Raw genomic sequence first — 121,896 nt, forward strand, 5'->3', positions numbered from 1 at the left:
CACATGTGGAATACCAGTGGAAGGCAATAGCTGGAAATTGGTGGCTTCCAGCACTGCATGTAAGGCTCCTACTTGTAGTGCAGTTTTAACAGTGTAACAGAGCTCCTGTTTCAAGGCAGTCTCCTAGATGCTGCAATGGAATCTTCTGTACACATTCCAAAATTGAATTTAATCCATGGCAGCAAGGATACCATACCAAAAAGTACACTTTCTCTCTGAGTAAGTGCCTTCAGGCAGAAAAACAGAAGTTACAGCCAGTATTCTCAGATGCTTGATGAAAAAGCAAACTGTTGAGTTATGAAATAATGTCCAAGTAGGGAGCAGATACAGAAAACCTAAATAACAAGGGGCCCAATACTCCAGGGTCATCAGGGCTGTAACCTCTTACAGTGGGAATCAGTTTTCTGTGTAGAAGAGGTAGAACATAGCAATAGTGGTATATCAAATCCACATATACAAGGAAAAAAAGACTATAAACTATTTGTGTTACTGCATTGTTGTGTGATTTCTAAGAAAACTGGATGTAAAGCTGAATTTAGCTCTCCTGTGAAATTGTGTGCCTATCTCTTTAATTTCCTTACCACCTATTTCTTTTTGCCCTTGTACACCTCTTCAGAATGCTTTCAGCATACTCTTAATTTTAATCCTACTCATTGACCTAGGCATCCCTCTCTATCTACTTAACTTGCAACTAAAGTCCTCTCTTTGTGACAGAAGCCACTCACTGCCCTATCTGATTTCATTGCAAGACCGGGATGCCGTGGGTCTGGCTGAGGTGGAGCTCATTTCCCCACAGGAGCCCTCACAGTGCTGTGCTTTGCACTGGTGGCTACAGGGGTGTTGATAAGACACCACCGTGTGGCTACTGCTGGACACCACTGGCACAGCACCAGCGCTGTCTCCCCAACATTCTGCCCCCCCATCAGTAGGCTGGGGTAAGCAAGATCTTGGGAGGGGACACAAATAGGCCAGCTGATCCAAACAGACCAAAGGGGTGTTACATACCATATGATGTCAGCCCAGATAGAAAAGCTAAGAAGAGGATTGAAGGTGAGGCATTTGTTTCTTACGATGTTTGCCTTCCAAAGAAACTGCTACCCGTGCTGATGCCCTGCTTCCCAGAAGTCGCTGGACATCACTTGCTGATAAGAAGTAGAAAATAAAATTATTTATTTTCTCTTTGCTTGTGTGTGCAGAAACTTTCGCTTTAGTAGACTGCCTTATCTCAACCTACAAATTGTTTTCCATCTTATTTTCTCTCCTGTGCACCTGGGGAAGGAGTAGTGATAGAGCAGCTTGGTGAGCACTTGACATCCAGCCAAGGACAACCCACCACATGGGGTTATTCACAAAAATACTTCTTTGTTGTGAAGAACCCAGTCTTGCAATGAAATCACCTAGAACAGACCTGTGGACACTGAGATGCACAGAGCCAGGAACACAAATATGACTTTACTAATGGATATTTGATGGACTACTGAGGTCTACAAAAACTGTAGATGAATAAAATACTGTTATGGAGAATTTCCTAGTACTTAAATAATTCAATTTCACACAGCTTTAAAGAGCATTAGTTTATTATCTATTCTCCATGTGTTACCTCAGAAACAGTCTTATTATATACAAAAATTTGGAATGTTGAATAAATGCTGATCAATAGAAACATTACATAGCTGTTGACAAGGGAGTATTTCTAAACAAGACCAAAATAATAATGCATGTTTGATTCTGTGTGTTGCTTATTGCTATGTTTGTGTTGATAGAATGCTTTCAAGTATGTACACTTTTTTTTAACTTGTCCAAAAAAGAAATAAAAAAAAAATATTTACATAATAAATACGTGGGAGACTTCATCTTTTCATTACATCAGTTGAACTGATTCTTTAATGAACTATTAAGAATAGAAAGAATTAACACAGTTTGCATCAATTCATTGCCATGCTGAGTAACTTAGGCTGCTGATGGATTTTATTCTATTCAAAATGTAGTTTACAATGCATTCAAAATGAAAAGTGCCGATATTGTCTCTCCTCCTGTTGAATCCTGGCTGGACTAGTTCAGGAGACATCGTTCTCCCACTCCCCACAAAATCATTTAATCTGACATGTTTACCTTCACACACTGACACTGACAAAACAAACACATTTCAATTCACTGAAAACTCAAACATTTAGTGAGTAAAATCAGCATTATCCATGTTTTATTAGACGATTAATTTGCTAACTGACGGAAGACAAGCTTTGGCCAAGTATTTCCACAAGAAGTACTAAACTTCTTGCTATAAATCTCTACTTATATAGTTCTACCAGCCGAACAGTTTTTGGTAGAATTTTTCTGTGATACATAAATCTGAAAATTAAGTGACACAACAACATTTAAAACTTCTGTTACCATTAAAGCAAAATACAATACAGTATAATTTCTCAGTGATATATTTAAATGTACTGCAAAATGTATACAAAGTCAGTCCAAGATCAGTAAAGAATCAGTTCTGCTTTTTGGACTTTTCCCTTCTCAAAGATACAGGTTTTGTAGAAGACCAAGGTCATTTAGGACTTGTCTGTATGTATCCCCATTAAAAGGCAGTGTGTGATAAAAATAACATGATTAAAAGTAATGAACATGTGATGTGAACATTTGCATTTTCAATAAAAAAATAGAAACTAAACAACAACTAAACACTGAAGCCTGCCATTATATAGCTATGTTTCTCATTCTTTGAGATTAACAGCACACAGAAAATAAGTGAATTTTATCAAAATACAGCACATTTCTGCTAATTTATCAAAAAAATCATTTTCTATGTAAATATTACTGAAAATCAACTAAAAACAATTAAAATATACAAAGAGTTGTTAAAGGGTTTCAATTAAAATTATTAGAACTATACACAGTACAATAAGCAATAGTTAACATCTTTGAAAGAAGTGCAATAATATTGGAGTTCACTTATTAAAAAAGTACTGCCTGTTTATTACTGCTAGCTATGTATAATTCCTTTCTCTTCCAGCTCATTGTCCCAAAACTAAAGGAAGCTGGTGTTTTTGCTAGTTTTATTAAAAGCATTTACTTTTTGGGTTGAAAAAAAGCGCTTATACCTGTCTCAAACTACCAATGTGTACGTAATTAAAAATGAACTGCAATAATTGAATATTGCTCCAATGAAAGGCTAATTATTAGCCCTGATTAAAAACAGTTATCGGTCTTCTATGGCACTTTTCCCTGGTCCATAACAACCGTGTATGAATTATCACTGCAGACTATGCAGTCTCTATTCAATTACAAAGGAGAAAGATAAAGTTAATGTTTCTGGTAAACAAAATTAATAGAAGCATAATTGAACCTTTTATACAGTAATAAGGAACAAAGGCAGCCTGTGGTAAATCACTATTACATTAATGTAATTAGAAACCCTTTAATGACTCTGAAGTGTCTAGTTCACATTTAATGTTACCTGTAGGAACAGCCCTTTAAGAAACCTCATTACAAACTGGTGGGTTGTAAGTATACCCTCCCTTTGCTCTCCATCTCAGCACAGCAATTTTCCATCACTGCTCAAAGTTTCACAAACTTGCTTTGGTTACCTAGCTCCATACGTATGGTTTCCTTTTTGATTAACAAGGCAATGCAAAGGCCAAACAAAATCAAGATGTCTTTCGTAACCTTTCCTGCATCATTTGTGTCTGTTTAAATATATATTACAGGCAACAATCTTAAAAACTGGCCATTTCAGTTTCATTTTCAAAATCTGTCAGCTTAAAATGGAGTCTTTTTTATAAAGATAAAATTATCACCATTTCCACAAAATTGGGGATTTCCATAGCAGAGAAAAATCTCTGGGCACAATTCCACAGTACAGTTGAAAAAAATAAATGTATGCAAGAAAACAACTAAACATGAATCACATGTGGCAAATTAATATTCAATGACTACATTAAGAACAAATCCTGTATAATATCACAAATTTGTAGTTACAGTCTTCCTAAAAAAACAACACCATAAGCTTTTATTGCATTTTCTATTGGTAGACGTACACTCCAGAACTAAACACTTTTTCTTCTCTCCTGATTCCAGATTTAGATAGCAGATAATTGTTTCACCTGACCTTTATTCTGTCCAACCAGCACCACCTTCCATCTACCCATTCATCTATACAATGTGCACATAGCAAAGCCAACACTTCATATCCCCGTTCGTATCTACAGAAGTGGTTCAGCGTAACACATTAATATCTGGTGAATAAAAATAAAGGCAATAAACAGCTACAGGACAGACAGCCCTGCCATCTGTCCATTGGCTACAACTGAGGCTTCACAAAGCCTTGCACAAAGTTTAGTAATGTGTATGAATTATCCAAAAATAAACCTACCATCTGTACAAAAAAACAACACAGGTTTGTTCTTGGAGGAGTGATCCTTAGATTGCTATAATGCTTAAAAACAAGTTTATTCACCATATGCATTTCCAAAATTATTTCCTGTATGTTCTCTACAGTGGTTTTTCCCCCTTTAACCACAAGTTCAGTATTTCCTGTACAAATTTTGATCATAATTCTTTTTGAATTCTTTTAATGTATAAAAATATGCAAAATATTCCGTTTCCCCATAGTCCTTCAATGAATTCTGTTGGTTTATCCCCACAATCCATAGTACTTATGAAGAAACTTCTCGCACAATGATGAGTTCCACTGCATTCTGAAAAGTCTTTAGCAAAGATACTGCTTGTCCATGATCAATATTGATGAAGCTGTATCCATTAGCCTAAGAAGAAATATTTAAAATTGAAAACGACAATCTTGTATTCCGTGTTAGTAAAAGATGTGTCATATTTCATGTAAGTTTATTTAAGCCTTAAAGTTTCTATATGAATGCAGAGAATAAATCACTGCAGATTACTTGAATTTGTACCTGCATGCTACAAAAAACTAAACTACCGCATCACCCTTGGAAGAATATAGCAAATAACCAAAAGAAAACTGAACTTTAAACTATTAACATCAGACATCTATTTCATCAGCCGTAATACAGCCACACCAAATGTACTACCAATTACAGAGTCTATTTTAAGTATCACAGTATTAGAAATGGCTTCTGTGATAAATTAAACTGTTGAGGCCTATGACAAAAAAATTAATGGCACTGGGAACCATTTTTTTGTGCTAGATCCTGAGATAATCCCCAACTTGAATTTGCCTGTGACTCTAAACAATAATGTTATTCTTGGACAAGTTTGTCTTGGCAAACACAGGCAGGACCAAGTAGCCTACAAAAGACAGGGAAAACATGCCTGTAGCTCAGCTTCTCAGAGTGTACTACTGCAAGATCATGCTCAATTCGGTCAGCAAAATGTTGCAGAAGGACAAATTTGTTCATTTAAACTGTTATTTCTTCCCGCTGTGGATCTCACCTTTTCCCCTGAGCTACTTATGTGGTGACAGAGAACTGGATGTGCTCTCTGTGCCTTAGCTGAAAGCTGCAGTTTTTATGCCGTCACTGAACGCTCGCTGTTGTTACTTGTTATAAAACCAAGGATTCAAATCTTTCTAGAGATGCAGAGAAACATTTATGTAGACTGTTCAGAGAGCAAAAGTGGCAACAACCCTTTCAAATCATAATTTGCACAGAATGTCCTAGCCCTAGTCTTACCTGCAATTATCTAGTCAGCAGTCATGTAGAATATTTTTATTAGATATACGTATTAGACATGCATTATAGTATGCATGCCTATTGAATGTTTTACAGAGAACATTGCAAAGTCAAGCATAGAAAAGGCATTTTGGAAGTGATGATATTAATTTAAAAAATCCATAGAAATCTGAGTGGCAACAAGACAGAGTGGGACTGTCATTACATCATCACTGGAATTATCACAGGTAAAAGGAATGTGCTGTTTTATAAGAAAAAAATACTCTTAGTTATGAGAAATGAAGTGGCTTTTGATGGTCTAAGCATGCCAATGCAACTTGTCCTTTAGCTCTTTTTCAAACCGAATTCCTTATTAAACAACAAGCAAAACCCAAGCAGTGCCAACATAAAAAAACTTCATTAAGGAATTTGATGGCTTTTATAAAGACAGGAATAAGCCATTAAAACTGAAGTTACCTTTCAGATATGTTCCACTTTACAAATACATAAAAAATGTGCTAACAGTTTTTTCAAAGGTTTAACATGCTTTCTGCTCCTGTATGTGTTAGTAACCCTGGGTGTTGGGTTAACACCATCCCCGTATCAGTAAGAGAACTAGGACCTCTCTCACCCCAGTGAGGAGGAACAAGCACAGGATTATTAACTGTGCTCAAGAACAAGCCATCTTTTAGTTGAACAACTTAGTCTCAAATCAGTTTTCATGTGGGTCTTTTGGCTTTATCTTTCAGTTGAAGAATTAGGCTGAGTTTTCAATTTGGCTTTGTTTTAGAAAACAGTTCACAGGATGTTGTGGTTTAATTGAGATACTAGTGGGGGTGGGGGGTCTGGTTTGGGGCTTTTTGTTTGTTCTGTTTTTAGAAAACTGAAATGCAGCAGAGTCAACTCCCAACATTTTCAGGATATGGTGAATAATTATTTTTAACAAGCTCTGCAATTTAAGGGTAGCTAGCTAGAACAATGTTCAAACATCCTGTTTGCCCATTTTGGTTAAGAAAGTAAGGCACTATGAACCTATTGTTCATTTCCCTGACCGCACCCCAAACAGCTTATGAGCTCATCAGACAACTTCTAAAAAACCTAATCCAGAAAAGGTCTGAACAGGTACAGACTTCCTAGAGAAAGGAACAACACAGCTTGCAGTCCAGAAGCCATGGCTCCTGAAATGCCTGGCTTGGCTGGCCAGGAGCAGATGGGCAGCCAGGAGGTGCATGCTGTGACCAGGCAGACAGCAGCAAGCAAAGGGGCAGCTCTGGCCAGTACTCACACATGTATGGCCTGCCAGTGGGGGAGAAGCGGCAAAGGCTGGCAGGAGCTGCAGCACGGAGGGGGATGTGACAGCAGAGTGCAACTGTGGAGAGTGGCTGCCAGGGCAAGTGCTGGTGTTCAGACAATACAGCGTTCACACAACTGCATGTCAATGACCACAAATGCAGTAATTGAATGATACAGTACAGCCTAATGAAATGCTCATGTTCCATCTCAACTTACATCTTTTGACACTTCTCTTTCGTCTTTAGAAGTGTGAAAAATGGAAAGTGAATTTGAAAAAACGATCCACCATGCTTCAGTCTGTGTCACTTACTGTCATGTTAGGCAGCAGAAAATGAAAAGCTTCATCCCAGAATATAAGAATAAATCTGGTAAAGATAGGTAATCTATCTAAAAATGAAACATTCTGCTCTTAGGTGCAAACTGAAAACTAACTGATATATTACATAGGCTAGTTAATTAAGTCATTACAATACCTGAATTATTTTATCCCCTGGCTGTAACAGCTTAGATGCAGGTCCATCTGGCTGCACTCTGGTTACAAATATGCCCTTGAAAAACAGAGGTGGAAACATTTTTACAGCTTATTGATGAAAAACAGGACAGCATCAAACAGATGTAATCCAAAACATTTTTTCAATTTTCCATCCTAAGTAGAAGAGAATGCAATACTATTCTACAGGTCTCTGGCTTTGGAGACTGCCTTCCTTTTCTGATGTTGAATATCCAGCATTGTCTTTAAAGGGTTGCTTAGGCGCAAATTGCAATCCACCTTGGTTTAATTTAGCAGATGTGTATGTCAAGATGAATTATCGACCACCAGAAATACAACTGTAGGCTAAATCACTGTCTCTTTTATAAGAGGATTCCTAATTGTACACTCCATAATTCACTATCTCAAATCTGCTAACTGCTAACTAGAACTGTGCAAGAACCACTCATCTGGAATAATCCTCTCTACTGTCATGCAACCACTGTGACCACCTACAAACTTGATTTCCCACATAATTTGTCCAGTTTTCTCCCTTCCAGTCCTGGAGTTTAGTGGTTTGGGAAATATATATACTTTCTTTTCTCCCTTTGCTGAACATGAGAAACACTATTGATCAGAAGGCTTTTAAGAAGTGTTAGTATAAAATACTTACATCATCTTCCGGTCTGAACGGATTTCCTCTACCACCAACTCCTCCTGATATACTAAATCCAAGTTCTGGATCCTTGTCCACTCTCACTCGAATCTAAGTAATTACAACCAAAATTAGACAAACTGGCTGAAACTCTACATTCAAAGCTACTGTAATGAAATTATTACCAAGGAATTCAGGTGAACAAAAGCTTTAAAATGAATGAAAAATTTTAAAAGTCGTTCAAGAGAGTATTACATCTCATAAAATTAATGCAGAACAAGACTGCAATACAACATCATGTATCATTGTAACTTAAGTTTTACTCCAATACCACTATTATTATAATCATAATCCACATGGGCTTTAAATTCAGAGATATTTTGATATTACATAGGTTACTTTAATGCCCCCAGCAAATATACATGCTCCTGTGAAAGAATCTGTTCTTCCTGGTTTTTTGCTACCTCTAGATAAATTTTGAAAATCAAACATTCCTACTTTCACTCCAAGTTCTACATAGCCAACTCTCCGTGCTCTTTCTCTTGCTAGAAGAGTTGAAAAAAATCCTTATTTTACACAGGAAGTGGACATTCTCATTCTAGCACAGCTAGAAAGCTAGTTATCAGGATTTTCTCAAACTCAATATAGAAAGAAGGCTGTTGCAATGAAAGACATTAAATGGTATAAGAATTTCTTATATACAGATCTGTCTATCGTAAATAAAACTGATAATTATTAGGCATGCATCAGATTGCTCACACTTTTTTACGGATTTTTGCTTATGGGTACACATTTCTGGAGTTGCAGGTTTTTTAAGCATGCCAGATGGAAAGTACTGTAAGTTGTACTGTGACTTTGCATTTTCTTCAGTTACTAGCTAAATAATGAGTTGAGATAAATAAATTTAGTTGAGAAATTAATTTTTAGCTCAGTAAAAAAAGTTAGCAAATTTAAGTTTCTGGTACATTCTGTTAAAATTCTACCATATTTCTCTCAAAACCGGAAGGAATGTGTGATTTGAGGAGTAGAATTGCTCTAAGATAACATCTGCTGGAGATAAATCCCTATATTGTTTCTGTCACCATCTACAGAGAAATGATAATAAATGAAAACAATGTGACAATTCACTGTCTCTGACTGACAGATGTCATACCTGTCAGATAGATTTTACTCTTACCTCTTGCTTTGCCAACTCATGACCTTGTCTCGGAGAGCACTGGGACTGGGTATAGGGAGGTTGGTGGGCAACTTTCAACATCAGATAATCAATTAATTGCTCTCTAGATGGATGCCTTGCAACTGATGATTGAGGAGGGAGATGATGGACTTGGCTGTAGTTTGCCTGAAGTCTCTGAGGCTGGCACATTTGTCCATTTGTTAAAGGCATCTGAAAAAAACATGAATACTCACGGTCATACAGTTTATAAGCAGCAATCCTCGATTCTTGCTTTATTAATTCAATACTTCTCATATGTGACTGCTCTTATTTTCAGCAACATTACTGAAACTACTCTTCTGGATCATGTACAATTATATCCATTTTGTTTAAAGTTATCAGCTCTGACCTACTGAACAAATACGAAAAACAAAAACTTAATTTGAATGCTAATTTATTAGTACAGATTAGACAGCCTTTGCTTTTAGCACTTGTTTTTTCACTGAGTTTTCCCAAACATTATTTTCTAGCAGTGCAACTGATGGTATTGACACGTGATTGACACCACTACAGTCTGCACTTTCCCTGCATAAAATTCAGAGATTTTGTAACAATTTCCAATAGATCATACAAAAATAAAAATCCCCCCCTCCTTGCCCAGCTGGCAGACTACAGGCTCTCCAAGCAGCTTATGGTGACCACTTCACAAGGAAACTCCCTGAGCAAATTTGCATCCAAGCTCAAGATTTTAGTATCAAAATTGCAGTATTTCCAGCAAATATTACTCTATTGCTAACACATATGTAATTGATTTGGTAGGTATGATGATGACAAGCAGCAGTGAGGTCACACCTGTCAAGACATACATGCATTCCAACCATGTCACCAGGAATGATGTTGAGGTGGCAGTGTTTCTTTACTGAAACCCCAGAGTTACTGCTGAGCTGTGCAGCTCTGTGTTGAGATGGGCAGCCTTCTTCCCTCCTCACCCATATGCCTCATGCTATTATCCACCCTAATTACTCACTGATTCATCTGTATGATTCCAAAAATGCTACAGGCTTGAGTTACAGATTTTTTCTGCCTGCCATCAGTATCCCCTTAGTTATGGAATACAAGGATATTAAAAAACAGTCTCAGTATTACAAATAATTGAAGTGTGCAAATTTCAACTTTCAACCATGCTATGTGAATGGACACATATCAAAATCTGCCCTGTTGTATTGATGTCAAACTGATTCTGAGAAATGATAATGTGTGTATATAATACATGTTCATATTATTTACAGATCATATGTATTTAGTTTACACAATTTTCCATTGCCTTTTCTGAAAACTTAAAGTATGACAGGAAAACTTTTTTTTGTTGCACTGCCAGAGGTAGAGTTTATATATGCAAAATGTATCCACAGCTATCCAAGTTCCCACTACCCACTGTCTGTAGAAATGCAACTGAAATTACTGAAGGTGTAAGAATAAAATCCACTTCTGCATCGTAGTAATTTAGAAGAATCCTTTTAGCTTCATGGTAGTAAGACCCGCCTCCAGAGATGGTGCTTAGAGATGAATACAGAGTGTCTTCTACTAATTCTGTTTATTATCACAATTTCATCACAGCAGATTTCAAGTTTGTCCATTAAAAGGTTTTATCACCTTCATATTACTTTCCTGAAATCATCTGCCATATTCCAAATTTCACTTGCAAGTACGTGTTTGGTTGCAAATTTCTTCTTTCAAAGCACCTACTGAAGAAACATAAGAACTATCTTCCTTCATATAGTCAACTGTTTTGTCTTCCAAAAAGAGGATGCTGTTTCATTTATGCCAGCTTTGAAGCCTGGGTATTACATTTGAAAGAAACCCTAGTTCCAACTGCTATCCCAACATAAGTTTCTACTACTAATAAAAAATACATCCTTTAGGAATAATAGCAAATAATATTCTATCCATGGTGTCATGCAGATAATTACCTGCACAGCTGTTTTCTTCATGCTGTCTGGAGGAATATCTTTGAGACTAAGCGTGGCAGATGAGTAATTCTGCTGTCCCGAAATGAATACTTCATCCTGGCACTGGTCTCCTGGAGCAGACGCCTGGGGATGCTTTAAACAGAATGACATAGTAAAGACAACTGTCTTCATATAATTAAAACTAAAAAATTCTCAAAAGAAGCCCAGGATAAAACATTTTAAGAGTTTTCTCTTTCTTTATCTTTTTTGATTAACTAGTACATTATCTACGTAAAAAATCTCACTAACCAAGACACCATACACCCATAAAATATTGATGGACATTTACAAATCTTGCAACTGTAGAGGTGTCTTTTATCAGCAATAAATTAATATGAAAAGCCAACAAATGCTAGGGACTAACTATTCAAGGATTCAAGAAGTCTTGTGTCGACTTTATCCTGCTCACTATGGATGCCATAATACCACTCAAGGTGCTCATTTAAAAACTCATTTCCTCAAATTTTCTGACTATGAATTTTCTTGAATGCCTACAGTATCTAACAGTACAATTTATATAATCAGAATTTGTTTTGGAGGAAGAAGAAGAATAGTAAGATTTTGTTCAAACCTTATCAGCCTAGGTTAAATTCAGAATGCTAATCTCTTGATCACAAAGGTACAATGAAATCAGACAATTTTACCTATGTTCAACCATCTATAAAGCCAGTTAAAGAACTCAATGACATTAAACTTCATGACAGAACTTCATGACATTAAACTGAAAAGCCCTGCAATAAGTTTACGGCATATGAAATGAAGGCAAAATATTTAATGCCTAAAAAAAATATTCTAGCATATAAATTATATTCTTTTTATTAAAGCAATGTGCATATGTAAAAGGATAACTCTATCAATTTAAGGACCCCCTCAGAGTTTATTCTTTCCCCCTCTATATATTGCAATAGCCTCCTGAAGGTACTCACTCGAACAATGTGCACACCAGAACCTCTTCCGTCTGCAACACTCAAGGCAACACTACCCTGGCTGCCATGCAGATCCCTAGAGCTGCCATAGTGAAAGCTGCTAACTGCAGCATAATTGGAATTAAAGGACCGAGACAGCATGCTCTGAATAAAGAGGGGACAGATTTAACACAGAGATTAGTGCAGCATGCATAAACCACAAGACATGTTATACATGTAATACAAACATATTCCATTGTCATGCAAGATAAAAACCATGCAAGAACAGTACCACTGTGATGTATAAACACAACTCAGTGACCCTATTTACCTTTATTTACTGTAAATCAGCATGCAATCAGTAGTTCACATGCCGAATTACATGTAAATAAAGTCATTGAAATATTCATGTGTCTGAAAAAACAACAAAGGTGTTTATCAAAATTTTCAAGTTTTCATTACATTTGCAACATACCAAATACGTTGTAGGAAGAGAAGCTGGCAGTCAAGTTAAACACCTGTGGAAATCTATCTAATTACCCCTTACTATTTTGTCTCATCCCCCCACACCACTACTAGTAAAGCAAAAATAAAAATTTACACAGAGATTTGAGTGACTGTAATTTCTTGATATAGCCATGCCGATAAATATCCACAGTGCATTCCAGTAACACTTCACTCAAGAATGTGAACAAGCCTCATTTAGAGGAAGACGCTTGAGAGAAACTGTGACTACCCCTCTGCTACTGCAGGCAATCAAACAGGTAACATGACCTCAAGGACAGATGTGACAGCGGTTTGGGTTTGAGCTTCATTATCTTGCAAACCTGACCCCTGCAATATTGGCAAGGATAACAAAATGAAAGCAAGAGACATTACCATCTTGCCACCATGGTCTTTTGTAGCTGCCAGAACAAAACAAAATGAAAAGACAGCACAAGGGAAGACACAGAAAATCTTCCATGGGCCACCTGACAGATGAAACAAAGTTATCTTGAAAATGTGACGACCTCATGAAAAAATACTATTGTACAAAAGATACACCACAAAGCATCAAAACCCAGCAAATTCAAAGTTGTTTTCTCTAAAGCTTTTAATTTTTCCAAGTTAAAGAAAGAAATGCTCAAAATGGGTATAATTTGACTAAGATACTGTAACAATTCTTAAATGAATAAATATATTTTGACATTTGCCTGTTGACTATGTATACTAATCTGATTTTGAAAATAGTCCTTAGGCAAACATCTGGTCTTTTGTCCTAGCTTCACCTTGTGAAACTAAAACTAGTTTAATAATAAAAGACATATGCCTCTGCATACTCATATTCCCCGGATGGTCTGGTAGCCCAGTCATTGGAAACTCCCTTGGAGAAACAGCATTTACTGACAATACTTGTTTTATCTTGGCCAAAGCTCTTGGATAACCTCTGTCTTAATGACATAGTGAGCATTCTTCATGTTTCTCTTTTACACCTTTCACTGTTCTCTAGTCAATGGATTTTTCAAGCTTCCAGACAAGTCTGCAGATGTTTTCCCTTTCCTGGGAGGGGAAGACTGTTCTTAGCATTTAAATCTACATTCACTAGACATTCAGTCTGAGCTTACCACTCCTCTAAGTTTCAGGCCAAACACCCAGGAGAAAATACCAAAGCCAATTTTCCTTAGCTTCTTAGTGCCTCAAACCATCTTCTCACTACTCTTCTCATAAGAGTGTCTATAATTAACCAGGTGGTGGTCTTCCCCCACAGCTACAGAGAACTCCCTGAAGTCTCCTTACAGGAATCTCTCAGAGGCTCCTGTACATCTTCATTCTCTGTAAGTGGCAAAAAGACTAATAAAAATAGAAGGAATGCATGGTGGGACTAAAAAGTTACCTCTTCAAAATGTCTCTAGCAGACCATCTTACTATAAAAACCCCTAGATCCACTGGATTCATTCTTCTTAGAACGAAACAGATGGTCAATACATAGTGACAATCTATGTGACAAAAGACATGTGACAATCCAGATTAGGATTTAAAACCTAAGATCTGCAATAGGGAGGGAGAACTTTCCTAAAATTTACAGAGGTATGAACTTGTACATCAGAAACTGAGATTTCAGTTAAGGGAATTTCAAGGTGACTACATAATCTGGGAAGTATGAACTTTCAAGGGTTTATAAAACCTTCTCTCTTGGAAGAGACTCTTACCTAAAGTACAAAAAATGATTGTGCAGTTGATATAGGGAAGAGTTGAGAACACTGCAAACACGGTTACTCTCCTTTCCTACCTGAGCACAGCACCTCAACGCTAAATTAGAAGAAACCCAGAAGCTGTACTAACAGTACAAAATAAACACTATTTAAAATTACATGGGCTTGTAAGAAAGTTTTAGTTTAACAGAAGAAGAGATTCCTAGGGACAAAACAAGAGTATTTGTCCTCTACCTATTTTTAGTTGGGATGAGAGAAACTGATGCATTTGGAGTGTGAACAGCATCCCTATTAATTTTGTTTCTCAACACGAGAACAATGAAGGTTGTACATTTCCTACAAAAATTCCTGAAGACTGCTGTACCAGAGAAGACATTTTCTGAAATCTGAATATGCAGATGCCATTAACCCCCCTGATTTTTACTCCAAATTATTAAAAATTGAATATGGAATAAATACATGATCTAAACTTCAGACTAAATACGATGGTTAATTCTAAGTACCAACTCCATTAGTCACCCGGTTTGATACAGTGTCTTAAGGCATAATGGCCTGCAAAATAATAATTCAAATATTTGAGGCTTGAGAAGTATTATTTCAGTTACTCTGAACTGATACACACTACGAAATATACACGTCCTGTTTCAGTACATTTTTGTGAAAGCTACATTTACTAGAAATCAGTTATTCAGCCATCAATAGTCTGTATCAGAAACTACAATACATCACGAGAAAATGGCTGTGTACAAAGTAATAATAGGTATGTTCATCATAATCATCCTCATTTGTAGTCAAAATGAGCCTCTAATGGAATCAGTTTAGATGCAGGCAGCTAGTAGCATAATTCTGGGGTTTACTTTGTATTTTTTTTTAATGATAAAAGCCAGAACGTATTCTCCATTTTGCAGCTTATGAAAGAATTAACATTTCAGACTCCAAAAGGGCATGTTTTGGGAATTGCAATGCCTTCATGCATTAATTTAGGTGCAAGAAAATAAATAGTGGAATTTATTTAGGAGAATCTATATGGAATAACATTGCAATTTTAAGACTGGTTGGAATCCATCATGACAATCCATGAAATTTTGGCTTAGAAAAAGAACTAATAATTTCAATATCTGCAGGGAACAGGATGCTACATTCTATCTATCTTGAAATAGCCTTAACTGGTAACTTAACTGCTAAGCCTTAGTCTTATTTATTTGTTTATGTAACATTACCTAGAATCAACTGTAAGGTAAAGGTGGACATAAGTTATCCTTTGAGACAATATTAAGTGTCTAGAAATCCCTTCAGTTTTCATTCCCATCATCCAGAGAATAGACATAACAGACTCTTTCTACTGAAGAGTTACATGTGGAAAAACTACATATAATTTAAATTCTACTATCAGAAAATGTTTGCAGATTGAGAACTTTTGCTGTTTACATATCAAATGCACAAGAATTTTATTCCTTTTAAAGTGTGGTGTTTTGACTTCTGAACTCCACAAAATATCATTATAACACACTGATGGCTCAATTGTCCATTCAAAAAGGAGAAAAAAAGGTAAATGTAACTAAAATAAAAATTTAAACCTAACAACTACTAAATAGATAATACTCCTGTAATTTATCAGATATGTAATTTTGTAAAAATGTTCTTCAGGCTTTGATCTTATAAACACTTAAGCATTTAATTTTATGTATGACCCACTGAAGTCACTGTCCTTGACACACTGAAGCAAGTTTAACTAGGGAAAAAATCTGAGGCCATATCAATTAAAATATTTCTGCATGTTAGATATGTAGCATAAAAAAAAAGTGTTGAAGAAAAACTTTCAAACTTTGATTAAAACTGGAATTCTATATTAGTACTGAAACAACTAGACATTTTTCTTTTAATAAGGCACCGTACACTGACAACTCTGAAGAAAAAAAAGAAGGAATTAACCTACGATCCCTCCTCTGAAAGCTCTGCATTTTAGATAAATAGTAGATAAAGTAGATAAAAAACAGAGAACTTAATTTCAGATTAAATTAGAATTGAAAGCAAACACACACCTAATGAACGCCCACAAACAAAAATTTTTCTCGATCCACAACAAAAAAAGGAAAATATACGTATGCAAGGGAAGGAGAATCAGGCTCAGTAACTAATTTTGTATACTCAGCAAGGTCATGTAATAGATATTTACATGTAACTGTTGCAGAGATTTCTTATTGCAATTTATGAAAGAGTAATTCCTCTACCACACATTAAAATGTGTGACACTAGTGTTTTTACACAGGTGGTATTTTAGTTTTAATTCCTAAATAAAAGCCAACAGGAGTACTGTAGGAGTCTATTGTAACATACCTGGTAGTAAAATGGGCAAGTCACACTCAAAAAGGAAAATATGCTGAAAAATATTGTTTTTAAAACTTGCTGTGCACTTCATTTTTGAGGTTGGGGGTGGGGCAGAATTGACTACATGCTTTCCAACATCTTATATATACAACCACTAGAGAGCAGTTTGACATATAAATAAGCTCCTGTATCCCCCAATAAAATATGCTTTGCATCAGGTAAGAAAATTGTTTCTTCTCATATATGCAGGACTTCCATTTACAAATGGTCTCATGAACTATTTTCAGCTTCATTCACCCAGATGGATAATTTTAGTTATTCTCTACATTTCACAGAAACACAGAATGTTCTGAGTTTGAAGGGATCCACAAGGATCATCAAGTCCAACTCTTAAGTGAATGGCCTATACCAGGACCCTTACAGCTTATTAAAGGTATTACAAATGCTGGCTATTTGGCTGGAACCATTGTTAAATCATTTTTGCTAGACTTAAAACTATTCTGTATCTCTGCTCATGAAATTAAACTCTTAGAAGTTTTTTCCCACCTATATCAGGTAAAAATGGCTAATAAATAAGGAACTAGCTTCTCCAATGTGTCCAGCAAGCAGACACCACTGGACAAATATAAGTGGGTTCACTCCTCCCTCTCTCCTCAGTTACTAAATGTTAAAAAACCACATTCAGGAAAAGGAAAAAAAAACCAACCAAACAAAACAACAACCAACAAAAGCAATCCCCAAAAGCCCACTACACCCTACTTCCTAATAAGCACAGGATAGAAATTATAAACATGATTAAACTGAATAATGGGGGAGTCCCACCAAAAGTAATACTATTAACCTATACTGGTCAAGAAAATAGGTACTTCATATTCATCAAAATGCCTAATTTTGTATACATGCTTTTTTCAGTATTGTATCTTAAGATTTAAAAAAATGAAATGCCATTTCAAATCCATGCAAGCTTTGTCAAAGTAGTTTCCTATAAATGTCCTTAAACAAGCTCTGTAATTGAACTTGTTCCTTAAATGAGTTCTGTTAATAACTGGATTTGTTTTTCAGACTTCAAAACGTTTCAGAAGTCTGCTTTATAGATAAAGCACTCTCACCACTTGGCTAGTTTTTAATTACAAACAGAAATATTGAAGGCATTATTTAAAAAGAACTAAGAAATACTCGGTTATATCCTAGAATTTCCACATTATCATATTTGCCAGCTGCCATAAAGGATTGTATCTACATGTTTCACAGTTCAGATTTTCCTTTTTAAGTCAGTTATATCCTAGAGAATATAAAGTAGACAATAATATACATGTTCACTTTTAAACCCACAAGTGAGTCTCAGATTAATAAGTACAAGTTACTTTAAAACACTTCAAGGCCAGAACAAAAAAGACCATACAAAACAGACTTAAAAGATCTGTTAAATTAAATGCACAGCTAAAATCAGTCTAGTAGGGAAAATTAAAGTTTACCTATAAAGCATAATGAAAAGTATTGTCAGATATAAAGGGAATCAGGTCAGGCAGTTGATGACATTTAAGTAAAGGTGACTACACTGCTGCAGACCCAAAGAGGTATCACTGCTGCATTAAACAGCACTCCTAACATGCCAAAGAGCAAGCTACAAACAAACTGCATTAGACGCACACTGAAGTTTTGCTTCCCTCTGTACTCAGGGATTGCTGGTATTTTTGCTTCTCTTGTAATTTCATGTAAGATTTGATATACCCATCCAGAAGAATGGAAAATGAGGGAATGCCCATTTTATTAGAGTTGGAACAAGATGAGATTAGTGACCCTTTTGTGGGACAAAGGGTCTCCACATGGCACAGTACTACCCCAAGAAACTTCCTGTTCCAGGTGACCACCTGGATCAGAAGAATATGTACAGCTTTTGTGCAGGTTTCTTTAAAAAATGAAACCCAGCCCTTTCTGTCACCAGAATTTATGCAACTTGAAAAAAACCAAAACAAACCCCCCCAAAAACCAAAAAGCAATCCCATCCCTTCAAATACTGGGATTTCTAAAGAAAAATCATTATTAAAAGTAATTTTTCCAACCATCTCCAATTAAATTTCTCTAGCTATCACAGATATTCAAGTATTTAGCATAATAATTACAAAGCAAACTATGTTCTTAGAAAAGAAACTAAAAAACAGAATCCATCTAGCTGGCATAATCAAACTGTCATTTGGATGCTTTACTCAATTCCCTTCCAAAGAAGCATGCTCTGGCTAATGACATTCTAGCCATTTTTAGTGATGATATTTTCAACTGGGTTAGCTGGACAGTAGAGATTACACTCTTCCAGGCGCTACTCAAATTCTTTGAAGATATGTAATTGTTCAGCTCTACATAGCAGCTCAAATTTTTGATGGCATTTATAGTACATAAAGAATGCTGTTCATCATCTCTTCTTATATCAAAACCTACTGTGATTTTCTGAAATGAACAAGATTTTTAAGTGTTCTCATCTCACAGCAATAAATATTCATTCAACAATCTGTCAGATACCCAACTTCAAAAGATAACTGGCTTGGAGGCAAATACATGTTAATTATGGCTTTTGAATTCTTCAGCAACTAAAGCTGCAGACCTATACTGCCAAATAGATTTTACTGATTTTCTTTTTTCTTGTTCCTAAAGAGAAGAAATAGGGTGAAAAAAAGGCAGAACAGAAAGATTAAGTGTCAGGGAGTATTTCAGCATATTGTGAACACAAAGCTACAATAAAAATTACCTAACTTAAAAGAGCTGGCCTTGCAGTCTAGGAGGTCTGTATGACATTATTTCATATATTCAAAAGAAATTTGGCTAAACTGGCAAGTATGATGTAAAAACAACAGTGTTTTTTTTTTCTTTGGGGGAAAAGTACATTTACAGTCTACCATCTGAGTGTTTCGCAGATATTCATCAGAAACACATTTATCTTTTTTAAAGCAGGATCAAAATTTGATTTTCACTAGTAATTAAAAGCTGTTCAAAACAGAGTAGTTATCTTATTCCATATCTAGGTAACAGAAAAGTAGAAAAAAACCCCAGAATTATTGTTTTTACCTTTTCTAGCTTTTTAGCCTCAATATGTCGAAGCACCTGTTCCCTCCAGTCATGAGGGACTTTAGTTTTTCCTGCAGGGTCTAGCAACGAGTGCTCAGAGTTAACCCTTGGGTTTGCTCTCTTTGAGGGGCTAGTCCGTGAGTAATTGAAGTCACTGACTGACATAGTTCTCTCCGGTATTTCGCTCACCGACGGCCGCGCACTCTGTGGTCGGGTCACGCTTGGACCATCAATGCTGTATGTCCGGGCAGAGAGAGGCCTCTGCTGTCCCGGCATTACTGCTGGAGCTCTTCCCATTGAATGCAAATCTCTGTATGTTAAGTAGTCCCCTTCAGGCACTTGGGTCCGCCTTGAAGGGCCACTATCCCCGATATTTATGGAAGCTGTAGAAGATACACTGCTCTGCCTTTGAAGAGTGTGCCTGGCTGCTCCTGGTGGAACGGCCCACAGATCTGTGTGTCTCCCAGCCATCCGCTGATGAGTGCTGTACACAGCGCTGGCCCGGACATTGTTATGATTGGAGAAATTCATGTTGCCAGAATGCTTTACATAGCTGGGAGTTTCTGTACTGTCAGACCTAAGCAGACGTGAAGGAGGTAAACTGCCTTGTTCTACTTGGGTGTTTTGTTTCTGGGGCCACAAGGCATCTTTTGCTGCTGCACTGCTGCTGTACTGAATATTGTATTGGGGAGCACAGAGCATCTGTGCACCACCTGTCACTGATCCTCTCACTACATTAGCACCTTCAGGATTGTGATTTGAGTCAAACTTGAACACCGTTTTTGTAGAAGATACTAAATCAGATGATGACGACGACCCAGGAAAAACCTGCAAAGGCTGATCATAGAGAAGAGTAGCAGATTTACTTCGGACTATGTTTTTTCCATCTGCAGTATCAGATCCTGATTTTACCGCTGAGTTTAGCTGTTGAGATCCATTCTCATTTACACTATCATAGATTTTCAGCCCACCACTGTCCATACTTGTGATGCTGTGAGATTTCATCACAGGACCGCTTCTCTGTGGTGACAAATCTTCAGTGCTTTTAGAAACAGACAGCTCAGCAGAATCCCCATCAACTGTAGTGCTTTTTGGTAGTTTGTCTTTACTGGGAGACGGTACTGTTTCCTCAGGATGTCCATTTACTTTATTTATATGATATTTATTTCCATTTTCCAAGTGCTGACTTTCTTCTTTTGTGTTATTATTCAAAAAGCCCATTACTGAAACCATTTTCTGTGTTTCTAACTTTTCTACAGGAACTGGCACTGCCTCTTCACTAACCAGTTTATTGATATTCATGTTTATTTGGTCTAATTTGTGAGACTCCTCCATAGGAGTGCTTAGATCAACACCTTTTCCTATCAGGCCTAATCTTTCTTCAATGCTTAATTCATATTCAGACAAATTTGTAACCTTCTCTTGCATATTTAGTTTTTCTTCTACTGTTATACTCAATTCTCCTCCATTTTGCAAAAGATTATTCAAATTTTCATCTTCTCGCCTGGAGGAAAAAAAGATGGCTCTTAAATGAAATTCTCATAAGCATGAACATGTTTCTCTAAGAATCATTTTAGAAGACAATTAACATTAATATGCAGCCATGCTGTGCATGCAATACAGGACAAAGAAACAGATTTATGATTTGCTGTCTTATATTGAAGAAATATGTTATATAGAGGGCTCATTTGGGCAACATTTTTGCATCCTGTGATTTCGGAAGTTTGTCTAAATTCAACAAGAATAATTAAAAACAGTTCAAAAGTGTCAAGAAGTAAAAAGTGACAATAATTTAAGGTTTTTTTATTAACTTTCTTTCAGTTTCCATTTTGGACAATTGTCTTGTTTGTATTAGCAGTTTTTATGAAAAATGGCACTTTTTAACTAAAAGCTCTAGAAGAGTAATTCCATTCTTTGTAGGTTTTTAAGAACCTTTAATAGTCATGCTGATTTTCAAACTGATTTTCAAAATTAGCAAATAAAAACACAGACCTTTAAAATGGTATACAGACATATTTTTTAGGGATAAAAACTTAAAAAGATAAAATTATTACCCCCTATTATTAAGAGAAATGGGAACCACGTATTGTATACTGATGTTAGTCTCTGCAAGTTTTTTTTACTAGAACCTTATTGACCTTAAGAGAACATTATTAACCTTACTATAAAACATTAAAATTTTCAAAAATAAAAGAACAATAAATGAATGAATTAGAGGAATGAACACAATATAAAATATTAAGTAACATTTTCCCATTGTATTTGCTTAGTCATTCACAGTATCTTACAAACCTGATTTTGGATAAAACAGTAGCATGTGTTTCTTTGTCAGGAGAACAGAAAGAAATATCTTGGCTACTGTCAGTATTCAAGGAAACAGAATCTGACATTCGAGAAGGAGAGGAACAGTTGCTGTTATTCTGATTACTATTGTGGGTAGCTTCATCTGATAAGGAATCAGTGTCTTTTGAACCATCTGAAATAAAAATTTGCCAATTCAGTTAGATACACAGATCTTATTCATAGCTATTTCATATGTATATGTATAGTATTTAGAAATTGTCTCTTTTTCTTCAGTAATTCTTACTACCAGAAACTAAAATGTAAGCTAACACCTTTGCAAAGTTCACTTAAACTTACAAAATACTGTTGGAAATCATTCCTATTTTCAAAAATATCTGGCCTAATGTAAACAGACTTTATCTGTTAATTAAATCCAAGTTCTTGCTTTATTCCCATTTTCCTTGTCATACACTGGTGCTACATTGCTGAATACTTCCTTAAAATATCTATCAAATCATACTTCTGTTACTATAAGGATTTCAAAGTTGTATATTGTATGAGTCTACTGGACCCTAAGAAAATTAGCTGCTTCACATGCAGTATTTTGAAAGGATACACAGTTCCTGATTTTGAACATTCTATTATTGTTAAAGTGCTATTTACTAGGCCAAGTACTCTGGAACCATCTACGTCACTGGATAAGCTCCATATAGCTTTTTAGTAAAAGTAAAAACCCAGCAATGAAAAATGTTCTTCTGCAGATCTTGAATCCAATGCATTCCCATGCTTTGCAGACCCCTTAGGACAACATTTTCAGAGTAATTTACCCCTGTGCACATTGATTCTTGCATAATATATGCATACTTACATACTACATCCGTATAAAAATAATTTCTCTGGGGGAATTCAAGCCAGCCGTGATTCTGACACGAGCGTAGAAACAAATACATTTAAATTTTTGCTTCAAGCCAGTTACAGGTGCCAAACACATACAATTTGTGGAACTAATGTCTATCTTCAGAAACAAGAAAGAAGTTTTGACCTGGTACTTTAGTCAGACATTAAAATCCAAGGACTGCATTTATAAGCATCCACCTTTTCATCTGTATGTGATCCTCAGCAGACTCTTGCTGCTTCCACCATGTGGTTCTCCTCACCAAATCTCACTTTTTTACATCTAATGTCCAGAAAAGCCTTTTGTCCTGGATGTACTGGACTTGGATATCATATGAAGCAAAATACTATTTCCTATCCCATTTTTAGATCATGTTTTCTCTGAATCCTAGGCCATTTCTTATTCTTAAGGAAATGGTTACCCCAACCAAATTTATATTTCAGAAAATATAAAACTTAGTTAACAAAAAAAATGTTCAGAAGTTTCATGCTAGAAGAAGGAAGAAAAATAAAAGAGTAAAATAACTCTGGAGAAAGAGTTTCCACAAGGAAAGTTTATTCTTAAACCTTAGGAAGTGAGCATAGCTTCCGTACAGAAATTTAAATAAGTGATACCGCTGCCTATAGCAGCAGTTATAGCAACTGCCTATAGCAGCAATAATTCACAAAATTTGGGTGAAGAGGGAGATACAGAGTATTTCCAATACCACTTTCTGCAACCCTTGTATTAAGCATATCAAGAGTGTGTTCAAGATCAAAACCGCCCAAAACACATCCTCCTCTTCCCATCTGATTTAATCTGACAAGAATCAAGAAAATTAGGGTATCAACATAGCTTTCTCTAACATGCACTCTAGTAAATGCAATTTTTTCCTGCTTTCATTGCTTAACTAGGGAATTAATCATCTTTCTTTTAAAACATATGAGTTAAGCCTACTTAATTTAATTGGAAAAACTAGCCACTTTGAGTCAAAAAATTATCCAAATAACAGAACACTTCCAATGCTTTTTATGGTATCTTACCTTTTTTGCTATTGCTTAGGGCTACCACTTTTGGTTGGTTTATGGAGGTTTCTATCAGTGGTGGTCGCATTTCTGCCATTTTCATCTCTTCATCAGAGGACAATTCTTCTGACTCCTGCTAAAGGAAAAACAGCTTTATGCTGTCCATTTCAAAGAGTAGCTTAAATGTTTAAAGTAAATGCTATCTAAACTATCACCCACTAAACAATAAAGGGGTAAAAAGATAGATCAGCCATATAACATAGGCAAAGCAAAACAACTTTGTAGTGCATCTACAGTGCAAGTCAACTGAATTATCTTTAAGGAGTAGCACATGCAGACTTGCATTGTCACTGATGAACTCTGTGGGATGACACTCCGACAGGTAACTTTAATTGCAAGAAACTACTTGGAGCAAGCAGATGAAGCCTTCATTCCACCACTGGAGAGAGCACCCAGTTGAGTCCACGTCACAAAGTCATCACTGAACCAGCAAACACTGCAGACTGACTAGCTGGTTTTGAAGAAAAGAGCCCAAACTAGAACACCTATAGAGTAGCATGAGCAAGACAGTCTTAGGAATGGAGAGGTATGCTGTGCAAAAAGACTGAAGGAGCTTGGCTTGCCTAGTCCATCTAACAAAAACAGAGTAACAGTAGCTTGCTGGGGGTAAATTCCAAAACGAAAAGAGGTTATTTAATTTCAAGAGCAATGGCAGAAGAATAAAGCAGCGCTGAATACATTTAAGCTAGTAATCATGAGTTCTGAACCATAAGATGGAACTCAGTGCACTTATGAGACAGATTAATAGACAAAGCTGCTGCAAGAGCAGCCATGCAATTTATTCAGTATCCTACTGCCAGCCCTATATTCATTTATCCTCAAAACCCAGTTGCTTCCAGTAATATTTTGAAGAAACAAACCCCCAACATACTTTCTTTCCTCGAAGCAGAAATTTCTTTCAGTGAACATGCCTCCTGCTACGAAATCCATGTTGCATATTGCAAAAAGAGTCTGTCCACGTTCACTTTTTCTTACTATTTTGGAATACTAAATGCATGGAACCTATTGGAGCACCACCTTCCCATGATACCAATTACCTGGCCAGTTCCTGGGTCTGCAGGAAGGACAAACCTGACTGAGATGCAGCAAACAAGCTACGATAGTCTTAATTAAAAATAAAAATCCATCCGCTTTTCTCTACAGTCTGAACAACCAACTTCTTCACTGCATCTACCACATTCCCTTCCTCTTGGATGTAACATACAAGTCAATGCTGAAATGGAAAGCTTACACACATGCAAAGTTTAGCTATGTGGATTCTGCAAAAGTGTTACCAGCAAGAAGTAAGGAAATACACAGAAGTAAGGACTTCACTATACCTTCCTTGTTTACTTACTACAGCTACAAAGACTTACTGTCACTATCATTAGACAACTATCATGATCTTCTGAAATTACATTTTTAAATTAAAGAAAATATGTCAATACCATTATTTTCAAAAAGCATGCAGAAGCAGGAACACCCTAGTGGGAAGTAGCCAGTGACAGCCACAACTGCCTGTCCCTCAAGTCTCTTCACCAAAAGTATGATATAGGCACCTTCCACAGCTTACACAACACAGGCAAAAAAAAAAAAAAAAAAAAATCAATCCACTTGTGAAACTATGTAAGAAGTATTTTACAGGTTGTGACTGGGAACTGATTGAATGACAACTTCCAAAATTTGTCATAAATCTCAAACTTTCTAAATAAATGAATACATGGTGTTTGTCAGAGAAATGCGAAGTTCAGAAGTTTAAAATCCTTCACTATAAGAGGTAAATACATTTCAAGTAATATTCCTGATAGCTCACTAGTAAACACAGAGGAGTATTTTAAAACCCACCTTCCGCTTTTTATTTGAAATGCATGTGTATACTTGGATACAGAAACTTTACTGCTACCACTGATCTGATGTTTTCTCATTTCAGCAACAATTAAAAGTGATTATTTAATGAAGTATTGACAATCAAGCAACAACTGGAGAATTCTACCAAAATATGAGTCTTTTCAGAGTTTATGTCAACCTTTAATTGAGTTTGCTTTATTCTTCTTTAAATGCATGCATCTTTTACTATGAACTTTTAAATAGCTGTTTCAACTTTTACTTAACAAAATCTGAAGCAAGAAAAATACTGTACTGAAAACCATCTGAATTTATAACACATATGGAGGCCAACTTTCTCCTGTTGTCAACAGAAATTTTCATCTCCCAGAAGAACAAATTCAGTACAACACCAGCACAGTTTTTGACTGCTACAATGCTCATTGCAATGCCATACCTCAAGCATTTCTTCATGGTTGACAATTGTTTTTGTGTTCTGCAAGGTTTTAACAAGTGCAGTCATCTGTGAATTTGCAGTGCTATGCTCAGCTTCTGGTTCACTAGGCTTCTGCACAGAGCTTCCTGTTGAAAACTGCTTTCTCTCATCGGCTTTGTTCTTTATTGAACCAGTTTCTGAAGTCTACAGAATTAAGAATATTAGCAGAAAAAACATGCTGAAAGGTTTTTAGGGACATATACAGCCGACATTATGTATTTTTGGAAAATGGAATGGAAAAACCTGAGCTCTGAAATGATAAAGTACAGAATGCACCAGGTATGAAATGCTAAAACAATGCCACAGATTACTAAGATACAGTCCCTAGCCTGTGTCAATCAGTTTGACTCTTTTCCTTACTGGTGTTAATTTGTACCATTACATTTCCAGTCAAATTAAAAAAAAATCAAAAAGGCCAATACCTACAATGATTCTATGTCAGCACCAAAATATAGTCCTACCACCTATCATGCTGCATCAAACTCTTAGAGACTCTGGACACTTTTGCCAGCCCGTTATGCTTGTTATCACACAAAACCTTCAGTCATGAGGGGAGCAGTAAAATCCTTAGAGATTATCAAAATTTCATTGTGAAGTCTGGCAGATAAAAGAGGATCAGAGGATGACAAAGATGCCGTCCTCCAAAAACCAAAGTCAGCTCCTTAAGACATCCACAGTTTTTATTTGCCTGAGAATTCAGTCACTTCTCTTGTTCTTAGTGTAGGAGGAAGACTGCTACTGTAAATCAGACGCTTATTACAGACCTCCTTAGGTGGGGAAGAGGTAAACAGTGTTCTATATAATCTAAACAATTTTTCTTGCTAAAGCGTCAGAGGGGAGGGAGAAGAGAATTAAAAGGAAGCAATGACACTTTAGCCTTTGGAATTTCTTGCGAAACCAGAAGATAATGCTATCTCTAACCTTTACCCCCACATCTTTTACAGAAACTGTCTGGACTTCTCGTTTTGACTCCTTCGCAGTATCTTCAGTAGATTCTTCATCCTTTAGTCTATGTACAATTGTCTGGACTGTTTTGACCATATTCTTCAGTTCATCAGGATATGGAGTTGGATATCTCTTCAAATTGCCCTCCTGTATAACAAAAAGCAGTAAGGCTCTACATTTATTTAAATGTTAGAACTAAAACATAAGCTTTAAAAAAAATAATTAGTTAGGCTAAATCACTGAATAATCTAGAACTCCACCTTGATACTCAAGTGTACCTGCACTGAGGCAGATATAAGCTTACACAACTAGGCAAGATTATGAATCGCTTTCACTCCCTTTCCCCCAACATGTTCAATGACTCCAAGCAAGGATTAAGCCAACAGTAATTCACTCAAAATAAAATCAGTATTTATCACGGTTTCCCCACTTGTCCCCAGCACTATTAGTCAGGTGGCCTCCTAGTTAGGTCCTACATTGCCACGTATCAGCTTGAGTTCTTCCCTTGTGCCCTGCTGAAAATGATTTGGCCAAATAATGCCCAGACTGAAAGCAAACACAACAAAAAATCCAAACCATAGTGTTTCATCCTGCTAGATACTCTAAACTAATAACTGATGACTTGATTTATTCAGCAGAGTGAAACCCATAGTCAAAGTAAGGAAAAGGCTGAGATTAAGGGTGGAAATGAAAGGGAGGGAAATACCAAGTATGCAAAAATAAATTCAATACTAACCCGTGGTGGTGCCTCTCTCTCATCTTTGTCTTCATCACACTCAAATGCCACCTGAGCACGCTGTTTCCGTTGTTCCTCCCACAGAGATGGATTGAAACTTTCATTATCAGATATGAACATAACTGGGAAAAAAAAAATGCAAGAAGCTCTTAAAAGAACAGGATACACTATGCAAAATAACATACACTCATTTTCTTTCTCTTGAATGGGATTGGTGTGCTTTGTATTCTTTCTTTTTAAAAGATAAAAGACTAACAGCACCATTATTTGAAGATTAGATGCAATACCACTGCTTTATGAATGTGGCCGTACTTTTATATTAGAAATATCCCTACCTGTAAAAAAAAACATATGCTCAGCTGTACATTAGTCTCAACATTCACACTTGAAAATTTTCAGCGAACTCTGCTAAGTGGTTTTATTCTATATATAAATATGAAATAATGTATTTGTGTGTATATATATAAAAACATAAATTATACCTGTATAGATTTACATAGCCTATTATCAGTGCTTAATATCATTACGCAAATGCAAGAACATTCATCTGATTTCATTTAATGAAAATTTAAAAATGAAAACTAAGAATGACTTACTGAGGAAAAACCTGCATTCTTACTAATCCTAAAGAAATGAAAGCATCTAAACCTGAAGGTTAAGTTAATCTGCATGATTTTGCACAAGTTATGCAGTTGACAGGGGTTTTACAAGTATTCCTTGCTTAATTTTACAAGAGAATAAATAAACTTTGCAGGTACCCACTGTCTCTTATTTTAGCGTATCTTGGTGTTACATCAGCCAGGTTCTACTTCTAGCATGACAAATAGTCTAATAAATCTGCCACTATCACCCAGCAAATGTATATCCTTCACTAGCGATATCAAGACTGTTCATATTAACCACTTCTATACCTGACATAGAGAAATACTTAATTTTAGGGCTCAGTAGTGCAACGGCGTATTTGTTACTCTGCATTTACTGGGTCACTTACAATTTTAATACATCTAAAAATATTATAATAAACTTCACTATCCTGATTACTAAGACTTCCTGACCAAAAACCAACTTAAAAGCTCTGTCTATTGAACCTGAAACCTTTTTGGAATGACTACCTCAGACAGGTGTTCGGTCAGCTTAAGCCAAACAAACAGTCCTTTCCTTGTCTACAGAAATAAACCCCAGAACCTGAGAAAAACAGAGTTCAAATGGAGAGAACACTTTCAGGAACAATCTTAAACTTCACTGAATCTCCCAATTCTCACATTCTATCAGAGGTACTGCAGATACATTAGAAGGCACTGAAAGTGACGCACAATTTACTGCTTTTGCTTATGTTTTTGATTACTCCTCTCTCAGTGTACTAGACACCTGTGCCACAGAACAAGGAATGTTGCAACTTGTCAGTTTTCAGTTATTTCCATTAATATATTGCCCCCCACTTTATTTCTTTTAAAGCAGCACAAACTTTTTCCTTTACCTTGCAAGGGAAAGAAAGTGGAAAAATAAACTTATTTAACTCTTTCCTAACTCCTGTTGGGCTTAATAGTGGAACATTACTTGTTTCCCTAACTATTTCACAACTGTGCTGAAATAACTTTCTGGTAAAAGCTTAAAATTTCGTGCCTTACTTTTTATAAAAACAGTTTAAACTACGTGTGAGCAATACGCTTTTTCTGGAGTGATGTTTTTTCACTTCAAAATAAACCACAGAATGCTATGTACTTTTCAAAAAACATGTACTTCGTAATGGAGGAAACATTTTGTTAAAATAGTCAGTTTGAAGCTAACACCTGCTAAAGGGAATTTCACCCCAAACCACTAAGCTCTGTTGAAAGGAATGAGGGTGTCACGCTGGGAGTGGCAACCATCACAAAACGTGTTCCTGTCAGTCCATTTCTCACCTTGCTCACTGACATAGTTTCATCTAGAATTTACCAATATCTAAATCTCATTAAGTTACTGTTCTCATTCATCAGACACAACTCATCATTCTTACAAGTATACTCCAAACTTGTATTTAAGTACTATTTAGTGAAAATCATATTAGCAGGAAGCCTTCCCATTATTGTCAAAAGTGACCACTGTGACACGGCATTTCAGAAATTCCTTACCCTCCTCAGTCCTTGGTTGCTGAGGGAACATGTAATTAGTAAGTACTGTTTTCTGTGTGTCAGGGTCAGCTTCTTTTTGAAGAGGGATAAGTGGTTTAGACTAGAAAGTAAATGAAAGAAAGCTATGTTATGAGAGTGTATATATATATAAAAGTAAATATGACCTACATATCATAGAGCATGCCTGTCCCATGACTTTGAAGACTACTCTTCCTTGTATTAAACCATTTCTCCTCTGAAGAATTTTCACAAAATGAAGATATTAACATGTCTGTATTTGACTGATGACAGGCTTTGACTGAGGAGAAACTCAGCAACAGCTTTTGTGAAAAGCAAACACTAGATATTCAAAAAGTAACCCAGTTTCTTGTTGATACTTACTACTATCCCAAAGCATGCTGATCTGAAATGCACAGACATATCTGGCTATTTAAAGCTGCAATCATATAAAGAGAAAAATTTTGTATTCTTGTTTGTTCACTTTGACACCAGATTGAACATCCTCCACCCTTTACAGGGAAGGGCAGGGGATTCTTTAAATTACTGTTTTAGAAGTAGTGCACATCTGAGGCTATTAGATTTCTGACAGCCCTGTCTACCTTAATGCCATTCAGAAAATCAGCATAATACCAAGGACTTTAATAAAAAGGAAAAATACAAGCTACAAGCACATGAGTTACTGCTTAACAGCTTCAAAGCTGAACAGTCACACAGTTCAAAAGGTGTGGCAAGAAACCTAACTCAAAACCAGGCATGCTGAGTTTCCCCACTGGTATAGCTGTGAAAGCAACAGCAGGCTAAACATTTAAGTTCTAGCTTATCAAGTACTAACTCTCCTGTGTAAATTAGCCTGAACAAAAGAAAACAAGAAAACAACAAAAAACAAAACAAAAACCAAACAGAAAAAACACAACAAAAACAAATGAACAAAACCCCTCCCAACATCTGTTAAATTGCATTTCCTCACAGTGCAAAACTTCTCCAGAAATATGAGTCTCCAGAGACAGGTAAGCTCAGTATTGGTTACTTCAGCAGAATTGACAGAGTAATGTCAAGAAAGTATTGATGCACACAGTACTAGGTCTCTATTTAAGAGATGGCTCTGTTCTTGTCAATCCCACTAGGAATGAAGTCAACAACTATTTATTTGCAGTATTAAAAAAATTTACCTGATTGTCTGATAGCCACATAGCAGTGAGTTGTTGCAGTTTTGTAAAGGTAAATGGTAAATTCTTCAGTCTGTAAATTAAAATAATTTATGTAAGTACATTTAACCATACTGTTAAGACTTTAAGCAACCCTGCATTAGCATGTAAAACATTTCAAAAGAACATATCCATATGAAGCTGAATTAATAAATATTGAGAGCTGAAAGGCTACAGCATGTAATTTAAATTCATATTAAAAAAAAACAACCCAAGCAAACAAGACAAACTTACGTCTGCCCAGTTTAGCAAGTAGCTTAAAACAAAGAAGTTACATTGTAACTTGAATTTAATTCCATTGAGTAACTTAAATGTGGAGACAATTAACGTGAATTAACAACTCTGAATCCTCAGCATTTTATCTGTCAATATATATGCCAATTAAGGAAAAATATGCTACACCTGAAAATCAGGTTTTTTCTCAAAGATACATGTACAGGGAAGGGACTATCCTGGATAATGGATGCTCTGGCATTAATGGATAAATCAAGCCACAAATGGAGCACAGAGAAGCTGGATTGACAGAACAGGAGGGAGAGCTTCCCTAGACTTCTCTCTCCCAGTGTATTTCAATACTATAAACTAACAATTCCCGAAAGCTAAACATTTTCTCCATTTTTAATGATCACCTCCAATAAAACACAATTCTTTTCCCCCTTCCACAGAACACCAAGGTTTTTTTTACAATATCCTGTGATGCTGTTGGGTGCTCCATATGTAATTCAAGAAGCTATAAATCTTTAAGTAAGAATCAAAAGTTTTATGAAAATAACTAGACTAATTCCACAGAAAAACACATGCTAACAATCACAAATGTATTGAAGCTGCACTTCAATGCATCTGCCAAGTCATTAAAATAAAGACAGCTTAATACAATGGAACTGCAAGATCCAGAATACCACAATAGTACATTAAATACATCTCACTCAGCTTCTGAGCTATGCATGAGATAAGGAAAGATAGCATAATGTATTCATAACAATCCCTTACATTATTGTTGCATTTTATAAAATTTCTACTTGATTAAAAGCATTCACAAACCTATTGTCACTCAGATTGATGACTTTTAATTTCTGCATATCACCCATTTCTTCAGGGAGAAATTCAAGTTTATTAGAATGCAGAAACAACACTGTTACATGCTTCCAGTTTCCAATCTGGAAAAAAAAAAAAAAAACACAAAGAATTAATTCATCTTCACAACATAAATACGAAAATTTTTAAAACAATTAGTATTGAGGCTATTTTGCCTGGAAGGTGTATTCATACATACTAAACTTTTTAGTTTCAATACACAGCAATGAATTCCTGCCTGTTGCTTAAAAAACATCAAATTTCATTATTTAAAAACCTGTATATTTGTACACATCCTCCTTTAAAAACATACACAAAGAAAATCCTCTCAAAAATTATTACCTTCACAAGTTGTACAGACTATATAAACATGTTAAAATATTCATTTTACAGTTTTGCAATTAAATACATACCTCTGACGGCAGCTGAGTTAAAAAGTTATGATCTGCAGCAAATGTTCTTATATTCGAGAGCTGCCCAACAGACGAAGGCAATGTTTCAATCTCATTGAAACTACAGTCCAGTTCTTCTACTGATATTAATCTAAAAAAAAAAAAAAATTAACTCCTCTGTACAGATTAACTAATCCAACATTAATCGAATACTTGCAGTTTAAATGAAATTAGTATCACTATTAATTATTCATCTCAAATGTAGTTCAAAATAAACCCAAAGAAATTAAAATCTAAGAAGAATCCTTTATTGATTGCCTAAAATGTGTTTTGGGGTGGGTGTTTTTTCGTGTTGGTTGATTGCAGGTTTTTGGTTCTGTTTTGAGCTTGCTTATTTTTTTTAAATCTCCTTTACACTGTCCTCACAATGAAAATAATGAGGCCAGCAACACCAAATGCTCGTGTAGTACATGACAACATGCCAGTGTAAGGCATTAAAAACATTCAGAATGGGACAGATCATACTCAAAAAATTAGAGCTGAGTGCAGTTTCTGAACAAGCAAAGAATTTCAAGAGTTAGAGGCAGTGAGCCTACAAATTTGGTAGTGAAGCAGTATTTTGTAAACTCTGACAAAAGATAACCTGTATTAATTAAAATATATGAAAAGAAATTGGAAGACATTGTACATTTGTACAGCACTTAATTCTGAGCCAATTATTTTTGCTACTTGCAAGTTTTAAATTAAATTGCTGGAAACCAAAATATATATTAAAAAACCTGCTGATGGACAGCTGAAAATTCTCTCTCTCTTTCTGTCTCTCTCTCTCTCTATATAAAAAAATAAAGATAAATACAAAGATAAATACATGTTCATATTTACAAGATTTTTGAGATTGGGCAATCATTTGCAATATCTACCACAGCCATGTTCCTGTCAACAAAAACCAGTTTCAGGAAGCTGACTCTTCAAGTATCTTGTTTTCTATCACACTCAATTTTTCTTTTATAGATTGGTGGCTGCATTATGTGAGGAACATATGTCTTTTGGTATTAAATAATAAGAACATACATGCTGCAAATAGAACTCAGATATGAAATCACTCACTTTAAATTGTATTACAACATAAACATGTAGAAGAAATGAAATCAAATAGTTACAAAAACTCTGAAAGAGAAGCCATTGTTACAGAACAGTGTTCAGAAAGGCAATTCAATTTTTTATTTTGGTGAAATACCTACCCTCCTATGGAGTCTGGCAAATAAATTAACTGGTTTTCATCAATTTTAAGTGTTGTCACCTTTTTCAGAGAACCTATAATAACAGGAACAAGTAAATCAAAATGGACATTTGAGTTCATTAAGCTGAGTTTTAACTTTAAATTACGAGGGGAAAAAGCCCTCAACATTATGGGCAAGCAACCACATCCTCTCTATTCCCTGGCACACCCATAGCGCTGTATTCCTAAGGAAATAAACAGATGAGTTTACAGAACTTGTTTGCCAGTTTACAATGTGTCAACCATTCAGGTAGGCGGGTGGAAGCAGGGAGAAAAAGAAATTGGCTTTTTTCTGATAGAGCCAGCAGCTTTTCATCCATTTACAAACTACTGTATAAAGTAAAGAATGCTCTGAAACAATTTTAAGTTATTATTCAGCCATGCATTAACAGCTTTATCAACAACTGGCACTTCTACTCAACTGGAACAGATCTAGAATGTAATTTTTCTATTTTCAAGTGCTCTGTGTCTGAACTATAGGCTTTTAAGAACATGAATTAACTGAAAATACAAACCAATAGACTCTGGCAGTTGCTGAAGTGAGTTACTGGATAACAGTAGGTCTTGCAGGCTTTCACAACCTGAAATACCTTCTTCAACTACTTCAATGTTGTTTTTAGAAACATCCAAGTAGGTCAGTTGTTTCAAAGTGCCTATGAACTAAAAGAAAGAGAAAATAATGCATTCTAGAAAGAGCAAGTTTAAAACAAAAAAACTGGCAGATTTGACAAACTGCCTCTCAAGTGTAATGCCAGAGGAAAAGACTTAGAGTGCTAAATCACAATTTTATGCAAAATACCCAAACTTTCAAATGAAGTATTTTGTGCAGATAAGCACAGCTGATGTTTTTACACACAGAGACACCCCACAGTAGCTCTGTACGTCCCTAAAGTCAGTCTGCCGCACATTCAATGGTTAGTTACCGTGAATCAAGTAACTGAAGGTTTAGAACAGACTTCAGAAAGAGACACATGGTGTGAGGACATCATTACGCTCCAGTAAAGACTTTCAATGCTTATTTTTGCCTTTTGTGTAAAACTGCATCCTACTTCACCTCAAAAACAACAATGATGAATCCCTAATTGTACAGAACTGAAAGAAACAAGCCAAAATATAAGCTTATATTACCATTCCATATGAACCAAGCGTAAGCTTTAAAATTCACGCACATTACTTCATTAAAATCGTCACTTTCAGAAATACAGTTTTATTTTACTGCAAAACACAGTTCAGCTTGTATTTTACAATCAAACCACTCAACTGTCTAAGAGTTAGTTGAAGGAAAAACAGTAGCAAATACTACTCACTAGGCAGGAAGGCCACATTTCACATGACTGCTAGTGATTTAAGGCTGAAAACAACAAACAAACCAGCTGCTTCCCAAAATTAAAATTCTCATTTATTAGTTTGCTACAACTTAAGCACAGGTTCTCAAGTACTGTAATAATAGGTCAGTCTGGACCACGTGTAATCCTGAAAGATGTCAGGAACCCATACAAAGTCAACAGACTGTCTTCTCAGGAACTGGCTATGCTCCCTGTTTACACAGCACCAAAATTGGCACTTTACAGCTTTACAGCTGTGACCAGTAAAAATCCACACAACATATTTATCCTGTAAATTCCTACTTGCTGTCTAACACAGAATAATCCCTTTTTGGAAGGTCCATTCAGCCCTAAATTTGATTTTAGATTTTTACCTGTTTTCCTAAATTGCAACATAATTTTCAGATGAGAACTATGTAACTTTCAATGAAAAAAAAACCAAACCCAAAAGCTGTGAATGCAGCTCTCATGATCAGTGATAATTTTTAAGTGGACTAGTTAAGCATTCAAGTGCCATTTAGCCTTTTGGCTTTAAGTAGCACTAAAACTACATAACTTCAACATACATGATCACTGACAAAGCAAATAACTGCATAATTTAAAGTACTTTGTGTTTAACACAGCAGAAGAACTTACCCCAGGAATAAGTGTTAGTCTATTACCATCCATCCAAAATTCCTTTAATCCACTCAGTTGTTCAAGTACTTCAGGCTGTAATGGGAAGCCATTTAAAAAAAAAACTTATGAAAAACCCCAGTGAATGGCAAAAACAACTCCAGTGATTTGTCTATTGCAACTTTAATAATGTCTTACTATAGCTGTTATACACACTTTTTTCACTGGGTCATCAAAGAAAACCCAGATATTTCACTTTTGAAATTAAAATATATACTAGACACACAAAAACTTTTAAGAACTTGACCACAGAACCAAATAATCTTAGAGAAAGGCTCTCTGTTGGTTTAATGCTTTTTACAGAAAGCATTCTTTTTCAACAGGCACACACTTTAAGTACATGTTACATGTACAATTTTGATAAAAGAGGTCTAAAAAACCTTGAATTCCAACAACTTAGAGGACCTGTTTTACAAAATCCCAGAATTTTTGGTTTGGGGGAAAATTGAAACAAATTTCATTTTTCTATCAACAAATGGTGCATCTCCATGACACAAGCAAACCACTCCATCCATAAAATGAAGTGCAGGATTGTTTTTCCACTACAACTTGTTGTTAACAGTGTCTTATGTACCAGGGAAAGACTCCTTCTTGGTAAACATCCATGTTGCATATGCTTTTCTATTTGAACTTCCCTCCTGAGAAAGTAATACCAAAGAGGTACTACTGCACCTTAATAACTACAGCCAAGTTCAGATAAAGACTAAGTAAGTTTTGTTATATAGTAAATAGACAGGATTTCTGCTTAAGTTGCAGTCCTGACTCCCAATAACTCATTTTCCAAGAGAAAGTCATAACTCAAATGTTAGCTTAAGGCTCCTACACAAATATCTACCCTGTGATGAGAATATGGCAGTAATAGTAAGGGCTAGATGATTAACGATAATGTTGAAAAATTCCTTAAACACACTCTCCTATTTTCCAAACCACATCATTAGGCAAGTGTTCAGCTCTGCATATTCTACTAACGGCACACAAAGGCTTGACTCTATTGTATTGCAGGTCAGCAAGTTTCATTATACTTCTATTCAAATTCTTTTACCCAGGAAAGTACTTGTAAAAGCAGAGAGATGTTTTGTCACTCTAAATACAAGATATATGTTTCTCTGAGACCACAAACAAGAAACAAGTCAATCTATGCTGAAGGAAAAATCAGAGCACCTCAACTTTTAAAATACTACTTTGAACACTACTCAAACTTACAATTAATATAGTTTCCCTTGAATCTAGTTTGTGCACAATAAAAGCAGGTTATGCACAAAACTGTAACATTAAATACATTATAATCAATAAGTGTTTAGAATTTATCCTAAGCCAAGTAATTATGTTTATAATTTAAATACAAAGTACTATTAATTATTTACCAGTACAGTAACCATACTATACAACCGTGTTATTTTAAAATGGAGTAAAAACATCCTCTCATTCTTAAGACCACACACATAAGTTTTGTACCAGACTCCATAAAGTACTCTAAGGTATAAGTAATACTTGCTTGGTAGCAGAACTCTTAAGCTGATGTTTTTATTTTCATATTTATTAAAAACAGATCAAGGGATAAGGAGATTTATAAAAGATGCAAAGCTCACCACTTCTGTGAATTCATTACTTCCTAAGTCCAGTCTCTCCAACTGAGTCAGTCTGGACATGGTTCTACACAGGAATGAAATTAAGAAAGAATTAGATTTAAGAAAATACTACCTACATCAAAACTTCCAGTGTTTACAAAAATCTACTAAAAAGTATTAAGCAGTGATGCTATTCTGAAACAGGTTATCATACCTAATTAAGGTCAATTTTTCACACACTGTTCAACCAGGCATGTATCACTGATCTTGCAGACTGTTGAGTGTCACACAAAGAGTACACTACAACACATCTACAGATGAGCTTGCAAAAACTGAAGACCAGTAAAGAAATCTTCATGATAAAGAGCAACCCAGTGGCGCATCTCTTCTTTTGAGTGGTTCAGCTTTTCACCTACAGTACAATACATGCTTTCAGTCAAAGGCTGGTTAACTACATGTTTTCTTCTCAAAGACTACTGCCTAGTGATCAGGGAAAACAGAGAAGAGCACTGTTGAATCACAGTAACCAACACTACCTTTGTACCTCTCCAGGCTGCTGACTAAGTTGCTTCCACATGACAAGTGGAACCCTAATTATTTCTCTAGTCATACATTAAATAAGATTACAAAGTTGGATTTTGTGACACATCAATACCTCTTTAACCTAACTTATAGCAAATATTAAATAAATGTCTGAAATAAAAGTAAAATCCATTACTTCAAGCTTTTTTGGAAACATTTTTCCTCTATCTGGGGACTCCACAGAGATTATCTACCACTGCATATGGTGGTCGACACACTGGGTACTTCACAGTCAATAGCAGTTCTACCTCAAAGTATTTTTTAAGAGGCTGTGAATTCCTCATACTACATCATGTTCTCTATTTATTTAATAACAGATTTCCACAGAACAATTAGTAGTACCTAAAACTCTCATATATAAACTGCAATTGTGTATGTACTACAAAATTCTGGAAAAATTAAATATAAAAGCTTCTAAATGGCAGAGTCTTGTAAATTATCAGAATATCACACTAGTTTCGTCAACAAAAAATTGCATGAGAATAAGATGCTCTCTATGCAGCTATTCAAAACTTCAGCTTTTATTCAAATACCGTAAACTCTTCAGTTGCTCTGAACAAACAGTTCAAAAATAATATATTGGAAAATGACTAATTTACTGAAAGCAATTTGATGTGACTATTAATATTATTAATTAAATAATCTCCATGAAGGAGACTCAACATTTGTTTAGAAAATTGATTTTCATGACATTGGAGTAATTAAGCTGGGGACAAACCAGGAATTTAACATAAGTAGCTGAAGACAAGACCAAGACAAAAGCAGAAGCATTTTTTGCACTGTACCTATAGTATACACAGGCTTTGAAGAAAAGCCTCTAGCTAACATTCCTACTGTCCTAGAGAAAGAAAAAAAACCCCAAAAACCAAGAAAAGGCTACTTTCAGAAGACTGCAAGAAACAATTTCCCTCATTTCTCGAAGCCAATGAACGGGATGATTATCAGTAAGCCAACTCCTAACATTCTTTTGCAATTTCTACCTAAACTCTGAGTCCCTCTGAAATCCTGCAGAAGATTATTCTCACAAAGCTTTGTAAGAGCATGCCTATACCAATTTTAATGCTGTATGTTCCTAACAAATTTGCCCCAATGAGTCTCCCACAGACACTGCTGAAGAATTCCTTTAAAAGCATCTAACATAGTGTTCTGTAGCTTTTGAAACTTCACAGACCACACTATGCAAACCAATGTTATATAACAATGACAGGATAGCAAGATAACTTTATTGATTTTGGGCCTTTTTTTCCCTTGCCAATGTGACTGTAATGTAGCAAACACATCCACTCAAGTATAAAACATAGACAAACATGTTTGCAAGATGAGAGTCTTGGTAATATTCCTTCCTTTCCCTGTTGCTTGCATAATAGCACTTTCAGATATTCTAGGACTAATATCTCCTTGCTTTTGTGTATTGTTTATAGAGAACTACCTTCAGAGAAAATGCAAACAAGGCTTCCAATAATGTTACGGTAGCAGGAAAAATTAACACCAAAGGATGTTGAAACAAACATTAACTAGATCACAGAGTTACACCTATTTCCATCTTTGACATAGCGCTATGTAATCCCTCCCATAAACTGAAAGCCTCTTTCATAATTCATATTATTGAACTTGGTGTCAACTCAACTCAATACTAAGGGATCAGATAGCCTAAATTATGCCTCAAATTCTGTTGTTGTATACAGATGACTTCATTAAGGTTAACACTACAGCTTACTTCAAGAGGCATACAGTTCAAGGGCGGTGTGTGTCATGGCAAGATCAGGCCCAAATCATTGTAATTATACTCTCAAATAACTTGCTTCTTTCTAAAAAGCTTACTCTTTTTATTGACAACTAGGCCACAGAAGCTTAAAAAAATGAAAAAAAAAGAAAGTATAATGTTTTTACTGGACTATCTTTCCAATTCACCTATCAGAAATATGCCTCTAAAATAGTCTCTGTGTGTTTTTGCTTTCCTTTCAGTAAAAATAGTTTCACTGAGCTGTTTTGCATTATAATGCTGCCACTTGCAATCGCTGGATGTAGATAAGCTCCGAACAAAATGATGTATATTTGGCATAAAATTTGGCATAAATTAAGGTTGATTTAGTGTGTTGGCATTAATTACCCATTTTGATTAAGATTCTTTCAAGTACTTCATACTTTAGTGTCAAAAATTATATGCATGTTTTACTCAGAAAGAGGGATGTACAATTTATCCAAATACATTTCTTATTACAAATAGGAAAAAATTTGCTGTAAGAATTAAAATATTAGAAAGATGAGAGTCATAGAAAAATAAGAAAATATACTGGTATTCCATAGCAAAAATATTAGGACCTACTGCTACATCTTATTAGCATCAAAAAACTGCTTTGGATTTTCTACACGTTTTAGCTGTATAGCATGTTCTGTAAGAGTACCAGAATAGACTAATAAGGGTGGCAGCTCGGCATCTACTGCGAATTATTATGGAAGTGATACAGAGGACCTATTCATGATAGTGGCTGTTTAGTTTTCAATCAAGGATGAAGCTTTAAAAACACTGAAGTAAAAAAAATTCCTAGCACCTTCAACAGAAGGAATGATTGACTTAAAGGCATTAACGCATTTGTTTAAGTGTCTCTTATCACTACAAGAGTAAACTGTGCTTTTAAAAGTATTTCACGTAATTCATGCTGTTAATTTTGTGTGTTAATTTTGGCAATTAAGGTCAGAGTGATCTTATAAACAAAATCTGTATTTTAATTACAGCTACTGTATCCTCAGTTGGGAGTAACTTAATTTAGAGAGCTACCACTCTGAATTACATGTCCTCTAATTTTTTTCTGCTGAAAACTAGTGATAGCAGAAAGAGCCAAAGAGTATTGAGACTATTTATACCACAGAATGCTTCACACTTTGAAGATGTAAATTCACACTTTCTGATGCTGTACATGTCATTCCAAATAGGAGTTCTGGCTTGCTTATACAGCAGACTCTACAGTACAGTATCTAGGCACTTAAAAAGGGAATCCCAATAGAACATAACTCTTGATCATGTCTTAGGCATATAATTAGCTACCGTCACTAAAAAACTGGCTGTTATATTTGAAAAGCTGGCAATTCTCACTTCTGCCTACTGCACACAAGTCTCTCCTAGCATATGAGTTGGACAGAGTGAATATTCAATTGTTAGAACCTTGTCTTCTCCACCAGAACTTCTTAACATCCACCAAAACCAGCAACTCTACCAATTTCTGTTGCCAGTGAAAGATCCCTTTTACAGTACACCACAACATATCCATGACTCTGCAGGTGGTTATTCACATCCCATTTTTGGGATCTGTTTCCTTCTTCATTGACCTCTGGTATCTTTGTTAACCTGCTTGGAGCTCTAGAGCCCCAGTTGGAAAATTCAGAACATTGCTCATGTTCATAGAACAGCAGGAAGTGCATCACCATCAGCCTAGGCTTGTTTGACAAAGGAAGTGAGAATTGCAAGGCAGGGACTAAAAAAATGCTAGATTTCAGGAGAGAGGTACAGTTGGATTAATGTTAAAATAAATGCTGTAGGAATTTCTAGAACTCTACTGTACTTACTTTGGCAATATTTTTAACTGGTTTTCTCTAAGTTCCAATATCTGGAGTTTAGTTAATCTGTAACAGAAAGGCATAATAAATTATTAAAATATTCTGTATTTCATGACAAAAGCAATCTCAGAACTTATTTACATTACAGAATTAAAAGAAAAAAAATCTGTAAGCTTGAAATTTTTTTCCCTCTAACATTAAGATGAAATTTTGTGCAAAATTTGCATGTTATTTTGAATTCATTGGTTGGAGTTTGATTTTGGTAAATCAACAAACGAACTTGCCTGCTTTTCTACACCTGTTCAAACACATTTGTTTTCCTTCATCCCAAAGATTTTGAAACACTTCATTGGATTAATTAGGGGTACATGTTATCATCATAATGAAAAGTACACAGGAAATAATGGAAAGGTAGGATCACGTCACACAATTTAAGATGTTCAATTTCTACTACTGACAGTGTATCAGTTTAATTCAGAAAGCCACATCTGAGGAATACCTGTAGTCTTCCACCTGATAAAAACAACCTTTAAATTAATCTTGGATTTCCTTCCATATTCTTTTTCTGGTCAGCTTCTTAATCCATTTTGATATTTCTGTTAGAAGGTGGTTTGACCTTTCTTCCAGTATATTCTTGGTTGCAAGATGAATAACCTCTAAACCCCACCTCAACTGCTTGGGCAAAGTAAGTTCCAAGCAGTTTTGACACACAACCAATGTACCATTCCCAGTGAATTTTTATTGGGACAAAAGTGACAAAGCTCTATTTGTTTAAAAAAAATGAAGAAACTGAGTTTGGTTTAAGTACAGACAGGACTGTAATGACAAGAGTTCTACATGTGACCCACTGACATCCCTCATACTACACAAAATAGGGCATTAAGATCCCTGACTCAGAAAGAAGCTTAGTGAATAGACCAGTATTTCCTCAAGGTGCTTACTAGTGCATTTTAAGGAAAGAGACAAAAACCTTAATTTTTATTAAGTGGTAAGAACTATACTTCATGTAGAAACAGAAAGCTGAAAACAATATTTATTTTTCCTCTAGACATTAACTCATTTTTGGATGAGCTTGAAAGCAGCAATCTGCCATGCCCACAAATAACCTAAGAAAGAGAGCAGAGGTCAGCAGCCCTGCACTGCAAGCAGCCATCTGGTAGCAACTGCTGGAGGGGAACCTCCTCCCTCCAACTTCTGAAAAAAAACCCCAAAATCCCAACATCCTAACTGTGGTGAAAGAATACCCTAATAAAAACCGCATTCATGGTAGTAGCACTGCTGCTCATCTAGAACATAAGTGGGAAAGACTTCCTAGCCAACCTACCCTACCAGCACCCTAAGATACCAATCTAGTACAAAACAGAACTCGTTTAAGAACCCTCAGACGTAAATGAACATTTTGAGCTTTGATTTCTGAACCAAGCACTGCATTAGGCTTCAGCTGGTGTTTTGCTTTGATGACAGGGAAGATAGCTACATAGTTTGTAGTTTTTCTTCACAACTCACGTATGCAGTCAAATTTCTTTTGAATGCAGTGACAGCAAATCTCCATTCATATGCTAAACTATGAATATGCACACCCACACTTTGCTGACTTTAGCCAGAACTGACTGTATGACACTTGTAATAAGCTAATTCTGTGAACTTAGAGACTGCCTTTGGTAACAAAGTTCATAGCTTTGTCACCTTCTTTCCTGTTCTAATCTTTCCTTAGCTAGCCCTAAGAGAATGAAGATCTGTATATCAAATTTCTTAAGTGTAGAGCTTCACAGAAGCTACTAGGAAAATATTCGCAACCTTGCCTGGGTGGGAGATACAGGCTGTGTCTAAACATGTAATTTTCTTCCAGTAATTGATGAGAAATACTGGCCTGAAGCAGTTGTCACCTCTTCCGTTATGACTCGAGGAGCTAATTCAAGTTTAAAATAATGCACATCAAATACTAAGTGTAGCTGTTCTTTAAATTGCTGGTGCTAAGCATGCAACATCCATCCAAACTGAGCATCTGAACTGCCATAATGGACCTGAAGAACTGGCATTTAATTTGGAAAAGAAATAGAGAACTAATTCACCTATACTAAAGGAAAAATAGAATTCATAGTGGCAGAATATATAATCTGTGCCATTCTGTGGCAAAGATGTGTCCTACTTATACAGAAATATTTAATTTCTGAACTTGAAAAACCCATCACCACAGAACTATCTGCACACCACCAATGCGCAAAGTTTTAACAGGTATTATTCAACTTAAAGTACATATTCTGTAATAGCTTAAAAATTATTTTTTCAGTATTGTTCTTTAACCATAACCATCTTAGCATGCTTTTAAAATGCAGCACAACTTTTCAATAAAACAAAATTTCTACATGAACAATTTGCCAGGAGATCAATATCCTTCCTAAATCTGATTTCTTAAACTATACCACCTGTAAAAAATGTAAAAGAAACATACAGTTGGTATACTCAGAAACTTGCTATGTGACAAGCAGTCATTCCTTGGAAATATAAAAATATTGCATTGAGAGATGCTCCTTACTTTACACCTCCTTTGCAGCTCTCCTAAAGCAGAAAATTTTTATTTTAAATTGTTACTAAAATATAAGGGCAAGCGGACTAAAATGTATGCATCCCGCAGGCTGCATTTACAAAAGGTTCTGCGAAACACATGTATACACATATGTAACTAAATTTGATTATCACTGTACATTTATGCAAAAAATATCCCAAAGTAGATACTACTAAAACCATCTACTACTACATATACTACTGGCAAGTTGTTGAGAAAGTAGATATAAAGCAAATTAATTGCAACATCACAGTAAAGAGGCTCTGGAAGCAATATCCCATCACAGACAACATTCCTAGGTTTTTAGAATTACACTGAAGATAAAATCCTTGCTTATCTTAAACACCCATTACTAAATAATGTTTGCCTTTTAAAACCCTGTCTCAAAATGAGCAAGCAGTGAGTTTCAAGTTTAACATGTTCTACTTATATATTTAAATATTTAAATGTAAATATAAATGTAATTTAAATGTTTGAATTTAAATATAAAAGTGTATTTAAATGTAAATATACATTATGTATTTAAATACAACGGAGACTATTTTCTTATGTAAGCATAATAATTCTCAGATATCTGTGCACTGGTGTGAAGGCTAATGCCATGATCTGTGCCAATATCAATGCATTCAAATTTGAATTTGGGACTGGAGGAAGAAACCCCACTTTGTCACCTGAAAATTCCAAAGGAATGAGTACATCATATCAAAAGTCTGGTGACTTTTAGTAAGTCTAACAGGCTGGACAAGAACAACATCATTGAAAGACAGCAAATACACAATACTCATTAAAAAGTGGAAAAACGACTGCATAATCTTGACATCACAATTATGGAAAGCTTTAGCACAAATTCTGAAGATGAGAATAAATCATGGAGATAAATGCAATTAAACACTGCATGGATATACTGGAAGTGTTTTTCAGTATAAGAAATTTCTTTCCTAAGCATCAGGGTGAGCGTTACTGATAGAGGTGCTCAGAGACTCCTTCTAGGACTATCCGGTTCAAATTATTTTTTAATAGCAATCTTTTAGGATCAGAAAAATGTTTAACTTGGTTTTTGTCACAGACAATACAGCAATTTAATAAGACACCGTAGGGGGAAAAAACTTTGTACAATCTTAAGGACTAAAAAAATTAGAAAAAACTACAAGCCAAGTACTTAGGATTTCCTTGTAGGCATCAGCCATTTCTAACTGAACTGTCCAATACATCAATTGATTGCGTAGGAAATTACACTAGGCAGCTGCAAAAAGGATAATTGGAACACTGGAGCATAACCACAGACATTTCCAAGAGAAACAAGAAGATAATCATGACACTGTGCAAGCTATGAAGAGATCTAAATTCTAATTCTAAATATAGCTATATATGTCATCATCCTCTGTCAAAAAGAAGATTAATTAAAACTGAAACCTGTTCCAAGATATATTAATATAATCAGACACAAAGAAAAACCTGCCACACCAGAAAGAAACAGAATTTTATTTAGCCTAATAAACTGAGGGATATGAGAACACTACAAATGACAGCAAGTGAAAGAATGGGGGACAACACTCATGAAGAATTATAGCAATTAAACTGCAGAAACAATGAACAGTCAACAAAAAAGAGATGTAGGAAACCAGGTTTCTAACCTGACACACAGAGCATAAAGACCTTGTTAGCTGTAATATGTACTGACTTTGTTTTTAGGAGACATTATTATTGACAATAGTTGCCAGTAAGAGCAGGCAACAGAACTCAGTTACTTCACGTATTCCTAAATAATGAAAAGTAATAGCTATAACACCATATACAGGGGGGGGAAAAAAAAAAAAAAAGAACCATATTGGAAGAAATTGAAGGCTTGTCCTTTATGAGAATAAATATTTTGAAAGCTTCTACCACAAGTTTTTTTTTTTTGTTGTTTATAAAAGAGGTACTTCCATATTCTGAAGCACAAGTTAAAAGACCTTGCACTAAGAAAGTATTTATACCTAGTTTTAAGACTGTGGGATGGCAGAGCAATCTCATCACTTACAGAACAGAAGTATTCAATGTCAAAGGGGTCTGAACCTTACTTTAAAATGGTATTTTAATGTTTCATTGTTCTCTAATTTATTTGATCTAAACATTGTCTTCCTATAGAACATTATGTATTCTACACAACACTTCTATTAGCAGGTAAACTTACATACATGAGTACCTCAAATTCATTCTACTAGCTATATAACAGGATGTTGCAAGTCACTAGATTTTAAAAACCAAGGTAGAACTCTTTTTCAAGAGAAACACTACAATGGAGAATTGGCTTTCAAGCTGTCTTCAGTAACTGATTTATCCTTAAAATGTTAGTAATTAATAACTTCTCCATTTCACTAGTGGTTAAGCATTAGAGAAGCAGACAGTGATGAAGAAAGAATTATGAGAATTTTTAATGTGTATTATGTGTAAGATTAACTACTTAAAGGATCAGTTGTGTCAACCTGAGATCTTCAAGTTCATCCATAATGCCTGTTTCTACTATGAAAATCTTGCTATTTGGTTAGACTATTAAAAAACAGAACAGAAAAAAAGCATAGACAATCATTAGAATTCCAAGAAGTTTATGGATATTCCAGTTTTTTCTTCTTCAACCTTAATGAGGGCTTTTGAAACGCAAACTTTGTGCACTAGAAAAAAGCATGATAATAATGCTTTTGCATCACAAGCAGCTTTTTTGATAGCTGAATGTGCAGCAGATCTGGTGCTCTTAATCATTCATCAGGGAATGACTGGTAACAGAGAAGAAGTAGTGAACAGCTCTGATCACAGATGACAAATGAACTAATGGTCACTAGTGGAGAGCCATCTTGCTTATCTTCCATTGAACATCTCCTGATCTGCCAGACTGCTGCAGCATTATCTGGGGGCTTTGCTAATCTCTTGCAAACTGTGCTGACCCAAATATAACCATACAGCCTAAGGAAATTTTTTCACTTAGCAACATGACTGGTTAACTAATAGCTGTATTTTCTGAAAGAGATGCTTGCTGGACACGGGATGGGGCAGGAAAGTGAAATCTAGGAAAAGAGAGCATAAAATAAGAATGGAGAGAGGAAAGCTGCAGAAATGGCTGAAATCTGCATGGTAATGATAGCATGGCCTAGGCTCATCTAGGAGTTCTCCTTTCACTTTTGCTCCCAAGATTTAATCTATTTTACAGAGGTATCAGTTTAGTATTTATCTTGTATTAAAACTATGACATGTAACAGTTTTGCACAGTCAGCACACCATAAATATGCCAAGTTTTTCAGAAATATTCCTGGCAATAAAGGACTTGAGAGTTATAGTTGTGCATGAAGTAATTTGTGTATCCAGGACAGGCAGGACAAGTAGAATTACAGTTGTCATTATTTGCTTCCCTCCAATAACTAAATGACAAGCAATATAAATTTCAAAAATACTATCTTCCTTACTTACCTGACTAGTGTTAGAAAAGAAACAAGAATGTAAATGAGTTTTAGGCCCTTCATAAGCATTCTGTCTGTCCTTCAGAAGTCAAAATTAAAACCTGCTGATATAGATTCAGGGCTTCTTTTTCCTGTAACTACTGTCAATTCGTAATGTACACTCTCTCCAGCACCCACTTTGCTTCAGAACCAGAAGAAACTGCTCTGCAGAAATTTAAAGCTACATGCAGATATTTAGTTTCATGTTCAACTTACCTGCCAAAATTGGCTGGCAAAAACTCAAGAAAAGCATCATTCAGGTACAGCTGTGTTAGGTTTAACAGCTGAGAAAATCCATCTGGCAGCCTATATGGAAGTAAAACAATGTAGTACCTTTGTTACAATTATATTCAGGGCATTAAATAGTATTTTCTTAAGCAACAGTACAGTACTGAAGCCTTACATATTGATAAAATTAAGGGGGAAAACTTCTCTAAAGTCACACTAGACAGTTGTTCTCCATAAGATGACTTTCAAAATTATTTGTAAGTATTGAGAAAAATGTCGTTTGCAAGTATTGAGAAAAATGTCTACAGGCAATAAAAACTACAAATAAATGTAGCTTTGCTATGTACTTGTGATCGCCTGACATGTAATGTGAAAAAGGCATTCAGTAGAAACAACAGGATAAATTTAAAAATACACAACACCTTTTTTCCCCAGAAGAGATATGTTGTATCTGTGGCAGTGCTACTTCTGGCAAATTAATTCTGTCACTACAGCAGAAATGCATATTAAAGCAGAATTTTTCTTATTAAGGAAGGAAACTCTCTGCATGTTTTTTTACACTCACAGAGAAGTGATGGATTTCAACAAGCTGACAAAGCTACATGGTATAATGAAGGTTTGGCCACATAGCCTATTAACTTTGGCAAAGCACTTTAATGAGATAGCTATACTGGATCACAGTGCAACAACATCAATGAAGATACTTCTCAGGTAACTCTGCTCTCACCTCCAAGGGCTGGCACATGTCTTGGGCAAATTTGAGACTCAGTAGTATTTGCACAAAATATAAAACATCAAAAAAATTTACAAACTTACTTTGAAATTGGATTTACGCTTGCCTCAACAACTGTCAAGACTTTACAGTTTTTTATATTTTCTGGAAACTCCTGTATGCCTGCAAGATACAGAAAGAGGTAGAAAAACAGCCTTTAATTATTAGACTCCACCACATGCATAAAAATTATGCACATGAAACCACTAGCCATAAAAACTTTGATTCATTTAGCAACTAGTGAACTGTGTTTCTGATGTCTCATTTTACATACAGTTTTCATTCAAGAAACACTACTGTGCAATATCATGTTTTTTACTATACTACTCCTAAAGCTTTTCATGTTACAGGTTAGCAGGCAGCTCATCAAGCTACAAACACTAAATTCCCACTGCTTATTGCAAAATCTTAAAGTACTTGTGCTTTGGAGTGTACTTAAGATGAGAACCTCTGTCCCAGTATCATTTATTTTAAAAAAGACAACCACTTGGTAGCACGAAGTTTCCAACAGGATCTGTTTAGCAAATCCATGGCTTGTATAACATCCGGGTGAAACAGTAAGGCTTCAAATCTTGAGGTATGTTTACAGCTTCACAGTTCTGAACAGATACCCCAAAATGAAGGCATGCTTTCTGTATGCTTCATGTATGCTTGCTGTTAGCTTCTAGACCATTTGAGAGAAGGACAAAAAATACTCCAGCACACTTATGTTTGAAAATTAAAACAATAAGGAACCTCCATTTTTTCCAAGGTTATCTCTGGAAATGCCAGAGTGGAGCTGAATTCTACATATCTGCCAAATCTGTATTTGACAGAAACTGATAAAGCAGGCCTTGAATATGACGTATCCACCACGTGAGAAGGAAATCAGTATTGAATCATTCTACCATGCAAGACCTTTACATCCATCTTTACTATATATATACTGTAAAAAAACCCACCCAAAAAACCACTGCTATCAGAACTGCAGTTGCTTTTGCAACATGTTCTTATACCCTGGGACAGGTGGTTTTATTTTAAATATATTTGTCCTAAGTACAATAACCATTCATACTGATATCTTTCTACTTGGATTAAGAATACACTGCTGTTTGCAAGAAAAAAACCCCATATGCTAGTAAATAAAGTTAGTTTAAAATGAATTTTTTTTCCAGGTAACAAATCTTAGTTCTTCACCTTTGAGTTAATGCATGTAATTGTGTTTGTGAGTGCTTTATGTGGAAAGTGCAACTGAACCCAGAGAACAAGACCACTAAGAAGGAACTATACTCTGTGAACACTTGTTTTTAGATTATTGAGAGCATGAAATTTCATGCTGCTTGAAATGACATTAACAGTCCAGCTACAGAGAGACAAGGGCAGCATCACTTCTCATTCAGGCTGGCAGGTGGAACTTGGCTATGCCTCTCCATGTATCTTTTCTGAGAACACGTGGTTAAGCATCAATTGCTAAGTAATATTTTTACTTACTTAAGAAATTGCAGACTATTTGATGTTATCTTAAAGCTTGATTCTATGTTTGTGCAGTAACAAGACTGATCTGGTATTTCAGGACTTAAGAGATGGCAATAGACAAGAAAAGTAGTGACAAAACACATACTTTAATCAATTGGTGATAATGAGTGGCAAAGTCACTGTGCTGACTTTTTCATGAATTCAACTAAAGTAGTGACACCATTTCTTTCAAACTAGACTTTTAGGTCTTTCTTGACAGGAACTTGTTTGTCATACTACCATTGAAACTATTACTTTTGACCCATAGCAGGTATTGTACTCTATTACTGAGAGGTAAAAGGCAAGAAAAAACATTATGACATCCCGTTAATCCAGGTGCTCAAATACATGTAAGTATCATGGACATTTTGGGAAAATAACTTGCTAAACTCAGAAGCAGAAGGGACCAGGAAGAACTGAACCATCAGTGGTAATACAGGCCAAGATTTCTGATACTTCTGCTTGACTATCATGCGTGTTCATGCATATGCACACGTGTAAATAAAAACATAGCTTTTCATATATTTTTATATATGTGTGTGTGCCTACGTGTTCACATGTGTGTGTGTTCAGCCATGTGACGTTTACTGGAGCTGTGAGTGGAGTCAAAGCAGAAGATGGCAACAGAATACTAATCTAATTCATTTCATTACTCAGTACAAAATCAAAACTAAAAAGGTAATATTTATAATGTAATAAAGTTTCATTTCTGTAAAGCAGTAATTTTATTTTCAAGTCCAAGAAAGATTAGGAAACTACCAAAGACAGACTAGAACTGTACCTTATCTATTGCTGTCATATAGTCAGTACAAAGAGAAACACACTTCCAACAAACTTAAATATACATGATCTTAATTCCAGTTGTAGCAATAAACCTCTTTCAGCAAAAAGAATATCCATACATGGAAAGCATCTAACGTGGCACAGTACCCTGAGCCTGTAGAGATGAAGTTACAGATGATTTGTATGAAGTGACCTTCTGGTGTCTGAAAAATAAATCAAGACCTCTTTATTGTTGAGGATACAAATTTACCTTCTTAAAATAAGTATTTACATTAATTAGAATAAACCACTGCTAAGCTCTTCCTTGGAGGCAGAGCTTGGAGGCAGAGAGTCTCACACTCACTCTGTGCCCTTAGTTTCACTGTTTGAATTGTGCTGAGAGATTCTCTAAGCTTAGTTTTTCTGGAAGATGATCACACTACTGGCCTCAGTTTGGTCCTGGGATGAAAAGATTGCTCTAGTCCAACACATTAAACCTTATGTTTGTAATATTGATACTAGTTTCCACTTTCTGTGTCATGAATTCATGGAAGGACAGAAAGCTTAAATTTGTGGTAACTACATAAAAACCAAAACACATAGCACATCTTCTAGAGGGGAGAATGTCAATGTAAGCTTACTCTCAAAAGAACAGCCAAATAAAATATTAGCTATCCAAATACAGACATGTTAAATTAGCGTGCTTTTGTATATAATCAGAGGACACTACCATAGTCTCCTGTTTGACTATGCCTTGGGCAAGAGGCAGCAACAGTTTTAACAACAAATTAGTAACAGAAATTCAACTGATATGAGAAACCTAACAATGGAGGAGCCTGGGAACTTAATTTTGCTTCTTCTTCAAGCCAGAATCATTATGATACATACCATTTTCACCAGCCTCACTCAGCACTTCACTACAGATAAATGGCCATCATTCAAAAGAGCACCATATTGAGAATGACAGCATGAAATACACCTAATATTTGTAATACACATTCGGAAGCTAGGAAAAAAAAAAAATCAGGAGACTGCTACTCTCTACCACGTGATTGGAAGTTGCATTTTCTAACTGGCTATATAACAATCTTCTGACCACTCCCTTTTCCGGAGCTATACTCCTGCGTGCAGCTACTGTTGGATCAGTATTCTTTCATTTCTCCCACCAAGAAAACAAATTCAAAAAGCAACTATGAAAGAAGAATAAATAAGGCAGCAGAGAGATGCTGGAAAAATATATGAGGGATGGAAAACAGGGCTGTAAAGGGTGCTTTGTAAGAGGATTTTTTTCTTGGTTTTCTGCTTTTCATCTATCCTCATTGCTCTGAATCTTCTTCCCCATTAAGAAAACTCAGCAAATCTCAAGGGATTCTGTGACCACAGTATTTCTGCACTCATTTTTAACACTGTGCTAATTAATCCATTTGATAGCCAACTCAATCCTTCTGTGAGCCTCTCATTAAGTGAGTACTGCAAATTGAGATCCACATTCCTTTCTAAATCCTATTTTTCTTTGGGGTTTTTTACTGGTTTCTTGATACACTGATACTCAAGGATTATAGAAGACAGTGCAACAGATCACCTGGTCTGTTGCAGCCTTATTCCACTTCTATTGAAAAGCATTACACGGACAGGTTCTTCAACACATCATTCATTTTGTACTTTACATGGTAACAACCACTTTTCGTGGCCAACGTGCCCAACACGTTTCAGTGCTCAATTGGTTTACAGATCACGCTTACTGTTTTCCAAAAAAATACAAACCATTGTGCCTGTGGACATGAACATTTGCCAAGCACAGTAGGACAAAATACGTTTTGCTGATCATCTTTAACCACCAGGTCCAAACTGAATTGGGAGCAAAGTTCTTTATGTAGTGTAGTTTACCACAAAGGTTATATTTTTGTAATAGCTTTCAGCATTTACTTGTCTGTTCCTTCCTCCCTGTTTTCCCAAATTTCAAGCACTTTTAAACTCACTGGCCAGTTTCTATCAAAAACAACACCAAGCCCCTCAACAACAACAAAAAACCCCACCCCAAACAAACAAAAAACCACAACAAACAAACAAAAACAAAACAAAGAAACCCTAGAAGAATGTTTAAGAAAATCTGGCAGTAAGGTAAGGAAAGGAATTTAAAATTCTTGTCTGGACGAAGCCAAAAGCAAAAAGCATTCATCATTCATAACTCTACTTGGCAAAACCTCACCATCTAACTTTGTGGTATTCAATCATTATCCAAGAGCAGCTGTGGCGCATGCCCAAAGGACATACCAAAAAGGTCATACAGGGATTTCGCGTCAACAGACACAAATCTGGAGGTAATCAACCTCAGTTCTTCATCACATAATGTGACTGAAATACAGAATTTCACCTGATTTATAACTCTTTGGAGAGCAATGGGGTTTTTTTGGCATAGCCTGTTGGAGCAAGTGTGCACAAATGTCCTTCTGCCTGGATTAAGGACTGTAAGTGTAACTGGGGTCCCCCTCACCATCTGGAGTTACACTCATCTCCTCCCCTACACAGCACAGTCCTCTCCCTATCACTAGGGCCAGTGTAACTTGCAGACCAGGAGAAAAAACTGAGACAATTTTTTCTCTCCATCAGGTAAGATTTTTTTCACTCAAATACTGGCAATTCCACATCTACAGAAAATTGTGGAAGTCAGATCCACTGTTGGCAGAATCCTTTACTGCAATGGATCTCAGTGCTGACAGCCCTGCATGCTACTGCTTCAGCCCAAATGCAGATGGGGGCTTGCTCTGCGGCTCACACTGTGGTCATATTTTAATTCAGAAACAAATGCTAGAACTTCCATGTCCCGACTTCAGTTACAGAAACCACCACTGCTATACAGCAGTGGCAGTCCCTACCGATTTGTAGTACTATTTGTAGAGAGTTACAGTTCTTCTCACACAGAAACATTTTAAATATGCTTAAATAGGAGAAACGAAAAAGTATTGGTTCAATCCCTAAAAAGCAGAGCAAGAAAATCACTAACACATATGAGACCTCTAGAAGCCATATGGGTGATGCTCCCAAAGGAATCTGTAGCTAGACCTCTCAGTTTGTGGACAATGTGAGAGAAAAAAAAATTCTCTCCAGACAACAGGCATACTAAAAAGCTCTCTTGGAGAAAAATACATGAAACTACAGCCTGCTATGCACTTACTCCACTCTCCCCCCTTACAAGTATAGAGAACACAGAGGCAAACATATAGGTTCAGTTTGTGTGAATACAAATGACCTACTTTTTTCTCTCAGCTAATCTATTTATCCTGGGTCTAAGTTCTGGGCAAGTAGCTCCACCATAAAAAGAGAGGCAAGCTGGTGTTTGTGGGTTTTCCCCTCAGGCCTCTGTTTCAACTGTCCTTCAAGCCCATATGAATCTAACACAGCAGAATATTTTTAAGAATATATGCCACAAATCTCCCAAAAAATATGAAAGATCTGTTTGCAAAAGCTGAAATTTTAAACAGAAATTTACAGTACCAGTCACAGTCTGTATTCTTACATATTTATGTCTTTTACTTTAATGTGGGATTGCTGCATACCTTCTAAACTAAAACTAGCACTTTTCATTATTCAAAGTAAGGAGTGTATTAGAACCCAAACAATTCAATGCACAGTACTGACCCACCCATCCTTACCTTTTGAACATTCATTCCTGTTCCCAAATTCTTTCCCTGCTGCAGCTGGTTTCAGACCCACCAGCATCTCAGGTTTACATGAGATGCAAAGCTCATCTGTCGGACAGCAGTAACACCCTTCCAATTACAGTTTGGGGGTTTGTGGTGTTTATTGCTTTTATACTCATGTACTAGCACAGGTAAGACAGTGCAGCAAACACATAAGAGTCTTCCAAGCATTCCTCTTCAAACCATTTGAAAGACCTTCAATTTTTAGAGTAAGGTCTCTCTAGGCCTGTTCTAGCCATGTCTCCTACATAATGTAAATGAGAAAGAGTATGAGTAGCAAGACAGGTTCATCAGTGCCTGTTCTGTGGAAAAAAAGGATAGCCAGTAATTCTGCTTCTTGAAGACATGTCTGACACACTAATTTACATAAACCTAAACATGTCAGGGCAGGGTAAAACTGCAAAATGTGGAACACTAGCAGAGTTGCGGACAGCAGTTGTGTTCATAATGCTGTTTTGGACAATTTCCAAGGTTATATGGTTTTCAGCTATGTCTAATTCGTGGATGGAGTGCTGTCAAGTACCCAGAGAAGCATGAAACACAACCACTGGAAGCTTCTTTGCTTTTCCCTGCCCTGTCCCCTACTACCCTGGACTGCAAAATCAGTGCCATCACTTTCAGCTGTTACATGACAACTGTCACTCAAAGCACACCCTGTTACAAAAACTAAGACACAAGTTTCTCCTTTGGTGAATTGCATAGTGACGGTGGTGACAGCACCGTTGGCTATGGTAAGTTCTGCATGGGCTAAGCACTAGGTTTGAACTGGGCAAGGGGTTCCTGGAGTCAGGAAAAACTGAGTAACAGCTGAGACACCTGTCAGGACTGCCAGGAAACAGCCAAGTCCCAGCAGTTTTTGCAAGCAAGGCTGCAGCGGAGAAAGGAATAACTAGGGGCAAGCAAACATGGGAGACTTAAATGGGTACAGTGAGAGACCGGGAGTGTGAGGAACAGGACATGCGGCATCAGAAGGACGTGGCAGAGGGGTCTGTGTGGCAGTTCATGAGGAACGGCACAGAGGAGGAGCCACTCCGTCCTACTGAGTGGTCAACATGCAACAACCTTTTTTTGGCAACAAAATTGGTGTCTACCCATTGCAACTGCTGGGCTGAGGATGAAACCCAGACAGAGAGGTCACCTCCTCAGGTAGATGTCTACACCCAAACAGACCTCCTGAAGTCTCAGAGAGCTATCCAAACCCTCAGCTGCAGGGAACTCCAGAATCTGGGAGCCCCACTAGAACACAAAGGTAAAGTGCCATGGTTGCAACTGTGCTAAGACAGAGAAGCTTCATTGCATAAAGTGCTCACTAGGCAGCATACCATCTGGGAATGCAAGCAGAAGATTGATTCCAGTATTAAGCTCTCACACAGGCAGGGTGATAACCCTGCCTTAAATCCTTGGGAGATGAAAGTAAGTTAGCATCCAACCCAAGCTGGTAGGCTCAGCTAATTCACAAGGCAAGGGAGAACATGTGGGAACCCAGAGTGCAGAGAATATTTCTCTGCCTGTTTTGAGGGGTTTCACCCCCCTGAACAACACAGCTTTTGACCTCTGTCCATGGAAAAAACTGCCTACTATTAGAAAAGAACTAGAAACTAAACTAGTGTAAATTAGGTGGCAGACTACTATGTAAGATTCTCACAGGTGAAATTTTAGAGGTTTTGGGTCTGTTAATGTAGTAAATAGATACAAGCAAAAAACATCAAAATGAAGGATTCTTGTTGTTCTCCAAACCTTCTTCTTCTTCTTCTTCTACTACTCCATATTCTGCAGTAAAAGTAGTTTGGGATGACTGGACAAAGAATTCCGCAGTTCCTGGCTGTGTTACTAAATAATTGGTAGAGAAGTAAAAATAATGTACGTTTTTAGTAACCATCGGTTGATTTACCTTTAAAAAGGCCGTTTAATCTTGATGATTTGGCTTTTCTCCGGTATGCTCTGCTTTGTGCTATGTCTGGATCACACTAGTGACTCTTTTTCTCTGGTAAGACTTAACTATCTAGAAGCAGTGAAGGCTGAGAGTCCCGTTTGTCTCTGGAACTCCTAGCAAGGACTTTAAAAACTCCCATCAGGAGAGATTTGATTACAGCACGATCAGTGTCAAGAACAGACTCTTGTCTCAGCTCAGAGCAGGAGAAAAAAATGTTTCCTATGCTACCAATGCACCCCTAAAAAATAGATATGATGTTCTGGAGCTAGAAGGAGAAGAATCTCTGATAGGTAGTCAAGATCCAGAAAAAGAGAATTCTACTAAATTCATACAGTCATCTTCAGGGTGACCTAATTACGGCCTTCCAGGACCTGAAGGCCCATACAAGAAAGGTGGAGAGGGACTTCTTCCAAGAGCATGTAGTGTTACAGGACATGGTGGGGATGGGACTAGGTTTAGACTTGATGCTAGGAAGAAAGTCTTTACTGTCAGGGTGGTGAAATCTTGCTGCCCAGAGAAGCTGTGGAAGTGTCCTTCCCTGGAAGTACTTAAAGCTGGGTTTGGATGGGGCTCTCAGCAACCTGTTTTAGTGAAAAATGTCCCTGCTCCTGCCAAGGGAGTTGAAATTAGATGATCTTTAAAGTCCCTTCCAACACAAATCATTCTATTCTATGATCCTATTCTTTGCTGTCTTTACATGTAAATCCACATCTACAAACCCCATAATTACTTTTACAATACCTTTTCTGCATTACAAAAATTTCTTTTGAGTCCAGGAAGACATTTTTAATAAACTTATTTCAAAATTTCAGATATATATACACCCAAATTTCACATTCAAAACCTATCTGCATTGAAATTTCATTCCATTCGCATCCTCTCATACACACAGATTATTTTATTGTGAACAGACAGATTCTTTTCAGTACCTTCAATAAGACAATGTATTTAAGAAAAAGTACAACTAACACTTGAAAAAAAACTTTAAATAGAAGGGCTGCCTACATTTAGGGTACATTTATAACCTCTATACAGGGATACGTTATCACAGAGCTACAGACTCAGAACTCTGCAGAAAATCAATTATCTTTCATTTCACTATCATGGATGATTTAAAAACCCTGCTCCTGTCTGCCCCTCTGTTAGTATAAATAGAGAAATAGCAAATTTACAGCAAGTTATTTTGTATTCAGGATCTTCCTCTCTTACTTCTTCCTGCAGAAAATAAAACTTGGATCTGTCTCCCTCTATCAACTAGAAACAATTCTCAATTCCTTGGAAAAGCCGTATTCCTAAATGTACCAGATGGGCAACAGAAGACTGGATAGTTTCTTGAATTTTCATTCTCCAACTCCCCAACTTCTGGCACACAGCATATTAAAGATAGTTTGCCAAATCAACAGATTATTTTAGAACACTGAAGAAAACATATTTGATCTCAATTTGTATCTGTTAACAAAATTCTTTAAAATTGCTGGAATAACTTTATAGGCAGATATGCCTGGAGGCAGGGGGGTGAGGGGAGGGGAATTTTCTTAGGTTTAGTTTGTCTATTTTTCATGAAGATTCTTTGCCATACAGACTAACAAACTGACATGAGTAAATTTGCTGTACCATCACTGTGAAAGAAAACGTACCTAAATATCTAAGAGACTATGAAGGTACTGTTATTTCCAAAGCCCCAGGTTACTTTTGGTCTTGCTAGTTATTTTCTCATCTTGCTGTTTAATGCTCTAAAGGCCTGAATAATATGGAACTTAAAAATTCAATCATTTTCTTTCACTACCTGCATGGAGGGAAAAGTAGATAATCTCACTGCTTCCCACTAGAGTAACTTCACAGACACAAGCAATTTCAAGTGCATTTCCCAGGCTTCCAGAAAAGCCTGATTTTCCTGGCAGTCAGCTCATCCTATGTTTCAGCCTTTCAAGCCACTTGATTCTAGTAACCTGTAAAGCTAACTCTTCTGTACATTTATATATGCCATCAGACACTGTACATAAATACTTTCCTCTTCTTCGAACAAGAGGCAAAAATATTTCCTTGACATTCTTCCACATTGCCCTAGATGCACGTTAAGGCTGGCATTCCAGAACCACAAGGAAATTATTGTTCCCTAAAGTTTAACCCTGAAAGACACTGATTTAGGGGTGAAAAGAGGTGTTGCGGGGTTTTTTGGTGGGTGGGGCTTTTTTCCCCCTGTAGAGCTGTCAATACATAAAAAAATTAGCCATACAGGATTAAAAATGTTTTAATTTCCTTTAGCCTCATAAATAAAACATTAATTAAAATTAATTTTTCTATACTGGCCTCACATTCTATATGCTGCATCTTCTCTAAGATGTAACCCACGAGGTTACAGGGTTGGGAGAAAAGGCATCTCTCAATGCTTTGTATAGTGCAGGATGGATGTAATTTCTGGTAGGTAATGCAGGAATGCAGTTTATTTATTGAACCATTTGTTCAAGTGTCATTTCATCTTTGTGACTAGGATAGCATTAGACTTCAGCTAAAAATTTCAGAATTGAAGTGTATCTGGAAAGAAGCAATGGAATACCTCTGATATTAAGGGTTCACAGTAGCCTTGGGAATCAGGTTAAAATGCCAGAAAAGGACAGTGGATGTCCTCACTACCAAAAAGCTACAGAATTTATTGATTACTACCAATAACAAAAGCAGAGTTAAGACTAACTCTAGCCTATGCTTGCTGCACATATAGCAGCAACTTGGTATTTTTAGGCTATACTTGTGCCACAACTGCTTCACCAGCCATGGATACATTCCAGACCATGCTCTTATACAAAGACTTCTGTATACCCCACAACACACAACCATTAAGGGCTGGTACTCTAACTCAGCACATGTCTCAAAACATACATAACTTTAAACAGTAAATAAACTGACAGGGAAGTAGTCAAATGAAGATTTGTAAATAAAAAAGCCACCCTGTCTGGCTCAAGGAGTCCCAATAAGAGAAGGTGCTGGACTGAGAGCATACAGGGAAACATGCATGTCTCCTGGCTTCCAGTATTTCGCTAAATTTTCCCTAGGCTTCTACTTTTGGTCACTGTTGGAGACAGGCCACTAGATTAGATGAATTCTTGTTCTGATAAAATGTTATTAAATATTCTTAAGTATCAGCATTTGCACATCTGCTGTGTCTCTGTTAGAGAGTTTTATATATCATGTGTACGAATCCAAAAACATTTAAGTCAGAAATTAAAAGCGCAAGATTTTTCACATGCTATTAAAGCACCATAAAGATTGCTTTCTTGGATTAACACTTTTCATGTAACGAATCTGCTACCTTGTTCCTGCAATTTTGATCTTTCATCTAAACATCAAATATTAAGCATACACATATATATATATGCAGGCAATTCAACTTGGAGAACTGGATGCTCTCCCATGCAACAGCTCTCACTCTGTGAGCCAGATTGCAATTCATTAGTAATTTGAAAAGATTTTAAATCTGAAACTTAGTTTTTCATTTTCTCATCAACTCTTTAGAAAATTACATACTTTGGTCAATACATTTGATTACATCTATACCAGAAACAGCTCAAATATTTTACGTGAAAGTCCTATCATATTTCATGTATACTGGTATTTGATAACTGAAGCCTAACCAAATACAACCTTTGTATGTAAAAATACAACCTTTAAAAAATAAATGCGTATTTGTTCTCAAGGCATCTGCACTGCATGATTTAGCCCAACCCATCTCAGAAGGAAACACTTAATGGTATATCAATACTTCAAGAAGAATAGAGGAACTATTACCACTCACTTGCCACAACCACAGGAATCCGAGAAACACACACTTATTTTAGAATTCAGCATCTGTCATCATTCTGCACTTCTGGGGACTAATACTTATATTTTTTTTATAAACTAAAGGAAAGCAATTCTTTCCACTGAAGTCCACTGCTTCTACACTCTATTCTTTTGATACATAACAGAAAAAGGAAGAATTGGAGATTTTTATACATTTTGCTACTCTTAGAAAACTAGTAAAATACCTCCTATTTACAGACACCCATCAGAACAATGAGGAAGTGAGCAGTAAATTCTTACAAAGAGTAAAACAGACACAAGGGAGGACAGTAGGCTTGCAGTTGCCAAGAGAAAAATTTTCCATGGTTGCAACAGCAGAGAGGAAAAGAGAAAGGGAAAGGCACTTATGCCAACAAACTAAGGTCTCAAATAATACCAAGTATATTACAGAATAAACAGCACTATTTCTTACTTCACCCAGCAGGAACAAACAGGAATTCTAATTTGTTTCTTTTAATTTTGCAGAGGTTTTAGAACTACTGGAAGATAGTATGGCCCCAGTAAACAAGCTTGTAACCTCAGAACTACTTTTTACGTTCAACGCTAGTCAGAGAAGCTATCCAAATGGAGAGAAGTCTGAGAACAGGCACATGATAATAGTTTAAATAAGCTCGTACCTCCTGCCATTTCTCTGAAGGGTGTTAAAAAAACCCCCAAGCTCTAGAAACAGAGAGTCATCGTTTACGGGGATATCATATGCCTCAGAGGAACAAGTGCTCTTTCAGCAGCTCTCTGTAGGCTTAGGTCAGGGCCATGCCACTTTAGACAGACAAGTAGCTCCCTGGCTTCAGTCGCCTATTTATGTACATGAGCTATGGAATTTCCCAACAGCAACACTCAGATCCCCTTTTGCTGCTTTTAAGTCTTCTGCACTGAGAACTCATGTTGCAAACAGTTGATACGTTCAACAGTTCAGTCCAGGACAAAAAGATGGTTCTTTCTCTGTTGTGTGTTACTGTGACAGTAGTTTGAAGGCCAGTGTTTTTTAAGAAAGACTATCAATCCACTTGTACCAGGAACAGATCCATGACAATGAGGCCAATTTATCACACTAAACACTGTGTTCATTAAGCAGAAATAACAGAATACCTACTGAAGTACAGATTGGGCTACAACAACCAACCAAGGAAATACCAACACCTCAACAACTGGAATGCTTTCTTCGTAAAGTAAAACTTACTTCTCTTTGTGGGGTCCTAATTAGCTAGCAGCCCAAATAAAACAATAAACTGAAGGACAAAATCTTTGGAATATTTATGTAATTCTTATTTTCAAGTATTATTTCAATGAGGTGTTCTCTTACTTAACTCCGAATTAGTAAGACAAAACTATTATATTCTCCTCAATTAGCATGATTTCCTCTCTCTCAAATAAGTCACACAACTAAGTTCAATGACAGTGTTATTTCAATTTCCTCACAGTTGCACATATCTGCCAGCTTGCCAAAGCAGCACCATGTATAAAACAAAAACCCCATGTATACAACACCTGGCTGACAACATTTCCTAACTTATAAAAGTCTGACTTACACAGAATGATAGATTTTTAACAAATCGGACAAGTGAACCAAGTCATGTCTATGGACACATAAATACATCTCCCCATGCAACAGAGGTTACCCTCCCCAGAGCAGGACAGAAAAGCTAAGTCCTACTATACTACAATTTTCCAACAGCTTATTAAAATAAACCAAAACCAATTTTCATATGAAACAAATTATAACAATAAAATCCAGCAAAACTTACAAAGTTCTTGTGGAAACTCTCTTCAGTATAGTGACAGATGACAAAAGTTATTAAAAGTAACTAATCTTATGTATTTTGAGACAATATAAAGTGCCAGACAGCATTGTCTACAAACCAATCAATGTGAGAGATACAAGTAAGTATCACAACCAGATCATAAAAGATCATCTTTCAGTGTAAGCAGGGATTTAGAGTAGTAACTTAAAAACTACTAGCTGTATAGCTTATAGAAATTACAGTTTCACTAGTGTCTTTGTACAGTCAATGGTGATTCACCTTTTAGTTACCTCAATACAATAAGCAAAATGACTTACCATTCTTGCTGACATCCAGTTCCCTGAGATTAATGAGATTTGCAATGGATGCTGGCAATGTGGTTAGATCATTGTCTGGCAAACTCAGCTTGTGTAGAGACTGACAGTTAAAAAGTTGCTATTGGAACAAAGAAAGAAATGAATGTGATTTTCTCTCAGTTTCCTCTATATAGCTTTTGTTTTTAATCCATTTAAACTTCTGACCTCATGGCCTGAACACCAGGTTATTTACAGTTTTCGATACAAAAAAATTTTAACCAGTTTCATTGAAAATTGACTCATATTACAATGCTTAAGAAAGCAAAAAACTGCAAATGGTCACAAGGCAGCAGCTATGCTGAATACTTCCTACAAATGCCTTCCAGTATCTCGGAAATTGTGACCTGTAGTTACACACTGACCTACAAACATTGCAAAATATTTTCTGTCATAGACATGCAATGTGACACCCCAGAGGTAAGTAGAGTTTATTCAAGAAAGAAAAGAAAAAATTGATAGACACTTTTTAAAAAGTCAAATAGTTCTGGACCACGGGATTTCAGTACATATTCATCTCCTCTAAAAGTGTAAATTTCATGTTATGTCTTCCAATGTTTTTTCCCTTTCATGCTTCCTACCTTAAGTACCCAAAAATCAAAAAAAGTTGAAAAAAAATTGAAAACTGGTGAAAAAAATTGAACTAGTGAAAAAACTGAAACTAGTCTGAGTTAGGAGTATAGAAAAGTGTTTAAACGCTTCTTTATACATGCACTACCATCTTTATCAAATACTAGCTCAGAGCCAGATCTCTTCCTAAATGCCTAGGGTACCTAGATATTCTTCCTCAAAAGGTTTACAAATTGACAAAGTAAGGCAAATAATCTTAATGTAATGGAAGAATAATCCTCAAATGATATGTAGGAAACTTACACATAATACAAAACAAGTATCTCTAAGAAAGCAGTTGAAAAGATTCATCTGAACAATTTATGATGAATATTCCTTTCATGACCATTTTTGAAAAGATCATTCATAAATACCTTAACTTAGTGATCATCTCTTTTGGAATTCTGAGAAAAGATCTTAAAAAACCAGGAAGTGTTCACTGACTAAAAAAAAATGTATCCCAATCACTATCATTAGCAATGGGCTCAGTTTGACCAAAATTTTTTGTGTCTCTCTCAATTACAAGGCCATTATTTGAACCAGAGACAACAAGCCCCATTCCTGTAAAATTTGCATATACCACCCCAGAACAAAAGCAGACATAAATTAGCAAGATGGACAGTTAAAAGAATGAGCTTTAACTTGTCTACTGCTGTTTTCAAATCTTCAGAAATGTGTGTGTTAGAACTCATTTATCATTAAGGCTTTTAAGAGTTACTAGTCACTTAGGATACTTTGATGAGCTCAGGCGTTTTGGACCCATTCCCTTACTTCAAGAATATATACCTCAAACTCTTTCCCTAGAAAGCAATAATCTAGACTCTTGGAATCATTAGAAATTTCTCTGATAACTCAGGTCAAAGCACATGTAGCAAAAGGAATTGCAAGATCCCTAAAGGAAAATGTAGGGGGAAGGGAGTTTTACATCATATTGACTATGCAGTTGTTCATTTGTTGTTCTTTTTTAGTGTTGACATATTCAAAATTACTAGTAGTAAGTGCAGGAAGTCACATAATTAAAGACTATTTTACTGCAGAATCTGATCTCTTCCAAATATCAGAGTGAGAGAGAAAGTAAAACTGTTATAGTTTGAGCTTTTCAGCTCAAATGCACAGTGCGGCACCTGGAGTAAACAGGGTACTTTCTCAGATGTGATTTAGCATATAAGATGGAGGAGGATGAAAGCATTTCAAATGCCCAGTCAGTTTTGAAGCTGAAACTACACACCAACATTTCATGTAAAGTCAATTCCTTCTCTACCACAACCTTTCCCTCCACCCCAGTTTGCTCATGCTCTGCCCTTGACCAGTCAGCTAAATTAAGGAGCTATACTGTAAGAACTGAGTTTTGAAATAAGCTGGAATTCTGAAAAGATTCAGGGCAATTAAAAAAAACCAAGAGCCACACACACTGATGGGTCATTTCAGTGATCAGGTTGACAAGCAGCCCCAAACCAGTTTTGCTGTGGCATACAAAGGCCAGATCAAAACACTACTGGGGCAAAGAGGAAAGGTGAGAGTGGGAATGTGTTAACAGGGTTTCAGAAAACTAGACAGGGCCTGATAAGTATCACAGCCTTTATATTTGAAATGGCTTAATTAAAAGTCTTTTCCAGAGTTGGAAGACTAAATAAAAGGGAAAAGGAATACACAGCTTGAAACTCTGGCTCCATATTGGCCAGGATCATTTCAAATATTACAGGCCTTCCCCTACAGTTCTTCTATGAAAGTTTAATTGCCAAAATTTTGGTCAAATGAATAAAAATCACTTTGACAATATCTTCACTACCCCTAATCGCCCTGCTCGTGTTCTTTACTGTATTTGAATTTATATGTGGGGGCGTTTTCTTTTGAAAATTGAAAGGGTAGCAAAATGTAATGACCAAAATTACTTAAAAGCTGGAAAAAATCTTTAGCTTCTCAGAAATATGCCTTTAAGTATGACTTATTCTAATACAGAAACACATTAACTTGAAGCAAGTGTAGGCTATTACATGTCCCTGCAGTTAAGAAAAAAACCCCAAAACCTAAAAAAGAACAAAACATAAATGTTCAAGCAATCTTTCTAATCATGCGGATAATTAAACCTTAGACTAGACCAAGGCAAGTGGTAGCCTGCCCACTTCTCAGTGCACAGAAATAGATTTATTAGTCAGTCTTTTCTGCTTTGTAACTCTCTTGGGCCAGATCTGTTGCTTGAGCAGTTTCATTCCAATCCATGCAACAAAATAGTCATGCTGGAATGCATAAACTTCCAGTCTACCAAGGCTGCTTCAAGGCAAACTATGGCGCAAAAGCTGAAGCTAGACACTAACAGTTTCTACAGAGCTGGTGAAGTAAAGACGTAATAAGTGTATCTAAAAGGAAAACCATCCAACATACCTTTGGAAGCTCTTCAATCTGATTAGCATCTAAATACAGTTCTTCCAAGGTCTTTTCAAAAGTAAAAATCTCCTTAGGCACCTGTTCCAGGCTGCAGTGAGAATAATCGAGTGAAGTCACAGTTTCCTCCTCTCCACGCAGACAGCGGCATGGCACCAGCCGCAAAAACAAATTCCGCTTTGTTGTCATTTTCAGGCACTGTAAAATGGAAATCAGTCAATTTAAAAACCAAAACCTCAGAAATATGTGTGCAGTTTCTCAAACTTACACCAGCTGCTAAATACCGAAAAGAAGTAGCACATATATGTACTTGCACATATATTTGTACACACATGAGACACTGTGAGGAGCATGTACTTACTTTCTTTTAAATACAACAGAGCTCTGATGACATTAAATGGGGTTAACATACCTACAGATACCAGAAGATAAAGCCAAAGTTTAGCATATGACTTGTCACCAGCTAACACACCCCTACACTGCAGAGAATCAGAGAACTTTGAAACAGCATTTCTGAACTGTCAGTTGTGTCTTTACAACATAGCTTATCCCACGTTTACAAAGGTTAATGGGATATTTTTGTTTAGCACAATAAAATCCACCCTCTACAGAGAATTAAAATGTAGCTATACAGAATCTAATCAGGTATTTTTTTGTACATGTAAATTCACATATCCTAATTCCAAATCCCTCATTTAATGTCAGAATACAACAAAGAAAAAACAACAACTGTTCTATCTGCAGTTTAAAAGGAAAGGTTTCCAAGAGCAGAGATAACAAAGTGACCTCTTTTGCAACTTCATTCCCTTTTGAAAACTTCAACACATCTTGCTGTGCACACTGGAACAAGGAAACCTCACCTTGCTATGGGAATGTATATTTCTTCCTTTAAGCTCATTGTTACAATAGGTCCTTCTATTCTCTATGACTTCTACAATATTCCTATTCAGCCTGAGAAGACAAACCTAAAAGGTGCTGACTAGCTAATTACTGACAGCATACACTAGCCATGTTCTTGCCTCTTTTCTCCTCAGCAACAAGTTTAGGTCTCCTTCTCTAATTAGCAATGGATTTTCACAAAATCTTCAGAATTCCACCTCAGGTTTCAAGTTTGTCTGAAATTAGATGACAGACTCAATTTTTCAAGAAGGACCAACATATGCAGACCAACAACACGATCATGTCAGCTCCATTTCCTCAGGAAATTGGCCTAAAAATACATACTTCTCCAAAGCAGCACTGAGTGTTTATTTTCTCAATCAAACTGCCAACACTCCAAATGAAAATATGCCTTTTTTACCTCCTTTTTTTTTAACTGCTGAAATTATATTTCAACTTCTGGACTGGTGACAGGAAACTTTCTCCTCCAAGTGCCAAAAAAATCTTTCAGACACATTTAGCAGACTGCACTTCAACTTTCAGACAGTATGTTAATAATACAGAGAGAACATAAAATACCATGCCCACGGCATTAAAGTCACAAGCTGCAAGACCCCTTTTCTCACTAAGACACAAAAACAAGTAATGTGCTTGGATTTTCCTCTATGTGCAGCTTAGCTTGCCAAATACTTCACAGTATGTATAATTCATGTGGCAACAGATCAAGGGACTGCTATACTTTAGTGTTTTCATTAACCAGAAGTAGAATTTATCACTCAGACCGTGAACAGTCAGAGTCTACATCCATCCAATAAAAAAATGGAAGATAACTCTTCATTAGAATAGTGGCAAGTCAAAACCTCATTTTTAAACAATGCTTCCACGTTGCTAGAATTTGATTACAATGTTCATTATCAAAACACAGTATTTCCCATAAAACTCCAGCCATATTATTTAAATAAAAAGTGATCCAAAAATTAGAAAAACATTTAACTGTATTGCAATGCAAAGAGTTTGGAGACTGCAAATTTCACACTGGGGATGTCCAGAAAATGGGTAAGTCAGCAAAACAGATAGCATAATCTCCTGCTGCCTCTTCCACAGGAACAGGCTCAAGAATGACATACTCCAGCCACCCACAGACAGATGCCAAAGATGCTATGGAAGCTGAAGTGCTCACTGGGTCCAAGTTACCCACGCCTTCTCCAAGCTGCTGATACTGCATGCGAAAACACAAGTTGAATTCCCTGGCCAACATCTAAAACCAAAAAGCCTTTGACAAAAAAGAAATTTTGTCTCTTTTCACTAGCAGTTTAGGGAATGGCAAAGCTGTGGAAAAACATGACACTTTTGAAAGAAGTGTCAACAGCAGTCTCTTTAAACAGGAGTATCAACAGAAGAACATGTGTCATGGAAACAAGCACTGGAAGCAGAGATTGTACATGTGAATTGATTACCAGAAGTCTGGCAGCGAAAGGCATGCCCATTTCCCACCAGCTGCAGCCGTCAATAAGTCCACTCTGTCCAATCATTTCAACTTCTGAGAATTGTATTTTGAAAGCAGAATATTAAAAAGCTTACTACAGCTTCATATAAATAACAAAAAAAGATACTACTTGTCATTCAAATCACCCAAAAAGCACATTCGTTACGTTGTTCACCCCCTCTTCTTCAGCAGCTGTTCTCTTCACATGGGTCCTACTTGTCCATGTCTCTACAGTTTCTGAAGCAACAAAACTTAAAAGGCCTAACAAAGCAAAACCCACACATACCTAGTTTTCCTAGCTTATTCCTTTATTTTGTAAGAGAGATCTTGAGCTTTTAGAAGGTGTGGGGGAAGAAGGATCTGGTAAAAGATCACATGCATCAACAGCACTGTAAACGGATTAGTAAACAAATGCCTGTACAGTATCACAGTGCTGGGTCATATCTCCTTCAGTTACCATGTCCCTTGAAGTACCTGAACTCACAGCTCCCATTTTAAGCCAAAATAGTCAAGACTTATATTTAAGTATCAAATAAACAACCATCCCTCCAAAGCACTGGTTTGACCAACCTGGGTATATACCTAATTGTAACTCTTCAAAACCCAGAATGAACCTAAAAACCTGCATTTAAGTGAAGGCAGGAAGCTGCAATGTGATTTAATTCAAAATTGTTTTATGTTTGTTCAAATTTTACTTCTACGCATACAGGAAGAACTGTTTAACGCTCATGTTCTACTACAGAGATGGCTGCCAATACTAGGAAATGGGTGTGTCAGGATAGTGGCAGGAAATATTCCCCACCACCATTCCCCTACAATATACATTTTATAAACCAACAGTCAGACGTACACACCACTTCTTATCTCTGTCTACCCATCTTGTGGTCAGTTGCCCAAGCAGAAAAATTGTAATGGATGTATCAGGAATCAGAGAATCCACTGTTAGAACAATCTGAGACAGGAAAACATGATTTCACATACAACATGTGCTTTTCTTATATTGCTCCAAATAGGAGCATGTTTAGTTTGAGTGAATACACAGAATGTGGAAAGGAACACAAAGGACAGCAATTTTTTCCTGCCCATAGAACAGGCAAGTCTAGCAGGCAGAAAAATCTTCATTTCTTAATATACCACAACATCAGGCCACCTCAAGTACCAAATCCAACAACATAAAATTGCTTTGCAGACCTACAACGTTGTGATGGCTTATTTTTCTCCACCACTTAACAACTCCAATTCTTTATGGGGCAGATATAATAAAGAACTCAAAGGAAAAAAAAGAAAAAACCTGAAACACAAATAAAACTCTCTTGTTCCCTAAACCATTAGAGCCTTGACACAAGTTCACCTGAGGTTCAGTGTTCACAGCCAATAGGAAAATTATGACCTTTATATAGTTCTTGAGTTGTTTTGGGTTTTTTTCACTTCTTGAAGGAATAGGAAGGGAAAAAACATCACTGTGCATGGGCTGCAGGTGGATATCTGCTCCACCTTGGACAATGGTCTGCAGCACCTTCTTTCCCTCCTTCACTGGCCCTGGTGTCTGCAGGGTTGTCCCACATAGTCTCACTTTTCTCACCTGGCTGTTATACAGTTGTTTTTAATGCTTCCTTGAATATGTTATCACAGAGGTGCTACCAAGATTACTGACTGACTCAGTAGTCAGTCCATTTTGGAAACAGCTGGAATTAGCTCCATCCAGCATGGGGGCAGCTTCAGGCAGCTTCTGCATGTGGTGAAGTCACACCTGCAGACCCCCTGCAGAATCCCAGAAGATAAGAGGCTAATGTGTTTGTCTCAAACACCAACAGCAGGATAGCTGTGGCATCAACCAAGGACTGCAGGTAACAACAGCCAAAAACTGTTGGCAGTAACACGCTGTGAGAAACAGCAAGATATGACTGGACAAGGGGCCATAAGCAGGTAGGACAGCACTTTTCTGGGACAAATGTCCTTATTCTAGCTCTTGGAGATAAGCACAACTCAGCACAGCACAAACACAGGAATGAGGTGGAGAAGCAGGTACGGACAGCGGGGGGGCGGGAAGGAACAAGACCACCAAAGCCCTCTGACCCATTTCCACAAAGACCTAGAATAACAGACTGTGCATGATGACTAATTTGCATAGAAAATCCAAAATTTTTCTCCAGGACAGGGAACACTTATCTGTTAAAAAGGCACCCAAAAACAAGCCCAGGTGCATGGGTGCCCCCGGACCCTGGACATCCCACTGGCTGGATCAATGCAGGAGCCAGTACTGGTAATATCTCTTTCTCCCTTCCTCTCTCTCCACCTTTGTGTCTCTCTCTGTCTCCCTTTATCCAAAACCCACTGCTGTGTACTCACGTTAGGAGGTGTAGGACTAACATACTGACTTCCGTATCACGTTTAATTAACTAACAATATTTTATAAGCTTCTGTGGACTCTCTAATTTTAGTTATTCCTTTTGAAAAGCATCTACAAATCTTGGCATCTCCCTTCCCCCTTACAGTGTTACAGCGGGGATTACTGTAACAAGCATATTTCAAACCAGGAGTCCCACGGAAATGAAGTATATATGGACAGATTGATGGTAGATGTTTCAGAGATGTTTATTTCTCCAGCCGCATGGCCGAGGCCCTCCTCAGGAACTCCCTCAGTCACGGACCCGAGGGTCCTTGGCCACACCAGGGAACACAAACCAACCCATGGGAAATGAAACTGACCAGGGGCAGGGAAACCCCGTGTCTGTCCCCTCAGGGCCCCTTTCCCAGGGCTCCATGGCAGGCGGGGAGACCCCAACATCTCACCCGTTTTATTTTAATAAAAGGAGAATGAAAACAACTGGACAAACATAACAAGAACAGTTTCAAGACAAAACAAGCCACCCTCCTGAGTCTTTAAATGTCCAAACGGATTCTGTGGAACATCTTAGGGCTGACAGAAAGAAGACAGAACTCTCCGGGCATGCTTTGTGGGGAAACTGAGGCAGGAGAGGGTTTAATTTCTTCCCTCCCCCTTTTAATTCCCCCTTCGGCATCGGAGAGGAATTGTAAGGAAATGGAATTGTATAGGGAAGCCATGGGGTGAAAAACGGATTAGGAATAAACTGGGGATAGGGTAAACTTAGGAAGGGGTTCATATTGGGTATAGGGTAAAAGGGGGAAGTAGGCTGTGGGTAGGGAAGTTGCTGGGATGGATATTGTTTATAATTTTGTGCATAATGGCTGCCTTTGACGGGAATACCTCCAGGCCCAGTAACATTCGCTGCTTGTAAACCCTTCTTTCCTTGCACTATATCAAATTGTACAACCTCCTCATCTCCTACACTTTGCAGATAATTTTTAGGGTTATTCCTTTTAATGGCCGTTCTATGGATGAATAAATCTTCCCCTGTATCATCTCGTGTTATAAATCCATTGTTGTTTTTCACATTGTACCATTTCACAGTTCCTGTGATTTTCATTGCTGTAACTTCTCTTATCACGTGTTTGCGTGTTCATCGTGGCTGCTGATCCCCCATGGCCGCCGCCTCGCCGACTCCGACGTCTCGGCCGGGCCCCCGCGTTGCGGCTGCTCCGCGCTCTCCGAGCGGCGCTGCTCCGGCGTGTCTGGGCTCCGCGCGGCCCCGCGTTGCCATCGCCGCTGGCTCCGTGCCCTGTGAGCGGTTCCGCTCCGCAAACTCCACGCTGCTTTGGGTGCAGCCCCGTTCCGGCTCGGCGCTGCGCGGCTTCTCGTGTCGCTGTGGAAACCACCGCTTCTCTCCCCACAGGGCTCTCCGAGCCAGTCTCTCAGAGCGGGCTGCCACGCCGATGCCCGGTTCCTGGCTGCTCGTGGCCCACGGCACCCGCGGCGCCTGTGGCATCGCTCCCTCACTCGCGGTCGCGTGGCCGGGGACCCCGAGACAGGGATGGGGTCCGCGATAAGGAGCGCGCTCCCGAGGGGGCCGGGCGCATCCAGCACAGGCACCTCCGCCGGCACGGCTGCAGTCATGTGCTCCCAGGATGGCGGCCGTGTGGCCTCGGCCACGGGATTAGTATGATCCTCTGCTTTAGGGGTAATGGGACCATAGAAATGCTCCTCAAGAGCTTCCCTGATTATAAGGTATGCACGGAAAGCTTCTCTTTGATCCCTTACTTTATCCCAGATCTCGTCCCAGAAACACCCCTCACAAGATACAGCAGGTTCGATATCAAGAAGTAAGTCTCGAGAAATACAGGAGAACCTTTTGAAAAGCCAGATGAAAAAGTGTTCTAGATCTCCCGGTTGCATTACTTTTTTGTTTTGTTGTTCAAGGATTCCTTTAACTTCTAGGTACATTTTTTTCTGTGGCTCAGAGAGCCCCATTTCCCACGATTCTTCCATAGTCCAGAGAGAATATCCAAACCAAGATGAGAAGAGAGAGGTCGAGAGTGGTTATTTTACTCATGAATCTTCCTCAGGGATCGGTATCTTGCCCGCATTCCTCCACCAGTTTGTTACAGCAGGGATTACTGTAACACACATATATCAAACCAGGAGTCCCGTGGAAACGAAGTATATATGGACAGATTCGTGGTAGATATTTCAGAGATATTTATTTCTCCAGCCGCATGGCTGGGGCTGTCCTCAGGAACTCCCTCAGTCACGGGACCTGAGGGTCCTTGGCCACACCAGGGAACACAAAGCAACCAATCAGGAAATGAGGCTGAGCAGGGGCAGGGAAACCCCGTGTCTCCCCCCCAGGGCCCCTTTCCCAGGGCTCCATGGCAGGGGGGGAGACCCCAACAGGACACCATACCCCAACTACTAAATCCTTGCCACTTACACCCAGTACAAACCATGAACAGTAAAACTGAATAGCATAAAATCAGTCAAGCAGAAAAGAAAAGCACTGGTTTGAAGACCAGTGTTTCAAAGAAAACAAGAGTAGCAACAAGCCTGGATTGCTAAACTCTAATCTAGAAGAGACTAGCAACATTCAGTGAACCATCACTCTTCCCTTGAACTCTCATGATTCCCTGCTTACTCCCATCATCCAAGTATCTGGCACTCCAACAGCATGTGTAAACCTGCCAGCACCCCATCAGCCATTTTCATTTCAACCTCAAGTAGATCTTAGGATCACAGTAATTTTGTCCCCAGTCTACATTAATTTACTTTGAGAGCAGTAGTTTCACTGTATCATTAGTCCCTTAGATTTCCTGTCTGATGATAACAGGATAGGATCACTCATGCTCGAGAAAGCACTGCTTCCCCCTTCCAGGCCTCTTAAAAGGATGTTACTGCAGCAGCAGTTGAAAATGAAACCAGCTATCAAATATTTATACAGAAAGGCAAGATGAACTAGGCACACAAAATACACAGTGAAATACTTTTTAGTTCACCCCACTACCTACAAACTAGTGCAGAATTATGGAGCTGAGCACATGTAAACACAGGAAAGGGCAAGATTGTGTTGGGGAGCATGTAACCTAACATGCTGCCAGACAAATACAAAAAGGCTTAATTGGCCAACTGACAGAAGTTCCAACATACTCATGTTGAAACAAAGAATTACGAAAAAACCTGTAAGGGTTTTTCTCTCCCTAAAGCAGCAACAAGCACCACAGAAGACACCAAAACACAGGCTTTTTGGTTTCTCGATGGGAGATACTGTATTGTGAAAAGTAACACCACAATTTACGTGAACGTCTTCCAGTTAAAAACAGCACTAACCCTCATGAACTTGGGAAAACGATAAACAACATAGTACTTCTAGAAGGAACACAAAACACCCTAGTTTTTACAGTAAACGAAGTACAGAATTATTCACTCTTTAAACTCAAAGTACCTGGCATCTCTTAGTCATCAGCAAATCACGGGGGAAAACAAAAGTGTGTACGGGGTGGCACTAAGGGTTGGTACAGACTTCCCCTAAAATAAATCCAGTCCTCTTGGGCAGGAAAGGTAAACTCTTAAAATAACAAACTGCAACCGTTTCGCAAACCCTAGTTTGAAAGTGTGCTTCTTTCCAATCTTTTTTCTTGTCATCTTTTGGAAAGGAAAAGATGGCTCAAACCTGATGGCCACTGACAAGGACCTGGAATATGCAAAGACAGCCTGCACTGAGGAGAAATTGTCCCTTTTTAACTATCACTGACATTGTCTGGTTGAGATGGTGAAGCCTCATTTGGTGACAATGCCAACTTAATGTATTTTCACTCCCTTCTTCCTTCCTTCTCATCCAAGCTATTTCTTTGTGTCTCTTCCAGAAAAAGAAAATCCCCAAACTGGACTGGTTATGTCACACATTTCACTGAATGAGACTGGCAAACATGTCAGTACAAATGAACCAAAGTACTGGACTCTGGAGAATGAACAAGTGGTTGGAAATAAAATGAACACAATTTTAATATGAAGCTATAGTCTGAGGCCCCTTGGTTCTGGCATAAAAACAATGCTAAACTGCATCCATGGCTGCATGTCCTCATGCAGGTAAGGAACACCAAAAAACACGCTGTGCTTGCTCACAGACAGCATTCAGAGGAAAAGAAATAAAAGGCGTTAGTCTTGAAACAACAACAGTGAATGGTAATAACAAGAGGAAGAACGTACTAGTAAATACAGCAAATTGTTAAATGAAAAATATTAAGGATGTTCGCTAAAGTTTTCTGAGAAAACTAAGGGTACAGAGAGTGCAGAAATCAGGGGTTTTTTACTGATCCAGAATATCAGAATATAACCAAACCCAGCCATTTTCTACTCCTAACTTGCGAAAGTATCAAGTTCAAAGTTCCTCTTAGTTAACTACTTCGCAAGTTCTCAGTGCCTCTATATATTAAACCAACTGAAAAAAAAAACCCCAAACCATCCACCCATCTCCAAGAGCCAAGGCAGCAAGATAATGTCAGTTAACTCCCAGAAAAGCAATGTCAGGTATGAATTCTGGAGACGTTTACTTAAATTATCTCTTTCTTGCATTCTATAAATAAATTCTAACCAGATTACAATTTACTATTTCTGTTTTGTTTTGCTTTAAAATAATCAAAAATCCTTTACACAAGTAGAATGTAAGCCATCGTATAAAACCTCTTTACTTGTTGCAGTTGCAGTGGTGTTACCTGTATTAATAACATTTTCTTGGTTCAACAACAGCATTTTCCTGTTCTACTGGAACTAAACAATCTCTAACTAGGTATGTGTTGCAACAGATATAAACCGCAGGAGTTAATTTTGACAAGTAAAACCCACCCTAAGCAAAAGATAAATAAAAAGAACTCTCCAGAATAATTCTTTCTATTTATTTTCTGCAGCAAAGCAGTCAGCAGTACTTGGCCTTATCATGGCAAAAGCTTAACAATGACAAAACCAGAATGACTCTGTCAAAACGGAACAGAAGTATTAAAAAATCTCTGGCAAATAACCTACATAATAAAATATTCTATTTCAAGTGCAGCCTTTAATTGAAATGCAGTAATACTCAATACCCTTATAAGCCTAGACTAAGACTTCAGTAAGTCAGAGGTATATGGGAGTATGTATCTGTAATTCAGTCACCTCAGTATTTTTTGGAGAGACAATATGACCCAGCACACAGTCCAAGAAGTTCCTGCCGATCATTGAAGGTAACTTTTTGATGTAAGTGGTAGAAGAACTAACAAGGAAAGATGTGTTGTTGGACCTTGTACAAACAAACTAGGAAGGACTGAGAACGTGAAGGCTGGAGGCAGCCTTGGTTGTAGCAACCAGAAGCCGGTGGAACTCAAGATGATCCTGTGTAGAGGAAGCAAAGCAGCAAGCAGGACTAAAACCCTACCCTTCAAGTGAGCTAACTTTAACCTCTTCAAAGACCTGCGTAGAGGAATCTCAAGGGTTAGGGCTCTAGAAGAGAAGGGGGTCCAAGAAATCTGGTCAATATTCAAGCATCATTTCCTCCAAGTTCAAGACCACTGCATTTCCATGAACCAGAAAGTAAGCAAAGGCGGCAGGAAACCTTTATGGATGAGCAGGGAGTTTCTAAAAAATCTCAAACAGAAGAAAGAAATTTATGGAATGTGGAAAAAAGGGACAGGCCACATGGGAATATGACAGGAGCATTGTCACAGAATGCAGGGATGTGACAAGGAAGGCCAAGACCCACTTCAAGTTGAGTCTGTAATGGAATAGCAAGGACTACAAGCAGGGCTTCTACAAGTACATCATCAGCAAAAGGAATACTAGGGAAAATGTGGGGTCACTCATGAGTCAGATGGATGTCCTGGTGATGGAAGACAGAAAAGGCAGAACTGCTGAATGCCCTCTTTGCTTTGGTGTTAACTGCTGAGGCCAGCCCTAAGGAATCCCAGACCTTGGGGCAAGGAGAGAAAGGCTGCAGAAAGGAAGACCCTCCCCTGGTCATTGAGGGTTCAGCTACATAGGCTTAACATTCCTCATAGGTAAGCTCAGGAAATGTGGTTTAGATGAATGGACAGTGAGTCGGATCAAGGACTGGCTGAATGGCAGAGCTCAGAGGGTCAGGGGAGTAGAATCCAGTTGGAGGCCTGCAGTCAGTGGTGTTCCCCAGGGATCAATGCTGGGTCCAGTCTCACTCTACTTGTTTCTCACTGACCTGGATGAAGGGATACAAGGTTCCCTCAGCAGGTTTGCTGATGATACAAACTGGGGGGGTTGGCTGATCCACCTGAAGGCTCTGCTGCCCTCCGGCTGGACCGTGGTAAGCTGGAGAGTTGGATGGAGAGAACCCCAGTGAGGTTCAACAAGGGAAGAGCAGGGTCCTGCCCCAGGGAGGAATAACCCCAAGTACCAGCACAGGCTGGGGCTGCCCCACTAAAGAGCAGCTCTAGCAGAGAAGGACCTGGGAGTTCTGGGGGATCACAAGGTGACAATGAGCCAGCAGTGTGTCCTTGTGGCCATGAGGCCCAGCGGGATCCTGGGGTGCATAGGGAAGAGTGTGGCCAGCAGGTCAAGGGAGCTGATCCTCCACCTCTACTGGGCCCTGGTGAGGTCACATCTGGAGTGCTGTGTCCAGTTCTGGGCTCCTCAGTATAAGAGAGAAATGGAGCTTCTGAAACATGTCCACTGAAGGGTCATAAAGATGATGAGGGGTCTGGACCATCTCTCTTATGGGGAGAGACTGAGAGAGCTGGGCCTGTTTAGTCTAGAAAAGAGAAGACTGAGAGGGGATCTCATTAAGGCATAAAAATATCACAGAGATGGGTGCCAAGAGGATGGTGCCAGACTTTTCAGTGGTGCCCAGATACAGGATGAGAAGCAATGGTCATAAACTACAACACAAGAAATTTCACCTCAAGATAAGGAAGAACTTCTTTATGTTGAGGGTGGCACAGCACTGAACACACTGCCCAAGGAGATCATGGAGTATCCCTCTCTGGAGACATTCAAAACACAGAGAGACCTGTTCCTTTGTAACCTGCTCTAGGTGACCCTGCCTTGGATGAGATGATCTCCAGTGGTCCCTTGTAACTGTAACTCTTCTGTGATTCTGTGAATTTAAGGCAAGATCTATTACAGCAATATCCTTACCAAAAGAGAGAGAGAAAAGTTACAGATTAAGTTTACAGGAAAAAATTAGAATTTAAAATATTCAGATAACCAAGCAAATGTACTTTTTATTCTTTTTTTTAATATTTATATTGACTTTTCATATTAACACTACATGACACTACACAGCAACACACACACTGTCATAACACAACTGCAGCCCAGGTAGTTTCAAGTATGTTCTCACACATTTTCTTTTGCTCTTTTTCTGAGACAGCCCTAGAAAATAACTCCCATCTGGACAGTAAATCTATCCAAGTGCCAGTATAACACTTCCTCTGAAGAATGGTTTCTAATTGGATACCATTAGCAACGCTGCTGAGATTAGCATTAGATCTGAGCTTCATTTCTGATGTTTCACTTGATTGCATATTCTTTGGGTGTGTATTTGTCGTGTTACTAAGAAAACCTTAAGAGGGAGGAATAAATTGATTTTTAAAACTACTGTGTTTGAATCTCATCCACTTCTCTTCCTCAGATCAAAAAAAAAAAGGCACCATATAAATGCAGTGATTTTTAGTATGGCAAACTGAAGTCTAAAGGAAACCGCAGGAGTCCCACAGACCTTCATGGAATACGCAAAAACCCAAGCATTTTTAAAAGCCATTGACATTGATATTTCAGTATTTCAACACTAGTGTTTTCAGATGGCTAAAGAATTCCTTTACATTATGGAACTGACACAGTTCAGATTTAATTTTTCTCATTTTTAAGTTAATGCATAGCCAGGAATATGAAATACCTATCCCAAAAGGATACTGAAGTGCACTCCATCCCCCACTATCCATATCTACTTTTTTTAAAATATGCAATAGAAATAATCACAGCTACTATATACCTAGTAATCACAGCTATTTAGTACAGCTGACTGGAACCAAGATACTTCAGAACTGCTTTGCTTTCCAAATCCACTAATTTCTGCATTAAATAACCTCATTTTCTTTCATTGCTACTGTGAAAAAGATCCACGGAAACAAATTCCTGACTTTCTAAACAAAGAAAACAATGAAAATTAAATGCACATAGCAACCAGACTAAAACATGGTAAGCTTCTGGCAGAGGTAAAAAACCATAAGAAGCATAAAGCTTATGCTTCAGGTTTAGTTCTTGGAGGGATTACATTTGGATCTACCATATGAGAAAATACAGTGTACTGCATACCGTCAATATCTATTCCAGCAGAAAGGAAGAGACACTGTCTTAATTCCTCTAGTTATACCACCACAGTCAAAAGAGATGAAACAGCACAGGGGAAGTGAAGGTAAGAGGCATTACTAGTCATTTGCCCATAGGAAGCAACAAACCTTACAGTGCAGCAAGCACAGCTGAGGCAGTGCGGCAACAGCACGGATTATTAGCTCAGTGGAGAATGCCAAAGCACACAAAGCCTACAGCATTGTAGGCTATACAAAAGGTTAGAAAACACAAGCATGTGCACATGCTTCTATCTACTTAAGCATTTGCTGTTTATAGAAGTGCCAGACAAAATACGCAGAAGATTTTGTATCCTTTGAACTAATATTTTATAGCCTCAAAATTACAGTCATTGAGGAGTCAATATTTATTAGCATTTCCACAATCTGAGCAGCACTATTAATAAAATCAGAGCAGATGGAAGCTGCTGTCATATGTTGTTGGGGTTTTTTTTCTGGGGCAGGAGGGGGACTAGGCAGTAACAGTTTCTCCACAGGAATTCATATAGAACTTCTGACGACTAAATATTCTATTGGATACTCTTTTTATTCATGAAAAATACTTGCCTCTACAAACCCTTACAATATGAGGCAAAAGCAAGTTAGTGCCATCTGCATTGGCATCACTTAATATAGAAAAAAGCTGATTCTGAACATGTGTTGCTTTTCCATTGAGCATTGAAAGCAAATCAAACTTTGTCTTGTTAACACTCTTCACATTTTTATACATGCTCTCTAGCTAAAAAATGTTAACACACCAGTAAGAGAGAAATTATATGATATGATGCATGTCTAGGCTTTAGAGCAGCAAACCAGAAAGGACACTAAGAGACCCAACAAAAATTTTAAGCATTTTTTCAAGTATCTTTTATCCACATTTTCAAAAAAAAAATGTTGATCATTTCTAAGAACTGAAAAAAAAGAAGAAATTACAAAACCCAGTATTCTGAAGTTCTCAAGACACTTAATAATAGCCACTGAGCTTCAAAACAGAGTTATTTTCCTTTTCCATCTATTCCCCTTTCCATATATGCACACAAACACATGCAAATAAATGTAATTTACTTGGGTTTTCAACAGATATGCATAGCTAAAAAAAATTGCCTTCAAAGTAACATGAGAGATGATGCAGGATAAAATTCAAGTGCTTTGGAGGCAATTATAACAAAATACAAATAAGTAAGAGGACTTCTACTTTAATCATTAGGCAGTTTGTCCAGAGGAAAGACAAATAATGTACTTACCACTGTGTTACTTTTTTCTCCCTGCTGCTTCTTCCCTGAGCTTTCAAAGTCAACATTCTGTTTAGGACAAAGGGACAAATTTTAGTCAACCCTATCACTACTAGATAAGAACAAACTAATATTTCATTGTATTGGATATTTATTTGGCTTTCAGAATTTTGGTTTTGTTAGAAGAAAAGCTGTACATGTGTGTGAATAATAGCCTGAATATTTCAGAGTACTTGAAAGACTTCCAAGACAGCAGAACTGCATATATACTTTCAAAGGAGATAATTCTTTGGTGTATAAAACACTGCTTTTTATCCTACTTTTCTTTTAAAGCATTCTGTCTACAAAGTTGTTTCATTTTTACTCCTTTTATAGTTACATATTAAAATATTAAGTATCACACAGATATTTCTCTTGCACACAGTTCTGAAGAATTCTAAGAAAAAATACATCAAAATTAAGCAAAGATAAAGAGAGTACATTTTTGCATTGTTAACTTTAGGAATTTTTTTTAAGTTGCAACACATTTTATAAGGCATAAGAGAACTCTGATGCTAACTTCACTGAAGTAGAACAATTAAAAACAAATTAAAGCATCAAATGTATTTGACTGAAAACACTCAAAATCAGTGGTTGGGCCAATGGGAAGGATCAATTTTGCCTCCGACAAAGGCAGAAGTAGAACATATATTCAGAGGGATTAAATGTCACTGTAGTCTGACACTGAGCACGAAGTTATGCAGAACAGATAAGAAGCTAAGTCAAGCAGCATATAATCTGTCAAATTTTCATTATCTAGAAAAGAATTTAAATTGTGGGGATCACAGGTAGCTTCTTTCAAAGGATTGCCTATAAACGGAACTGTATTTCACTTCTTTCCAACAAAAGCAGAACCAGGCCACCATAAAACAAATAGATCCTGAAAGAGATTTAAAATCAACTTGTTCCAGGAGAAAAGCTTGTTTTGGGGTAAGAAACAGGACAATGAACTCCCACTCCCAGAAGTAAGGACTGCCACAGCAGGATTGCACTATAATCAACTTTTGCATATTGCATGTCCTATTCCTCATTTGGGAGTCACTGTTGTCAGCTTCTGCATTCGTAACAAGTGAACTCCAATGCACTACACTGCATAGATCTACTATTCATTTATTTTCAACAGAAGGACATCCAAGACATGCAGATAGCAAGGGGTAAAAGTAATATTAAAGCCTCAAGCCCTTCAAGTTCCCTACTGAAAAAAAAAAAAATTCTCTGTTAGTTTAGCCAGCCTCAAAAATGCAGAGCAGTACCACTCAAGACAATTAAAAAAATCAAGAAAGGCATCAAGGATCAAACCAGATTCTGAAACTTGGGCTCTTAGAAAAGTCAGTCAAACTGCCATAGCTGCATGCTTCTTTCCTTTCCCACAGCACTTTGATCCTACTGCAAAACTCTTTAATCTTTATAAAAGCTATTTCAGAGGCACTGTACACAAACTCCCAAACAGAAGAAATGCAGGTCTGCAATAGTTTTGCTAGGATAAGCAGAATTCATCCAGAGAACACAACAGTGCAGAGCTGGATCTGACAAAGAAACAGTCAGGTGATTGTGCCTCTGAAAGATAAAGACCTAAGGTCAAGAGTCTGCTGGCAAAGCATTCAGAGAAGAAAAATTATCAAAGAAATAGCTAGCCCCATAATCATCACAAAAACAATAAACAAAAAGGGATTACTCTTGCATCATTTCCTGACACCTGTTACGCTGCCTCTGTTGAAATGCCTAAAAGAATAAAATCCAGTGATAGGGAGCCATTACCATTTGAACTGTTCGCAGACTTCCAACCCAAGCAGAAGGAACTCATCCAATCTCAAACATCCAGAGGCAACAATAGAGCAAGTGTGTGCATGAGGGGAGGAATACACAATACTACCTGGGCATTTCAGGTCATTCTGCTTTAGAGATTTAGCAGCTACACAAGTCTCTGAACAAAAGACATCAGTAACAAAATCAAACAAAAGCAATGAACTCTGTGCAACTGATGTTTCCATAATGTCACTTGAAACTGTGACATTGAGTCACACAATCTTAACCCTCTATCAAAAGATGACAGCTAAGAAAGTGCTGTAACTACAACTGCAAGCACTGATGAGTTTCCAATAGCAGGAACCTTAAAGGCTTACACATACTCCTATCACCAGGCAGTTTGCAGGAAAGCACAACAAACTCTCTAAGAAAATAAACCAGGGTATTTGGAAGAGCTCAAAGTAACCGTGCACCAGAACTGTAGAAGTCTAGAAGACAAGGGGCTAATGTGCTTTTCTCAAACACCAATAGCAGGGTGTCTGTGGCACCAACCAAGGACTGCAGGTAACAACAGCCAAGGACTGTTGGCAGTGATACCCTGTGAGAAAGAACAAGATGTGACTGAACCAGGGGCCATAAGGAGGTAGGACAGCACTTTTCTGGGACAAAGGTCTTTTCTCTACCTCTTGGAGGTAAGCACAACTCAGTACAGCAAACACAGAAATGAGGTGGAGAAGCAGGCATGGACTATATGGGGGGAATAAGACCACCAAAGATGCCCAAAGCCCTCTGACCCATTTCCAGAAAGGCCTGGAGGAATGGACTGTGAGTGGTAATTAATTTGCATAGAAAGTGTGACACTTACCTCCAGGGCAAGGAAAGCTTGTCTATTAATAGGTAACCTGATCTAAGCCCAGGCAGTGGCCTCAGGACATGTCATCAGCTGGACTGATGCTGCAGCCGGGACTGGTAATCTCTTTCTTTCCTTCCTCCTTCTCTTTCTTTCCCTTTTGTCTTTAGTGCATATCTCTCCCTCTGTCTTCCCTTAAACCCTACCCCTTTATCCAAAATCCACTGCCATGTGCTTATATAAGAGGCCAGGGTACTAACATACCTATTTCCAAGCCAAGTGTGTAATTAGTAATGAAACTTCACATGCTTTTGTGGATCATCTGACTTCTCATTCCTTTCAACCAATGAATTCTACAAATCTTGGGTGCTCCCTTTCCCTTAAGGGTGCAACATCACAAAGACCTCAGCTAGTTCAGAATACCACTTTTCTAGTTGTTTTGCAGAAGTGGTAACAGGTGCTTTAGATGACTAAAAGTTACCCTCAAGGTAAAAACACCTTATGAAATCTTATTTAACCATGCTCTAGGGCATGATATCAATCACATCAGACTGAGCCTCAATATGTTCCTCTAACCAAAAAGCCCTAGCACTCAGTTTTATGGGGAGAGTACTTGGGGGAATTATCATACGTGTCCATCCTGCTCTTACTCTTTCCTAAGTATAACCCAAATGCTACTAGAAAATGCTTGCCAGATGGATTTCCAGTCTGCCCCAGAGCAGCTGTTCCAATCACTATACTCCAGGGGTTGCCCACAACTAAGTGAGCAAGTATTTCTCATTCCACTAAAGTATTTCACTTCCAACTTACCACTGGCTTCAGCTTACGGAGGACAGATAGCCTAAGAGGAATCGAAGAAGATTGTCTGAGCAGCCAGGGATCAGGTCAGGAAAGCTAAAGCACTGGTAAAATTAAATCTGGCCAGGGGCATCAAGGGCAACAAGAAAAGTTTCTATAAGATGGCTTCTTTACCATCCAGAGGGAACTGGAAAAGCTTCAGAAAAGGGTCCATAAGAACCTCAAAGTTCAACAAGGCCAAATGCAAGGTGCTGCACCTGGGTCGGGGCAATCCCAGACATGAACAGAGACTGGGAGGCGAACTCAGTGAGAGCAGCTGTGTTGAGAAGGACTTGAGGGTTCTTCTGGGTGAAAAGCTAGACAACAGTGTGCGTTCACAGCCAGGAAGGCCAACTGTACCGTGGTCTACATCAAAAGAGCAGCAGAGGGAGGTGATTCTGCCCCCTTCCTCTGCCCTTGTAACACCCCACCAGGAGTATTGTGTCCAGTACAAGACATTCTTTACTATGAGGGTGATGAGGCACTGGAATACATTGCCCAGAGAAGTTGTGGATGCCCCATCCTTGGAAGTGTCCACAGAAGGAGGGTGTGAACGTGATGATCTTTAAGGTCCCTTCCAGACCATGATTTCTATTATTTCTATAGGCACATGGGTGATAAAAGGAAGACTGTGAAAATGTGGGTCTCTCCAAAGGAAATGGGAGAAGTGGTTACCTGGGAAGTGGAAAAGGCCAAAAGTACTCAATTACTTTTTTGTCTCAGTCTTCACCAGCAAGTTCTCCAGCCACCTCACCTGACCTGCAGAAGGTAAAGGCAGGGACCAGAAGAATGAAGAACTATCTATCTGCTGTAGGAGAAGATCTGGTTTGAAACATCTAAGTAACCTGAAGATTCACAAGTGTATGGGACCTGATGAGGTACATCTACAGATCCTGAAGGAACTGACAAAGGAAGTAGATAAGCGACTATCTAATCATACTTGAGAAGTTGTGGATGTCCTACGACTGGGAAAAGGACACATAACCACCATTTTTAAAAAGGGAAATAAACACCCATGGAACTTACAAGTCAGTTAGTCTCACCTCACTGCCCATAAAGACCATTGAGCAGATCCTCCTGAAACCTCTGCTAAGGCACACAGAAAATAAGGAGGTGATTTGTGACATCCAGCATGGCTTCATGGGGAAATCATGTCTGACAAATGCAGCTGCCTTCTACAATGGGGTTACAGTTCACTGCAATCCTCAGAATTCTTTCAACTGCTTTTGAAAGAATACTGATGTACCCAGAACACTCGTAGCAAACTTTCACACAACAGATCAGGATGTAGCGTTATACTTCAGTACAACGAATGAGGCCCAAGCAGTTTTTACCTTCTCCAAACTGTTTAAGGAAACCAAACCAAACAAAAAGAGAGAGGGAGAGGGGGTAAATCACAACATGCTCTTCATTACAGGAAGGGTTGGAAATATGTATCTTTAAAATTGCTTGCTTCAGAGACATTTCAGGGAGCCTTCACCTCTTGATAACCATCCTCCATATTAAATACTGAAAACAGTAAAACCAGCAAAATACTTATTTAAATGACTCCAGGAGAGTATTGCAGAATCCAGATTATCTGTGCTTGTCCTTAAACATCCATTCATATTCAGCAGAAAAGTACATTCAGATAAAAAGACTTTAGATTGATCAAAATTATCCATAGCAGAGACTCACATTAAGCAGAAACAGATCCCATACTCAACCACTAAAATCTGTCTTGTAAACCAAGAACAATTTTAGGGCAAGGAGATAGTTGGTTTTTTGCCTTTTGAAATGGGGATGAGGAAGATGAGGGGTTCCAAAGCAGACTGAGGAAGAGCAACTGTATGCACCATCAGTATCACTGTACTTGATCAAGAAGATTTTGCCTGCCAAAGGATCAGGGGAGTACATGCAGATGTGCATAATCATTTCATACACAATGATAATAAATAAGTTTTACTGTCAATGGTTACTGGCAAGATTCCAATTCAATCACAACCTGCCACATTGGTGGGAAATATGTGCCTTACAGTGAGATAATTTGAACAAACAAAACAACATATGATTTTGATTGAGGAAACAAAAGATAAACACAGCTGAGAAAATATTTATCTCTAGACAGCATACCTTTTGGAATTAAACATATTTTGCACAAAGTAGAAAGGCCTGCAGACCACAGACAGCTTAGTTCATCTCAGATTCCCAGACTGGGGAATAAAGAGGGGTAAGAGAGAAGAAACAGGGAGACAAAGGATTTAGAGACCATTCTCAAAAACAAATCCATCTTGCTTTTCCTGGAAGCAGATGCTGTCCCTCCTGTCTCACCGCATTTTTTTGTTTCAGTATCTGAACCAAAGACAGACATTTAGAGTGAAGCAAAGAAACAACGAACTGTCTCACTGACAAAAATCTAACAAGTTTCAGGGAGCAGAACTATCTTTCTACTGATTTTGGGTGGTCAAGTCTAAGATGTTAATAACGAAACATTACCTCAAGCAGCGTGAGACTGACCTACTTGAGGATTTGTTACCTCCTAGTACCAATGCTGTCACAGCTGCTGACAACCAGAATCCTTTAATGCAGGAAGAGGACAGCTGATGGCACATTCTAAGCAAGCACACAAAGGTTCACTTTTGCTTCCAGAATGCCCCAAAATAACCTGCTGGTATACTGCAGAGGACATGCAGTTCAAAAGTGTTCTGCCAAGGGCTTTGGGTATGCTTATCAACATAATAGAATATTATGGGATAGAAAAGGCACTAAGATAGGTCCCTGGACTGGGTAACTTGTTACATGAATTATATTTTAATATTAAGAGTTTCATTGTTCTGCCAGATTATCTACAGTTCCATTAAAGGTCTTTTTAATTAACTTAAAACTTAATGGACTGCCTAGAGTGCAACAAAGTGAAATTCTGTTATTTACAATATCACAACAGCACTTTTGCAGAAGAGTTAAGGAAACACATTCATACCTGTGCACACATACATAAATCAGAGCTGCTGAATTTTGTGGTTGACTACTTTCCTTTGGGGAAGCTGGTCAAAAAAAGGGTCTCCAAGGCATAAATGAAGACTGCACCTGTGACCTCAATTTTTTTAAAGGTGGCATTTTCACCTCTGTGGATATAGCTACAAAAACCTTCTCTAAGTGTTCTGAGTACAAATAGTGGTTTTGCAACAAAACAAACATACCTAGACTTACGGAAATTGTCTGAGGTTCAAAACTCCCTTTTATAATAGTGCAGAAATGACCAGTATGTCTGCATTTGATCTCACCAGTGAAAAACTGCTCTGATGCACGTGCACCAGATTGGAGAAGTTTCGGATCTCATCAAACTGCAAGGAATCATTTACGAATCGAGATGCCTGTCTCCTGAAGCATAAGACTCAGCACATGCTCTGAAAAGTTATTTTATATATTCTAATACAAAGAACAAAATATCAAACAACAAATAACAATTAAGCATAAACAGTTAGATCTACAACACCTTCAGAAGGCATAGCTGTTGCAGGTAAGACTCACATTGTGACTTTTATTTGCCTTTAAACCCCATATTCTCCAGAGAAGCAGTAAGATGTAGCACTATTTTACCTCCTTTCCCCAAGCACTGAGAACTGCAGATGGAGGTTGTTAGGCACCTCTCCAGATCATGTGGGCCAACCCACTACCAACACCACCACATCAGAGCAAACTGCAACATTAGATGCTACAAAGTCAAACTTTACTTTTGAGTTAAGGTCAGTGTCAGTTTGTACAAAAGGAAGCACATCAGTCGGATGATTTGGAAACATTTCCAGGGGACAAAGCTGAGACTTAGTGGTTTTTGTTAACCATGGAGACACATGTTTCTGTGCTTCCACTCTAGCAAAATTGTCTAGTCAATGTAATTAACTATCTTAGGTAGTTGTTTTCCAAGTCTTACTAAAGCAACTGAATAATCACATATTGATTCAATCATTCATGAATGCATAATATAAAATGCTCCTGTTCACATTAAAAAAAAGGTATCAGGCAAATCTCTTTCTAGAATGAAGATGACTTATATCAATATATTCTGCTTTACAGGAAAGTACAGTTGGTGTTCACAGACTTAAAATTTATTAAAATCTATAAACCAAGGTTGTTTTCCAGAACGGTAAATGCGAGGGTGATTAAAATGTTGCTGTATGCTGCTCCTAATCATTCTGCTTAAGGCACTAGTGATGTTTACTGTTTCTGCTACTCGATGCCATCACATTAGCTCAAATAACCAGAAACCAAGACAGAAATGAAAACACAGAATAACACTGGTTTTCTACTCCAAACTTAACGCTAAAAAGTAAGAATTTTATGAAGGCTTTAAAACATTAATATTCATAGCGTCCTTAAACACTGTACTTATTTAATATACATATTTTTAACAAAATAAACAAGTTTAGTGATTTCTTCTTAACAACTTGATTCTTGTCTTTGAAGCATAAAATACAGCAGTACCTGAACTTAAAAAAAAAGAAATAAGTCATCGCAACAGAAAACTATCTGAGATCATTTTGTAGATTACTTATCTTAGCCTCACAGATCATTCTTAGGGACAAAACCAACACATTTCAGAATAGCAACAGTGTACCCCATGCACTGTCACAACTCTTTAACAAACCTTTTGTCTCTAAGTGACAGTTGTGCTAACTCACTGAGTAAAAGTGAGTAGCTGTGCCAAGCTACACACTGAGGTATAGTTAACCCTGAGGAGGCTTTGTTGTTAGTGGGAACAGAAAGAATCCAACTTGATTCAATATAGGAATTAAAAAGGAGAAAAAAAGTTTGGTTTTTTTCAGGTTACAACAACTTTCACATAAGGTTCAGCCATTTCAAAGATTTCCACTGCTACAACAGAACTGACATTAACTTTTGAGGGAACTGAACATACCTACGTCACATCAGGAGGCCAATTAGCACCACAAACAATGTGACATGAACACTGAGGATAACAAGAGAGACTGCAAATCCAAGAGAAAACTATTTAGATCTGGTGCTCCCACCCTTTGCTCCTCTGTAGCCCTGTTCCTTTTCACCCTTTCCCCCCTTCACTCTTTAGTTTCCCATCAGCACATGGATCCTAAGCAGTGACCACTCCAAAAGGCCAAAGCTTTTTCAGTCCTGTTACTGTTAAACACAGCAAATGTGGTAAAAACTCAGCCTCCTTTCACTGCAGAACAAGAGACACTGATAATGGGAAAGATGAGGAATGTGGAAAATTTGGAAAACAAGTGACTAAGAGAATAATATGTAAGAGACAGAATATACAATTGAATCAGTAGTAATATTTATTACTGAAACCACAAAACTCAGTCATACACACACATTAAACAACACCAGAACGTACATGACTGTTTCTAGAAAAGACATACTTGATCTAAATTCAGTAGGTGGTTAACTTGTATTATGCTATTATCATGATCCTTATTTCTTTTTGCCTACTTCCATTCACCAGATAAACTCTTTTTCCTCCCCCACTTCATCATACCCACATCTTTTATTAGATATTGAAATACTCTATGGAGGGACATACCTAATTTTATTTGTGCAGTACTTCAGAAATACCGCACCAAGACTTATAGAGACCATGGACATGTATAAAATGCTGGTGGCAGCCAACACCCACACTTCTGTGTGCAAATAGCACTTGTCTAAATACTGCATTAAGTAGGTGCTGACTCACTAAGATAACACATTCACTACTTAGTATGAGGAAAAAGTAAGTGATCTAGATACTAAAGCAAGTATGACCAAGCATGAGAGGAGAAAGCACAGGGAATAAAAACCTGAATAATCAATTCTCCAATAACAACATGTGAAACTTAATCAGATAAATCCTAGGATAACTCCTAGAATGAACCCCAGATTGTCACAGACTGCGCATTCCTGTCCTGACAGACAAATGACCTAAGGTTCAAGTCCTCTTGGACAACATTTAAGTACAGGTTTCTAGCACTCCACATGAACAACCTTCTATTTACACCTCAATAGTAAGACAAATAAAGATGGTATATTTCTCTCCATTTAAAACCTGGGCAGCCAGATATACTTTCGACACACCTCCCATATCAGGCAGATACTCTACTAGTTATGACACAGCTTATGCACAAAACCTAACCCTAGAGCCGTTTTAAACTATCAAAATACAGGTGGACATGACAGAATTCAGACTACAAATTTTACCAATTTTGTGAATGTTTGTGGCATCAAATGTTTGAATTCATCTTGTGCCTGTGGCCTTTTATCACTACTGGCTGGTCCAGGAGATTCTACAACACAGTTTGAACTGTTAAACAGCTAAGGCTTTATACTTGAATTTATCAAATTATGTACAAAATTCTTGGAACTAGTAAGACCTAAGTTGTCTTAATATGTTATGAAATTGATAATAGGAATTGGATAAATCGTTTACTTTTCACATCGTTTAGAAACGTAACTTTATAGCATAATGGAAATTTCAAATTTAAATTGTTTCAAAAAGAGAAGAAACTAACAGCAAACAGTTGCTATAATTGTATACTTAATTATAGATCTCACACCAGCCAAGTCATTGTTGGGGTATGTAAATTCCTGAGTTCTCTTTCCTTTCAGGGCAGAGGTGAGCAGTGCTAGTTAAGCAACACTTAAAGCTATTTTTAGATGTCATTTCCCCCCCCTCCACATGTGGACAGGCATAACTTTCCAATTAACAATTGCTATTATGAACCTTTTACTTCCTTCTGCATTTATTTTGTTCCTCCCTACTTTACAAAATTGAATTAGGAGACATCACTGGCCAGTTTGATTACAAATACAATTAGTAATCTGACAACATGCTTGCAAAATTGCTAAATATTCATAGCCACGAAGGAAACTAACTTCAGCTGTGCTCTTAACATGCAAAGTGAAACAAAAATATTTGTGTTACTGCTTTGTCTGAGTGGGTTTAAATAAAAAAACAACCATCAGATACTTGTTAAAGCTTCAACTGTCAAATATTGCACACACCAATTTGAATGTCAGTGCTGTCTATAAACAGTAACAAAGACACCAGGAGGAATAATATACTTCTATATTGAAAACAGAAATTATATAGTCAAGCAGCAACAATATAGAAGCAGAGATATGAATTTTTAAAAATACACTGATCTGAAGTAGAGATATATCCTGAAGGCAAATGTCCAGTATTAGAACTTTTTTTTGTAAGCTCTGGACAATTAAACAGGTGTCTTCCTGGAAGCTGATGTTTCCTGTTTGAATTGATATTAAATTTTAAACTAACTACAGCAGCTACTGATTGTGACTAAACATATAAAACATCAAACTGAAAAGTATTTTTACCCTACTACACTTCACACAGGCATGCACCATCTGTCATGGAGGTATGATCTGTAACTCTGTGACATTATCACATTACTCTTGAAAAGGCTAATGCTACTGCTTAATCTCACGATTTGAGCCAATTTCTAAACACTAAGCCTTGGCTTGCCGTCAGATCTCCCTACCTGCCTGTGAATCAATGATGCAGCACAATTGTCACTTTTTACCATATAACTTAAAGCTACCCAACCCCTTTGTTGCAGCAAATTTATATTCTGCAAATACTGTTAGAGGTAATTTGTTTCACCATTGAAAAGAATCTATAGAATCTCCCTGGATTTTAGCTATGTAACAGGGTAACAATCCTCCTCTAACACACAAAACAGTCCAGACCCATAAGCTACCTGAACTAAAAGGGAAACAGCTCATTAAGGTAATAAAAAATTGCTGTCATTTGAAATTGCAGAGCTGCAAGGTAATTAATCCCCAACTCACAAGAAAATTTAAGGAAATTAATATGCTGAATTCAACAGATTGGAAAACAGTCCTAGTTGTTCCTGTCTAAAAAAAAATCCCTCTGCTGATAGAACTTGAAGAAACGAATGTGGACATAGCTTCTCAATCTGAAAAAAACAAAACCACAATTGTTACTTAAAAATCATGTGTGGATTGCATACACTGGAAAGGAGCAGGATATGAGTTTGTTATATTCCCTCCAATAATGAGATTGCAGTGAGGGTTGTTTTGTCTCAATTCTTACCCTTTTTTTATTGAATTTACTTTAAACCAACACAGCATAACATACAGAAACAGCTGTTTGTGTGTAGTCTGGAAATCAGTAAGTCTCTCCTCATTCCCTATTTCTCATTCTTTGCAGGGTTGTCTTGTAAAAATATACTGCCTGGAGGAATATGCCCTTCATATACTGATAGGAGCCCTACCAAACTACATGCCCTAAAATGCATTTTGAAGATTATATCCATACATCTTCCAAAATCCTTTTTACTGTAGTTGCCCATTACAGTTCAAAATGCCTTCCAGTAATAACTGAATTGCAGTATTAGATCTGATAGCCAAAGAATGGAGGTTCTTAGGGGTTTCGGGTTTCTAGATACTGTTCCGTTCTGACTTCTGAGTAAAGATAAAAACAATCAGATATGAGCTTTAAAAACAACATCTGTTTAAACTAAAATTAATTTTTTTCTGGATTTTCCAGACCTTCTCCAACAAGCTAGTACAAGATCTGGGAAAATCAATTAAGTTCGTATTTAAAGCTTTCATAGCAATAAAGCAAGTCACTTGTTTATCTGCAGATTACTGGATTTCAATTTATAGGAAAAAAACTGTGTTAGATGACACCTCTATGCAATATTCTTTCTAGCAATAAGACACAGTAACTAAAAAAGAGAATAAAATCAACCCTTTCCAACAGGTTGATTTCTAACATGTCAGTCATCTTTGTTAACAGTTGAAAAAGTACTAGAATATTTTCTAGTATGGAAAAAATCTCAGTAGTAAAGATCAATAGTGAGATTAATGTACTCATTTCATTCCAGATACCAGCATTCATTTTAATACCATTAAGGGATTACTATTTAGACAGACTTAAAATGATTAATAAAATAATTCAACAGTTTTAATATATGCGCTCTATGACAATGCACATAGTCCAGTCTTCCCATAAAATTATAGAAATCCAGAAAGTAATGCACACGAAGTTAATCTTTTCTGGTGTTCACAACCGTAAGAGACTGGGCTGAGAATAAACACTAACAGTACGACACATTATAACAGAGACCAGAATGAGCATTAGCAATTAGACAGCAGTAGTGTTATTAGAACCTTATTTAAAAAGAAAAATTTTCAACAGCTTTGATTAGACTGACAGGCCAGCACCTATATCTGAAATAGTAAATACTGAGAGACAGAGCTTAACACCCACTCACTAGTTTAAGACTAATGAGCCTTAAACTTAAATCTTGCTAGATGTAAAAATGCCTGGGTAATCACACCATACAGATATCAAGTCTTTATCTCCTCTGGTTACTGTTTGCTTTAAATGCATGTGAAGCAAATTACAGTTCGAACGGTAGAAAATGAGGGAAACTTAAAAAAAGGAGCCTTGACCCTCAGTCAAAATTTGACTCTTTCAGAAGTATGGGAATAAAAAGGAAAATAAGGAAAGGGGCAATATCAAAATATAAAAAAGGGAAAAGAAAAGTTTGGTTGGATTGCTAACATCTCCTATCAGTCCAAGACTTCTCAGAGACCTAGTACTGCTCTACAGGTGATCCTTCCTGTGACAAAGTGAAAAAGTCCTCAATAATGGTGAGAGCCTCTAAAGAGTCACCTCTCTTGTCTCCTCATCTTTCCATTGTGATTTCTTCCGCTGTTGGTCACCCTACTCCTCTCCACTCTTCTGCTGTTTCCTCTGTTTCAAGGTGGTTTTTTCATACCCCAAGTTGCTTTCCTTGCCGTTCTAATACTACTGTCCCTGACATGCTTCCATCTCACAGGAATGTTCCAGATGACAGGCACATCTGGGGACTGCCTACTTAAATTCAATGCATATAAAACCAGAACACAATCTCAACCAGCAGCAACAATGTTTTTATCACCTGCATTGATTACTTCTGGAAATCATTACTTTGACCCACAACTCTCCTTGCTTCTCCTTCCTTTGAATTCCTGTAGTCACATTTGTCCCCAGCCCCAAGCACCCAAAACAAAACCTTAACCCCACAAACTTGTACTTATTACAAAAATTATTTCTAGGACACTGCTTGCCTGTATTGCTGGTAAGTATTCCTAATTTGTTTCTTTTCTTCTGAAGATATAAGCAGCTTATTTTCACCTATTTTTCAAACTATTTTCTCATTCAAAATCAAGAGGGAGACTCCTCAGTCAATAAAGTTAGCTTCGATCACCATCTATCTAGCTTCATCAGTTCTTCAGAGAAACTATGGACAGCATTCCCACATAGATATGTAAAATTAATTCACTGTGTGATCCTTCATATTTTCCTTGTCTCTTGGCTTCACAACAATGCTTAAAAATAAAATCCTGACAGCTACCAGGCTGCTGTTGTGCAAATACTACTGCTTATCAAGCTAAACAGTGTTTACCATCACCATCCTCCACATCATGTGCTCCTCTACTGAGCTAAGTCACCCTAATCTGTTCTGAAGGACAATCAACCTGTTGTGTATCCTACACTTGTGTTGAAACATAAGAGACAATTCCAGTTTGCTTACTGAAACTCCTTTAAGTTACACAAAGGGTAATCATAATGCTTTGGAAAATAATTTATTTTACCCATCCTGTATGAAAATACACTACATATGCTACACTTATACAAATACATGCATAAAAACCAAATAATGCAGTTATGCTGGTACAAACATTAAGACTTTCCAAGAAGAAAATTTAAAGCAGACATATCTACCTTGTCTGTTTCTTTATTGTCCCAAATCGTAGTAAGCAAAAATATAAATGACGTTTAACAAAAACCATAAAATCCAACAGAACAAATATTTTGAGTCCTGATTTTTTCATTAAGGGAGAAGAATGAACCCACAATTCCACCTTGAAAAGCAGCAGTCAAGCAATTTCCTTAGTATCTGAAAGAATGTGGGGGTTTTCCCCCTTGTGCTCCAATTATCTCAGCTACAGCTATAAAAACTACCTTCGTGCTTTCATAGAATCATAGAATGGCTGGTGTTGGAAGGGACCTTAAAGATCATTAGTTCCAACCCTTTTGCCCCAGGCAGGGGCACTTTCCACTAGATCAGGTTGCTCAAAGCCTAATTTAGTCTGGGATGGTGCATTCCCAGCTCTTCTGGGCAACCTGCTCCAGTGCTTCACAGTAGAGAATTTCTTTCCAATAGCCAATTTAAACCTACTCTCTTTCAGTTTAAAGCCACTCCCCTTTGTCTTATCACTACACACTCTTGCAAAAAGTCCCTCTCCATCTTTCTTGTAGGCTCCCTACAGGTACTGAAAGGTGCTACAGGGTCTCTCTGGAGCCTTCTCTTCTCCAGCATTCTCTTCTCTCAGCCGGTCTTCATAGGGGAGGTACTTTAGCCCTCCAGTCATTTTCATGGCCCTCCTAAGGACCTACTACAACAGGTCCAAACTTTCAGGAAGTTTTACCTCTCGATTAAAGGGAAGGTATTTCAGCTCCAAAATAAATTACAACCTTTGTAGCTGTGAATAGAGATTTAGAATAACTCTGTAATACTTTTTACTTGAAGTCTGAACTTTAGCACTAAAGGTAAGGAAGGATTGAAGCAGCAACCATATAAACATCTAAAATGAGCAAGAACATTCTCTTGGTTGAATTTTACATGGCTTAGTAATAGCAAAAAAGTCCAGAGAGGCTTCTCCATCTAGCCAAAAGTCAAATCAAGCAGTTTTGTATCCTCAAACAGCAGCCCTTAAATGCAAAAGATAAGCAGGGCTCCTTTCTCACTTACGCAACTAGCTCAAGGGGGAGAGAAAGGGAGCACAAGAGTAAAACATCATTTTACATTATATTCTGGGGAAAATATGAATCCTCTACCTTAAAACCACATTGAATCTAATTAGTTACAGGTTTACAATCAAACAATTTTCTGACTGATCAAAAAATTCAAAATGTGAACCATTTGTCGGTTGAATAAGCCTACCAACAAATGAGTTTGATCATCAAGTTCTTCTCAACTTTCTCAATTACAAAAGTCTCCTATTTTGCCAAGCAAATTAAACATATCTGTTAAATTTATAAAAAATAAAGGGTTAGTATATTTTATCTCATTCTCACTCACTTAAGTGGTCCTAACATTAGCATCCTAGGTATCTTAGGCAGACTCCCTTCATCCTTCACTTTCTGAAGTCGTCAGCTTCTAACCCACGATTCGTTGCTATAGCTTTTTTCCCCCCTTCATTTAATTAACAGATGCACACTTCTCACTACTGTATTAGCTGGTTTTATATTTAATGTTTTCTAAGCATCTAGCAAAACATCCTTTAACTGATTTCCCTTTAAAACTGAGTAGAAAAGGAATTTCTATACAGATGATTTCACTGAATGGCTTCCAACTGATCTTTACAAAAAGGAACAAATAAATGCTGCTGATTAAACTTCATATTTATTACGTACAATCAAAGTCAATTCACAGTCATTTATACTTTCTCAACAACAAGGAGGTTTTAAATACACTACTGGTTACTGGGCTCCTTTCAATAATAGGTGTGACTCCAAATCCTTCTATAATGACTTCTAAAAATACTGCATCCATCATCTTTTGAAATGAACATTTTAGTATTAGTAGTACAAGACCACCTGCACATAAAAATTAAGTTTCCTGTACTTAAGGAGTTAATCATCCTGTATGGGACTGCTATTTGATAGTCCATAACAAGTTATTTCTGCTGTGGCTTACCACAGAGAAAACCAATTGATAAATGTTACTTTTTTTCAGTTCTCATCAAAATAGCACTGTCTTTTTCCTTTACTTTGCCGTTCCTAAATTGCAAGCTGCTATTTTAACCATCAAACACATCACTCCTTCTACCAAGGGTCAGTGATACTATGCAGATCAACCATAAGCTTTTTCTATTTTCCTTCAAACTGAGTACCCAACACTTTTTTCTTTATAAACATTTCTAGAATTATTCATCAGTCCTTCATAAGCAGTATTTCCAATATCTTGTATTTGTATTAGAAAAAAGTTGGGTACTTTTCCTTCTGCACGTTTTAATAGATGTTCTACTTGCCTCTCCTCTGTAATCGATGTTTACTTCCAGCCATTTTTTTTGAGGAAAATCTGTCACCTCTTTTCACCTTAAAATCAAGCCGCTGCTTCATAACAGGAAAACCCACTCCTTCTACACTACTTGTATAGCCAGCTAGCTCACTCTTATCATCACCTTTGTCCTAATTTGCTTATAAGCGGAAGTGTCTGAAGACCACTCGGACCTGCAGAAACACTATGCCATTTGTCCACTTATACAAAAAATGACAGACTGTCTGTCTTGGATGGCTAAAAATCTTCACAGATACATAATCTGCAGTATAACATCATCATGGCAATATAGCATTCCAAAACACACAGCACTTCCCCTGCTACTCCTTCCCTGTAAATCAAAATCAACTAATTCTTTTTGCTTCCTGTGTACAAGGCTTCTTTGGACTGAACTTGATGCAGACTGGCTAGCTTCAAATTTACCCGGTCTTATTTTGTGAAATCCAGTATTTCTCATCCTGATGTGGAATTCTCTAAGACATCAATCTGTACAGCTCTCCACACCATTGTTGTATGATCCTCCAGACACAGCAATGATAGAGGAAGAAAACTATTTTATATAAGTCTGTGCAATTGAATTTGTAAACTTTTACAACTCTTCATATAAAGAAAAATATTTTGGCAGAAAACCAAACTATGGCAAATCCATTACAGCTCCCCACAGTTGCTTACTGCATCACTGAAGGCAAAGCATTCTATTAGGCATTTCTGTCTCACCATCATTTCTTCCCACTAGGAGGAAAATATACTTTTGTAGTATATTGTATACAATTGGATCCATAAGAAAAAAATATCCTGGGATAGGGGGGAAGCAAGAAACTAAAGGAAAGGAGGAAATTGTCAGTGAGGTCTGTGAATAACACAGAAGCAAACCTTAACTGAAGAAATAGGCACTGACATTCAAAGACAACTGTCGAAAGGAAGTTTACTTGCCTACATTAGCTAGCACTTGATTCTATCTCCATGGAACAATGTAGATGGAAAAGACAAGGAGAGAGGGAAGAGGAAGCCAGAATGTGCCATGCTATTTAAATACATTAGAAGAATTCTCTGCATACTTCCTCTCTGACACCACCACACATTTATGACACTATTAAAGAAGTTTTTTATTTGTGAGTTACTAAATTGACAAATAAGATTCAGGAACTGCTTACATAATGCAAGCATGAGTTCCTTAACATCTAGTCTTCGAATAGAATTAAACAAAGTTGCCTCTATGGAGACAGGATGTTTTCCTTACAATACCCAATTCTGGCCGTGTGACAGCCAGCAAGCTCATCACACAAGTCAACCCTATGATAACCTAATCTTGCTTAAACTCTCTTAGCAGCGCACACATTTTAAGGGACAAACTAACTACCATTCCTCATGAGTCCTTAAACGAAAAAAACATTCAACAAAGCAGTCTAGACTATGTTAATATTGAAGTGCCCATGGGTCTGAGAATCATTTCAGTTAATGAGACAGCTTGTCCATACCTCCTCCCTGCACTACAGGGAACACCAGGCTGGCAGAACGACGAGTCCCCCAAGTGCACTGCCAAGATAAAATACATCTCGTGCTGACTAGTTTAACCTTCACAGCCGAAATACCTGAGATATGTTTGAGCAGGCACTTCATGCCAGAACTTGTCAAATATAACTAGGAAGGGGGAGATTTGGGGCAGCATTTATTGCTACAAGGAGAAATGAATCAGCAACTCAAGGGGACTAACTCAGATTAAATATGCAAACCAGAGCTTATATAAGAATCTTGGAACATGTCCAAAATAAAGAATACAAGAACACGGAAGGGATGAGATACAGGGGATCCTTTTTAGCCAGTGTAGTTTTCTTTATTCAGGTGGAAGTCTTGAGAGCAAGACAATGAAATAGGAATTTTCTTAACTGTAATTACACAGCTTCAAAATTGCATCCTTAAATAAAGCATTGTCAGAAGATGAAATACACTCCAAATACATTGCAAAAGAAGCTGCAAGACTCTGTAAGAATGAAGATTTCAGACTCTTGTCAAATTCACCTATTAGGCAGTGTATGGATTACAAAAAGTTTAAAAAAACTAAGAACTCTGACAACTTTTAGTCTCATGTTTCTGTCATATATTTTGGCTATTCGCAAGTAAAAACTCATTTATGGTCTGTTTCCATGTTGTTTTTCAGTACCTGTAAATACAAGTTGATACACTACCTTCACATTGGACCTAAGCATTGTGCTCACTGTGAATTTAGCAGCTTGACAAATTACAGAACTTTTCCAGAAACTTATTTGTTACAGAACTTTTGAGACGCTGGGGAACATGCACTCAATTGGCATTAAAAAGCCTCTATCCAAGATGATTGCAAAACATTGGGAACACTTACTAGGCCTTTTGCAATGCCTACAGCAAATATTTCATCACAACATGCTTTACAATTCAATTATTAAAGACATGTGTGCAGCCACAAGCTTATCAAAAAGCATTGGCTTCCCAATCCTGTTCTTTTTGGTGGGTAGAGATTTTCTTCCCCCAATAAAAGCTCATTAATCAAGGCTGCTAATGAATCAACAGTTAGGAGTGAAAAAGGGACTAGACTTAAGACCAAACGACTGCAAAGCAAGAAGAAACAAACTCTAGATTTAAGCATACCATTTGAATTACCCCAGTAAGACTGAAGTGTTTCCAAGTAAAAACAAGCAGATGCACAGTGAAACTATGATTATAAAACAATGTTCTAATTTAACATAAAATTATTATCAATATTCAAATTCGTGTATTTGCCTATTATCTTACACACATTCAATGTTATTGAACAATATTAGTAGCATAAAAAAAGAAAGAACCTCTTCTAAATCCAAGCCATGCACTGCTGCCTGAACTGTCCACTTTGTGGTTATCTTTGAAGTAAGTAGGACAGTAGCAGCTTATTAGAAGTCTCAGCCTATCCAAATGATAAAATTGTTTCTCTTTTGTTACAATTTTTTCCACAATATCACTCTCTAGTCAGAACTATGAAACAAGCCTCAAAAGTTTAACAGAGAAAAACAGCACTTTTTAAAATACTGTAAACAGGAATCTACAGAAACAATAATTGCAAAGCCCTCACACAGAATATCAAGTACTTTTAATATACATACATGTATTTAGGATCTTCCTCTCTCAAAAAAAAATGTGCTCCTCAAAATCTAACTTATTTCAATAAAACCCACTCTTTCTCCATGAGCTCATTTTCAAGCAAAAGTTCATAAACTTGGTATGGTCTTTTCACAATTTTTCCTAATTTAAATATCATGATGACTTTCTTTCCAAGCACGTAATTTCTGCAATTATTAAGCATTTAAAACATTATTTTTGCCATTAAAATATTTCCCCTCTCAAAAGCCAAACATTTTCTGTGGCTAGTTAGACATATTTGTGGGTGCATTCTAACTACATTCTTGAATCAGAGCAAGAGATGATGAGAGCAGAATAAAAAAAATGCATTTGCTCAACAGTCCTTATTAGGACAAAGAAAGTAAATTACCTACTCCAGTATATACTGTAATCTACCAAAGATTTTTGTGGCACTTCAATTAGGGACAAATTTTTTTTTTTTTAAAGGCCACATCATTCTAGTTATGTTTTCTCACTATTTCCCTATGACCCCTTTCTGAGCACCTACGTGCATCTGCTATTAAATAATGGGATGAAAAATAAGTTTTAAAAAAACATCCCTTCAGTCTTATGCCACCCTAAACATACCGCTAACAATATAACAAGTATACACAACCACAACGGTACATGCATGCAACTGAAAAAAAAAAGTTGATTCCCCCAAAACAAAAATAAAACCAACCCAAATCACTCTAACCTTTCTCTAGATAGAATAACAGCATTTAAGTCAGCTTATCCAAGGAAGAAGTATTTGTTTGAAACTCCTTTTATTTTTTGCACAAAGCTACCTGAATACATTACCATAAAATGGGTAATTAATTCAAACAATGCAGAAAAATAGAGCAGAAGCAATGGAAGTCAGGTTACCTCTACACAAGTGCTAACACAGAGCTGTACCAACTTTAAAATGCAAACAGACCATGCTCTGTGACTCAAGTGCACCAGACTGCCAACCCAGTGAATAATCCCAGCACCCCTTGAGGGAAAGCAACCCCAATTCATATTTATTAATCATCATGCCTACAAGCTACTGTAATACAAATTCAGCAGTTAAAACTTTGTCATTCTTACATGTGTGGGTGAGAGAGGATGTTAATAGCACACTTAAGAGTGTAACTGAAACAAAAAGTGTGCCCAAAACATTTATTTCCCCTTATCTCCTTTAACACATTTGGACAGTCACCTACCCAAATTACTCCACCACTGATAATTTACACCATAGGAGCCTGAATCAGTTTCTCAACTGGCACCACAGATTCACCAGGACGTCGAACAGTTTATTAAACCATCCACATGGATCTGTGAAAGAGAATTAAGAAGTGTTTTCAAAATGATGTGTGTAAGCGGCCTTGCACAAAACTAAGACAGTTTCAAATCCACACATTTACTTTGTTCTACACCAGAATCAAACACAGACAACACAGAAGCAGTAATATGTAGCTTACCACAACAACCACCATTCTACCAACATGCATTTTTATTCTTTGTCAAATCTGAATGTAATGCAAAGAGAAAAAGCAGTGTGTCAAAACACAGAAAAGGTAGAACTGATTATCATTTCTTCCTTCTATGGCAGCCAAAAGTGAAACATATACACTGCTAGCAAGCTAGAGTTCAGCTCCCTGTTATTTGTATGAATGGAGTCAATTATCAGATTAACAAAATGTAACCAAAACCAACAAGAAGTTAAGCGCAGGACCTCAAATGAACAACCTCCTCTCAAAGCACTACAGTTGTGGTCAATCTCAAGCATGTTCTCTGAAAGAGAATATATAGAAAGAATCTATACCACCCACACAGACACAAATGCTCCCACAGTCCTCATGGGGAAATAAAACTCACTGCAACAGATGAGTCTTTAAAAAAAGCTTCAACTATTTCAACTAAACCTACCAGCTGCCTTCATTTAGCTTAACATGAGATTTTATTGAAAGTCTGCAGCCACAGCTATTGGCAAGAGTGGAGACGCTTACAAGTAGTTGGATCTGTTTCTCAGAAGCTTACTCCGCCTGGTGAGATTTGTGAAATATTGACATATACTCTGTATGTTGAGGATACAAATTTTACTATGTGGTCCTGTATGCAGTAAATACAGGATGCACGTGGAACACACCCATGGCCTCATCTTGGTGACATTTGTTGAAGCCAGTTCAAATAAAGTGCCAAAATACAGAAGAATGGTTTCTCATCTGTTTTTAAAACAGCAAATACATCCCACCAAAAGCAAAAAAAGGTCTAATAAATCTAGGTTTCTATGTTGACAAATGGAATCTTTCCTGAAATAAACTGTTCTTCAGGAGATCAGATCCTGATTAGCACTTAATATACAGCCACAAAACCGAGTTTCATGATTCCTAAAGTTTCTAAGACAAACAGCAGCAACAGAATTGTCAATAAAAGAAGTGTTTCTGCCACTGCCAAAACACTGAGATTTAACAAACCCTAAACCATCCATAGTAACACAGCTGTTTAACAGATCTTAGCTACCTTTTCCAAAACATTGCAGGTATCAGCTTCCCATGGTGCCATGGCCACCTCAAACAGAAACTCTAAAGGATGCCACAGCTGATGACTGCACTGCTACTTTCCTGGCTTCTCAGGAATAAAAAAAATTGGGTTGCTGACCCTTAAAGTGGTGGCTCTAGAACTTCCCTTCTAAAATTTTCCTACTGCTTTCCCACCTACAGCCAAAATTCTTGCATGGCTGAAAATACTAACAGAAGTATTGCATTAAATCAAGTTTATATCTAGCCAGCAACTCCCTTCATACACACCCTGTTCAGGAACTGACGGTCTATGATGTAAAGCCTGGAACACCTTTCTCAGGTCTTAACCAAGGAGAGCAGACTAACTTCCTTCTCTCGTCTTGAAATCTTCCAGAGAAGATTCAGTTCAATTTGAGATGTAAGTGGCATCTTTATAGAGATAAAGAATGGACTGTTGGACATGCTGTCTCTTCCAGATTACCTGTTCAAGTTTTTGACTACATGGCATCCACAATACAAGTGCTCAGTGGTAAACTAGACTCCAAAAGTTAAGGGTTGAGGAGGAGTAAGAAAATAAGAATTTTGCACATTGTTAGAAGAAAGACTTTTGACACTTCTCCTAAGGCCAGTTTTCCCCACAGCAGGGTAAGTTAGAAAGTAAGTAGAACTAAGGCTACACTCTACTTCCGGCTTTTTCATTATCAGAGACGTGTAATTTTTAATTGAAACACACTACCTAATTAATACCAACAAGCCATTTCAACTGAAATGGCTGATGGGCAGGTCACTATATGAAAAACAACCCATATTACATTTGAGTTATAAACTCCTTTCACAACAGTTATTAACAACCAGGACTTTCCAGAACTAGACAGATTTGTGCTGTTGAATACCTAAAATCACCCCTTGTAGACAATATCTTGGAGCCTTTGTGGCTGCAAAGACAATTAGGAGAAGAATCAACTTGGATTTAACTCCACTATCACACTTGTGAAAGCCATGCTGCATTTCAAAAATAAAGTGACTTAAAACACAGAACAATTTTTTTCCATTTTACTGTTTCCAGTCCCCTGTTACTGTTACTCAGTTTTTTCAATATATGACATGAATGATCAGGGTCTGCTTATATATACGAAATTTTGTTTAAGTACTTTGAAAAATTAGGTGCAGTTAGTACTTCTATCAAGCACTTAAGAGTCTGCAAGAATGTATCCTAGAGCCTACACTAAAATGACTGGTAATATTACATTATAATCCAAGGATATCTATCACTTTGGCTAAGCATACTGGAAAAAGATGCCAGATGGAACACCACAATGGAGGCTACTTTCATTTCCACCCAGAGCCAAGAAACATCATCATACCACTATCTTAGCAAGAGCAACTACTGACAGCAGTGAGCAATGGAAAAGATCACTTAAAGCAGCAAAACTAATCTAGAAATATTCTACTAATCAAGCTTTAATATTACAAAAAAACCTATTTGAGATATTTATTAAGTCAGTTCTACTGAATCAGTAGATCTGTGCATAAAAGCTAACATTTTGCTTTCACAATGAACAGGACCACTTTCTTCATCTACCATGACAATCTTAAAAACGCTACTTAAATTTTTGTTAAGCATGGTTTAGCTGAATCCAAATAATAGAAAAATATGAACTTAGGAATTCATGAGCATAATTACTAGCAGTGCACGTACAAAATCAATAATTTAGCAACTACATTAATGCGGTTGGGCATGAACTGAATAAAAAGCTCTCCTCAATTGCTTTCTGAAAGCAAACAAATACTTTGTATATTTTTTTCCATTAGGTTGGACAAACAGAGGATGCATATAATTACAGATAACATATAAAAATTAGTTAGCCTACATTACAAGTTGTTGTTTTGATATGTATTTATTTTACTTAAAAAAAACCCCCTGTAATAAGTGCTTAAACATACTTGACTACTATCCTTCAAAGTGTTAAAAGATGATCTGGTTATTGGAAGCCAGGTGATTGGGAGGAGAGGGCATCAACTTGCAGATACTTTGTGAGCTTAAATACTTGATGTTGAGTAGCTGACTGATTTGTACGCAACCTTAACACTTAAATTCTGCCTTGGATCCTAAATTCTTCTCTAGATCAACGACTCAAGGGGAAGGGTGGAAAGGAACCCACTCCAGCAGTACATGTTAATGTCACTAAGCTCAGCCTCACTACTGGCTATAATTCCAGCATGCAAGACTCACAGTTCATATCCAAGTGTCAGGACTGATACCAGAAAACACATGATCTTTGCAGAGAGAGAACGAGTCATTTTTATAGATCTTAAAATACCCTTTCCCCCATACCCCTCCTTACTTCAAGATACAGAGATATAAATACAGGCAAATACACCTAAAAAGCAGTGTTCAATTTGTATTCTAATCACACAGCAGAATAAATGTAAAAATACATACAGTTATCTTTCAGAGACCTTTTCTGCCCAGCATTTTAAGACATGCCAGATGCACTGAGACTACATGCCAGTCCCTCAAAATCCGACTCTTCCCCAAAATCCCAAAACTGCAGCATCAAAAAAAACCAAACAAAACAAAACAAAACAAAACCCAAATCTTTCTGTTTTAAGTGGAAAAAATACAGGAGAAAGATAACTTTAGAAACACAAAAAATGAATGCAGTGGATAGTATTTCAGTCCCACATTCACTTAGAAGGGGAGGGATTAATGCAAACATGAAACTGTACCAAAAGGAAATACACTTGCCCCCAGGTTCAAAGTCAATTCCAATTTACCACACTCTAGATTCTTATTACAGATAGACTCTCACAACTGAAATAACATATGAAGGAAACATAAAATGCGCAACTTTTTCCACACTCATTTGCAAGGTCAACAGTCACTTCAGTGTCTTAATAACTAACTAGACTACGCATGCATTTAAGAAAAAAATCCTAGTGTATTTTCAGTCTGGGGTAAGGGAAGGAAAAGAAACAATCAACCTTTGCATCACATTTTCAAAATTCCAGTCCCAGAGAAATGAATATCATCATATTAGTTACTCTCAAGTATGCAGAAGATCATAATTTAGAAACCACCTTCAGGAAGAATTCAGTATCTCCAAATCCTGCATAGCTTAATCCTTGTACTACATAATTTGAAAGAATAAGCCTAATACCTACGTTATCTTCCCAAATACAATATTCAAGATAATTTGGGACTTAATATATTCTGAGCTTTTTTCCTATCTCTGAACCCTAGGAAAATAAATTATCTTACAGCAATCACTATTTCCCCTGAAACACTACATCAAATACTTACCAATCAGCCAGAAGATAAACGGTTATTTTGCAGATTAAAGAGCAGGACATACAAATAGACAACTGCTGTCATGAGAAATACCTTAGCTGCTTAAGGACGTATTGAGAACTATCCATTTGATGCCTTAGTAGTCCAGTAAGCAGGCAGTGTTCAGCTAAGCTCTCTCACAGATGTAATTGCTACTAACACTGGTGTGCCTGGAGAAGGAAAAAGTCCTCACAACTCAGTTTAAAGGTCTGTCATGTGATGACTCTAAGAAGGGCATAGTAGGGAGCAATTTAAACTCAGATAACAAGAAATACATTTTAAATTCACTAGTGCTTTAATAGATCACAGAACTCTCTCCAGAGAAGCAGAGATAACCACAGTATCAGAGTCTTAAAAAGTGGGTAACAGCACAAATACCAGCTGTTTCTGTTTACCTCATGCCCATGAGTGCCACCTCCTCCCCAATATAGGGGCTTGGCCCTTCTGGCTAGAGGAGGGAAAGATCAGAAGTCACCTGCATTTCATGCGTGCAATACAGTCAAGTGAGGCCACTATACATGGCTCCTCACTACAGCCCTACAGCACTTCCACACACAGCTGGCAACCTTCCCAGAAGATCTGAAAATGATCAAGCTAAATGTCTTCTATTCTTCCATCCTCTGCCCCCTAAATTATCTTGCACTTTTAATTCCTCCATGAATGAAGGTGATTCTACCCTGCCCACCTGAAATGAAAAAGTAAAATACTTTAAAGGCATTGCACACTGTGACAGACATTTCTGAGTCCATCATTTTGTTATAATACATAACATATGAACTTGTTTACTAATCACACCAACTGCCCATCACCTGTCAGTTGTCCAGTCATACTAGCCTAGAGGTCTAATCTGAAGGCAGAGCATGCCACATTCAAATACTGCTGACCTACACATTTCAATCAAGAGATCCCTCTAGATAATGAAAAACACAAGGCCACCAGAAATCCCAACGAACTAAAGAGGCTAGATATATAAGTGTCAAAAGCAAGTGCTCTGAAACATAGCCTTCAGGAGAAAAGGACTTCATTGTTGCTTCTCCTTTTCCATAGTTAGTTATTTCACACTCCTGCAGCAATTAAAAACCATTTTACAGAGAAACATTAAATTCCCATCCTACTGTCTCAAGTCTGCAAGTCAATCTATGGCAAGAAAAAGTAGGAGAGATGGGAGGTGGTAGACTTTAAATCTGCCAAAAAAAGAGATGTAACTGGGTAAGTATCCCAGTTTTTAAGTGCACTCTTGACTTTTATGAATGTATTATCAAGGATCAAATCACTGATGATGAATAGCAATTGCATTTACTGTGGGTAAGTGGAAGACTATTCCAAACCAGCCATTGGAACTCAAAAGGCAAGTCAATCTCCATTGTGCAAAATTCAAACTAGAGCCCGCTGAAGCAAGAGTAATCTCTGCTTTTCTCTCTGCCTTTTAAGCTGCCTTTAATAAAACCTGCCTTTTATTACAGCTAGGGTTTGCATAACCACACTGGAAGTTCAGTCAGTAACTGATCCAAAAAGCCTAAACTGCAAGACATCGGGGAGAAGGTTTTTTTTTTTAAGATCAGTTTGCTCAACAACTCACTGACTTTCAGTACCATGTCTCCACCTTCAATACCTTGCCTTCACCTTCAGTACCTCGTCTTCTTTCTAATGCAAAGAACCACACCAGAAGCAAAGCGGATGCATGCAGAGGAGTTGCAGCACAATGTAAGACTAAACATTTAGTCACAGGCTTTATAAATTAAGACTCCTTTAAAGTAAAGGTGATAACTTGATTATTACTGGTATTTTTCTTCTAGTACAAAAAAGATGTATCAAAAACCATATGCAAGCATATTTTAATGCTCACAATTCATTTATGCGTGTCACATTTATAATTTAGTCTGCCTTGGATTCATAGTTTTGGTAGAGGGGGCAGGAGGGAGTAATTAAAAAAAGAAAAATTTGCCATGCTAAATATCTACAGGCAGCCAAGAAGAAACAAGGATGCTCCGTCAATCCAATAAACAGGTTGGTCCAGACGCTGACTGTATCAGTAAGCTATACTGTACAGAACTGAAAGAAATTTTCAGAGGATGTGGTCTGAACCTCAAGACACTGTTGCTTAGCATGTGCTGTGCATGTTTTTGCAACAAAAAGTCAATTGCCTACAAAGCAATGCTTTCAATTTACTAAAGACTTGAGGGAATGAGAATAAAGCACACAAAAGTATATGGCCATCCCCAACATGGTAAGTTCAAAATTTACATACGCTTACTTTCTTTTAACCAAAGCAAAAACCCTTTTTAAATTCCAAAGTGACCAATACAAGGAAGTGCTTTGTAAAGAGCCACTACTGACAGAAAGTCTCAGTTTTTCACTTCAGCCTAATACTAACATTAAAAAATATTTTTAAAATATTCAGTTAATATCAACCTGTGATTCAAGCCATAGATACACTGAATAGATTTACAAAAATTGATATTTATATACACAACAGTGTCACTGATCTAGACATATCTTTCACGTCCCACTGTTCTTAAAATGTAAGTGAAGATACACAAAATGCAGTTCTTCCTAGAGCATCAGAAAGCTGCCACTTTATAATAGGTGATGCCCATGACTTAGAATAGAATGCAACTTATTTCCAATCTTGACGGTAAAGGTGATTTGTCCTAAATCAAGCCATAAAATAAGACATTTTCTGTTAACCCTCAGATGTTTGGATGTAAAGCAATGTTAGTAATTGGTATGGATGAAACCAGTCTCCACAGTGCACCCAAGTTTCTCATCTAAATTCCTCTTCTACATCCCATCCTACTAACTGATTAACTTAGAGCCACCCACACCATGCGCCTCGAAAAAAGACTTAATAGTAAATACTGATAAGAAGAAATAGAAACAGGTTTTTTTCATTTAAAAAAATCCTTCAATGATGCTGTCTTCTGGTCTGCTTCCAAATCAACATTACCAAGGTCTTGGAGAGCCTAAGGAGAAGGGACATATTCAGGGAGAAACCACAAGAAAGGATGAAACAAAGCATAACAGTCAATATGCTTTTAAAAGTCAAAACAGTTATAAGTCATGGTCAATTAAATCATACAGTAAAATTAAGTTACACAGTACCTTAAAAAGAAACAAAACATCCAACGATGAAACAACACAACTGTTTAAACGGAGTGGTATAAAATAGATATTTACAACCAACAGCAGAGAAAAATCTTAGAAAAGAATTTTGGAATAAATGCCAAGGAGGCAAAAAAATCCCTGTAGAATCCCTAGCATAATTTGTCTATTAAAACCAGAAATGACAAGTGCTTTGATGACAGTTTCAGTTGGTTAAAGAGTGAGAAAAGACAATATATTGTATTTGTTGCAAGTACACTGCAATTTGTAACATTTGCATGCTCCAAAAGGCAAACCTCAGTTTTGTGTCAAGATTATGCTTTGTGGAGGACTGCATCAACACTATGATAGTGGCACATCCAACTTGAACACAGGCATGTGAACTAATTTCCAAGTCTGTTTGAAAATTAATTCCTGCTACTCATGATGACAAGGGCTAAATTGCAAGTAAGATTTAACTTGATATTTCACACTGAAAATATCAGCAAACCAGGCCAGACTCAACAGAATTAACAGACAGTTCTAAGGTGCAGGGAGGAGCAGGATGCCCATAGATACTTGGTTGTACACCTGAAGTACATTTCAGATACACAAAAGAACGAAAGGAAAACATAGACCTGAGAAAACATTTCTTTGACTTAATACTTCCGGTACTTCCTACAATTCAACAGCTACAGAACCCTCCTGTAGCCACTGATAGCTGGGAGACAAGCAGAAACACTGGAATTAACTGTGCTTGAACAGGTCACACCCCCCTGTGGCTAGCAGGACCACTACTCCTTCACAAAACACAAAATTTGGTGATTAGAATGAAGATAAACATCACACTTCGAAGAAGAACAAAGGCTGAGGAGGAGGAGGAAGGCTCAAGTATACCAGAACATGTTTCTATAGATCTTCTCATAACTATCGCAAAGAAGGCTGAGACCAATCAAACTAACACACACCAGGATCAGGGAAGGCAATTGGACTGCCAAGAACAAATACAAAAGCCGGCAATAACCCAGCTGACTTGGTCCAAAATATAAACAGGCAACTCCAGGATTCACCTCATCTCTCAGCAGATAAGCACATCTTTAAATGGTGGTACCATTACCATGGGACAGCTGAAAATCTCAGGAAGTCGAATTTAAACCAGAAAACAAACACAGCAGCACCTCCTTTTTCAATCCAAGAGACAAGAACATATCAAGCTTCCAACACTGCTTCACAACTGATGTCTTACAATCACTCCAAAAATGCACAGAAATTATAGTAGTTATGGCCTCTGCTACAGCCTCTGCTTCATGTGAAGCTACTTTATCACTAAATGCTTGTTTTAAACAAATCCATGCCTTCCACAGCTATGAAAGTAAAACACTTGCCCTGTCTTCTCTTTCCAGGACCTCTCATTTCTTACACAAGACTGAACAGCAATTAGGATGTTACATAAGTTAATTTACTAAAGTTAATTTTTACCTCCACTTCTAATCATAGTGATTGAACAGAAAGAACAAACAAGAGAAAAACATTCAGAAAGAACAAGCAAAATTTCCTTAGAAGATATGTACTTCACTCCTCTGGCTTAAAGAGGCTTTTAAAGGCTTTTAAATTATTTCAGGTAAGTAAAAATTGTGCAATATACTAGTTAGAAACTAATCATGATGAAATTACAGAGTCTAGATACACACGTATTTTTCTATCTACCACCTACTTTGCCAATATGGAATAATAAGCAACAAAATGCTAGGCCTTGGGCTTGTGTCTTTATAAACTCTGCAATATTTGGAGCTATTAGTTGTAAATGTTCTTACTCCTTGTCTTGAGAACTTGTTGGAATTAGACACTGGGCAGAAGCAAAATCTTTCACTGCTTATTTCTATTAACCATGGTTGATATACTTCTTTCACAGTGCTGTAAAGAAACACATATGCTACTAGCCTTAAAAAAAAAACCAAACAAACAACCAAAATAAAACCAAAACCTCCAACAAACAAAGTAAACCAAATCACCCACCAAACACCTGTATACTATGCACAGGCCTATATATCCAAGGAGGAAAACATAATTATCTTTTTCCTATTTCTTCATCCTTATTGATAGACTCCTGGTTTCAACTTCCATCTATGGCATATATAAAACAAAGAAAAAATAGGGGCTGGGGAAACAAACAGTAGTGAAAATGCTAACAGTGTAAGTCAGCAATTGGTATTTAATACCATCCTCACTACAAAAACTCCTTTTTAAGCCCTTAACTCAGGAAATAAAATAGGTTTGAAAAACATAATTACCACATTCTATTCCACATGAATATGATATTTTTATTCGTTTGACATATGTTGCTTCCTGAATGGATTTAATGTATTTTGGCATTCCAGAACAAAACTGCTCTCAGTGTTTGGCACTTCATGTACAATGCAGCCAGGAAGCCACTCCTTAAGACTATGCAGCCATCTGCAGCAGATACCAAAGGTTTTTGACAAGCAAGCTGCACTGCTGTAAATATGCAGTATTTAACTATAAAAGTTCTCATCCATTAATCAGACTCTGCATGTAATTGGCTGCAGATAAATTCAGGTGATCTGCAACACAAAACAGGTCAGCACAGAAAACAGAAAGGGGAAAAGATAATTTAAAAAAGAAACCATTTATTATTAGAAGATTACTGGTTATTTAAATTAATTATTTTGCTTACTAAATTGTATGTCCACATATAAAACCCCAGGCCCTGATGCTCTACCTTACATGCATGCCCCCTCAAAAATGCAATTGCTAGAATTCCTGCCTAAACCTAGGACAGATCAAACAACAGAGGTCAGAAGAACACAGCAGGCCCAGAACACCCGAGATACTAAGTAAGCAGATACTGGGTCCATGGGAGGGGAAGGAAGAACCACACTCAGAAAACACTGCTGCACCAAATCCAGGTTACGTAACTCAATCTATGGTAACAGAAAGATAAATGGAGTTCAAAGGAAGTACATGTGGGTATGTATGTTCATTCCCCATTTTGAATTTGGTAGATTTCAAAAAAATATATATCCTACCAAAAACCACAAATAAATATGCATTCCAACACTTAAAAGACTATGCAGTGCCCTAATGGAAGCTACTGCTTGAAGAGAAATAGCATATAGAACTAGACTTCCATTTCACTTTATAATTCCTCCCCCTTTAAAGAACACTTCTGTCTCTGTGTTCTAAGTATTATCCACTTCAACAAGCTGGTTTGGTTTTTGTTCTTACATGTTTAATATAAAATGCAGTACTAAAACCAGAAGCTTTTATTCACAATGCAGCTTTAAAAAGTTTTACTTTAATACAGCTTTTTCACTGCTACAATAAGGAGCAGCCACTATTTTTTAAAAAAGCAAAGGTTCAAAAAAACGAAACAAAACAAAAGGCTGTATTTTCCAGACTCTAAGTATCTTGTCCCTCTAGTTTATACAATAATTATGCCACATATTACCTCAACACTATTCTTAGCAGTTTTAAGAGTTACTGTCCTGGACATATAAAGAAACCCCTGAACCTACTTAGCTCTGTCTGTTGTTCTTCGTTACATTAATTCTACAACCGATACACAGATCCCGATACATCCCAATTAGCTGTTCACAATGGTGATGCAGAAGAATTACTCCTCTCTGCACTGGCTGTGGTTCTAACTACAACACTCTTCAATCTTCCGTGTACATAAGCACCATTATTCTTGTCCTCTATTCACTCAGCTTTTCTCTCACAATGCATATTTGATTTTTGCCAATTTATAATCTCTTTTCATTCCCAACACAGTGATGAAACATTTAAGTTAGTATTTTTGTACTAAATTGTATTTTCCTTTACTTAGTGTTGCATCCCTTTAAGTGAATGGATGATGATTAAAGAAAAGAGAGCTGTTACGTTATTTTTATTTTAGTCTATCAGGCATTTTGCAGGTAAGATAAGCAACTGATACAAAAAAAATTAGAAGAAAGCTATTCTTGAATGGTTTCTTAAGTACTTTTGCCTCTTTAGATAGGGAAGAACAATAGTTTACTGCTTAGAATAAAATTTTTATGAATAACTTAGAATTTAGACAATTATATTTAAGTACACTTCCTCTTAAAAGTGTTGTTTTCAATAGAGATATTCACTATTGGAAGCCAAAACCAAGTTTTTCACCTGACAGGAGATTTAAGATGAACTAAAGAGTCTTCTTTCTCATCAAAATGCTAATTACAGCCTCAAAACTGAATTCAAAGTTGATTTAATAATAACTTTAAGTGTTACTTAACTTCTAACACACTGTGCTTTCCAGCATGAGAAAAAAAATAAAGAAAAAAATACTTTGACACTACTGCAGTAAAAAGTGGGACAGTGCCATACTGGTTTGCTATTACTACGTCACCCTCTTTTCTCAGAATAGGAAAAACTGATTGAGGAGGACAACGTAGGAATTTCAGAGAACTTCATAGCTGTGATTTCCAATAATTTGAACTGTCCAGTGTATACTTCAACTTCTCAAAGATTAAAACCAAGTTAATAAAAAACTGGGGGAAATGAGTAACATTCTGATTTTGAGGGAAAGTTATTCCTCTGTAGATATTTCATAGTCTGAAGCTGAAATTGAAAATTTGGTCAAGATTCAACACAAGTGGAATGACGCGTGAGCTACGGATCTAAAATGAGCAAATACATATTTAAACTCAGTGGAAATAAGCAGGGACTCACTCCACAGACGAGAGGAAGTACTGTTTTTAAAAGGTTAAGGAACAATTTGTTGGTTCTTCATTGGTTAGTTTATGTAAAGGGAGAAGCAAAGTAAGAAAGAGAATAAGACAAAAATATTGATTAAACACGTTTCTCTCCCACTCTGTAACACTTTCTTCTAACCTGCTCCATTGACAAGGCCACAATCTTTCTCTTGATGTGTCACCATTTGCTCTGCAAAACCAATTCAGTAACTGATGTCATGAAAGACTACAGTCAGGACATTTGAAATCTTGACAATACGTCTCCAACAGATCCCACAATTTCCCACAGAAAAATCCCACAGAAATGTTTGCCTGCTTTACGATCTTTTTCTAGTAAAAAAAGCATTGCAAAACCACAGAATGATTCCAGAATCCTCAGCATTTCTTCTGCTTTGTTTCAGTAAAGCAAAACAAAATAAATCCTCCCTGAAAAATTGATGAACTCACCCAGATAAATACAAATGAAAGAGTAAATTAACCTCAAGTCTTTTAAAATCTATTTTAAGTAAATCTTGCTTTCCTAGTACTTGTATTACTTTCATTTTCATTTAGTTAGGTTAAATACCTGGTAGCAGACCCAAAGCCTTAACATGTAAATTAAAAATAACATACTGAAAGAACAGGATAGTCACAGAAGGCCCACACCCTCACAAAACATTGTTCAGGAAAACAAAACCCTCCTAAAAAACACAAATAAGATATAGATGAACAATTTTATAGTAAAATAATAAAGCTCTGAAGGTTTTTTCTTCTCCCATATCAATGTTTCTGATCGTATCCATCAGGATCAGAGCCAGATGGACTGACAAATTCTGAGTTCCAACTATTTTCACTCCCTGTCACATTCTGAGAAGATGGTTTAACATGTCTATTTCCATCCTTTTTCACTTCTTCTTACTTAGAGTCATTAATATTTGTCACCTTGTTTTTAACAGTTTCCTGACACCCATATGCGAACCAACAACAGTGACCTGAGAAAAGTCACAAGTAAAATTGTAGGTTTGCTCCAAATACTATTTTCTACCACTGCACACTCAATTCCCTTTGCCTGTAACTCCTCCAAGTTTAAAGAACTCGTTAGTTACTTAGAATAAATCACTCTGTGTAAGTTTACTACAGCATAGCAGACATAAATGGTGTAAAAACTGAAGAGGTATGAATCAGGAAGAAGTGAACTTTTGAATTTTTCTCCCTCGGTGATGAATTTTACTGCCAATCCCTAAAAAATATAGAGCAGTTCAGAAATTAAATAACCAACAGAGCTCCAGGGTTAGCACCACATATGATTATGCGACCAGAAGTAACCCAAAATTAGTATGTTCTCCTAAAAGGAGCTAACTACCAACCTCACATTCCAGGCCACCACATACAAACATGCCACAGCAAGCAAACATACCAGCAGCAGGAGATCAGTGAACACTATCTGTTGTCAGCATGTTCACTGATCCTCCTTCAACTAGACCTACCTCAAAGGCCGAAGTGGAACCTAAGTAAATTAAACATCTAAATATTACACTCAGTAGCATAAGCATGGAGACTGAGCATTTGCAAAGCATTTAAGTCACTAAAGACTTAGACTGCTATGTTGACACACTTTTCGGTTTAATTTTACTGAAAATACAGGCCTCAGTCTTCTAAATACTACTGCAGCCAAGCTTTATGTTGTCTTAACCACAAGCATGCATAAGCACATACAGATTTTTAAGCAACATCTTTCCACAGACAAAAAAAACCCCTGTAAATCACAATAATAAATGTTCTCCAATACCCAGCCTCAAATATAAAACGCCATGATATCTTCAGGGTTACTTGTAAGACAAAAGACCTGCAGTAACTTGCTCAAATTGCTGACAATTGGATTGCTCTTCTAAACTATTATTTTTCCTCTCTGGTAGAGTAATGCCAGGCAGACAACAGTCACCTGGGGAAAAAGCAGCAGCTCTCAAATCTTAGCAGTCTATCAGAAGTCTTCTAGACAAGCCTGGAAACACTTTCCACCATTAAAAGACTTACAATGCTATCTGCAGTCATTCTGGATGTGACACTCAATCTGTGAATGACACTCAATCATCTGGCACCACATTTCAGATGCTTCTATACATGCACTGATGTAGCTTAAAGCACCTATGCCCTCTCTTCTGCTTCTTAAAACTTGGAAGTCTTGAAAGATACGTACTGAAAAACTCCAAGGACAAGGAGAGCAAGGAAGGCTGAAGAAATCATTTCTGCAAAGATACTAATCACATACCCTACATCACGGGACAGAGGACAAAGAATGAAACTTCTCTTCCATAACTGTCTAGGAAGATGGAACCCCTTATGCAGCTGCTACAGGAACTTCTCATGCCAACTGGAGTTGAAAACTGGTGAGAAGACTCCAAAGGCAGCAGTAAAACTCAAAGCACTTTACTTCAAAAACCAAGACCATCCTTCTGCATCTGTTTTTAACATAGTATCAGAACTTCAAATATTTTGAATTTATTTATTTATTGGGATTGGAGCTTTCTCCAGCAAGGAGAATAGAACCCTGACCACTTTGCAGGAAAAAAACATGGATTCCAAATTAAGACTTAAATGTGTTTCACTTCAAGTATTTGTAATTTTTACTAATAGTTCAAACCACCAGAGCTTCTTCCACTCCTAAGGTTGGCCTCAGACAACTGACACAAGAAGTAGCCCTTGAGCACTACAAGCTCACAGCAAAACAACTATAACCCAACCTATACAAACCATCTTATCTAATTAGATTGAGCCTTATAAGGCTTGTTTACCTTCTGACATTATTACAACTACCAGGACCCCCACAGCAGCCAAGATTGTTAGATTGTCCTCAGAATCCGCTTAATCATCACTGTCTATTCTTACACATAGTGATCACTTAGTATCAAGTAACTACAAATTCCTTCCAAGAACAGAAAGAAACTAATCTACTTTTTAATTTAAACTTTTACTTTTAAACTTTTAACTTAAACTTTTTACCCTAGGCAAGAGACTTGCAAAGCTGATGTTTTCCAACATAAGTACACTTCAGTTTGGTTTCCTTTAAACCAAAGGAAGAGCTTTGCTCAGTTTTATTTCTCAACTATGCGAAGTCACAATGTATTCTTAAAGGTGGAATTGCACCCTAGCATTGAAATACCATGCTTCTGCATTCCCTTTAGGGAAAGTACAAAGAGTAATAATTCAAATACCTGTACTGAAACTTACGCATCAGAGAAACAAGCATCTTAAAAAGAACTGGTCACTAATGATGCTCCTTTGGATCCAATGAAGTTCAGAAGTAGGTCCCATCTGGGTCACCAAAACTTAACAAAAATCGGTAAAAATAAAATCTCCTTACCACCAATGTTGCATTAAGAAGCAGGCGTTCTTTATTTGGCTGGATGCACGAGAGGATAGCTCCTCCTAAATACCGTGCATGCTGAGTACAGGAAAAGCTCCTGTTTATATACTGTATTTTACATACATATTCATTGATTTTCCTAGAATAAACACACATATGATAATCATTTCCCCAAAATCATTAACATACTTTCCCTCCCCTTTACACATGCATCTTCTGCCCTGGGGGTCTCTTTGGTGGTCCCTGGTGGTCAACAACCCCAAAGTTATAGCTGACTGCTTGGGAACTGATAAAAGCTGGCATAACTGGGCTGGTTGCTTTCCAGTTCTTCTTCCTAAAGAATAAGCATTGTGAGTTCCATAGGCCAGTGGCTTTTGAAGAATAAGCATTGTATTAGCCCACCAGGTGCAAACGATTTTTCATCGGCAACAATGAGGGCAAGGCAGCAGAAAAAGCCCAATTATCCTGAGATTACTATATAAGAAAAATACTATTGATTCCAGCATAACAATTTTTTTCATTTTAATTAGATGCGAGATACATAAATCTCTCCTAAATCCTTACTTTGAAATTGTACATTTTTAAGATTTGACTCACAATACCTGAACACCATATTCTTAGTTCAACAAGAAAGCTGTATTTCAGTGAAGTAATCTTTTTACAACAAAAAAAATCCTTAAAAAAACTCCCATACCCTTGGTTAAATACAGGCTATTTACTACTCAACCCACCTTCAATGTTTTCATTCTGATATGAGATGTGTCCTCTGACGCATTGTTCTACTTACTCAAAAGCTGACAAGCTAAAATACCAATGTTTATAAATCTTCCTTTTCCAGATAATCTTCATTTAACTATCTATTTCAAATGTCACCATCAACATCTGCATTCTCACATAGGAATACAGTCTACTATTTTCATATCTGTATGAGTAACTCTTCCATCAACTCAACCAGTAACTCATTTGGAAAAGGTTAGATTTCTAACTCCTCTATGTGGATTAAATGTCAGGCATTTCTTCAGCAGATCAGGTTATTCTACAGGGAGAATCTGCTGAAGGTATGACATATCAAATATTTGATCTCTACACAACATTTTCCCTGAAAGATTTTCCTTTTGGCTTGGGAGCAGGAAGGACAAAAACAAAACAAGAACGCAAAGCAGACAGACAGTGATTCATTACAGCCCTACAGGAAAGCCAAGTTGAGGAATTTGCTCCCATCCCCTTCTATTTCTAGAATGTACTGCTAATATACAAGGTATAATGTATGTTACACATGTGTAAGCCTTTCCTTACCTTTGATCTTCCAAGCATGGCTCTTAATGCCCTGGACTACAGACTCTCAGCAAATTCCACTGAGAACAAATCATAACACTGTTTACTGAGACCACCAGCTTAATACACTAAGAAACTATCAATCATTAATATTTTCTCCACAGAGCCCTCTCACCCACTCTGTATGAACATGACATGCAAATTAATACCCTACAGAGCTTTATGTTTACACTAAGCATTATCTACTGCACAGCTTATACATATGATAGATCTATTCATATTTTCACTAATATGATAATTACCTTCATGATAATCATGTTCCATAGTATGCCATATGCTGGAACTTCTAGCTCTTTGATTGCAAGCATACCTTCTTAAAATTAGTGATGTTTACTTGAGCTTAATTTAATTCATGAGTAAGAACCAGCCAGGTCAAAAGAACATTTCCCCAAGCCATCAACACACAGCTATAAAAGTGCTGTTTCAAGAACATGAGCTGCCATGTGTAAGCTTAAATAATTTTGTTCATAATAAGAATATCAATGTCAGACTGATTTTTAGTCGAGATCCTTGATCTCAAGAAAGAATACATCCCTTCATAACTCCCAAACTATGTCAACGACATGAATGGCATTCGATGATATAACCATGAGCTGTAAGCAGTACTGAATTACACTTTCATCATTAAAAAGGGCCTTATCCATAGCTACCATGGTGACAAAACACTAGCGTAAAAAGTTGTGCCTCCACTACAAAGAACTATTCTTCTAGATGGCATTGAAAAATATCAAGTGCATCATGAGAAACACAAAAGGGCTGAAAAGAAACAAAATTGCCTTGATTACGAACATAGTGGTTTACAACTAAATTTGTCATGCACGGCTACAATTCCTCAACCTCCCCTCAAGAATCTCCAGTCATTATTGGGACTAAAACACTGCTCTGGAAAGGGATGGTTCTTTTTAAAAGGATTACTCTATTCAGACTTTCTGCCAAGCATCAGCCACATAAGGAAAGCAAAGTTCACTGCCATTTATTTTGTCCAGACCTTTCTGATGCCTAAGAATAACCCTTATTGCTGCCTGGAAAGGTAAGTCTAGAAATTTCAAGTCAAATCATTTGTTATCAGCCTCTGAACCCGCTTTAGTTGACATTTTTCCTTACAGTATATCAAAGAGATGGAGTTGGATTACTTTTTCTTACAGCACTAAATTACTCCATGTTGTTAAAGAACTACATACGTAGGAGTGTTACAAATTTTGCACAGAAATTACTTTGTCCAAGACTCCCAAATACCAATACATGTCAGACACTGGCAAGACCGAAGCATACACATCCTATCTGACCAACATGTTGCTTCTGAGTTTGACAAATAGGAACAAACATTCCAGAGGTATGGCTTCTACCTCATCCTGAACATTCACAACATGAGAAATTTCTTGCCTTCACGAAAGAACTAACCTATAATTGCCTCTTTGAGGCATGTGAAATAAACACGCATCTAGTTGCCATAACAAGTACCAGAGGTACGAAATCTTACACCAAAACTTCACATTTAGTTTCCCCTTCAACAGCTTCAAAAAGGAGTTCTTCGTAAAATCAGAAACGGGAAAGTGATCATTAAAACCAAACAAGGCTACATTAACAGCTTTGATTGCATGCACTTAGAAGTCAGACAACTAGCTATCGGCTTTGGTTTTGTTTTGTATTTTGTTTTAAATGAAGATTCTTAAGGAACTTCACAAGGATCAAAATGCAGGAGAGACCCATGCTATACAAGCTGAAAAACAAGCAGTCCAACTCATCGCTTTGGGAACAGAGAGGGCAAAGGGGAAGAAGACGGGTGACTGCAGCAGTCGAGGGTGGAAAAACTGTGACATTTACAGATGACCAGGAGGGCATTTTTTATAAAGAAACTCAACAGCAATCCTGAAGTAGTCCGGCCAGACACTAACCGATATTCCAGAAAACAAGGCAGACATAAGAAGCACAAAGCCTCAAGATCTTTCGATCAAATAAAACATACTACATCCTTCATGACTTTCTAATTTCCCGAGAAGTTAATTATACTCGCAGTTACCAAACGTTTTGGAAGGGAGGGAGCTGAAGCAGCAGTTACGCAGTCTCGCAGCTTCAGCTCAGTGCCTTCTCGGACGGAACAAAGAAACTTCTGTGTCCGATGAGATTAAAAACTTTCGGTCTCACAGATTCTTTCCTTGCCTCCATGAAACCAGCACCTCGGTTCACACGTTTAGGCGAGACGGGAGGAAACACAATGAGAGCTAAACTATGCAGGCCAAGGCGGAAAACACAGACAAAATGTGAAGGCCAAAAACAGGATATAAAACGATGCGTGAACTCCTTGCTTGTTTTCTCCACCCCTTCCCAGAGGAAGGATTTTTCTGTTGTTTTGTTGCTGCTGATCCCAAGCCTTCCCCATTTACCTTATCTGTCGGGGCGTCTAAACCAGATCCAGGAGGCAGGAGTTTCTTCCGACCCCAAGTTAAATCCAATTGAGTTTTCTTAAGGGAGGAAGAGGGCAGAGGCCGGGGGAAGAAGAAAGAATGTTACCAGCTTTCACCGAGGACAGGGGAGCCCGTGTCCACGGCGAGAAAGCAGCACAGCAGCCCGGCTCCTCCCGGCCCCCGCCGGGGTCTGCCCCGCGGGCGGCCCCGCGTCGCGCCGGCCCCGCCCGGCGGCGACACCGCAGCGCCCCCCAACCCCCAGCGCGGCCCGGCCTGGCCCGGCCCGCCCGCCGCCGCCGCCGCCGCCCCTCGCCCGCCGGCCCGCCCGCCCCCCGGCGCGATGGGCACCGCCGCTCCCCCCCGGCTCTGCACCCGGGGTCGCGCTGCCCGAGCGCGGCCGTCACCGCCTAGGGCTGAAGCGTCTGCCTCACCTGCCCGCCGCCGCCCTCGCTCCCCGCCTCCTCTTGCACACTTCCCCCTTCTCTCGCTGCTTCAGCCTCCCGCCCCCCTCCCCGGCCTCGGCAGCGGGGGCCCCGGGAGGCGGCAGAGCTGTGGGGAGGGGGAACGAACGCCCCGGGCAGACACGCGACGGGGGAAGGGGAGGTGGCCGCGGGCGAGGCCACCGCGCCCCTGCTGCTGCCGGCGCCGCGCACCGCTGGCCAGCCCGGGGAGGCACTGCAGCGGCACGGGGGGCGGAGCGGGAGTAGGGCCCTGGCCGGGACTTGGCGGAGGCGGAGGCAAGAGCGAGCAGGCGAGAGCGGGATCAGGCGGGAGCGGAATCAGCCGGGCGCGGCGGGCGGGAGGAGGGACGGGCGGACAGCGGCGGGCGGGGGGCCGAGCAGGGGGAAGGCCGTGAGGGACGGACGGTGCGGCCAATGGGGCCCGGCGGGGGCGGGCTGTGCAAGAACGGAGTGCGGCGGGGCGGGGGGCGCTGGCGGGGGGCGCTGGCGGGCGCGGGCCCGGGAGAGGCGGGAGCGGCGCCGGGCGGGGGCTGTGTCTCGCCGCCGCGGAATGGCTCCTCCCGCCGCTGCCCCGGATTGGGCCTGTCCTAGTTTGTCGTCTGGAGGGGAGCGTCACTCGCACAGGCAAATTCAGTCCTGAATGACAGAAGTTTCCTCGTTAGCAACTGAGCTTCCTAATTTAATGGTTGCACACCCTCTGTAGAAAGCGCTGAGGCGCCGGCTCACGCCATCAGGCGCTGGCCGTTGCGCCTTCGTGGCCATCCCATCCCTGCTCCATCGCACCTTGTGCTACCTGACTCGGAGTTACCAGGGTCTGAGGGACGGAACACACCCAAGGGAAAAACTGACAGCCTCCACCCACGCTTTGGTGTTTGGGTATGCTACATTAAACTTGGATGCAAACAACAACAATTAAAATAATGCTGCACATATTGTCACACTGTTTCACGCAAACCCTGGAACACTGCTGTAGTTTCTCTTCCAACTATTTCAACACTGTCAATACAATACAAAGGTACTGAAAATGTGTGTTGACTGACAGAGTCATGTACAAATACAGGTTTGAAAAGCAGGCAGTGCACAGGTCACACGGCTTTGCTATCAGTTGGGTTTGGATTGCAGAAGTACAGTTGTGATCCAAACAGAAACAGTGAGTTTCTGTTTAATTTCCTGGATTGTTTGAAATGGCTATTTGATAACCTATTGTGT

General features: G+C 37.7%; 1 protein-coding gene across 5 annotated transcripts; it reads right to left on the bottom strand.

The window, feature by feature from the left end:
• Window positions 1–1,611: 1,611 nt before the first annotated feature.
• Window positions 1,612–120,989, bottom strand: ERBIN (erbb2 interacting protein). Of its 5 annotated transcripts, XM_082301460.1 has the most exons (28): window positions 120,658–120,703; window positions 120,206–120,283; window positions 100,700–100,811; window positions 79,836–79,892; window positions 65,529–65,726; window positions 62,502–62,619; window positions 48,760–48,838; window positions 47,932–48,021; window positions 41,689–41,745; window positions 37,564–37,627; window positions 35,936–36,010; window positions 34,490–34,634; window positions 33,937–34,009; window positions 32,717–32,846; window positions 32,271–32,386; window positions 31,194–31,263; window positions 30,025–30,124; window positions 27,914–28,035; window positions 27,154–27,324; window positions 26,194–26,376; window positions 23,892–24,009; window positions 21,984–22,167; window positions 19,692–21,195; window positions 11,168–11,299; window positions 9,219–9,428; window positions 8,060–8,152; window positions 7,391–7,465; window positions 1,612–4,760 (listed from the first exon to the last, which is right to left on the bottom strand). In XM_082301460.1, exons 5-28 carry the CDS (start codon window positions 65,715–65,717, stop codon window positions 4,653–4,655), a joined length of 4,206 nt encoding a protein of 1,401 aa, XP_082157586.1. In that variant the 5' UTR covers window positions 65,718–65,726; window positions 79,836–79,892; window positions 100,700–100,811; window positions 120,206–120,283; window positions 120,658–120,703; the 3' UTR covers window positions 1,612–4,652. The 5 variants fall into 5 exon arrangements, with proteins under 5 accessions (XP_082157586.1, XP_082157589.1, XP_082157588.1 ...); XM_082301463.1 differs by lacking the exon at window positions 100,700–100,811 and having other exon boundaries at window positions 120,658–120,989; XM_082301462.1 differs by lacking the exon at window positions 120,658–120,703 and having other exon boundaries at window positions 27,160–27,324; window positions 120,206–120,401.
• Between the last annotated feature and the right edge of the window lie 907 nt (window positions 120,990–121,896).

This window comes from Coloeus monedula, assembly GCF_965178545.1.
Source record: "Coloeus monedula genome assembly, chromosome: Z".
Taxonomy (NCBI): Eukaryota; Metazoa; Chordata; class Aves; order Passeriformes; family Corvidae; genus Coloeus; species Coloeus monedula.

Coding starts and splice junctions, on each gene's coding strand:
- ERBIN (XM_082301463.1), bottom strand. CDS start 65,717: ATGACAACAAAGCGGAATTTGTTTTTGCGGCTGGTGCCATGCCGCTGT. Junction 24,010..26,193: donor ACCATGAAGAAATGCTTGAG/GTATGGCATTGC, acceptor TTTTTCCTTTAG/CAGGAGTCAGAAGAATTGTC. Junction 9,429..11,167: donor TGAAGAAAACAGCTGTGCAG/GTAATTATCTGC, acceptor TGTTTTTTTCAG/ATGCCTTTAACAAATGGACA.